This window comes from Accipiter gentilis, chromosome 10 (assembly GCF_929443795.1).
Source record: "Accipiter gentilis chromosome 10, bAccGen1.1, whole genome shotgun sequence".
Classification (NCBI taxonomy): domain Eukaryota; kingdom Metazoa; phylum Chordata; class Aves; order Accipitriformes; family Accipitridae; genus Astur; species Astur gentilis.
In genome coordinates this window covers 5,733,604-5,874,568 of record NC_064889.1, presented here as the reverse complement: position 1 = coordinate 5,874,568, position 140,965 = coordinate 5,733,604, and the positions used below count along the sequence as shown (strand labels likewise).

The 140,965-nt window shown below is 40.9% G+C and overlaps 2 protein-coding genes across 8 annotated transcripts; both read right to left on the bottom strand.

Annotated features, from left to right (window-relative positions):
* Positions 1-31,546: 31,546 nt before the first annotated feature.
* Positions 31,547-93,576, bottom strand: DAPK2 (death associated protein kinase 2). Of its 4 annotated transcripts, XM_049812426.1 has the most exons (12): positions 93,474-93,576; positions 83,396-83,493; positions 63,927-64,148; positions 56,300-56,438; positions 53,015-53,144; positions 51,931-51,979; positions 51,213-51,239; positions 43,690-43,842; positions 42,252-42,297; positions 35,280-35,369; positions 35,023-35,103; positions 31,547-34,465 (listed from the first exon to the last, which is right to left on the bottom strand). In XM_049812426.1, exons 2-12 carry the CDS (start codon positions 83,470-83,472, stop codon positions 34,391-34,393), a joined length of 1,089 nt encoding a protein of 362 aa, XP_049668383.1. In that variant the 5' UTR covers positions 83,473-83,493; positions 93,474-93,576; the 3' UTR covers positions 31,547-34,390. The 4 variants fall into 4 exon arrangements, with proteins under 4 accessions (XP_049668383.1, XP_049668380.1, XP_049668381.1 ...); XM_049812423.1 differs by lacking the exons at positions 31,547-34,465; positions 35,023-35,103; positions 35,280-35,369 and adding an exon at positions 39,685-41,337; XM_049812424.1 differs by lacking the exons at positions 31,547-34,465; positions 35,023-35,103; positions 35,280-35,369; positions 93,474-93,576 and adding exons at positions 39,685-41,337; positions 92,888-92,950.
* Positions 93,574-135,552, bottom strand: TBC1D2B (TBC1 domain family member 2B). 4 transcript variants are annotated; one of them, XM_049812415.1, is made up of 14 exons: positions 135,089-135,547; positions 127,850-128,003; positions 122,513-122,678; positions 117,326-117,483; positions 116,086-116,312; positions 112,769-113,161; positions 111,226-111,336; positions 109,881-110,074; positions 108,853-109,347; positions 106,839-106,956; positions 105,913-106,098; positions 104,468-104,589; positions 101,289-101,524; positions 93,574-93,589 (listed from the first exon to the last, which is right to left on the bottom strand). In XM_049812415.1, exons 1-13 carry the CDS (start codon positions 135,443-135,445, stop codon positions 101,329-101,331), a joined length of 2,877 nt encoding a protein of 958 aa, XP_049668372.1. In that variant the 5' UTR covers positions 135,446-135,547; the 3' UTR covers positions 93,574-93,589; positions 101,289-101,328. The 4 variants fall into 4 exon arrangements, with proteins under 4 accessions (XP_049668372.1, XP_049668371.1, XP_049668373.1 ...); XM_049812414.1 differs by lacking the exon at positions 93,574-93,589 and having other exon boundaries at positions 99,664-101,524; positions 135,089-135,546; XM_049812416.1 differs by lacking the exons at positions 93,574-93,589; positions 111,226-111,336 and having other exon boundaries at positions 99,664-101,524; positions 135,089-135,549.
* Positions 135,553-140,965: the final 5,413 nt, after the last annotated feature.

Genomic DNA, 140,965 nt, shown 5'->3' with positions numbered 1-140,965 from the left:
CCAACAATTTGAGGAAAGAAAGGTGCCTGATCTGGCATTGGGAAAGGGCTGAAAACCCTGGTGAGGTTTTACCACCATCACTTTCCCCCAAAGGTAGTATCACTTGTACTACTACTACCCATGTAGTCGTAGTATTTCCAACCACCGTTAAGACACAGGAACAGACATTTTCTTGTAAAAACTAGAAAAATTATTAAGATCTATTACTAATAATCACGACTTTAAATTGAGAAAGTCAGCAACGGATAGGAGATTGCAAAATCTGCATATGTATAGGTATTCAAAATTCAACCAGATCAGGGATCTCATTTAACTTTCAGGTTAGCTCCAATGTAAGCAGAGAGGTGGACTGCAGCCTTTCTGTATGTATATATGAAGGGGGCACATAAGAAAGACGGGGAGAGACCCGTAGTAACAGGACAAGGGGCAATGGCTTTAAAATGAAAAAGGCTAGGTTTAGGTTGGATATTAAGAAGAACTTTTTATAATGAGGGCGGTGAGGCACCGAAGCAGCTGTGGATGCCCTATCCCTGGAAGTGTTCGAGGCCAGGTTGGATGGGGCTTTGAGCAACCTGGACTAGTGGAGGGTGTCCCTACCCACAGCAGGGGGGTTGGAACTGGGTGATTTTTAAGGTCCCTTCCAACCCAAACCATTCTGTGATTCTCTGACTGTATGACTTCCAGAGGTGACTTAGAACCTAATTATCTGATAGTCCTCTTAGCAAGTTTCTGAATCCCTTCCCTCTCTGGAATACAGTGAATAAGGTGTAAGTAATTCTACTTTAAAACACAATTGAGCCCATTTTTGCTTTAATGTGCAATTTCTCATTTCAAAGAGTAAAAAAAAAGTACTACTCGAGCAAGACTGCAACTTAAATGCAAAATAAGCGAAGTATACGCTTTGTGTTAACATTTCCACTTCTTGACTCAGAGTACTCCCAGTATAGCTAACTGAAAAAGAAACTTTTGTTGTATAAAATTTGTGCATTTGTAAGGAGATGTTTGAGGACAAAATTTCTGTATTACGCAGCGCTGACAGCAAAAAAAATTTATTACTAGCAAGGTGGACTCAAACTGTAGGCTCTTCTTTAAACAGTAAATTAATTCCAGCTTCCAGCAGAGAACATGATTGCTTGAGCCACCTGAACATACTCCCAACTAGCTTGATGACATCAGGTCAATCGCAAAAGGCAGTCAAGGCCAGAGAATATACCTGGCCAGTTCCCAGGCCACAATTACACTTAGTGTTGACTGGGAAATTCCATAGCCACTGGGTTCCAGGCTAATTTTTTTTTTTTTCCCCCTCATCTTCAGAAATTGAAAGGATTACTATGAAGTTACTATGATGCACAGTAAGCAGCTGCAGCACACTGCCAGTCACCTCAGCAGGCCTAGGAAAGTACAGCTTCATTTTCTGAGGGCTACTTTAGATGTTTTTAAAGAGAAAACACCTACTAGATTTGAATGTTCCACATGACTGTCAACCACTACAGGGAAACAGAAAAAAAGAAAACCTGCCAGCAATTTCAGAGTTTGAGTACTTTAGAGAATCGATTATGAGAAAGAAACATAACCAACACAGTACACACCATTTGCTAAGATGACTTTGACACCAGGAAGTCAAATCAGCCATAGACAAATGCACCCTACATTTAACTAAAACATACAAGTGCAAGATAAAAATCTTGCAAGTTACATAAACAGAGAAGGATTATCTGTACAGTACCTAAATGAAGACCGTTGTATTGAAAGCATAATGACTTCCTAACAACATATGACAAGAACTCAAATGCCCGCTCCACCACGTCTTCCTGAAATACATATATCTTTGTCTCCGTTACTTATTTCTAAAATAGGGATAAAAGTGCTTCTCTACCCCACGATAATTACAAGAATAATTACATTAAAAACGGAAAAAAAGATCGGAATACTAGAAGTGAGTCTTAACAAAAGTATTTAAATGCGTATACTCCTAATTTTACTACCAAAATACAAAGCCTAATTTCACATGTAGCTTTTCCCATCCATAAAATGGTCCCACTCCAGTCATCACTGATGTTTTAAAACATGCAGAGCACCCTGTACCATTTTCTTAAAAAAAGGAAGATTATGGCTATCTGAAATTGGTAAATTAAAGACAAAAACACAACTGAGATTTTATTCAGGCCACTTAAATCCTTTCCTAATCAAGTAATATCCATTTAATTCAGTTCTGAAATAACAGGAAAAAAAGCTGTCACTGGTAAATTATCTTTTCGTTCAAGAATTAAATTATTAAAAAAAAAAAATAAATGCTGTTATATTCTTACTATACCAAGCAGTCCTTCAGCAAAAATAAGTCAAAGACTTTATATTCCTATTATTCTTAATTAACAATTAGATATCAATACCACCTTTACACAGCTTGCAGGAAAAAACCAAAAACTTCAATACCCTTACTCCCCCTTGGAACTTACACACTTCCAGCCACAAAAACATGGTTATCCATAACATTAAGACAATGAATAAAACATACATGATACATTTAAATAAGAACACAAAAGCAGAGAGGAAAGCCTCAAACATTATACTCGGAGACAAGGAGCTGTAACGTGTTTCATTCCGAGAGACAACTACTGCGTATGAAGCCGCCTAACAAATTCCTTATAAGTGTAAGGATACAGGAGACGGGCAATGCCCCCCTTCTGTCCTGTTGCACATCATCATGGCACAGCTTTTAATCTTTCATGCAAAATTAATAGATTCCTCTTAGAATATTGGGAAGCAGTAGCAGGCTGACCAGGTATAATGATCTACCTTTCCAGATTAAACGTCTATTATATTTTTCCCCATAATTATGTGAGACTCAATCCTGAGGTCCAAGTCCTCTGCAGTCCCATATCCCTATGCATTGGAGATGATGTAGTTTATATGGGGCCTCTAACAAGGAGCATTAAATTCAGTACATGTAAATTTATAGCTTTGAGGTTTTGTTATGAAGTAACAGCATAGAACACTTTCCTGAACTACAGATCTCACCAAGCTTATGATACAATATGTGCATGTGTATATATACACATATATATACATATGTAATAAGTATGCATATATATATAGCGCACATGGTCCCAGCTACAGCAAATTAAACAGTCCACGAAGCAACCATCAGCTTAGACATGAAGAACATGTCTAAAGCAATGGAAAATAAACATGTTTCACCAACTGCACATAAACCTCTCCTATGTACACTGTGAAAGGGAGAAAGCATAACAATAGGGTTCTGTCCCTAAAAAACCTGAACAGCAGCTTGTATACAGTAACTTCTAAAAGAAATTAACTGTATGCAGTTAAAAAAAACCAAACTACAACAAACAACACAACACCCCAGCCCACCCCCAAAAAACACCTGCTAGGACATCACTTCAGAATACACAATAAAAAAACATCCAAGAAAAAGTATTCATATAATTTTTCAGTACTGGAAGTAAGAGCCAGCAAACAAGCCACGGGGAGACAATGCAATTCAGATGACAGGTCTAGAGATACACGGAACACCTCCAGTCACACACACAGTTGATAAAGGCCAACATGACAAATTTCAGACCCAATTTTGTGACACCAGCGAGATCCACCTAGGACGCACGCAGCCAGAGACGCATTTAACGCTTAGGGGAAGAATGCACGGCCACGCTGCAACCGCATTCGTGACGCTCAAGGGGAAAAGCACAGGCTCCGAGGATCTCAGCCGAAGCACAACGCAGATTTCGCACGGTTTACACTGCTCTGAAGGGGCACAAAAAGCCCCCCTCCTCCCCTCCCCTCCCTACAAAGGAAGAAGAGCTGCCGGACGCCCGTCGTTCTCTCCCCCTCAGCAACAGGGCATCGCCATCTGACCGGCCCCACCTGCCTCCCCCTTTCCTCCATCCCCGCCTGCACCTTCTCCCCTTCCCAGACGCCCGTGGCCAGACCCGCGGCCTCGCCTCCCCACAAGCCCGGCGGCGGCACAGGGGGTGCAGCCGCCCCCGCATGACAAGGCGGGGGGCCGTGCCGGGGTGCGGCTGCCCCCCCACCCCCACCCCCGCCACGGCCGCGCCCCGCGAGGCGGCGGTTTGTTTCGGTGGGGAGCGGCGCTGAGGAGAAACACCCCCCCCCCCCCCTCCCCCGCCGGGCTCGCTCAGGCCTCCCACCCCTGTCCCCGCCGGGGGCCGGGCTCGTCAGCACCCCCCCCTCCCCGCAGCCGAGCGCTCACCGGGCAGCGGGGAAGGGGAGGGGGGAGGGGGGGGAGGCGGGGGGAGTTGGCGGACCTTAGTCCGGGTCTTTCGCGAGGCTGGGGCAAGCGGCAAGTCCCCGCCGGGAGCCGCGTCCTTTCCTGCGGCAGCAACGGCGACGGCGGCTTGTCAAAGAGAAAACATGACGCGGGCGGGGAGGGGGAGGGAGGCGGCGAGATCTCGCGGGGCTACCGCGCCGCTCTCGCGAGGCGCCGGCCGCTCCCCGCCTCCGCGCGCAGGGCCCGGCCGCGCCGCGGGAAAGTTGGGCGCGCGGCCGCCCGCCCCGCGCCGCCCCGCGCCGGGCTTCCTCTGCGCGCGCTGGCCTGCGCGCGGTTCGCCGCGGACGGCGCGGCCGTGACCAGCGGAGGCTGCGGGGGGCGCGCTCGGGGCTCGGCCCCGCCGGCAGCCCGGCTCCGCGGGCGAAGGCGGGGGCGGCACGCCCAGAGCCCCCGGCCGAGCAGGCAGGCGTCCCCGCCGAGGGGCGGGCGCAGGGCCCTCCTCTCCCCGGGTCGACAAGTGGCAAAGCAACCCCCGAACGGAGGGGACTGCCGGCAGGCAGAGGGAACGCAGACCCTCAGCCCAGCGAGGCCTGCAGCAGCCCGGCTGGCTGCCCAGAGCGGCCGCGCGTCCAGCACCAAGGCAGCCGGGCTGCGCCTCGGGTGCCCGCTGCTGAACCGACAGGAGCTCGGCGAGGCAAAGAGGCTCCCACCAGGGCCCGTGAGGGAATCCGACGAGAGCCACGGAGAAACCGGGAAGCGAACCGTCGGCGTGCAGCAGAAAGAGGAGCCCAAGCCCATCACGCAGGGCCGGGCTGGAGCAGGGGCTGCGCGTCCAGCGGGGATGGCTTTTCCGCAGTCAAAATGGAAGGAGGATGCCGGCATCGGGAACGAAAACACGACCAGAGCAGTTGTTTGTTTTCTTAAAGTGCAAGGAATAGCAGACAACTGGTTTTGCACAAAAACAATCTAAAAAACAGGTTAGAGGAGTGAAACGCCCGATTTGGATGAGGAGCGAAACATCTAATTTAGATGAGGATACCAACCAAATAGAGGTACTGGAAAGTCAGTGAAAGGAAGGGAAATGGATGCTGCGTGAAGGGATAGAAATTGTGCAGAAAAGGCAAAACAGGTCACAGTAGTGGATGAGCAGGAGTATATTGAGAAAGCAAGCTTTGGCTTAAACAAAATGAACGGGATAACAACAAGAAGTAGAAGTGTCACTGGGGATTGAAATTCTGGGTCTAAAATAGGAAAAGTGTACTGTCAAGACTGAATTACAGGCTAAGATGGTGGCAGCAACAATGACATGCCACGTAAGATCAGTGAGGCCACACTAGCAAGAAACAAGACTGAGAAATTTCACTTATGCCCACGTCAATTGGTTATGGTCCGTACAATGGTAGGGATGTCATGACTGAATTCATATACATTGTTCATGACTTTCATTAAATAAGTGGGAAAACTGAAAAGAGAGGCAAGAGAAAAACTTCTCCGCAAGGAGCCATTGCATATGTTTGGATACGTAAGCCTAAGGTAGGAATATAAAAGAAGCTTACAAAGATTGGTGGCATGAAATAGGTGAACAGACAACAACTGTTTACTGTCTCTTCCAATAGAAGAGCTAGAGGCTAACGAGTGGAACCAGCAGATGTCAAATTCAGAACAAGCAAAAGAGCGATTATTTCTTCACACATAAGTAAGCTGTAGAACACCTTGCTGCAGGACACTATGTAGCAAAAGCTTACCTGGACTCAAAAAGGGACCAGAATAAAACATGAAAGGAAAAAAAAAAAATCCACCACAGATTACCAAAGAAACCTCCTCCAGTTGAAAAACACCCTGACCCGCAAAGTATTTGGGGACGCGTTACTGTGTGCTTGCTCTTGCCTTTTCTTCCCTAGGCATCTGCTCATAAGCTGTCCTCAGACACACGGTATCAAGGGGCCAGTGTTCCCATCCTCACACCCTTGTCCTACAGCCCATCTTTACTGCATCTCTCCTCAGTATAAGCCCCCCTCTCAGCCGAAAGCACGTATCCGTAACGGTTTATTCTGAGGTATAAAGTGGTTAGTGGATTTACTACAGGGTCAGCTCCGTGGAGGGGCTGTTGCACTTCATGGCACAGGTTCCAACCAAGATTAGATCAAATGACATTGGCAACTTTGGAGGCAGATCCCAGCTATTCACGGCCCTTTATTCTGTCCCCCTAAAACGCTACTCATGGGTTCATAATTCTTTGCAGGAGAATAAAACCCAAATGCCTTGTTTTGAAAATAGTCTTTGACCCAACCAAGCTAAAAAACACACACCAAAAAAAAGTCTCTGTTAGGAACCATGTAGTACCAACCCCCAGAACAATGGTCAAGACAACCCATTTTTGTTCAAGAAGTCTTTTAAGTTTTTTTAGATTTGTACCCCTAACTGCACCAGCTAATCTTTTGTCTAAAGCCATAGTCAAACTTTGCTGTGAATCAGCAGCTGCTTTGCTGGTGAGATCACCTTTGCAAACAAACATCACCAAAAATGGGGTAAACCATAAAAACATTTTAAAGCATTCTTTAAGTATTTAAAATATGCCAGCTAGAGGATGCTGTGTAAGACATAAACTTAAAAAATTCAACAGATACCTCAAAATACATGCAATTCAGAAATGTCCAGCAGATCTGCCATTCCACAGAACAGAAAGCAGAATAAACAGACACACTAAGCAGTACTCTTCAATGTGTTAACATGCCCCACACCCACATACTTATGTTAACCGCAGCATGAAGACAAACCTTATCATTAACTGCAGGTTTTTATGGCTTGCAGGCTCCACCAGCAACCAAGTGTTGTACAATTCTCAAGGAATTTCTTAGCTTTCCAAACGTTTAATGTTTTTAAGTTACATACACTTAGATATTAAGTTCACAAAGCTGCAAGGTTTTCTTGTTTTGTTTGTCAAGTCTTGACACAGCCCATCAATCACCTTGCAATACTGAGAGTTTAGGACTTTCATCGTGCAATTTGTCTATCTGTGGATATATCTCTTTCCACAGAGGCTCGTTGATCTCAGCATCTAAGTTACACTGGTGACACCACTCTCCAGACTGCGACCTGAGGTGCCAAGAACATGAGAAGAATCAAGGAAGCAAATTAATAGGAGTGTTTAAATTTAAAATCTTTCTATCATTTTAGAATATATATCTTTTTAAACATACATGATGACTATAATATAGACTGTTGTAATCAAAGTACCTAATTCTCGTAAGACGGCTTGAAAATCATTGCCGCATAATTTCTGATCATTACTTTTGTGAAATAGCATGCTGCCAACTAAAGGTGAGGGTAAGAGGGACAACAACAGAAAAAAAAAGGAAAATCCACTTTGGCGTACCCAAAAGACCATTGCAATTTATCTTTTTGAATCCTCACATGAGGTTTGTTTATTAGGTAGCAACTGTTAATATTTTATATTAACTGCAATCTTTGGTAAGTCTCAAACAGCATCTAGAAGTCAAGTGACTTCCCAGTTTCTCTGGGAGCCCAGAAGGGCTGTTTCAGAGCTGGAGTCCCCACTCACTAGGGGCTACACTGCCTGAGCTACTGTCTGCGATTACAGCCAGCTGGCACTCAGGACCCCCACTCCGACTCAAAGAAAACCCAGGATGGCAAGTGATACAGGACAAGGAGGCCTATTCCATCTCCCTGTACTAAGCAGGCAGGTATCGTCAAAATTCCTGAGAACCCAAACAAAGCCCACAGCATCCTAGTCTACAGCAGTACAAGTAGGTCTAAGAATAAGGACATAAATAAGGGGAACAAGACCTACGTTTGCTCTGACGTCGCCCTATGGCTGTCACTAGAAATCAGCCACCTCATTTGAGAGTCAAACTATCATTAAATGAAAATGTAGCACTGCCATCCCTTGGAAATTGCAGAGGCTCCTGAAACTCTTTTGGGCACCCTACAGACACATCAGAGGAAAGATTAGCCCTCCAGCCATCTGCAGCTACATATTAACAGGGAGAAAATAACAAAAACAGTTGAGAAGAGTTTTACAGGAGAACCCCAGACATAGGCCAGGAAAACCTGAATCACAGCTTCACAGCTGGCAACATCATTCATCTTCTCCCGCTCCTTCACAGCAAGCATAAGCAGAAGTCTTCAAAACCTACAAATTTCTAAAGTTCGGCAGGTAACGCCCCCGACTGCAGGATATTCATGCTCAATTTCTATTTCCAAGACAGTCTTCATCTTAGCTTCAAAGCATAGAGGGAGGCCAGGAGAAAGCCCATACAATGTGCAAGTTTCAAGGAAAAGGAGGCTGTAGATACTACCTCCATTAGCTCTGTGCTCCCACCTCTTTTTTTAAAACAGAAGTAATCCCTGCTGATGACTACAGATCTCTCAAGTCCCACCCCCTGGCTTTCCTCCTTACAAGCTTCACTTGGACTAAGGCAGATTTCTTCTAGCATTCAGCTCTACAAGACCTGTTTCACACCAATGATTTCCTATTATTTTATATGAGTTGCTGCAATATTTGTTAATTTTAAACATACTGTTATGTAATCTCATCAAATGTACTTTTAATCTTAGACAATGATGAGAAAGGTGTGATAATGAAAGAACAATGCACACATTAACATCAAGACTTTCTAAAACTGTTAGTAATTATTCTTTATTTTTAGTAACCGCATTTAACTCTGTCCTCTTCTGATCCAGACATTATACCAGGGCTAAGACCAATTCCACTCTCACTTTTGTAAGATCTTTTTTCATAACGCAGTGCCTAGGACAGGACCCAATATTCAGCATTAGACTATGCTGTTTATCTAGGGGTTGTTCTTACTACTTCTCCACAATGCAGGTTAATTTTGGATCGTTACAGAAAAACAGATTTATATATTAAATGTCTCAATAAACTCTGTTTTGCTTTTACTGACTTTTTTCCAGCAGACACTGCTACCATTGGCATGCCTTGCTGTTGTCATGGCAATGAAAGGAGTCTATATGTTTTTGGATGTGACTCAGAAATCATTTTATACAGAAATGGGACAACAATTAGAATAATGGACACCGGATGTTTCTGTGCCACCAGTTAATAAATGGTCAACGGGAAAAAAAGAAAGAGCCGAAACAGCAACAAAAGACATTGAACATAAGCTCCTTGATTGGATACGAGACACCAAATTGCTACTTGTGACCCCATCTTGCAATTAGGGCTCTGTGGGTAATGCTTTGTCACTCTCAAGTGTTATTAAAATCACAGTGATCTGCCTGTGCAGTTACTTAACTAGACCAGACCCAGATTTGCCCAAATAAATGCTGCTCTTAATGTTCAGAAATACATGAGAAGAGTCTTGTATTGTATACTCATCCCAATAAAGAAAGGTCTTGAAAAAATCATTTCTCTCTGAGGGCTCAAACGCAAGGCACTTCTCTTGGCCAATGAGTTCACAATTTACATGAGGCAAAAGAAAAAGAAAAATATTTTAGAGAGACAAATTTACCAATTAAAAGATGAGGAAAGGAGCTTGTGTCAGTCACTGATCAGCTGTGGAAGAAGCAGTTGCAAGCAATAAGAAACATGACTGAAGCCAGCCTACACCAATCTATGAGGTATCTGGAAAAATTGATTGCCAGGCTAAAAATACCATTCACCTATGTCTTCTATATGTTACTCATCACAACACTAGCTCTTTTCCTTTGGATCCAAGGTATATGAGGGGAGCTCTTATTAGAACATTTTGCCTGTACAGGGATGCCAAACGTAGAGGCATTGAAATGTATGCATCTGTGTCAGTCGCTAATTTCATCTTCTGACTCATGTTCTGGAGTGACAGTTCTTCTGCATGGCACTTCCCGTTCATACCAAGCTGAGCCATACTAACTGTTATTTATTAGAACGCAATCTAAACCCACTTCCACGCAGCCAGCTGGCTCTTACCCCAGTACAAATCATCACTGCCACATAATCAGCACTTTCAGAGCTCAGGATTGCAGGTGGCTGTGTCAATTCCCTTCTTCAACTACTGTTGGATCCCAAAATGCTGTAAAATGATGAGTAGGAACCAGTCTGAAGTAACCTCAAATCTAAGATCCCGTTCAATCTGTCACCATTTCTACCTCTCTGGAGCTAGCCAGTAACTTTTTCATACTGTTACAAGCCAGCCTGGGTGAAACAGTGTTCTGCACCTCAGAAATGCCCTTGGGCAGGCCAAAACGGGAAACATGCCAGAGAACAAATGAGACAAACACATGGGAACAGGACGGGTTTGCACTAGAAGACGATGAATGAGAACATAAAGGGGAAAATAAAAGGATTACATATGAACAACTAAGTAACAACTAAATTCATACACAAGACTAATTCCAAACTAATCTATGCATGGATACAAAACATTCTGAGCATATGTAGCAAGAAGGTTATTAGAACTTCAAAATGATGAGTAATTCACGTCTGTGCATCCAGTGCACAAAGTGCAGCTTAAATATTGTGTCATAATTATATGCATAAAGACACTAGAAAGAATTAATAAATGACCAATGGTCAAAGTACCATTCATAGGATTGCCCCCCCCCCCCCCCCCCCAGCTGTACTCTTACTAGTTGCTCACAATACCTTTAGGACCTTAGGAGTGAGTTTTAGTTCTCTGCTTTCTTTTAAGAACCACTGTTGTGCAATCCTGCAGTTGTGTCCCCACTTCCTATCCCTTTAGCAATACAATTAGGAAAAGAAAAGTACTTGTCACAATTGCTCCCCTCCAGCCCCCCGTAGCCTTTCCTACTCAGTAAGCAAGGCAAACCAAGACCTCTGGATGGAACCACAGAAAAGAGACAACACCGAGCTCTAACATCACCTTTGTGCTTGCTACTGGAGCACGCAGATGCAAACAAACTGAGACTAGTTGTCCCTTTGCATTTAAAGTGGAGAGGTTATCCAGCTATCATGGCCCTGGAGCAACAGAAGCAAACAGACTGGTTAGTCTTGGCAGGACACAGGGGGATGTGCTGGAGGACTGCCAAATACAGTACGCAAGAGATGTGTGCCTGTACACATTAACTTAATGCACAGTAAACTCACTGCTGCTCCAAAAAGGAGTAGCCACAGTATTTCACGAGTTAATATTTACGAAGAGTTGCATCATATGAAACTGGACTCTGTAGCAAAATCACACTTGAGCTGTTTCTAGCAAGCACCAATATTCTGGTTTGCTTCAAGGAAATTCTAGAGAGGTGAAAAATGTAAGGAATAAAGGTTAAAATTAAAGTTTATGCAGTCATAAGCACAGCACTGATCCAGTCTCCATTTTCATTAGGAGAAAAAAAGTAATACTTAAATAGTTTATCTAGATGGCTTTGGTTAAGCAAAAAGCTTCCATTTTTTTCATTGAGGCCATCTGACCTTGAGTAAGTCCCCTTCCTATTTTATTCCTCTCTGAAATGGGCATAATGCCACTAGTTAGATGTATAACTTGCTTTCAGATTGCTCTAACTTTTTGCACAAATGCAAAATGTTACTATACCATAATTGTTCCATGCAAGATCCCCTATGCATGATTTCTTTCAGCAAGAGGCATTTAGCTTTTTAAGTCAGAATACAGCATTAATTTTACAGAAGTCACTAATAAATATTAAGCCTAGGAAAAGAAGCACTTTATAGTTGTGATACTTTTTTTTTTTTCTTCGCAGAATACAGATGCATAAAAATGGTAAAGCTGTCCTCAAAACTAACAACATCCAAAGGCCATGGTTACACACAATACTCGGGTAACTGCACCTCATGAAGCCTGAAAGATATTGGAAAACGTCTTGTCTGTACAGCATATTCTAATTCATTGCTCAGCCTTCTTACAAATAATGACTTCTTCCATTTCCTCTAGGAGATCATCCCTCAGATAAAAAAAGATTTTCCCAAAAGATCTTTTTTGGGGAAAAAAACCCCACCTTAATTTTCATTGCAGAATTCCTCTTTCTGAACTTGATCTACAGTAGCAATTCATTTTTCTCTATCATCTTTTCCATCTCTGACAGCTATGTCACTTCCTTGCTCGTGCTCCATTCCACCAGTTCACTAGACTATTTTTTTTCCTCTTTTCCTATTAGTTATTCCCCCAGTCCTCTAACTTTTTTTTTTTTCCTTTGGTTTCCATCAGTTCATTGATGTTTTTCTAGTCTTTAACTAGAAGTGAATATTCTAACTGTTGTCTGAAAGCTATACAATGAGGAATTATCCTTCTGCTTTCATGAATCAATGACTACTCTGTAAGGCTAAAAGCAGTTTTTCTCTTCCCATTGTTTTCACGTTTCCTCTCATTCCATTTGTTCTTGCATTCATTTTTTCCAGCAAGCACCACAACACAAATAATACCCTCCCGCACCTTTCAGTTTGCGATCTCAAAATGTTTGTCAAAAGGAATCATCTTTCCCTCAGATGGGGAAAACACAAGGTATAAATAGGATAATTATCTCTTCCCAACATGTCTAGCACAGGTTGTGTTCCAGCTCAGCATGTTACCTAATATTCTACTTTTACAAGAAAACCCCTGCTCATACTGGTCTTTTTAGAAAGAGACTGGTAAAGTTCAAGCATTGCTTTTTTCTGCCCCACATAGCTTCTTGGGCTGCTACCACTACAATACCTCGCTGCTGCTAGGGAAAGAAAGTGTCCACTCACAAAAGAGGCATGGAAATAAAAAGGTCACTTTCAAAATGAAGCACTATCAACATCTTCATTTCAGAGAGGTAAAAAATGAAGCCTAGACAGATGAAGCAACTTTTCCAAAGCTGTTATGGCATTTCAGGGTATAATTCAGAGCAGAGCCAGGAATACAGCTCCAGTCTCCACAACCCAATACTACTGTTTAACCCAAAAGCCCAGACATCCTGCCCACAGGCATCTGGATCTATATGTGCCATGAAGTTCTGGACTCAACAGACAAAAATCACAGAGCAAGCAACAGACACTTCCTCTTTGCCATAGCTAATTCAGCCCTAAATCATCTAGAAAAAGGATTAACTAAAACATTTATACTGTGAAACACTAATAAACACTTCAGCCAATTAACAAGTTAGTAAAAGACCAATACAGCTGTGCTGTCTGTCCCAACCTACTTATGCTGATAAACAACAAGGATGGGTGCCACTGGCAACAATACAGATGCACATTATTTCCATCTTCTGTTCTTGCACGATTGGTTAAAGGCACATGGTTCTCTCTGTAACTGCGCTTATTAACAAAACTCCGCCCCCAACCACCAAAGTCCCACTCAGCCGTAGAATCAGCAGGCAAAAATTTGAAGTCAAGATAAGCCTCAGCATGCACAATCTGAAGATATTAGTTCACTTTTTAAATATTAAAGGAAAACAACTGGTTTTCTGGAACTAGTCACATAGCTACCTGCAGCTATTTCCAATTTGTCCTGAATCATCTGAATTAAAGAATTAACTCAAGCCTGAATAATCATCCAGCTGAGAAAAACATCAGAAATTGAGCTGGGAACCTGTTTATTGCTTCTCAAAAATGACGTGTGTTTTTGAGGGTTTGGGGTTAAGTGTTTCTGGTCTTCTGTGTGTTAGGGATGTACAGCAAATGCACATTTGGGTGGTTCATAATAATGGGTTTGGGACAGGAAAAGCCAAAGGGACAATTTTCTGTGGATGTGCCTTGGAAAAGAAGAACACATACTCTGAAAGACATATTCTGTCCACTTAGCTGAGGATGCTAAATTGCAATACCTGCTCATGATGGATAGTACTTTTTGAGGTATGACCAGAGAGAAGTGTTCTGCCAGGCTATGAGAAAGGAATAAGTAGCAAGCAGGAAGAGGTGAGAAAGAAGCCCGTCAATACACTGTGGCAAACTCCTGCACACAGGCTACTTCATGGCTGAGACTTTTTTTTTTTTGCCCAATTTTACTAGAAGTGAAGAAGCCAATAAAATCCCACCATAAATTTTTTTAAGTAGGTTATAGCAAGTAAACGGTGAAACTTTATTCTTTCTTTAATTGTATCTTCTCTTGTAAGAAGTGTTTGCTCAGTCACACATTCAGGATTTGGTATAATTAACCTCCATGCCCAAATGCTGTGCTAAGGGGCAAACACATACAGCTGGCTACACTCCATCTGATTTTCCTCCTCACGCCTCCCTCAGCATTCAGCTGATTACTGAACAGGTTTTTCTTGCTGTTATTTTTAATTCCCTCAAGCTGCCTATTTTTCCTCCTTGCCAAACTGCAGGAGTATTCAGCTCCTTAAAGATTCTGGATAGCAGCTGGGTGCTGCTGGCTGGGATGCAGGCCCTGCAGGTGAGGGCGAGGCAAGGTGTACAGCACAGCACCCAGCCACGGGCACCAGAGCAGTCCGGCCAGGACATGCAGCAGTCAGTGAGCAGGCAGGCCAGAGGGCCCAGCTGTCCCACACAGCCTACGCAATCCATAGTCACACGTCCATACATGCCGCTTTATGGCCAATCTGCGTACTGGCCCACCTGCCCCCATCCTTACCCACCCCTTCCACTTCCAGGCAGATTTCAGACACGTATTTCTGAACAATATGTAGGGTCCAGTCAGAACTATTTCTCATGCCAGTTTTTCCTCCAATTCATGGGGACAAGCTGCTCATATCAAGGGATTCTCCAATTTCTCAAAATTCCCCTCTCACATTTCCCCTCCTCATTTCAGAGGGGAAACTCAGAGAAAGTACTGGCCAGACTCAGTGTGCTAAAACCAGAGCCACAGTCTACCTTCAGAGCCAGCCTCCTCGTATCAGATCTCACCGGCAGCTGCAGCAATGCACACTTGATCAACGCAGGTCAGCAGCTTCCATCGGAAAAGTACAGCTATGGTAAAAGGTCTGATCTAATACAAGCTGAACATAACTACAATAGGTTCTTGATTTTGTGTGATGTTTGGTTTTAAATGTTGCCATAAACAATAATAAAAATTTAAAAAGAATATAAAGATTTCACAAGGGAAATTATGAAAACAGATAGGAGCCAGCAAAACTATTAAAAAAAGGCAAAGTAAAAAAAGAGCAAGACAAATACAAAACAACAAATTCAGTTAAAACTCCATCCTACGTTTACTTTTGAATTTTCTCCAGATGTACTATCTTAAGCTCTAGGTAGATAGTGCTAAATCAATTTAATTACATGATCACACAGAAAATAGCATTAATAACCTTTCGCTCCTCTCCCCAGGAACGAAACGGAACCATTGCACAACACCTTACTTTGAGTAGCTGTCTTTTTTGTTTGTTTGTTTAACAAAAGCCTGTAATTCTTCTAACAGAAAAAAATGCCCAAAATAGAAGTTTTGCTTTGAAATGAAAAGCAGTTCCATTATATAGAAATCTTTGGCTAGATAAATAGAAAGCTCAGCCCATTGCACGGAAAAGGCTGCAAAGGGCATCCTATTTAACCAAGGTGGTGTCCTGAGGAACAGTCCATCAATACATCCTCTGGGTAATTTGCACATTTAGGATGGGATGCAAGTTATCCCCATCTGAACTTTCTGGACACTATTTCTGTACTTGGAATGTTAACAAATTGCTAACAAATAAAAATTCTGTGCGTAAAGCAACTCAAAGGTGTGGAATGTGATTTTTTGTTTGTTTGTTTTTTACAAATTCCAAGAATTCAGCAAAAACCCAAAACTCTCCCTTCAACCTGTTTTCTTAGAATATTCAGCATAACTTGTTACAAGGTGACATTTCCCTAGAAAACGTCACTCTTAAAGCCGTGGTTCCTCCCGTGTTCCAACAGTTCAGTACACGATTTTGAAGTTTCCCTTAAGCTGTATCACCTGAAGAAATATTTAGGTATTTTCAAGCCCTCATGCTTGAGGAAACTGGTATAACATCAGTTTTCAGTTAAATCACCAGATGTACTGTCATTCACATTCAGACTAGAAGAGCCTAGTTCTGCAGGCTAAAACTGCAGCTTTGATCAGTCAGTGAAAAAAAAGAAGTCTTTATAATAAATATAACATAAATATTCACAAAATCCCATGTGTGAAATTCTACTAGAAGACAACAGTTTGCAGTAAACCCAACAAAACCTCAGATCTATGCTATTTCAGAGCCTTGAATACCATTGAGATACACACAGAACAAGACACTCCCTAATACACCATGACATTCTTCAATAAATTTTCCTCCTTTTAAATTCTCTGTATACCTTCCAGATTTCTCTCTCTATGTTCCTATTTCTGAAATACTTTCATTTAAATTAATATTAGAGAAAGCTCATCAATTCTTGATTTCTGGGTGCCAAGCAAAGAGCAGCCTCTAACTCTGTGAATAGTTTAGTTCAGTATGTTATGAACTAAGTACAGAATACATTTTACATGAAGCAGCACGCTCCAAACTTCAGTAAGGAAGTTTTATTAAAGACAGAAATTAACCCTTGGAGTTTGCATGAAGGTCCAGCATTGCCCAGCTGCCCAAGATATAATTAAATAAGGTCTTAGGGAAGTTATACAATACTGGGTCTCATTCCAAGTTTTTCAGTCCTTAAAAAAAAATAAAGGTATGCAATTAGCTGCAACAGTTGAATACAACCTCAAAACATCCTTTAACATCAATTGACAGATAACTATAACATCATGTCATTTGTCCATGGAAAACGCTAACAAGGTAGTGCAAATACAGAACAGCTGCATTTGTATTTTTTCTTCTTTCAACTAATCAGCACTGTATTCACTAAAAATGTCACTGAACTCTTTTCCAGTTTAGTAGCAAGAGGCTGGTTTTGCCCTGGCTTAAATGTGTCTATCCCTTGTATAGTGTTTTGTCAACTATAAACAATGGAAATGACAAAGAAAAATGATCCATTCAGGTGATTAGGTGCATGGGAGAATCCATGACCTTCAGTTAAACTAAACTGGTTCAAAATAATGTAGCCAATACTCAAAATTATAATTTTCCCTTTTCCTCTAAAGGAATTAGCTAATAGGGCAATTGAATTCATTCAGATTATGTTGTGACGTAGCAGTTTTGATTGGGCTTTTTACAAAAGCTTTCTATGTTAGGTTGCTTCATTTTATTACTCTTAAGATTTATCTTAATTTTTAAAATATAGCCCTGTTTATGCTGCACATAAGCAATCACAGAAATTATTACTGAGTAGTTTCTAGCATGCAGAAGATAAATCAAAGACAACACAATAATATAGTAGTGATTAAAGATTCCCCCCCGCCCCCATATTTAAATAACCAGCCAGAGTGACAGAAAAGGACACATTAATAGGGTGAAGGAAGCACCAAAAAGGACAGAAAAATTCTGAAAGGAGCATTTTTTGAGTGAGCTTAGAAATTCACTAGGTCAGTTATCTTTTCCCGCTGAAGCACTCAGCAAGTTCATGCTCTCTGCTATCACATGTAGAGTTTATCATACTGATGTACAATTACATACCTGACGTGCAAGCCTTTGAAATGGGGCAGACGCTTTAAGATCCTTTTTGGTCGTGCTCTCACATCTGTATTTCAGAATGAGGTTACGCAGTGTTGAATACTGGTGCTAGGATCAAAGTCCGAGCTACAGAATTAAACATACCAACATGACAACTACCACGATGGTTAGTTTCAGCATGGTGTTGTGGGAATGACAGTAGGCATCTATTTTCTGTTGCTATGGGGTGTCATAGAAGTAAAAATTCCTATTGTATTAGAAGGTATCAACCAGGAACACGCCTCAGGACAGCAGATGAGCCCACACCCACTGCTACCACCTACACCTCTCTAAACTTTGCTCCCCCCACTATGCAATACAGCGACCCTTTCCTACCTCTCCCAGCTTCTCCTCAGTGTCACTACCCCGCTTCCCTCATCCACAACCCTTTCTACCCTTTTTCAGTACATTGTCCAATTTCCCCTCATGGCCTTCAGCATTTGAGCTGGCCCACCTGCACTGCGCTGCAAGGCCAGCCAGCCTGCAAATGCACTTTATTCCAGGTGGCCCCTCCTCAGTCCAGCAGCCGCTGCCTTTCACTCGCTGATGGCGGGGGGTGCCTGTTGTTTAGGCGCAGCCCGGAGAAAGTCTAGTGAAACAGTGTGTGATCCAGCTGCTTGAAAATGCAGTGTGTCCTAATTTAATGCTAGCTAATGTTAGCCTCAAGCAGAGGAGAGGCTGCAGCATCAACTGGGTACAACAGAGAAGATGGGGGAAGCATAGGAATGAGTTAGCTTGGTAGCTTGGTCTGCAATATTTTCCATGCTTGAAGTATAAGGTGCCCACCCTCATTCACAAGCCTTCTGTAGGATGTGTAACTGTACAGAACAGAGAGCAAACTATTCTAACACTTGGAGATGCCACTCCAATAAATGTCCTTAGCTCTGTCTTCCATGTAACTGGTGTCTTAAGAAACATACACCAAGGACCAAAGGAAATAAAACTGAAACTGATGTCACCCTTTCATGCAGCAGTTGAATAAAACAATACAAATTCATATGATTGCTCAGGTGCTGTGGGAAGAATGATTTTTTTTAAGTTCATGATTTAAAATAATTAAAAAATAGTCATTTACCTCCGTCGCAGTTTAAAAGGGATGCAACAAGCATGATCCAACTAAACCAAAAGCACCAAGGCAGTTAAAGCAATATGGACATTTTCAATCATGCACACTTCACGTAAGGGTGTCCTCCTTGAAACAAAAGCTGAAATGCTACTGTGAAAACTAGGAATCAACACTACAGGAAGGTAATTCAGAAGTAGTATTTGCAGCAGCAGTTTTGCAGGAAGGCTATTTGGGACATATGGATTGAGAATGCTGTTACCAACAGAGGAAAATCCTGCTCAGACTATTCTTACATCGCTATTGCTGCTAGATGTCAGGAGCACCATCACTGCAGACACAGCTGCACAGTAACAAATCACAAGCCTACAGCTGCTGCCTCACAAAAATTCTATCTATGACTTTAAAGCATTAATAAAAAGGAAGAATATAACTTGAAATAGATGGTAGCCTGAAGAAACATTCCCGATCTTGCCTCCAGATTTCAAAGGACAAGGTATATAAACAGGAATCATGTAACACATGATACTGTAACAGTGACCAATTTTTATAAATACACCAGCATCAATAGTGAAAAATAGCGTTCGCCTATGCCATGCCTGTCTGAAAGCAGAAATATAGTCACAGTGGCCTGGACAAAGAGAAAGCTCCCTGACATAATACATACTTCAACGCAGAGTATTATCTGATTATTGTTTTTCCATTATTGGTAAGTCTTGGGGCAGAAGCACTGTGACACAGTGGGAACTGCTAATGATGCTCTCTAGCACACCTCTGCCAGGACACGCCCTTGCACTCACCCAGCCCTTTGGGTTTATTTTATGGTCCCACTCCCTATTAGGGAATTACTGGAATGAAGCTGTGCCCGAGTTGAGCACTGGAGAACAGATAAGGCCATAATGCACATAGAACAGGGAGACAATAAGGCAACAAAAATAGTGAAATAACAGGGAGGGCAGGAGGGATGGTACCTGCCTGTCCACCTTTCCAGGCACTGATGTGGGACATTTGAAGCTTCAAACCAGTGCTCATTCCATTCCCGGCTGCTCGAACATGCCCCAGGATCAACAGCCATGCCTCAATTGAGGCAAGACAGGCAGAAAGTCTACAGCAATGGAAAGAGCACAGAGCCGGGCTCTTCCCTTGAAGCAGGCCACTGAGAAGGATTTTCAGGCTTTGCAAAGAAGGCCAGGGATGCTTAGATCTAAATGGGGAGACAAGAGCAGCATAGGTCAAAGATCCTTTAGAAGAGCAACTGGAATAGATGCATCATCCCATCCTTCAGAGAGCTCAAGGTTAGGCTTTTAATTCAGTTCTAAATGTTCTTCTCTATCTGAAAATAATGGTTTTTACAGCATGAGGAATCAGGCTGTGCTGCACAATAGTTTCACATACAAATGTGACATGGGAGCGTGACTACAGGACAATATAGGGCAGGAAACAAAAGACAGACATTGCATCTCATTGAAGCAGCAGGGCACATCTCAGGGATGCCAAAAGCAATTACTGAAATGGGAAACTGGCCAGCCTACCACAGCCAACAGCTATCCTTACAAAATAGCTATAGGGCATCTGGACTGCAGCTTTATATTGTTTCAACCATGGGACACCTCCAAACACACAATGTCACTTAATATTTTAGGATACTGAATCAGAGAACAAAAATAACACCTAGCAAATAACCAGCAGCTTTCCATAGCAGTGAATTCTCTATCTTGGCTACAAAGTGATCAGATGCTTAACTTCTCCTGAAGTTACAGTTCAGTAAGTAAAGAAGATTTTAAGCCCACATTTAAAGATAAGCATGAATGTAAGTCTTTTTGAGTCAACATGAGTGGTTTTTCTGAGCAAGAACCTAGGTGGCAAAAAAAGTCAAGTTGATCAGTTTCTTGCTAATCCTTAGAGAATATTTCACACCATTATGAAAGCCGTCCGTGACTAGAAGGTGCTCAGATACCATGGTTACAGTCATGGTATGAGATTTTAAAAAGAATACTATACCAAATTTGCTAGGTTCTTTTGTGGTTTAATTAGCTAAGACATTGGAAGACCAGACAAATTTTTATCATGTTATGTCTCTGTTCCACTGATCTTTAGCATTTGGATCAAAAGAGATCTTGACTAACATTTTGTAGCTGTACACATACTCTGAAGTAACTGCCTTTAAAAAAAAAAAAAATAAAAAAAAAATCACAGTCCTATTTACATTTTTACTGAACAAAAATCAAAAGTAAATGGTGTGTCACTTCCAAGGTACTTAAGAATTAGCATTCAGGTGCAAACCACACATCTGGTATGATCTGTAATGCCTAAAAAGAGTTTAAGTAACAGAGCATATGAAAGGTCCAGTAGTCATTAGAAAGAAAAATTGTTAAGGAGAGAAAAATCTTCATGCAGTTAGAACGATACTGACATTAACGTGACCTTTCTTTTGGCTAGCAATAGTTGTACATAGCAATTAAGAACAGGATAAGTCTATTGTACATAAACACTATGGAAGCTTGATTAAAAAGCTGCTGCATAGCAAGAATTTATTTGAAAAGTACATAATATTTTGTAACTTCTAATAATTTTCTGATTTTTGCAAATTTGGGGGTTTCATAAACTTTTTTGAGACAACTTTTACCTAATCTTTTGTTCCCTGGTTCTCTAGGGAGTTGATAAGCAAAGCAGCTACAAACACAAAAATGCATTAAAAGCCAGGGGGAAAAAAAATATGGTTGAAAGAGCATTTAAACATTCTTAGTTTTCCTTTGTTACCAAATAAAACATCTTAATTTGATATTAAATGAACATTAATGTTGATTCAATATAGAAAACTGGCTTTTCAACTGATTCTAAGCTTCCCATAAGAATGCTGGAAGTTCATTTTGCTCAGAGTTTCCGTTTTTTCTGAGACCTTTTACTCTACGTTCTGAAGAGCCAGAGAAAGTTGAATACATAATCTGTCCAGAGACCATGCAGAAGCATGAATCCAATGTCACACCTGAGAAACAGGTAATTTAACATTCACTGTAACAAAATGAGCACGTATGCATACATAGTATGAGACTCCCAATTGCTCCTAATCTTATTTTCACTACTTTTTCCTTCAAACTGAACAATTTACACATTTTGGTTCCCAAGCAGTTAAGAGGCTTGACATTTTAGAAAAGTTTCTTCTAATGTTAGCAACAACTACAGTACAAATTATTTTAAGAATTCAGAAACAAGTGTCCCAAACAAAACCCTTCCCAACTAGACACCTTGAGGAAATTAGAACTCACTTATGATATGTGTGACCAATTCACAATGATGACCTCTTCTAATATTGTGCATAATATAAGGTTAAAATGCACTTTTTTGCCATGCATTACAAATACACAAGTCTAAGCAAGCAGACCACTAAAAAGGTATACATCTTACAGGTGAAGACTTCTACTGTATCCAAATACCTTGAGCTGTACTAGTATGAAGCCTCTGATAACAACTCTTTAATAAGTCTGAGTCAGACCATTATCCTTCTTCTATATGCTGATCTGTAACAGACTTAATTTCCCACTGACTTAATTTTTATGCAATCCTTAAAAAATGTGTAAAGTGCATGCTGCACAGCTGTAAAACACTATCAGCACAAAGAGAGAATTCTAGTCTAGAAGCACTTACTCCCATTCTGCACAAAGAAAGCAACTGTGTCAAGGTGTATACAGTAGTCAGAAGTTAATTCTCTATTTATTTGCTGACGTTTGTTGTACGAACCCAAGTTATAGAAAATACTTAGCACCCCCTCAGCTCTAAGTGATACAAGGTATACTGTGGGCTAGGTAGTTTTACCAGACTTGGAGGTGGGGAAAAAAAATGACCAAACCTAAAAGGAAACAGCCATACAGACATAAAGCTATGACATTGATTTCAGCTGTACACAGTTAACCACCTCAGGGTTTTCTGCCTTGTACCCTTATCAAAGAAAAACGAACAAACAAAAAACCCAAACCCCAAACATGTTCCAACAAGCTGAAAGCCCATTCAAATTCAGAAATATCAAAGATGCATTCCCATCATGCTGGCTGGCCAGCATTCACTTAATTACCTCAAGAGCCTTGGCTTTGTTGCTTTACAGTCCTGTTCAGTGTTTCTAAGTACAGAGAACACAATTGTAGAGAATGAAGAATCTACCAAATTTATAAATTTTATTACATCAGAAGCCAAGCCTTTTCACTACCAAAGAAACTGCTAGAACAGGCTTTCTAAAACTGAAATTCATAGCATATTTCTAAAAAGGGTTTCACAATCATGTCTAAATGAACTAGGCCTTACTGCATCCCAATATCCCAATATAGGTTTGTTGTTTTTCATGATCAACGGCTTTGAGATCCAGTCTTATTTTCTAATGAAAGACAGACTTTTTTATCACACCATATTTTTTTCATTACCACTAATCACTTACTCAGACCATTTCTATATGACCACACTCATCAACTTTTATAAGAAATTGCTCTGAAATCAGAACAAATGACTCCCGATTCACACGTACTTGTCAGGTGAGAAACAACTCCCTATCCACAACCAGAATACTGGGTAGAGTCACATCAGAATGCCTGCTTTCCCTGGACCCAAGTTTTACTGTAGAAAGCAGTTATTTTTGTCAATCTTAACTTATTTTCACCAGGTGCTGTTTCCTCAGCACAGTCCCAGAATGACTATATACTAATGTCTTCTGTCATTTGGCATGCTATGGCCCCAAGCCATATGTGCCTATGTGGCCTATATTTTTCTTAATTACTGCACATCATCTTGGGTAGGCTTAATTAGTTTCAAAGTAGTCTGAGAAAAGACACTGATACTACACGAGGCCAAGAAAAAGAACATTTTAGCTACCTCTTAATAATACTTACTATACAATTTCTTAATTAAACTCCCCAACAAAAATAACAAAATTAAAAATTTGTTAACTGCCTTAACAGTCTTAAATTCCGGTGCCGCGATTCAATAGGGAAAGCGCATCTTACAACCCACTATCAGGTTTTAGTACAGGTATAGTACTAAATAGTATAACTATAGTATATAATACTATAGTATTATAGTACTAATAGTATAACAAGCGTTGCCGTGAGAGATGTATTTACCTGAGCTGGTACCATCTGTATTACTCATGAGCAATGGAGTGAAATGGAATCAGATTGATTTACAGTCATTTAGGGCCATGTGTTCTACCAGCTTTCCAAGAAAGCCTCACAAAGCTCATTTTATGCTCAAGTAGGAGACATGAACAAAGATATTAGACTACCCATTTTGGGAGGTGCTTTTTGGTCCCATATAACACAGCCTTTTTTTAAGGAAAGTTTGCTTGCCACGGCCTCAGAGGAAGGTTTTTCACCAACTGTTCCACTAGGAAGAGAATCTACTTCTTTTCACAGATGTTCCCTGATATCTGCGTGCAGCTTTCTCTGCACTTGCAGAAGCAGGAACATAGCCCAAACCCTGCTGGGGACTGTTCAGCAAGCATCTGCCTTCAGCCACCCTCCTGGAGCCTGAAGGATTCCCTCAAAGACAGTCAGTCCTGTTATCTGGTTGAACTGAAAGCCCCATAGCTGGAGGCCTCCTGTCAGAGGACAATGCCATTTGGAGTGACAGGAGTTTTATCACTTAGTGTTACCTCCAGGCTACATTTTACAGAAGTGGCAACGGGAGAAGGAATCATTACATCCACCACAGCCTCAGAAGAACATCTATCTGCCACTTGCAGATATGTAATACGTTGTCAGCTGCTTCCCCTTAAATGCACTGTCCATTATATATCCTTTTAGGGGGCAAGAAAGCTGCCTCCTAATAAGCATCACTCAAACCAAAAGCCTAAAGTGGCTTCAGCTCTGTCCAGTGAACCACTTACCTGAGATATATACAGCAACTCCTGAAGAGCTGTCAGCAACCCCTAGAACTCAGCCCTCTGATTTTATGCATGTTTTCTAAGAAGCTCCAATGTCAGCAAAAACAGTATCAAGGACAGGTCAGTCAGCTTCCTTTCTAAAACGCACCTGCTGGGTCTGGAGTGCTGATCTGTGCCTCCCAGATGAACACTGTTCTTCCCAGGGTCTTTGAAGGTTCCTGCAGATCATGTGCTGCAAAGTTTACTAAAGATCAAGCATCCCCTTATACGTGAGCAGTAACAACAGCTGACAAAGGGAGAGACAGACACTTCAGATCACAGCAGGTCATAAGTATTTTAATTAACATTAATTACAGAAATTGCTTGAAGCTCAAGCATGACAGATTTCCAGTGCAGACTTTGTCATGAAGAGCATGCACTACCTGTCCAAAAGGCGCTGAAAGTCACGTCCCAAACTCGCAGGCAGCATTGCCATTTTTGTTACATGCAGGTATCGTTTTGTTTTTATTTCAGGTTGAAGTTGTCAGAAAAGAGTTTTATTGCCCTCTTTTTTATTAGGATAGTTTTCTCACAGCAAATAGATTCAGTGATATGAGTACACCCTGCTTGGTCTACCTTTAACACAGGACACAAATTATTTGTACAGACAGTTCTAAACCGAGACAGACAGGCTAGGCATGACATCCAGTGGTGAAACAGCCTGTATTACCCCACGTTTCTTTGGCCCATGTAACTTTGTTACCTGAACTTCTCAGAAGTGGAACCCATCTGAACAGTCCATTAGGATTTGCTTCACTCAGCAGAGCCAAAACCATTAAACAGAATAAATGTTACATTCATCATCATTAATGGAAAAAAATTCTCAGTCACATTTGTAACAGTCTGTAGCCTCTTGAAACAATTTTCAAAACAAAGAGAATGAACATCTGGAATTCTCCCAGTGTGACTTTTTAAAGAAATAAACAGCCAGTGCTCCTTGAAATGAAGAATCTGAGTGGAAGTACAGTTTCAGGTGGGGAGAAGGAGGCAAGAAAGCTTCAGTGGGAGGAAGAGAGCAAGAACTTCAAAAGCAAGACAGTAAGAAAGGAACCCACATGGTCTTGAAAACAAACTTCCAGTTTGATAAGTTAGAGAAGTATACTAGCATGTTTATCTTCATTCTGTTCCCTAGAGATTTTGTTCAGAGGTCTTTTCCTTCCAGATATTCTTACAGAAGGTCACTGCTGTTTCTCAAGCGATTCAGGCCCTGCCTCCCCTGTCCCATCTGCTCCAAACCATCCTGTAGTAATATATTCCGAAGTAGAACATATCCACTGAACTTCAGTTTTCTGTCTCCTTGGCACTTACGCTGCAAAACCAAACTTTTCACTTCCATGAAAACTGCATCACTTTTTTCCACACTATTTTATGAAAAGCATAAGCTGGCACATTTTCCTTCTGAACATGTTAACCTTGTTGATAAAGCTATCTCCAGCACTTAGTCTGTGCTATGGTATTGCAGTCTGTGTCACCTCAGGTGCATTCCACCCATGTTTGGGTGGCTGTGAGAACTCTTCCACTAAAACAAAACAGCAGCTTTGAGATGTGCTAATGTTCAAAACCCTTGGTGCAATTCTACAGTTACTTAATCAGCATACTCAACAAACTGCCCACCCTCTGAAGTGCATTAAAAACCCATGAAACAGACATTTAAGAATAATCTTGCAATCCCTGTAGTGTGGTTCAAGGTGAAGGTGTAGTTTTTGAACTAAAATATCTTAGGTACTAAGTGCAGTGACCTAATACACCAGGTTGAGCTAAACAGCTGGAGGTGTCATTCCTGAACGACACTGAATGCTTTTCAGCACCATAAAAAAAAAAAAAAAAAAAAAAAAAAGAAGGAAAGGGGGGGAACAGAGGGAAAGGGGTGTTCCAACTGCTTTTCAGCACCTTGTCATAGGCTTCAAATCATTCTAAACATGATAAAAAAAAATTTCCTAATTCTTAATGGGTCCTAAATGACTCACAGGATAATGATAAATTACTACTGCACCCCCCGCACTGTTCAAATGCTAGGACTTGTGAAGAAGGTCACACTTATTAGCCAAAGAGAAAAAAAGCAAAGATTAAAAGAGGATTCTACCTGACACCACTTTCCTAAGAGGGCTCCAGTCTGAAATGAGGCTACCATGGCAGTAGCTGTCAACTGAGGCTCTGGGATCACTTTTACATTAACAGTTTGTATCAAGAATCAGCAAGCATGAAGGAAAGCAAACTCCTTCCTCTCCCAATCATTCTCTCCTCTGCTAAAGGGCAAAGACAAACCCTCCTAGCAATACAGTTCTGTATTTAAAAGAACAGGCTGTAGCATGGCCTTTAGACCAGCCACAAGTCTCTGCTTTGCCACAAAAAACAGAATGATCAGGGCGGAGTAAGCCCTTTAGTCATTACCTAGTAGGCACTTAAGACTCCCACCCTCCACGTGGAGCTGGCAGAAAGCACCTATACTCTATCTGTATTACCTGAAGAAAGTTAGGCATTCCCAGAAGCAGTGAGATGAATGTGGAACTACCCCAGAAAGACAAGGAGAGGTTAAGAAAAAAACCCCAAAAAACCTATCTGAAACCTCACTCTTCTTTGAGGCTCCTCTCCTTCGGTGCTGTACTGGACTGTGGGAAAGCGTCTACCCCTGTTTGGAGGCAGCCCTGAACGGTCCCTTATAATCAGGCACCAAACTTTTCCTGTGGGGAAGGTCAAGCCTTTCGTTCAACACAGTTACAAGAGGTGCTGCTGCTTCTATATCACATACAGGACTAAGAGGTTGCTCAGAACAAAGAGAGTGAGCACTGTTCCCTACCCCAGCGATTAGGGCTCTCAGCTGTGAAAAGGCGAGAACTCTGGTAGCCACAAGCCACAAGAACTATTTATGTATTTTAGCTTAAAATGCACTGAAAGCACATACCATTGCAGGCTAAATGGCCTCAGCTTTCAAAGCAAAAGAACGTTACATCAGCTGATTCTGAGCATTGAGACCCAGGAAATCAGTTCTGCAATGCAGATGTTAGCTAACTAAGAAGAGAAACCACATGAAGGAAACAAGCAGCTACTGCTCCAGAGAACAGAAGCTGAAGAATACATTTGGTTCAATCTCACTGCATGCAACCATGAGACATCTCTACATACAGAAAACACAGATCCCCCTCCTGTAAGCAGCATTACCCAGATACCTCTGACTGTGGTCTGAAAAAAAGCTGTATCTCTCAGCTATGGCAAAAGCCAAGGTACTTGTAGCTCCACGTGCATGTCTATTCTTATCAGTGTAACACCAGGATACACTCAACAAGAAAATCATAAATTGCCTTACATGCTCTAGAAAGCCCAAAACTAGAAATCTAAATCATTTTATACAGCTTGCCCTGCTAATTGATCATTTCATTTACCATGGTCCCATTTACAATGTAATTATAGTGATTTTGCTTGAATAACTTCAGAAAATTGTATGTTCTCCTGTATAATATCTCTCTTCCAACATCATGCATGTCAAATGGAATAGCTCTATGAATTCAGCCTTTAAGATAAAAAATGAATCACAAATAAATTTAGGCCAGTATTTGCATAACAGCACATCCCTGGGCCCCGGTCACAGCCTGTTAAATAGCAGGGTCTACTTCTGGACATTGGCATAATAGACCATTGCTGGTAAGTGAGCTGTCGCCAGCAACTGGCTTTGGATCTACTCCAGTTACACATCTGCCTGCTTTCTCTCTCTCCAGATGTTCTACAGACTCCTGTAAGATTTCTTCCCAGCAGAATAACCAAACACCAAGAAAGGATCTGGACTCTCTTAATTCATTGATTTGCCTCCTAACAGTACAAACACAGGCACAGATACATGCTGTGCAGGGGACACTGCACATTTAAACATTGACTTCTGCTACCACTAGCTTACAGAATACTCCTGTGCCAGACTGAGAAAAGCCTTTCTTCTTGCTTTGACCCCGGTGCAGATGTGCAGAAATGGAATACTCTAGATGACAGAGTAGCATTACACATTCCCGACTTTTCATGATCATAGACTTTGAGTCATTCACATTTCAAAATCAGAGTTTGCTTGTAGCAGACTTTTGAGGACTTAACTTTATGTGCTGCAGCTTTCAAAGGCCCAGCAGGAGCCGAGACAAGACTAAGGCTCAACACTGAGACCAAAACTCCATCCTTACATGGTTTTCTGTTACTTGAATTGCATGACTAGGACTAAACTTTATTTAGCATTTCCTGTCCTTTGTCAACTGGATGAGAGGCTCTAAGCTAAATATTAGAAAGGCTTTTCCATGTTTCAAAACAATAAGTCTAATGAAATTGAAATTTCATACCAATACATTGCAACATATTTTAGGTAGACAGAATTAAAAAATTTAAAAGGCAGCTGAATTACTTAGAAGCTTTTTTCCAAGTAATTGTTATATTAAGACAATTTACATACACTACTACAGGATACCTCCAACAATCATTTTTAACAAAGCATCTTATGCAGCTCATGAGGCTCATCCTCAGGGGAAAAAAAAAAAAAGTATTTTAGGAACTATAGATGTGCTACAATTTTTCTTACCTGATTTTGTTGAGCAGATACCTCCTACCCTAAAAAGACCTGTGACTGAGCACAGTTCCAAGTAGGACAGGAAGATGTTATACCTCTGAGACTGATGGTCACGCATTGTAGCAAACTGCTATAAAAAGCTAATGGTCAGTGACAGTCTCTTCACCTAACCCCTCAAAAATAACAGCAAACTACACCCACAATGACATTGTGAGGAGAAACCTGAGAAGCCAAGTATCTGGCATGCAGAGCTGCAGGTAGAGCCAAAGGTCCATGCTATTAGGCCTCCGGATAACCCAATAGCCTCATGTTCCAGACATGGGGTACGCTGTGCATAGGGCACAGTCACAGGCTTCCCGTGCAAACACCGCACCCAGGCCTACAACCAGGTCAGCCATTCCTTCCCATCTTGTCACACAACCAAAGCCCATACTCCACCTCCTCGGGGCTCCCCGTGACTTTTCCTCAAACCACCCTTCTCTCAGCAAAGTCACTCAGTCTGATGAGGGCCATGATTTCTTGCCCATCTGAAACTTTTATGTTCTCAACTCATCACAAGGTCTGCCTTCAGACCAAACTTCTGCCCCTGAGCCTTGGCAACACATCTGGTCACCCCAGGTGGGGCACAGCTCTAGTCACTCCCCCACAAGCACTCTGGTTCTTCCTGCCCCAGCTGGATAAGGCCTGCTGTAATATCACTTTATCAGGCTCATGATTGTCTCCAGGTGATGGTGCCCTGTTCTTGCCCAACAGTAAGGTGCATCTGGCCCAGCACTGCTTTCAACTCCTCTCACTGAAACACGCATGCTGAAAATAACATAATACCCACCACTCAAGCACTGAAGTTGATAGCAAGTTTGAGGTTTATGTGAAGACAAAGTAAGCGTTTAAGTGAAAAGTACAAAGAGTATCACCCAATTCAGAGCGACCATATGGAAAAGAGAGAGGTAAAAGAAATGCCTCTGAGTCCTCTTCAGTTCTCACCTGAACACTGTTAAATGCATACCTTTTGTTTTTATCCCTGCCCCATACAGCTTCCCTGATCTACATACAGATGTAGACAGGAACAAAACTTATTAAAAAAAGCCACCGGGGGCACAGTAAACAGAGTCAGATGGCACAGACTAGACCTAACACCCGAAACAGCGCACAGAGCTTCTGGGGTCAGGAGCACGGGCTTACCTCACTCCCTGAGGCTGTGGGACACAGGGGTGCGGTGTAGGGACCTCGATCCTGAAGAGGAAGCGCCGTCCATGGCGGTCCAGCAAGCCCTCCCTCTTCCTTCAGCATGTGGCTAACAGCAAACCTACTCCAGCTAAAAGGCTACCTGGTGCTAAGGTGACGGCTCCTCTGCAGTCCCCCGCAGCAACGCAACGGTCCTCCTGAAACAGCCATTTTGACCAGCGTTCTCCGGGAGCCCACCCTTACCCCTAACCCAAGCCGCCAGCTCCGGCTCCCCGCGGGGTGTCACCACAGGTGAGGGCAATAACGGTAACGGCTGCTCCGGGGGGGGCCCTCGGCGCCGCTGGCCCGACCCCCACCCCCACCCCCCCCTCTCCCGCGGGGCCCGCGCCCGGCACGAGGGCGGCCCCCCACGGCAGCGCCTCCATTTTCTCCTCAGCGGCTGAAACTCTGCGGCTCCAAGCCCCACTCCCCGACCCCCACGCTGCGTCCCCGGCAGGGAGCCCTCCTCCTCCTCCTCCTCCTCCTCCTTCTCCTCCTCAGCCGCCCAGCCCAGCCGGTGGGGGTTAACCCGCGTACCTGCTTCCCCGGGGCCGCTCCCCGCTTCTGCCCGGGGCCGGGGCAGCCGTGAGGGGAGCGGGAGCCGGCGGGGGAGGCGCCCACACGTGCCCGGTTTCCGAGTGGCCACGGAGGGACCGACCTTTGCGGAGACGCAAACCAAAGCACCACAGCAGACACACCCCCCCCACACCCCCCCCTTTACCTGCCTCAGACCCGTGCACCAGCTTGTGTGGAAAGAAAGAAAAAAGCACTCGTCCCGCTTTGCAAAATTTTATTAGCAGATCAGCGTAACAAATAGATTTGTTATTTTTGACAGTCGGTGCTATTTCCAGGCATGTAAAAATCGGTATTTCTCTTAATAAAAATATAGGCACACAGATTTTAAATCACCACCACTAAAAAAGCAATAAAAATAATCTTATTTTAATAAAATATACTTGGGGTTTTTCAGGCTTACCACTTATCTCCAGGTTCCTTACTGCTCCAAAATAATACACAGAAAAATCAATTTTTCTCCCCCTCCAAAGTAAATTCTGTAACATAAATTATTTTATTGAAGTGTACTACATCTCCTCTCCCACCACCCCCCTTTCCTTCCATGCTTTTTTTTTTTTCCTTAAAAAAAAAAAGGAACCTCTAGGTTGTTGCTCAAAAACCACCAATGGTAAGGAATGAAACTAAGCCCTGCACTGAGGAAGGTGTCCTCCAGTGCTGTAAACGGAGTTTAACTGGACTATGCCTCCCTGAAATGGGGCTGAATTTCTACCTTGGTAGAGTAGATAGGGTGATAAATAGAGACCACCACATTTGGAAAAACACAGTAAAACTTCCTAATAAATCACAAACATTAGTCCTGAGAACAAGAGATTATACACTCACAGCGCACTCCTCTCTGGAACAGTCGAGAGAATAGTTTGGCTTGACAGAGTGCTGCTTGTTGTGGTTTCCGTGCAATTAATGCCACAGCACTTGGGAGCCACGTGAGGCTACGAACGACTGAGCGCCGTAGAAAAAGGCCAACCCTGCTGCTCTCCTGTGACTAAGCCAGCGCTCCTGTCCTTAGCTGACCTGGGCAAAAAGATGACTGAAGACCAAACGCCATGAGCTGTCTGTAATGTCTTTGTTAAAACACCACCTTACATCTTTTATTAATGTAGAATTAATGAGCTGGAGCTTACGGCTTCACGCTGCCTTGCACTCCTCTGTCTGCCTTTTTACTGCATCCCATCTTGCTCAATAGTTGCTAGGATTTAACATAAAAAGAATTACCTCATCTCCACGAGAGCACAATTCTGATGCAACAACCTAACAGCTATTTTAACCAGGGCTTAATTTTCACAAGTGCGATTTATGTACATATCCCACAGTCTCCAATTTGGACAACTGAAGGTGTTTTGAAACTCCAGGAATTTAGAAAAATTACAACTGGCTCAGAGTTTATTTGGTTTTCCTTAGCCCAGGGAATGAACTAATGGTAATGCATGGGACAGGGAAAGCAGGAAGCAAAATTTGGTAGGTAAGCTGCGCAGCTTTTTATCCAAATATATCTTTTTAGTGCTCGGTTTATGAAAGGCTCCCTCCAGACACTGAAACAATAGTTTTTCCCATTACTGGTCCCTCTTAATATATACCTTACTACAGCACTTTTTGAGGATTCTGCCTCCAAAATTACACGGAAAGCTCAGAAATGCACCTTTTAATTGAATGCAAAGAGAAGCCCATGTGCTGCTCCTCATCCCTTGACCAGGCATATGTCACAGGCTATGGCAGCACAAGACATGAAATAAAAGGAAATTAAATAAATAGTATCAAAATGCAGTCCCATATTTGCCAAAAACTTCATTCTTCTGCTTCCACAATTCCTACACCTACATTCTCTTTCCCTTCCTTCAACCTTCCCAGTCCAGGTTCACCTCCACTCCCTACATGTCCCCCCGATACTCGTTCCTCTCCACTGCTTCCCCCCCCTCCTCCCACTTCTTTCATTTCGTTTCTTCCCTCAAATCCTGCTTTCTGCCTTTCTTCTCCAATGCTTCTTGCACATTTCCTTCCTTTCATAGAAATAGTTTCTCATCAACTGCATTTTTAGGCTCTGCCTAAGCAAGGATACAAAGCTACAAATAAAAGTAGTGTATTTTTATTTCTTTCATAGAAACTGGAATCCAGGCAAAATTAACCCGATACAAGTTTTCAACACCAGTTCACACCTTCAGGTCTAAAACCTCAGCCTAGAAGTGACAACCATAAAGCCAAACAAAACCTGTTTCCTTGTCCATCTACAGTTGTTTCTATAGGCTTGCTTTCTGATTTTTAATTTATTAAATGTGAAAATAAATACGAACTTCTAACAACTAATATAGTCAATAAAAAAATAACCTGGTCTATGCACATTTTTTGGTACCAACTGAACAATACTGGCTTAGAAACTAATACAGTTAAGATGATGCAACTTCCTAGCACAAAGATCTTACATCAATACCAAAGTGCTTACTTCCTCAATTTTGGATACAAGCCCCAGAATAGAACATAGATGTTTGTTTGCAGTTTGGGTTACATGTAAACAACACCTATACAAATAGGTGTTAATGAATCTCCAATTTGCCGACAATAAATTAAAACAATAACAAAATCTAATAAAGACTATTTCTTCATATACTGTGGCTTCTTAAGTGCCCTGTTTTGGTGAGGCATCCTGCCATCATTCTGTAAAAACGTTGTATTTCAGTGCATGTAAGTCACTACAGAATTTTTTCTCTTTTTCATCCAAAAATTGCTCTGGCCTATCTCATCCTCTCAGTGGCCAGAATCAGTTGTACTGAGATTGACAGTGGCAGTTGTGTTAGTCTTCAGTCAGAAACAATGGCCAGAGTGCAATTCTTACTGCAGTACAGAACCATTTACTGCTAGGTTCACGAAATCAAGGTTATGATATGTAAAATGGCACTATGATTTTCTCTTCAATGACAGCAATAACAGAGTAGTGCACACAGCTAACAAAACCTGTCAGATATCTGCCATCAAATATTTATGCTATTAACAAATATAAAAATTGTATTAAGAATTTTCCTTAAGACTCAGTAACAATTTCCCTGACTGAAATAATAATGCACAGTCTTAATCATTGTGTGGAATGTGAATTATTCTGCAGTAAAAGAGTATCAGTAGAAACCCTATGTCCTGAGTGCAGTTGATACCACAAATAGATTGAAGTATCGCTGAAACGGTCACCGTATAAAAGCACTCCAGTCAGTGCTTGTGCTGCAGCATTCCCTGGGAATCTGGATCCCCAACTTTCTAAAATGCTTAGTAGGCATTAATAACATCATCCAGCTGTTGGTGTAGTTTGAGAAGCGAGAAGCATCATACCCAGGATTCAGACAAGAAGTCAAGGTCTGCTGTCAGGGCTGGTTTTTTCAGCAAGGATGAAAGTTTCCTCTGTCTCCTGCCCATGGAATTCTCATTACATTATGATATGCTGCTTCTCCTCTGATGAGTGGCTTTTCTTTGTGAAAGATCCTCACTGTCACTTTCACAGTTTCTCTGAAATAGAAAGGCCAAAATGTTTCAGTCACGTAAATGAGATAACCACGCAAATGAGATATCACGCTCCTAAACATGATGTTCTCACATTATTACTGTATCATCTATGGAGAAAATTAGAGCTAATAAAAATCTCACAGAGTTTCATTCCAGAAGGTCATACGCACTGCAGGGGTCCCCCACCCTCCGTCACACAGCTGGGCACAAGAGCAGCACTGCAGACTCTCCACAACTGCTCACTTCTCAGTCATACAGCACGGTCACTGCTATGCTATCCAAACATAACCTGCAGCCTCCATGCTGCTCCTTTACAAAATAAACACAGCTAGCACCTAAAGGGTTTATGGAGTCCCTATCTCTCCTTGCCCGACATTTCTGTCACAGTAACACAACTTACAACAGCATTAAAGACACAGAAGGGATGCCACTGTCCAATCTGGTTTCCCACTCAAAAACATTGCCATCCTGTTGGGCTGTGCATCCATATAAGGACAGCAAAAAATCACTGCACAGTAAAACTGGTCCTTCTCTTCCGCCCATTTGAGAAATGTACCTACCAAACTTTCATCTTGTATTAGGACCTTTTTCACCAGCGAACGAGATAAGTGGTTGCACAATGAGACAATACGGTAAGAAAGCTATGGAGAGAAGGAAGAATGAGAATTTGACCACACATGTGCAGTGCAGACATATCCAAACACATTTCATTTATCTACTGTGTATTAAAATTTTACATTCAAGCTCTGTCTTGCCCTCTGACCCCATCAGGCTTGGGAAGCCTTATATGAGACAGATTAAAGGCTCTCTGTCATACCTTCCATCGCCTTCTAGCATATTGCCTTTTGAAGTTTTCCATGTTAACAACAGATGCTTGCCGAACCAAAGCCTGTCGCTTGTCCACTGGCTGGAAGATAAGAGAGCAATTTTATTGCTTGGCTCCCTTTGATGCATGAAATACATAAGATTCTTCAAGTGCTCTGGAGCTGGCTGGAAGGAATGCTGGCTGGGGAAGCTGTGGATTCATACAGGTAAAAGCAGAAGAAAAATAATGAAATCTATTCCACCCTGTGCCTAGACAGGACCCCTTTGATCTCAAACAAAATCCTAAAACTATCGTACAGTCAGCGGTCACACTTGATCCCGTGCACAACATCGTTCTCAGAAGTTCCACTGCTGCTGCTTTCTAGCCACTCGACCTGGCACAAAAGGTGTATTGCATGGCATGGACTTTGCTCCAGCCTCCACTTCTGCCTTCTGCTTCATAATGATCCACACACAAGAAAACCAAACAAAAAGTCTGGGAACAGCTTTTCTAGCCAAAGGGCAGGATGAAGGACAGCCAAACAAAAGAGGGAGGTAACTAAGGGGATGCTAGAGGGTGCTAAGGCAATGCTTTCATTTTGTAAAGTTGCTAAGGTGCTTCTCGGTGCACACCTGCACCATCTCCATTTTCTCTGGACTGAGCTCATATCAGCCAGCTTTTATTAAAGTCCCTTTTTCTGAAAGGCATTGGGAGAGCAACAAAAAGGTTCCATGGAAGCCTGACAGAAAGGAGATGGAGCTGTTGTCAGCGCATCAATGGCACTGCAGCACACTGCTGCTCAGGGGTTTTGTGCATGCTTGCTAAAAATCATGACAGAATAGGACTAAACCCAGCATCATCACACTGTCAGTTCCCGTGATGCCTTCTAAATTTTCAGATAGACGTTTCCACATCTTGCTCTTTACAAGGATATTTTAAAACAAAAGGTAACATTAGGGCCCCTTCCTAACTTCCAGCATGTGGCTCTTCATTTTACATTGGCACATCTTCTCTGAATTGTGCTTTTACATGTTTTTCTTTTACCAGGCTGATTTAAACATCATAGGTAAGTTTGAGGCAGTGAATTCATGTGAATGTGAAATACTGAATAACTTCGGAGAGCACTAGCTGTACTCTACAACCCAAATATTAAACTGGTACCAGAGAGTAGCCCTTTTCCTGTGTCTCACAAAGCTGGTGAATAAAACCCTGGCTGCATATCAAAATCTCAGGAAGGCTCAGGTAATCTGCCACTGTAAGTAATCTTCTGCAATTAGTCTGAGATCAACAGATCCCAAGCAAAATTAGAAGGCGGCTCAAGGAAAGTAAATCCATGACCAGCTTTGGTCAACACTGGACAAGCCAAGAATGACAGAATAGTTGAGTTTGGAAGGAGCCTCTGGAGATCATCTAGTCCAACCCCCTGCTCAGGACAGGGTCAGCTACTGCAGCTACCCAGGACCGCATCCCACTTGGGTTTCAAAGGATGGAGACTCCACAGCCCCTCTGGGCAACATGTTCCAGTGTTTGACTGCTTCTTTAGTAAACAAGCTTATTTGCCTTTTTTAATGTTTAAATGGAATTTCTTTATTTCAATTTGTGCCCATTGCCTCTTGTTCTGTCACTGGATATCACTGAGGAGAGCCTGGCTCTGGTTTTTTCACTCCATTCTACCACATTTATACAGATTGAGAAGATCCCCCCTCAAGCCTTCTCTTTTTGACACTAAACAATCCCAGCTCTCTTGGCCTTTCCCCATTTCACAGACACTCCAATTCCTTAGCCATTTTCACAGCATTCCATCAAACTTACTCCAGTATGTTTTGCTGACATCACAGAAATTAAATGGGAAAAGGTTAGCTGCCATTTAGTATTGGTGATGAGGATACATGCTACAGCACATCTGAAAAAACCTCAGGATTTGTCCTTTAACCACACCGAGTATAAGAACTCAAGACATTGATACCATGGCAATAAATATATGAGGAAAGGATTACAATACCTATGGAAAAATAGGAAGAAAAAAAAACTTATGAGGATTCAGACACGTGCCTAAAATTTTTGGATGCCAATCTGGTGTCCAATCTGGCATTAAGGAACAGATGTTCCACAAACCCTGACACAGTCCTCCTGCAAATGAAGTGCTTTTGAACTCCAAAACCACTTCAAAATTTGCATAGACCAGAAAACTGTATCCGACAGATTGAGAGGGAAAAAAGGTTCAAAACAAGATCTGGGAAAAGTGAAAAGAGAAAAGCCAGGAACTCTTAAAAAGAGTATGGAGTTTATGGAGTGACAACCATTCCAGCAGTTCTGATCTGCACATGTAGGAGGTGGATAACCCAGAAATATTTATACTGACTGGAATCCCACCACCAAGCAAGAGTACCAAAGGCGAATGGAAGATCCATCAGTGAGAATTTAAACTTTTTTTTCAGCAAAATAATTGATAACATTTATGAGAACAAATTCACTTTTCTCATCACGTGTCCTGGGTTCAGCTTGGATAGAGTTAATTTTCACATGAACCTGGGAGGGGGCACAGTCGGGACAGCTGACCTGAACTAGCCAAGGAGCTATTCCATACCATTCGACATCATCCTCAGTATATAACGGGGGAGCGGGCTGGCTGCGGGGGTGCTCTCTCGCTCGGCTTTCGGCGGGGGAAGTGGCGGAGTGTTGGGTTCTGGGTGGTGAGCAGCTGCATTGTGCATCACTCGTTTTGTATATTCTTCTATGCATGCCCGTTGTTGTTGTTGTAACTTCTCTTTCTGTGTTGTCCAAGTGAACTGTCCTTATCTCAACCCTTGAGGTTCCTTTTTTTTTTTTTCCTTTTCTCCTTTCTGATTCTCCTCCCCATCCCACCGGAGGGAGGCGGGAGGAGCGAGCAAGCAGCTGCGTGGTCCTGTGTTACCAGCTGGGCTGAAACCACAACAACATGCTATAGGTATAGCATTTGTGCAGGTATCTCAGCAGCAATTCAAGGAACCGAGCTATCAGCTAGGCCTCTTTCTCATTTAGATGCATACATCATTTGCATACAACAGAAGTGGGACATTTAAGCATCAAATATTACTTTCTCATGCTGCAAATGACTAGCATGGTGGTACAAAACACCGACTAGAAATCAATTTTAAGTGGAAAAAATGTCACTGGCTAAATGTCAGCTGTACAATCATCATGAAAAATTTCTGAGTGCCCTTTCAGCAGTAGAACCATCACTGAATCAAAATAGCTCACTTGACAGTATTCCAGACTGTTAATAACTGCCTCAATTTCTAAATAGCCTGCAAACCAGTGACCTTGTCATTTTCTCAATCATCAGAATATCTTCTCAAAAGCAGTATGTCAGTGACCTCCTTCAGCTCAGAGAGCACTAGCCTCAAGGACTGAGTCACAATAATATTAACCTCACCCAAACACACACAGGAACAGAGTGGCCTCATTTAACATTCCTTCTTGTCGTGCCAGTGCATTTGTTCATAAAGAAAAACTACGTGAACAGAGAATATGAGATCATGGCTGAGGGAAGGCAGACTCTCTTTCTTGAGAGTCTTTTCTGCAATATTAACTCTCGATAGGCTTTAAGTTACTTTTTAAGGATTAAAACTCTCCCCCTCATAAAAAAATCCTGTGTTCCGGTTCCCCTAGACAGTATCTTGTGGGTCTTCCAGCTCAAAGGAACCTGCAGAAGTGATGACTGAAATGTTCTGAGAGAATAAAAAATGGACATATGTAAAATTCTCAATACTATTTGTTACAATGGAGCCAATTCTCCCCAACCATCAACACCAGCTTGCTAGGGACTTCTCCTGGCTATCCTCACTCCTTCAGAGCTTTTGAAAATTTTACATCTTGTGCAAAGAAAGATGCCACAGCAAGCACATCCAGTTTCCATCCTCCACCAAGTACAATGACAGGAATAACAATATCCCTATTAAATAACTGTTTTCAGAACTCTGAATTTTCACCACCCTCTGCACATCTTTATGAGGACATGGTAGTGATGGGTCCACTGTACTCTACACGAACCGGATGAGAGTATGCTTTATCTCTCTATCTCAAAGTAGGAAACATTATTCTTAATAATTTTACGAACAACAACAGTTCAATTCAGTTAGGTCATTCACTTCTCTGGAAAAGGAGGGAGGGAGGCTGGGCAGTGAAAGACATACTCTAATATATACATATATAAAGATCCATTCTAGATGGACTTGAGCAGTGATGCAGAGATGCTTGGATACTATCTCACTGATTCTTGTAGCTACCTAACAGTCACCTTGCAGAAAATTCATGCAGCTAAGCAAAGGGGCTCTAAACTAGCTGCAGAACCTAGGCTGGCAACTCTTTTCAGTACACAGAAGCTTGACATATCTTCTTCAGTCACTAACTATGCCATCAGGGAACAACTGCAACCTGCATAAATAACAATTTATTGTGTCCAGAACCAAGATGGGTACATAATGTGCATAATCATACAGTATAATCAAGTGACTTCTTTGAAATACAAGACAACAGGGCACAATTCAAATTTGAGCCAACTTTTCTTTTACTTCTAAACTTAAGAAAAAAAAATCTTCACAGCAAGAACACTAGTCTCAAATGCCACATCATAGATTAAATTAGTTATCACTTATTACTCACAAATTAATATTAGCACTGTAAAATTACATACACAGTTACCTGATCAGTTCATTACAAGTTCCCAGTTGTGTCTTTTGAATAGGATTTCTTTGGTATAGCCCAGGAAACTTAGCTGAATTTTAAACCAATGGATTAATCAACAGCTAACACCTTTGATGGTAAAAGATTTCATCCTGCATAACTGGCCTAAAAAAATAATCTTAACTCTTCTTCATCAGCAGCCATTTCACACAGAATTTCCACAGGACTTGCTAAATGTTAAATTACTACAGCAATTACTTTGTTTTACAGGACAGATTTCACCTTTGCAAATATTTCTCTCATATGGTCTATAGAACTGCCTCCAGCAGGTCTACATGACTGTTTCCTTCATCCAACCACAGATGCTAGCATGAGATTTTTATTAGTTTCCAGGCACCCAGCTTCTAGTAAGTACAGACTGACCTACTCTTTATTCCAAGTTAATTACTTAGTAATCTTCAGGAACTGTAATACACAAAGTAGTATGATATAGGCAGTGCAAAAGACTGTAGGGTTAGATGTGTCCATACAACTGTGATAATCTAGTTCCTGTAAGTTCAGACATCAAATATGGGGGGGGAAAAAAAACACCTTCAACACTACAAACCACTGGGAGTTTATGGTTTTGGTCAGCATCTCCTGCAGTACATCAGAATTTCTATTTTAGTTCTAGGTGATGTTTTCACGTAGAATCTATGCACTGAAAACTTTTTAAACTGCTGTACACTGAAAGAGGCAGCAAACCCTGCACCTAATCTGATCTATGCCATTACTGATTTGATTCTGCTACATCAAGATTCAACCCTGCAAGGAATTCTTCACAGCGAGATCTGTTTAACAGCTCCATTAGTGATTCATTAATATCTTTCTTGAAAACAGAGTCAAAGTTTCCATTCACACAGGCTTCATTTTCCAGTTGAAAACTACTCATTAAATCCTGTATCCACTTGAGTTCCTCAGAAAGATCTTGACTGAGAGATTCATACTGACTCTGCAGATCAGCATATTTCCCAGTTATGCCTGTAAGACTAGAGCCTACAGTCTTGATATCATCTTGTAGATGTCTTTTCAGGGACTCAATTTTACGGTATTCATACTTCAGCTGAGACAACTTGTGCCTCACGCTTTCATTCTCTTCTTTATACCAAGCTTCTTTCTCATTATAAATGGAAACCAGAGCATCAATGTCCTCCTGCACAGAATCGTGGGATGCAGCCAAAGTGCTGAAACCCCGTTCCATAAGTGAAATGTCCTCTACTACTCGGGCAAAGCGCTCAAAGTTGATGTAGGTATTATTGGGAGGCATGCTCGAATGGCACTTTATGGTGTACTCTCTCAGGCGTTTTGTCTTCAGCTGTGTGTTCTCAACCTTCTTGTTTTCTTGGACTTTTGTTTCTTCTTTCAGCTGGTGAGTCGTCAGACAGAGGAATCAATATTACTGAATGTTTACGAGACATGCAGTGATTAAAAAACTCTACACAAAGGATGCAGCCTGAACTTCCATAATGCTGGGAGATTCTTTGCTCCCACGGATTTTCCTTCATGCATTTGATTAAAAGAAAAAAAAAACAACAAAACACACAAACCCAAAACCAAACGTGACAAGTGATGTGCATTCATTCCAATGTGATAAGTATAAATAACAGGGCCGCAATTTATTTTCATGTTAATTTTTAGCAGTTAACAGTCCCAAAGCTATCAATATTTGTAAGAGGAAAAATAACAATCTTGAAACCACTCCAGTTAATGTTTTTGTGCAGTGCAAAGCAAAAACTGAATTTCAAACACCCTCATTAGTCATGCTGAGATTAGCTAAATGTATTTTCAGTAAGAGACTTATCCACAAAAGCAAGTGATGTTTATGATGAAAAAATACATACAGACACACAAACGTAAGCAAATCAGCACACTTGGTACAGCAGTTATATCTTGAGAAAAATTCTATTTTCCACATGGACTGTAGTCAGCTCTCAACTCAAGAAAGCACTAAACCCAACCCATAGTATATGTCCATACAAACAGAGAAGGATGGAAAAAAAATACAAAGCCCAGTCTAATGTAGGATACTGTAACATGCAACAAACATCAAAGCTTTGTCACCCTCTTTTCGAAAGTTAAGATAATAAAAGAACTCATTTGCAGAAATCCAAGGCTTTAGTCAGACCCAACCAATTTCTTCCTGGTTGATGTCTTTGAGACACCTAGGGTCACTAAGTACTTGGAGGGCAGTTTTCCATTTAACACACCAATAAGAATGAGAATATCATCTCTGCTTTGCTCATGGTAAAAAACAAGATCTGTCTCTTTTTTCATTCTTACCGTTATCCACGGATGAGACAGAGCTTCCTGAATTGTAAGCCGTTTCCTAAAAAACAACACAAAAAAACCCCAGTCTTGAACGAGAAATACCTGGTACACAAGTCCATTGACCTGCGCTTCTCCCAGGCTTCGTATGAAGCATTTATCAAGAAAATGCCAGGATTAATTCTCAAATTTCAGGGTTACTTTTCTCTATGAGACATACTGCTTGCGTTGAGTTTAGTAACTGTTCTAAGTTTCAGTAAGGTGCTGTCCTCATTCCACACAATTTTAATTCTTATTTGATCAAAACCTAATGGTATTTTTGTGTACCCTTCCATAAAAAGTGATAAAAATATTACTTTGTTTTGTTCATCCTATACGCTTAGAAAATAAATTCTTTCCATACACCTTTACTACGACTGTGTCTGAACTAAGGTATACAACGTTAATTATATCAAAACTGTCCTTTGGAACGTGGTATTACATCACTGCAGGAGCTGCCATTTCCCAAAAGCAACATTTCTGAGAGGAATACTTCAAACCTAATCAAACTTGATCAATTTGAACTTTCTTCTGCATTATAGCAGTTTGGTGAACAGCACATTAAGAGCACTGAGAATCAAAGGCAGAAACACAGCATTGCACAGGGACTGCTTCTGTACATGGGACAAATATCAATATCGCTGACTTGTCCTTTCTTAAAACAAGGTTGCTAGACCTGTGCATACCTCTCATCAAACCCCACCTACTCCAGCCTATTCTAAGGCCTGAGGATTTGCACAAATCTTGACCAAACAGCTTGCCTCTCTCTCTAACACCTATTTTCTCCCCTAATGAAGCCATCAGAAAGAACTGCCATGGCCTGACGTCCCTCCAGGATAAATAGGATTATGGGGAAGGAGATGCTACTTCTGCGTGCACTTTATTAAAAGGAAGAAAAACTAAAAAAAGGTCTGTGGTTCCTATAAACTGGGAATAAAGATCTGCATAGGTGTCATGCAAATTCTAGGTGATTGCAACAGATGCAGAGAGACTTAAGAAACAATTCCACTACGAGCACATGTGAAGATTTTTCTGCCCTTGCACCACTGGGAGCATATTGTGGGATCATGTCACCTCCTTGCAAGTAGTTCATAAAAGACTGAAATATTGGAGTGGTAGCTATCCTGAACTAGAGATTTTATACCCTATTTTCAGCCCTTCACCTACCCACCCTATTGTACCAGCTTGACTCATGTTAGAATTCAGTCCCAAAAGTGAAATTTAACTGAGGAGATTTAGTTCCTTTTCTTAGGGTTTCTGGGTGCAGTGATTAACTAGGGGCACAGCAGCATGCTCCTGTCTTGCTCTTGAAGATCAATACGCACTGGAGGGAAGGCTTTGCAGATTACTCGTCAGGCTACTTTTCACTAGGTTTATCTTAGAAACAAATGGATCTTTCTCAATTTTTACTTACCGTGTATCTTTCACCAGGAGTTTCTGAATAAAATCTTTTGCCAGGTCACTGGTATTGCTGAAAAATTCTTCATCAAATTCATAATTCACAGCTGTGATGTTGGCAAGCGTTTCTTGTTTAGTTTCTCCAAGGAAAGGCGATGCACCACTAAGTCTAGATAAGCCAGAAAGAAGAATCAATTGGAAAAAATAAACAGCAGAGGTCCCCTAGTGAAATTACAGTGACTGTGTACTCTTGGGACATTTGTGGATCTCATGTTGTAGCAGCCATGCCACGTGGGAAATAACAGGTCCAGCTCTGGCTCACTACATCTGTGGTTATGAGTCAGGCTCATCTCGAAAGTCTCTAGTGCAGCACTAATGTGTGCACACAGATAGAAATGCACAAATTCTCCTAAGTGTCTCATTGAAGTCATTACTAATCTAACTAGAAAAGGCTTCAGCTGAGGAGAGTCTCGATCCCTGTGAACCCATAAACACTACCAGGCAGAAGCTTCTATCGGCTTCAAGGGGATAAAGCAGTGTTTCTATAGATTTTCTTCAGGTAGGAAAAGCCCTGCCCCTACTGCTTTTCTGTCTGCAAAGCTACTGACAAGTTCCCTGCACAGTGAGTTCAGCCAGGAGACCTTTCTCAGGTGGAACCAAAATACAACAAACACGTGATTGGAAGTCAGGTGCGTGGCCTTGCCTAGGGGCCAACTCTGCCAGAGACGTAGGGCCATGCTGGTCATTAAAAGGAATCCACAAACAAAAGGACTTTAGCTGCAATAAAATCCAACTGTTTCTGAACAATGCAAAATTTCATAGAATCACAGAATCATTTAGGTTGGAAAAGACCTTCAAGATCATCGAGTCCAACCATCAAACCATGCCCACTAAACCATGTCCTGAAGTACCCCATCTACTCGCTTTTTTAATACCTCCAGGAATGGTGACTCAACCACTTCCCTGGGCAGCCTGTTCCAACACCTGACAACCCTCTCAGTAAAGAAATTTTTTCCTAATATCTAACCTAAATCTCCCTTGCCGCAACTTGAGGCCATTTCACTCTGTTGGCACTCTGCTCCAACTGCAAGTTAATAATGGAGACAGCATCATAATAAAATGCCATTCAGCAATCTTTACTTTGACAGAAAAAGCTTTTATCCTGCTTTGCCTATCTCTCAACTGTGACTGACAACCTTCATCTTTGATGACTATTTACCCCTGCTCCATAAAACTCAAGGGTCAGAACAGATTCATTTCAGACTCCTCCTGCCCTGCCTTCCCTCCCCTCCCCTTCTTCCCTCCCCCAGTCCACAGGGATGCTGACTTGCAAAAGTCTGGTTTACAGGAAATGTTATTTATACCAAGGAAATTTATCTCGTGCCTTTTTAGAAATCTTCTGGACTATTATTATGCTTATCTATTATGTCTAGGTTTGATAGCATAGTTTCAGGATGCGGCGGGCTCAAAACAGGACTGCAGCAAACTCCTGGGATCTAAATTGAAGTTTTGAATACTAAACTGCTTGCTTGCATGATCCTGCTCAACAGACCTTTCAGCCTGTCTGTATTGCCACTACCATGTTGACAGGGAATTTGGGGGTAAGCAGAAAGTTAGATGGGACCACCTGGGCCATTCAGCCCAGTCCCCAGCTACCACGTGTTGTTTTATTCACAGAATAAACATTTCAGTGCATAAAGTGTCTCCTCTCCCTCTACAATCACACAATGACACCAAAGCAGCTGACACAGCAAGGCAGCATGAGTGACGTCCTCCAGTTGTCTTTGATGCAGTAAATTTCACCCCATAAGCCACAGTCAATCTCACTTCTTAACAGGTTAACAAACTCCCTCTTAAGCTTTTGTTCCACTTCTGTCATCCGCAAAGAAAGGCTACAAGCATGCAGGTTAACAAACTCCCTCTTAAGCTTTTGTTCCACTTCTGTCATCCACAAAGAAGGCTACAAGCATGCATCTCGCTACAGACCATGGACGTTGTTCCAAAACTAAAGCTTGGAAACCTGCCCTAGAGCCTTGGTTTCTTTTCCCTTTCCCAAAACTGTGTCATGAAGCAGCTGTAATTCCACCTTCTGGCCCTTCACTGGAAGCCAAAGCCAACAGTGCTCTATTCTCCTCTGAGGTTTTTTTTTCTCTTTGGGACTCAATTTTGAAGTCTGTGAAATGGGAGGATTCTCAATCCTTACAGCTAATGCAAATTACTTTTGTTATATCCTGACTCAGTGCCTTTAAACATCTAACAGCAGACCCCAATAATTAAGGCTTCGCCCTTGCAACCCAGTGAATCATTCCACTGGTTATTGAATTAAAGACTTGTAGGCATTTTGCTCTCTGCACCTCATGATAGCATCCACTTGATGGCTGCCATGTTTGTTAAAGTTGGTGGTATCATTAAATACACCCCATTTATTCAGAATTCTTCAGAACAAAAGGCTTTAAAATTAACAGGCAATACTAGTTAAAGGCATACAAAATTTCTAGTACATAGCATATCATGCAAGCTGACCCCTCCCATCATATAAAGCATGCTCTTTTTTTCTGATCATTTGTAGGGAGACAAATTTTCAATCTTAATTACTACAGCAACCATTACTAGCCAACTAGGTAAAATAGACCTCCTACACTGGATACTGGATACTTCATTATTCTGCCGCCAGGACTGAATTCTCAATGCAACAGAAAAACCTCAAGAGCACCTGGCCATCTGTGCACCACTGCAACCACATGGTAAGTATTCCCACCTGCTTATCTTCAACTCCTAAGTTTTCCTCTCATCACTTATGAACATACAAACAAAGCAATTAACAAAGTTTAATGACCTGTTGTGATGGGTTGACCCTGGCTGAACACCAGGTGCCCACCAAAGCCATTCTATCACTCCCCCATCCTCAGCTGGATAGGGGAGAGAAAATATAACAAAAGGCTCGCGGGTCGAGATAAGGACAGGAGAGATCATTCACTATTACCGTCACGGGCAAAACAGACTCAATTTGCAAAACATACTCAATTTATTACAAATCAACCAGAGCAAGGTAATGAGAAGTAAAATGAAATCTCAGAACACCTTCCCACCACCCCTCCGTTCTTCCCGGGCACAACTACCCTCCCGGATTTCACCACCAAGCCCCCCCAGCGGCACAGGGGGACAGGGATGGGGTTTATGGTCATCACACGTTATTTTCTGCCGCTTCACCTCCTCAGGACGAGGGCTGATCACACTCTTCCCCTGCTCCAGCGTGGGGTCCCACCCACGGGAGACAGTCCTCCACGAACTCCTCCAACGTGGGCCATTCCCACGGGCTGCAGTTCTTCACGAACTGCTCCAGCATGGGTCCATTCCACGGTGTGCAGTCCTTCAGGAGCACACTGCTCCAGCGCGGGTCCCCCACGGGGTCACAAGTCCTGCCAGAAAGCCTGCTCCGTGGGCTCCTCTCTCCACAGATCCGCAGGTCCTGCCAGGAACCTGCTCCAGCGCGGGGTTCCCACGGGGTCACAGCCTCCTTCGGGAGCCCACCTGCTCCGGCGTGGGGTCCTCCACGGGCTACAGGTGGATATCTGCTCCACCGTGGACCTCCCTGGACTGCAGGGGGACAGCCTGCCTCACCAGGGTCTTCACCACGGGCTGCAGGGGAATCTTCGCTCCGGCGCCTGGAGCATCTCCTCCCCCTCCTTCTTCACTGACCTTGGTGTCCGCAGGGTTGTTTCTCTTACATGTTCTCACTCCTCACTCCGGCGGCAGTTTTTCTCCGTCCCAACTTTTTTTTCCTTCTTAAAAATGTTATCACAGAGGCGTTACCACTATCACTGATTGGCTCGGCCTTGGCCGGCGGCGGGTCCGTCTTAGAGCCAGCTAGTATGGGCTCGCTCTCTCTCGAACACAGGGGAAGCTTCCAGCAGCTTCTTACAGAAGCCACCCCTGTAACCCCCCCCACCGCTACCAAAACCTTGCCAAACAAAACCAATACACCTGTTAAGTACACATGTCACTGAAGACCAGAGTGCTGATAAAAACCAAGGGTCTGGACAATATTTTAAAACCCTTGACCTGAGCTTGGGCTCAGCCAGTATCCCTATCTTTTTCTGCACCACAGGACAGAAGGGAATTTGTTGTGCTGAATCTCACCATAGCTCTTTTACAGGTTTGGGGGTCTAAGCCTTGAGTATAGCCCAAAAGTGGATTTTATTCACAGAATGATAGAGTGGTTTGAGTTGGAAGGGATCTTAAAGATCAACTAGTTCCAACCCCCTTGCTGTGGGCAGGGACACCTTCCACTAGACCAGGCTGCTCAAGTCTTATCCAACCTGGCCTTAAAAAATTTCAGGGATGGGGCAACCACAACCTCTCTGGGCAACCTGTTCCCATGCCTCACCACCATCACAGCGAAGAACTTCTTCCTTACATCTAATCTACATCTACCCCCTTTCACTTTAAAGCCATTACCCCTTGTCCTATCACTACATGCCCTTGTCAAAAATCCCTCTCCAGATTTCTTGTAGGCCCTCTTTAGGTACTGGAAGGCTGCTGTAAGGTCTCCCTGGAGCCTTCTCTTCTCCAGGCTGAACAACCCCAGCTCTCTCAGCCTGTCTTCACAGGACAGGTGCTCCAGCCCTCCTCTGGACTTGCTCCAACAGGTCCATGTCCTTCTTATGTTGGTGGCCCCACAGCTGAATGCAGTACTGCAGGTGGGGTTTCAGGAGAGCAGAGGGGCAGAATCAACTCCCTCAACCTGCTAGCCACACTTTTGATGCAGCCCAGAATGCGACTGGCTTTCTGGGCTGCAAGCGCACAGTGCCGGCTCATATTCAGGTTTTCATCCACTAACACCCCCAAGTCTTTCTCTTCCAGGTTGCTCTCAATCCACTCATCAACCAGCTTGTATTTGTGCTTGGGGTTGCCCCAACCCATGTGCAGGACCTTGCAGTTGGCCTTGTTGAACTTCAGGAGGCTCACACGGGCCCACCTCTCAAGCCTGTCAAGGTCCCTCTGGATGGCATCCCTTCCTTCCAGCGTGTCGACCGCACCACACAGCTTGGTGTCATTGGCAAACTTGCTGAGGGTGCGCTCAATCCCACTGTCTATGTCACCAACAAAGATGTTAAACAGCGCCGGTCCCAATATGGACCCCTGAGGAACGCCACTTATCACTGGTCTCCAGTTGGACATCTAGCTGTTGACCACAACTCTCTGAGTGTGACCATCCAGACAATTCCTTATCCACCAACTGGTCCATCTGTCCAATACACGTCTCTCCAATTTAGAGACAAGGATGTTGTGCAGGACAGTGCCAAATACTTTGCACAAGTCCAGGTAGATGACATCAGTTGCTCTTCCCTAATCCACCAACACTGTAACCCCGTCGTAGAAGGCCACCAGATTTGTCAGGCAGGGTTCGCCCTTAGTGAAGCCATGCAGGCTGTTGCCAATCATCTCCTTGTTTTCCATGTGTCTCAGCAGAGTTTCCAGAAGGATGCGCTCCTTGATCTTGCCAGGCACAGAGGTGAGACTGACTGGCCTGTAGTTCCCTGGGTCTTCCTTTTGCCCCCTTTTTAAAAATGGGTGTTATGTTTCCCCTTTTCCAGTCAGTGGGAACTTCCCCGGACTGCCATGACTTCTCAAATACGATGGATAGTGGCTTAGCCACTTCATCCGCCAGTTCCCTCAGGACCCGCAGATGCACCTCATCAGGTCCCGTGGACTTGTGTACCTTCAGGTTCGCTAGATGGTCTCGAACCTGATCTTCCACTATGACGGGCAGTTCTTCATTCTCCCAGTCCCTGTCGTTGCCTTCTGCATCCTGGGCAGTGTGGCTGGAGCACTTGCCGGGGAAGACTGAGGCAAAACAGTCATTGAGTACCTCACCCTTCTGCATGTCCCAGGTAATCAGGCCCCTGTTTCCTTCTGGAGAGGACCCCCATTTTCCCTAGTCTTCCTTTTATCACTGACATACCTACAGAAGCTTTTCTTGTTGCCCTTGACGTCCCTGGCCAGATTTAGTTCTATCAGGACTTTGGCTTTCCTAACCTGATCCCTGGCTGCTCAGACAATTTCTCTGTATTCCTCCCAGGCTACCTGTCCTTGCTTCCACCCTCTGCAGGCTTCCTTTTTGTGTTTGAATTTGTCCAGGAGCTCCTTGTTCCTCCATGCAGGCCTCCTGGCGTTTTTGCCTGACTTCCTCTTTGTTGGGATGCATCCCTCCTGAGCTTGGAGGAGGTGATCCTTGAATATTAACCAGCTTTCTCAGGCCCCTCTTCCCTCCAGGGCTTTATCCCATGGTACTCTACCAAATAGATCCCTGAAGAGCCAAAAGTCTGCTCTCCTGAAGTCCAAGGTAGAGAGCTTGCTGTGTGCCCTCCTTGCTGCCCTAAGGATCTTGAATTCCACCATATTTGTTTTCCACTCTGAAAAGACAATCCCTCCCCTTCAAGCCTCCACACTCATACTCACCCCTGAGCTGTGTAGTGCAAATCCCTCTAATACTAGAGTGCACCTTCTTTAAATCTGGCAGCAAGTTAGTCCTCTGAGTGTCATAAGGAACAGCAGAAGCCCCAGGGTATGAACATTAGGGAAAGGCATTTCCAAGCACGCAGTATCCACCATGCACTGCTCCCCAGCAGTCACAGGAGCTTGATTTCAATGGAAGCAGTTAGGTCCAAGGATCCCTGACCACTTCTGTAGTTCTCATATCAAACCAGAGGAAAGAATTATTGAAGCAATGAGTGCTATTCCTCCATTGTATGCAACCATTGTCACATAAGCAGTTTCACAAATTGTCAAGCTCCATCTTAAAACTCTCTCAACTGCTTGTCCTTGGATGCCCACAGAACTTCATTTCTGTGAGAGTTTGAGCTTGTCATGATTTCCTGCTTTTATTTATTAATCACTTATTGACATGCTTTTATTCCAACAGCTTCTTTTCCCCTTGTGCTTACTGACGGCAATGATACTCCCAACTAGCTTTTGCTTTACTAGCTTTAACAAGCCATTTTTTCTCCTGTAAGATGAATTCTCAGTTCCCAGGGTCAAATCCTCTGCTCCTGTCTCAGCTTAAATTCACCTTTTTGAGTATGAGTGACCATATTTATACATAGTAGTCTAGACTGCTGCCTTTACAAGCAAATTAAACTTCCCCGTTTTCACCTGAAATAACTCACCTTGTAAATGGTACTATTACATTTGCTATTTCTATTCCTCCACACACTGGTAGCTCATAGCGCTTCTATGAGCAACCAACACGCTTGGGTTTTTCCATCCTCTACCATTTGGAGCTGATCAGGTCCCATAAGAAGCAGTGATAGCCCAGTGATGCTAGAGACATTTGTTCTTCATCTGCTCAGAATGCCCCTCTTCTACCCCTTATTTTAAACTTGAAAAGGCTGCAGGATAACATTTGTGCATTAGACAAACCGCTGCCCACCCCATGTATGCAGCTCCTTTCTTAAATGGCTAAAGGGAAGAGCTGTATTGTACTAGTGCAATAGAGCTTTAGGAACACTTCTACAGGAGTGAATCTAAGGTACTCACAGTATGTAGGTGATGACTCCTATGCTCCTAAAAAAACAAAGGAGATTAATTGCAGGGGTTCTGCGTGACCTGTATTGTTCTTGATGTACACAATATGAAAAAGTCAATAGTAGCTGCTATACAGGCAGGACAGCCATCATGGTTTTAGATAACTGCTAGTATCTCTCAAAGAACGGTGTTTCGGGGAAAATGTGAATTTTACATATAACTTCAAGTAATGTAGATAGTTGAAGTCTCTTTATGTATTTCTACTTTAGCATGTATTTACTACAGTACACATCAAAAAAACAAAGAAACAGAAGCAAGGATGTTTAATTTGGGGTGACTTCTTTTGCCTGCCTTCGCAGCAGATCAGATTAGTACTCAGGTCTCCTCTGCATGCAGTGGTCTTATAAATAAAGCTGTCACAAACGCTACAGGAACATGCTTTGTTTTAAGAGTGCTCCTCCACAGTGGACAGTGGCAAACTGTTAACTCTATAGCTGCCATCATTAAAGTTTTTCATTGCAGAAATTAAATGCTTATCTTCTAATTTAAAAAAAAGGGATAAAAATGGAAAGACAGAACAAAGAGTTATTAACTGCACTTAAGTTTTTTGTCCTGTTTTGTTTTTAATTTGTTGCAGTAGAATGGATTCTATTCAGAGCAAATTGGGAAAAAGTAACAGTAGAGCAACCTGGGGGGAAAAAAACCCAAACAAACAACATTAAAAACTTACCACATATCTGCAGCTAGTCCAAGCGGTTCATAGTTTACTATTTCTGGAGCTGTAAGAAAAAAATTAATCAAATATCAGCAACTGAAGTAACAAATTTTTACCAGGCTGAATTGAGTAGCAGGTCAAGAATTGCCAAAAGGGAGAAAGGGGGGGTGAGAAAAGGAAAGGTAGTTATAGGATGCACTGTTTATAGTTTTGTAGCCATGATGGGAATTCAAGTTCACAAGCGTCCAGAAGAGATTACGTAGAGTAACTTGGAGCATAATGCAACTCAAGACTAAGGGTGAAGCAGATATTATATACTAATTACAGTGCAAATTATAACAAATAACAAATTATTACACCTCTCAAGGATACTATTACCCCTAAGAATCTGAGCCTGTGTTTTGTTTTTAACTGATGCCATTAATGCTAGTTTCTAACGACCAGTCAGAAACAGCTCTTGGGCAAGAGGCTGAAATTACATGCCAGACTACATTGCTATCCATGTCAAACCTTATTATCTTTATAAGAAACATTTCCTCATTGGAAAACATCCCCATATAAGACTGCATGCAAGAGAAAAGACCAAGGTCAGGTAATGAGATGAAAAAAGGTATCTGTAACAGTCATGTTTAACTGGAACATGAATTACAATTCTCTCCCCACATGCCAACCCCCAAAATCTCTAATTGAAACTAGTAGAAAGGAGTAGGATTAACCTAAAATCCAAGTGAGACATTAGAATTATGATCAGTGAGTAACAAAAAGAGAATCAGGTGGAAAAATGCAAGGGGAGGTGAGGGTTTTGTACAGCATGTACACAACAGGTGTACAGTGTGAGGGAGGTCTATATCTAGAAAGCCATGATAGAGATACCCATGTAATTGTGTACCCGTGTACTACAATGCAGAAAGCTTAATTGCCCCAGGCAACAAGTAAAAAAATTATTTCTATTTGCAGGGTTTCATAATCTCAATCCTGAGTTTACATCTCTAAATATTTATTTGGCAGCAACCTACTCTCACAGGAGTAGCACATCTGATTTATAGGAAGCACCTTTTGGCTTTGCAATATGAGACAAAGGAATGGGTCGGTCACTCACCTACAAATTCTGGAGTTCCAAAAATGTTTTTAAATTCGACTCCATCTTCTATTTTGTGAGCCAGGCCGAAGTCAATGAGTTTGATGTGTGGAATAGGGATATTCTTGTCTAGAAGCATAATGTTTTCAGGCTAAAAATAATAATAAATAGATCACTGTTATTATAATATTAATATCTTGGGAAAGTAACAGAGTTCTCAAGCGCTTCTTGTTCTTCACATACACAACACTGTAGAACAAGAAATACATACCTGTGCCTAACCATTTACAATTCATTCTATTGAGAAAGGGATGACAACTGTAAAATTTTACATCATTGAATGGACCACTTCATAAAAGCAAAGCAAATCTACTAAGAGTAATACTTTCATTCCTTTAATTTTATCTCATGCAAAAACTACCTTTCTCTATCTTCCTGTTAGCACTCCTAAGCTTATTTTAATGATGGCTATTGCCAGGATGAAAACAAGATACCCTTTTTTTCCAAAATGAGACAGAAGTTTTTAACACAACTGCATGTAGTTCCCTAATCTGGCAAGATAATGCCACTAGATTATCGGCCCAGCAGCACTGTGATGTAACACAAAGCGGAAGCTCAGTTTATCTTTTCCCCTTTTAAAACAGAAAATATATCCCTGGCCTGCAAGACCTCCTGGGAAGATGTCACACCCTGACCCCATGGATTTGCCTCAGTTACAATAACTGGTGCACACAGAACAGCAGCTAGCAAGTAGCTGAAGCAGTGCAGATACCTGGTGCAGAGACAGAGTGCCACTGCTTGATCCTGAGGGAGAGCTGCATCACTAAATATCTTGATTGACAGCAATTTTACTAATCTGTTCTTGGAATTTACACTGGGAAACATCACTATTTCTGCCCAGTTGTTCCTATACCGTATTGTAACCCACTGGAAGATGACTTATCAAATGCTTCTTGAGGGATTCTAGTCACACCTTAATCTACTTAGGGAAGGAAAATGCTCTTCTCTGAGACTAAATTCACAGCTGCAACTACAAGGCCAGAAAAGATCTAGGATTTGCTATCTGAACAGTCCAGAAAATGGAAAAATTTGGGATCAGAGGTCCTAGCTCATATACAATAGTAAGCTATTAAAAGAACACGTAGCATTTCTCACAGCATCGTAGGGAAAAGCCAAAGCTAGAACTGTGGAATTAAAACTAATTTTTCAGCCACAGACTTTGACTTTCTTTACCAGATATAGCAGGTATTTCATAAATATATTTCTTCAACTAAATTTCTCAGCCTTAGTTACTCCCTACCATGGCCCTATTTCACAGGTTTCAGACTAAACTACCGGTTCAATTTATTTCCCATGAAGAGCTTTAATGCATTTATTTGTCATAACTTAATCATAAGCTCAAGAGCAACAGTGAGACAGTTTGATTCCCTGCTGGCAGCTGCCTGGCCTTTTCACAGCAGATCCTAACATGGAAGCGGCTCCTGCTAACACATACTCGCAGTCAGAGCTGCACTGGAAAGAGACGGTATGAATAATTTATTGTCATAGTCATTGGACCAAGAATATTTTAGCCTCAGGCTAACAAGTCTGGTTTTCTTCCATGGATCTAGGGCATATATGTTCACCCCAGATACATGATGTAAGCTTGTTTATAGCAGACAGAACAGACTGAAATGGCAAAAAGTCACAGTCACTACCTTTTGGACTGTTTTATTCTTTAGGTGGTGTAAGTCACTGTAGCTCCACTGAAGTCCATGGAGCCCTGGCAAGTGATGAGATAATTATGAATAATCCTCTATCTAGTCAGATCACTGCTTAAAAATACATGTCTAATTTACTGTTAGCAAAACTCCATACCCAGTCCTACAAAACCCAGGACAGTTATTCTGCGAATATGTTTTAAGTCATTTGAAATTCACCATTAGTGAAATGATTCTTTACTTATCCTTTCTGATGTCTATCTCACATTTCCTGCAACATCTTCCTTGACCACCTGACATTACTATTATTAAGTATCAAGATTCATAGTTAGAGAACAGTATAGAAAAAGTTGCACCTATATTCTTACAATAGTTTCATGCCACTGGATATTAGACTGTTTTCTAATACACAGTGAAAACTTTCAGTCTTTGGCTTCTGGATTAATGAAGTAATTTCAAAATCAAGTGTGCATCCTTTATATGTTCCCACATCTACTATGCTTTTTCACATGTACCCTGTGAAGATTTGGACAGTAGTTTGCTAACCAGTTTCTTAGGTTAGATGTGATTTGCAACACTTGCAACGACTACATATATGCCATTATCACTGTTGCAAGACCAAGCAATTTAAGACTGAGACAGCATTACACACACATTTAGCATAAGGAATCAGCATATATATCCTGGGAATCTGGGAGGAGTCTATCTATAGCACACACATAATTAGTAATCGGTAATAAACTAACCTAGATTTAAAGTTAGGACAAGGAACATGTAATCTAGCAGTAGAGTTTCTTCCTTTTTTCCTTCATTTTAAAACAGTTCCCTCCTCTGTTTTATTCTACTTTCTCCTAGAGGATAAGTGCATTTTGAATGTATTTCTGGAAGCAGCAATGTTTGAGGCAACCAGTTCTGTAGCTGTGAGTCTGCTACTGAGAAAGCGCTTCCTTCTAGTCTCAAGAGTTTCACTGCCAAGGACAACAGACTCCTAGCTTCAGAGAAGCATGTTCACTTATGGAGGCCACAATCAAAAGAAGAGAGAGACAGTCTCTTCTGTATTGTCTAGGCCAGTTGTACTGATATCAAGGTCAAGGACCAAAGCTACAGATGTCAGCTGATATGGTAGGAAGAGAGCTCTGTGTGATGTGCTTTCAAGACCCTAAAGCAGCTAAGAAAGCAAGAAGTCTTTCTGTTAACCAAACTGCACTGGATGACACATACACCTCATGTAATTCTAAACACAGTGGGGACTGGAAGCAGCAACAGTTGTTGTAGCTGGATCTGGCCCTCCTCTTCCCAAAAATACATTTCTTATGTCTAATTTTTTTTTTTTTTTCACAGCATGCTTTGGATGATACCACAAATACAAACAGCTGAAGGATGAAGACTTACCATTTCTTTTTCTCAGTCAGTAAATATATAGGCCCATCCAAAAGTTACCACATGCCTGACAAAGGAGACTGTCTTCCTTGGAGCACTCAGCTGTGAAGTGCATTTAAAATGGTCTTACCTATTATTTTAGGCATGTTATCAAATACAGATATCTAACAAATCATAGAAGGTGTAGTCTGTCATTAAAACAGTAAGTCTAAATCAGCATCTTTACCTTTAAATCAAAGTGAGCAATTTTCTTAGAGTGAAGGTAATTGACTCCATCCAAAATCTGCTTGATGAATCTGGTTGCTTCCTCTTCACTCAAAGACTCTTTCTGTGCCAGGAAGTCAAAAAGTTCTCCTCCAGAAACCCTGCAAAACACACCAGAAAACATCCTGCTATCTACTGCATTGTAAGACATAAAATAAACTTAAGCACAGAAACTGAAGTAGCAAAAACCCTCCATACAGTTAGAAAGAGGCCACTCTTGCAGACACTCTAGAGTTTTGTGTTCTGGTTCCAGATGTACCAAAACTTCCTTTTGGCTTCAGCTCTCTCCCCTGTAAAGTTAAAGACTAGCTTTCCCTAATTCATTGATGCTGCAAGGTTTGATTTGTCAAGGATTATAAAGGACCAAAAAAAGGTACATTGTTTGATGAATCTATAGACATGTACATATTTCAACAGGTAGACTTTGATGTTAACCACTTCAACTGCTATTTTTCAACATTGTCATTTTGTATGAGACAGAGGAAATAGAACAAGTTGTAATAGTCAACGACTGTTAAAGAATTACTTCTCTTATTGTTTGCCATCAGAAACATGAGGCAATAAGATCTGCCAACAGAATTTCTTTCCTTTCCAGAACAGCCGTTACACTGTTCCAGTACAGATTCTTGCCCGACATAACTGACAGGAAAGCATTTGTTTTGTGCTGAATTTTTTAAAAGAAAGCAGATTGTAGCAGCTTGGAAGGTACCTAAAATTGTTTTCCCAACTCAAGGAAGTGCCATTACTTGCTATGAGTTTTCACATCAAAATTAAAATACATTCCATGCATATTTAGTACATAAGAGTTCTATTTTCATTTTTGTGCCTTGTATTGAGAGCTCCAGTGCTATTTTTGTATATATTATGAAACAGGCTGATCTAGATATTTAATTATGCTTACACTTATTGTTTCCAGTTCACACTGTCATTGATATTATTGATTTATTCTCAATCAAATTTACTGTTGGGGGCACTGACAAAGTGGTTGTTGCTCTTGGGCTCAGGTGTGTCACCCATCTGTGTTCACCATTCAGAGTGCAAGCACAAGACTTGAGAGATCTAACAGTCATTTTGGAAAACAAGTATTTGGCCCTGTTGTCTGATGAAATACCTGTAAAAGAACTGGCAGGTTCAAATGCTTTAAGTTAACTTAAGTGCTGTGATTCACAGACAAGTTAGATCACACTGTACACTGCAGAGGTCTTACATGCAATCATTCCTTTGACCCCAGGCTCCTACACAACAACGGTGGTGACAAGATGGTGATTCCCTAACTCTGCCTCTTTCAGAGTAAACTGTTGTGAACAGCTACAAAAACTCCAGAGAAGTCAACTGCAAACAAGAACAACGTGTCAAAAGCCACAAAGACATTGGGCTTAGTTCTTAGCTTCTACTGTTACTGTGGGTGACAGTATACCTTACTGTTCCAAAGGCAGAGATTTACACAGGGCCTATTGACTTCAGCATTGATTACTGGATATTTTTTTCACAGCTCCCGCATAGTCAGAAACTTTTTAAGCAACCTGAGACAGGACGCTTCACCTGGGCAGAAGTCACCTCACTTCACCAGGGCAGAAGTCACTTGATGTTTTGATTGTTACAACCAAATGGCTGGCGAACAAAAATAAGCTTGTATGACCCAGAAATATGTTGCAACTGCTGTCTTTGGCTGCTGCCTTCCTCCGTCCTATTAATCTCAGTTACTTAGCCTGTGAGACTCTTATTTGGTCTCTGATTTTCTTTTTAGGTGACACATAGCAAGGGTGTCAGCACTGCCATCAGCCTTGCTGGACAGGTTTTGTTTTACACTGTGGATTTCAGGAGCCAGGAAACACAGTCTCCTTTCTGTATTGCAGTAGGTTTAGGAGCCTTGGTTCATTAGTTTAAAAATTATTACAGCTGACTGTGACAAGCCAGTAAAGAAATCTGTAAGTAAAACCTGATAGTCTCTTGGTGAAATCTGCATACAGAGAGCAGTCAAGTTCTGTTTCCTTAATGATTTCTATTCATTCTGCACTTAAGCAATCACCTCTGGCAGGCACTATGGCCCTGTCATTAGGAAGCCAGCAGTACCTGGATACTTTCTTGTACTTTTCTGGAATTTAACCACACAGGCACACTACTCTCTCTTTTACCCTTAAGGTAGAGTCTTTAATCAGGACTAAGAATAAAAAAAGTTCTCTCTTGGGCCAGGCCAACAGCCCACATCGCCCAGCCTCCAGTTCACCAACCCCAGCAAAAGAAGATACCACTTAAGGCAAGCACACAAGCTGAGCCATTTTGTGAAAGCCATTCCCCTTGCCTTCCCCTGGCACAGAGGACTCTGCTGAGGATGTCAGAGGATACCCTCCTGCCTGGAGGAGAATGGCAACCTTCTTTTCACGAATCTCCTTTGCTACACAAAGGAATGTCAGAAAGTTGTTCAGCTGCCCAGACTGGAAGTACGTAATTCCCTTTCTCTCTTGATGACCCCAAGTGTGGTCACTTGAAACAGTTGGGGTAGCTGCTCAGGGCACACCAGGGATTTTGCCCCAGTGGCAACCTCAGCAACATTCTGAGCAACCAGCTACGCCCAAGGCATCGCTGAAGAAACTGTACAGCCTGCAAGAACGAGGATCACAGGAGATTTACTTGCTAGCTCCTTGCTGTATTCTCCCTCTTCTCTCTAGTTCACACTAACCTTGAATCATGCTAGGCAGGAGGCACTTCCAAGGTACAGAATACAACATAAAAATAGAAAAGGAAACCAAGAAAAGATTCAGGGAGTCTGAAGTCCCTCTGTTACTTTATCAGCAAAAGACTCCCTCTTACAACAACTACATGAGCATTTGATTTTCTGAAGGTCAGAGATCAGCATACATACAAACAGTCCATTAATCTCTAGTCTCTTGTGGTATGGCGTAAGACATTAGCTTAAGCTGCAGAGATCTTAAAAGAGTAATCTAAAGGAAAATTCAATAGAAGAGATGTGATGATTTCTCATTAACAAAGACTCAGGCTTTAAAAACAGGTTTGAGTAAATTGTACAAAGAGAGCGGTAAGCAATTTAGTGCAGGATTGTTCTTATCCAAGTTATGCACCTGAACTCAGAGAAATCCTCAGGCAGAAGACACTAGCAATCCCAAAAGCCAGCCATTATGGAGTCCCAGAAAAAAAGCAGATCAGCACTAACTCCTTTGCAGTAAAACACTCCTAACTGCACTACAAGTTACATTTGAACATCCAGGGAGGTGTGTGTTTTAAATCAGCACCACCTGTAAAAGAGCAAATGCTCCTTTCTCAAAGGACCTTAGGTTACAGAAAAAAATCCTTACTCTGTTTCCACCTCATTCCCTATTACCATGTCACCTTATTCCCATGGCAAACAAAGAAGCAAGCAAATGATACCTTTGTTCTTCCTTCAAAGTCCAATAGAAGACAAACAACAATGCTGTCTTCTTGGCAACAGCTGTTTATTTTGTGTACACAACCTTGACACTTACCAGTAGAGGAGACTGGCGTATCAATCAAACCTGCTTTCAGGCTGCTTTTGTCTGGGCAAAGCAGCCTCAAGGCAGGGCCCAAGAGACAGAGAACAGTGGGGTAACAAAAAGCTGTGGAGAGCATATCCCTGAATAATGTGCACAAGGAAGGGCAAACTGTGTACCTGCCAAACTGCACTTAACAGCAGTGGACTTGGCAATGTTCTTCTGCTCTTGAACAGAAGAAACAACACCTGTAGAATCAACCCCTGTGTAAAGAGGAGCTAGTCTTGCCTGTGCCAGCACAGTGAGTTTGGGAGAGGGTCAACATTTTAGCCAAAGCCTCTTTTAAACATCAGGGTAGCTTCTTCAATTGATCAAGAATACTGGGGACATACTTTTTGAAGCTGAAGTCCACCAGAGCTTAACATAAGATTAACTGGCCAGGTGCTGTAACACTTATTTTGATAAACTGCAGGGAGTATGTGACTGATATCAGAGTGTCTCTGATTACAGAGAGAATGTAATTAACTTTATTAGCAATTATCATCATCCTCAATTTGTACACAGCAGCTGAATGCAATGGCCTTAATCCGGTCAAAACTGCTGCATCCAGCCTTTGAAAAGTGAAATAAGCTACAGCCTGACAACAGGACACACAGAATGTATCAGGCTACGTGAGGACAGGAAAAAGCAGAAAGTAATGAAATGGGAGGTTGCTTTAGCACAAAGTAGCTGCCAGTCAGAAAAAGCAAGCTCCTTTCCTGTCTTCCAGCACATGGCTACAGAGACCAACATTTGGCCATAGACATATACCTAAAAATTAACAGATGCTTATAATTACTCATATGCCATCTGCCAGCAGTCACATTAATCTTCAGTAATGCTCCCTGGCCTAAATGCTGGCTCCCCTGGAAAGCTAGTGGTTATTTCATCTCGCTCAGGGATCAAAGCCTCAGCGCCTGGATTATATACACAAGGTCAAGGCAAGCGTGCTAGGGAACATATGATCTACGTAACTTCAGCCACAGTGTCTCTGTATTTCCTGATTCATACATACAGAAAAATTGCATCATTTACTCATTACCTAAAAATTGTAATAAGCGGAAGAACTCAGGGTGTCTCCTTGCTTACAGCCCTACTTTAGTATCATGAATTGACAGATAAAGGGTATGTCATCTTCTGCACAGCTCCTCTAAGACTCAGAGCTTTGTAAACTAAGTGGTATTGATTCTACAAGAGAGCAGGACACAGCCCAAAAAAGCTTAAATTGATGTCTGTCCTCCTTCACTACATGACAAATTTCATCCCCTTAGGCCAAGACCATACATCCTGACCAGCAAAGCTCCATTTATTAGAAGAGCTACTTCCATTCCTGGCTCCGATGAGCACAAGCATACAATTCTACTCACCACTTTGTGCGACAGTGTTCAGGTTTCCCCTGGTTCTCAATGGAGATTAAGAAGGCTGAGCCACACAAACACACATAGATATAAATCTGCACACGCACTAAGATAATTTATATCCCTTTCAACTCCTTAAGATAGACCAACTGCACACACAATGAACTCTACAGAAGGAGATGCTTTGGTTGTAGGTCTATATGATCATCCGTGCACACAGTGTCACTCACTTCTATTACACTCTTGATCCTCAGCCATGAAACACCCAGGATGGCAACAAGTCAAGTGCCAAGTTTCATCCAAATTCATTATCCCAGTATAAGTTTGGGTATAAAGAGACCCAGCCACTCGGTGCCTCCACTTTTTCATTTCTTGAAAAAGTGAAATAATTTTTATCATGGCAGATTATTTTTTCGCTCAATAATTGACATTAGGCAACTACAAAGTTTTCTTGAAATGACTTTCAAACTAACACATCAACAGTAACACTGTCAACTTTGGGGACATCCAAATGTTCTACAGCATTCAGCTGCAGATGCAATGCAGAGGTGCAAGTGATCTTCCTGTGACCTCCCAGCCACTATGGGTCAAATCTCATATGCATCAGAATGGTTGGCAAACAGCACTGAGAACAGAAAGCCAAACAGCAGCAGGCAACTTTGTTCCTATCCTGGCTTCACAGTGGAGAATTTGCAACCCTGGGGTGAGCAGGAGAAGCTGAAATTAATTACATGACCTATCTAAAGTGATGACAATCTCCTGTAGCATCTAACACTTCAGTATATACAGTCTGACAGATCAATTACTTTAATAATCTTCCCTTGGTATTGCACACCAGTAATCGTGAAAACTGTTGCAGTTGGTCTATGTGCCCTGCTCTAGCTCTGCAACAGCAACACTTTGTTCTTTTGGGATATCACTAGTGCCTTCTCACAAAACCTCTACTTTAGCCTCTCCAATATAAGCTGAACTTACATCAAAAGGAGTAACTCTTCCAACGTCATTCTGATTTGTATTAGGTTGCAAGGCCAGGAGGCAAAAATGCTATTTACACAGAGCAAAGTTCTCCTGGCCAGGCTGGAAAGTGGTATTTCTTCTTTGAAAAAAAGATCAGCCTCCTATTCCTCTTTACTTGTTAAGGTCCTTCTACATCATATCACATTACATTTCACAAAACCGAAGAAATTCCATCACACATACATTAGTGTCAGCATTGAAATGACTGTAAATTTTACCTTCCACACACGTTTCAGATTAACGTTACATAACCAACCCCTGCACGCAATCCCCAAAACATATGACTTTGAAACACTGTTAAAATGATATGACCGCTTTCCAAAACATGGTCAGGCACACCTGTCCAAATGGCAGACTTTAAGAATCTCAAGCCAGGCAGTAGAAAGAAGCAGAACACACTGAAAACAAGTTGTGTTATAAGAGATTATATTATTGGTCTGTGGTCTGCATCCGTCTCAAATGTTTCACCTCAGTTCCAACAAACATACAGGAAAGGGAACAGGGTGTAAGAAATAGCTGATGTCTTTGGGATGGAGTATTTCTAGGCTGGTGAAACAAGCAGCCAAACAGAATTCACACAGGTAATTTAATAGCTATTGTAGACATGGGCAATTTTGATACCACTTCCTATTCTAATAAACCAGCATCTCTCTACATTGTAAACACCTATTAGTCAGGTTTTCTCACTTCCTTTCAGTAAGATTAAATACAGACAAAAGCGTCGAAGATGACTCCCTGAAACGCAAACTTGTGTTCCAACTAAGCAAAGGCTCTTTAGCAAAGGCTTTGTGAAGATGATTCCTGACCACACTTCCAGCTTCCCTGGGCTGTGCATTTATTCTTCCAGGCAGGGACACACAGAGGTTCTGCAGAACCAGCCGCCATCCCCTCAGCCCAGACAGAGAAGCTGCTGCTAGCTAGTTTTAAATCTCTTCTTAAACTGTACAAACCAGTTTGCATCACATAGCCAACATATGGTTTAGGATAGTCATCCTGAACCAGCAGCCTGGCTGTCCAACGGGTCACAGTGCAGGGGTGAAGCTACAGCAGTCCACAGATCCCCTGGTTGGGAGGTTCACTTGTCAGCAGAACCTAAATGGCAAGGGTTTTCCTCCATCACATGGTGGAACAAGAGAAGAGTGAGCAGCTCTTTTTCACTCCCAGCCTGTTGCTATTCATCCTTGATAGTGAAAGCCTAGGGATTAAAAAAACCCTCTTCCCTCACCCTCCTCCCCTCTTTTCCCTAGTCTCCTCTAAATGAGGAGAATATGGGAGTAGTGAGAATGGCTGCAAATTTTGCAAAGGAATTGGTGGCTTCACATGCATTGGGAGAGATGAAAGCAGAAAAAAATGAAATGAGCATTCAGTGGCCATTTGTGCTTCCTCCAAGGTTCACATCAGGGCGCCACCAGGCAGACATGAGGTAATCCCCCTGTTAGTAAACTGTTCTCAAGTTGACAACACTCCCTGGCTCAGTAACAATGGCCTCAGCTGATGTTAAGGTGCACCTGTATCCTCAGGGCACACGGATGAACTGGGGGGCCTGTTTACCAGCAACCTCCCTCAAATCTCTTGCCAAGATCTGTGAGGCATGAGAACACAACAGCCCCATTTTAACAGTGCTTCTACGTTCTGGCAGCGTCTGCAGCCCTTTCCGGTTCCTATTTACCTCATCCTGCCCTGGAGGATAGGAAGTCCCCTTACTCACAGCTCAAGGATGAGGACCACATCTGTCTTGTTCTCATAGATGTCATGCAACTTGATGATGTTGGCATGCAGAATCTGCTGCAGAATTGTAACCTCCCGTTCAATTTCCTCACGTCTCACTCCACGACGGCTGGCCCGACTCTGACGTTTTTTAATGAACTTAGCAGCATACTCCATACCAGTGCTTCTGTCTCGACATTTCTTCACTATAGCAAACTGGCCACTGCAAGGACAAGAAAATAACAAAAATTCTCTTAAAGCTTTCATATAACCACAGCCTCCCAAATAAGCCATTCATATACAAAGCTTGATCCTGCAACTCCTGAGCAACACTGCTAACCATACAAGCTTGCTCTTGGCACAATAGTGAGGACCATCAGAGTTCTGCATTAAAGTCACTAGAGCATAACAAGGTAGCCTCCTGCTGTGTCTGAAATTTAGCAAAACCAAGCAGTGTGCCACAAGACAGGAGGACAAACGTTGCAATCTCTAAAAAACAGTTCATGTTTAAATGAATAAGATCTGTCTCACAGGGTTCAAATTACCACTCCTTCACTGGATAATGCTTAAGGCATTCAAGTCTCCAACACACCACTGGATGTTCTCAAAGGACATGCATGCATTATAGTATTTCCGTTAAGAATAATCTCTTGGAAAGAACTCAAAGGATTGATAATCCTTTGGAAATGTAGAACTGGCCTCCAGTAACCAATTTTCAAATAGAAGAATGGTTTGTTCGTATTTCTGCACTTCACTTGATAATTTAGTTGTAAATTTAGCTAGAGTAAGTAAGAGCTTTCTCACTGCAATTCAGGAATAAAGAATTTCCCGCTGTATCAAACAGTAAAGTGGCTGCATTAAAGTTTAAAAGGCATGTAGCTGCCATTTGCCAATAAAATTTTCCTCACTGTGGCTCCTAAACTAGGATATTCCAGTCCAACTGTAATATTTCCCCCTTATCTCGTAAGAGGAGAACACTTGGGGGTCAGGTGATTAACTCAAATAATAGTAACCCCGCAGGCTGCAGCCTCATGTCAGTGGTGGGAACCTTTCAAGATGAGAGAGTTGTTACTGACTCTTCAATAGGAAAGTAGGGGACCCTGCTTTGTTTTTTGTTTGAGCTTTTCTTTCTTCATCATGCTCTTGAGAAGCACTTTGGACTTAGAGAAGGCAACATTTCCACAGCGTTGATGTTCCCTCTCAATTGTCTTCTGAAAAAATAACTGTAATCAAGCTGAGAGATGTCTTATCAAAATTAAGAAAGAAAGGTGGTCTGCAGCTAAAGCAGGATTTGAGTAATACAAATTCTACATAACGGAAGAATGTGGAATGAAGCAGTCATTATTCAGAGGATCCCTTTGCTCATCCCATTTAGAAGGGACAATGCTAACCATGTTGTATCTTAGAAATGCTTAATCACACTAAAATCATCACAGACATACAAACAAGTAAATTGAATCATAAGCTATTACTGTATGTTTGCACTTAGTCTACACACAACATGGTAAGAGAACTACTTCTACCTGAAAAAAAATTAAGTGAAAAGGACAGTCTGTAGCTAAAGTACTGGAGGGATTTGAGCGATCTGAATTCTGCCATAAATGTATTGTATACCCTTTAGCAATTCACTTTTGCCCCATCAGCAAAACAGCAGAGAGACTTACTTTCTTCCACACAGTATGTCTAAGGATATTTGTACAATACTTAGCACAAACGTGTCTCAGTTTCCTGCTACTGTAACTGGAATACTAAGAATAAACAGTGCTGTGCCATGCAATTGTAATAGGTTCTTGTCCAAAGTGACTCCAAAAGGCAGACAAAAAAAAAAAAAAAAAAAAAAAAAAAAAAATCACACTTAAACAGAAACACATTTCTTTTCATGAAGGATCATCCAGCAGATTTAAACACCAGTAGCTTTTTAGGTTTGATTTAAATATGTAATAGTCAAATTAAGCAAGAGTAGTGGCCATATAATATAGATTTAAATATATATTAACTCTTTAGGGTGATCAATGAAGATATCTAAATACTTGTTAGTCTGAAGTTAGTGAAACTTGTATGGCTTGAGGTTTCATCACAAATTCTAAACTTCAACTAGTCTGCACTAAAATCAAGTTAGGATAAAGATTTTTCACAGAATTCATGCAAAGTTGCCTTGTTTGGACACAAACACCAATTCTCAAGTTTTCCTTAAATCTTAAAGAACTGAAACTCAAAAGCTGACAGGTTTTTTTTTAAAAAAAAAAAAAAAAAAGAAAACCTAGGTTAAAGCACGAAAAGCACTGATGTTAATTCTTTCAAACAAAATTGATGCGGACTCACTGCTCTCCTAGCTCAAGCACCTCCAGCTCAAGTAAGAATGAGGAGTAAGAACATTTGGTCCCGACAGAAACTTAAGTCAGTCCAAACAAACGAGGTCAGTCCATGCCTTTCAGGATGACGAGTTTCATTCACTCACTGCTCACTCTCATTGCCCAATAAGAAGCCCAGTATTTTTACTGATTCAGTGATTTCAATAACTTTCATATAATATATTAAAATAAACTACACTAATTTTTAAACAAATTTTTATGTTCTGATGAACCTTCTTGTACCTAATGGTACTTCAGAAATTATTACTTTAATCTTTCCACAACTATTAGTGCAGACCTGGACATAATGATGTGTAAAGTACAGAACAAAATGGGTCACTGAATTTGAGCTGATGGAAAACATGGAGCTAGCGGGGAAGTGCTGTAGTAGCAAGAACAACTGTCAAGAAAGTCACTTTAGTAGCAGCATTTGGAGACTGTGTTCAGTAAGTCTGATGGCAGGCTGCTGCTGCCAAGTCTTGGAACAGTATCTCTGCAATAAAATCTACAAGAGTATGAATGGAAGAAAAAGTTGACTACTGTTGTTTGGACACTAGTTAAGAGGACCTCATAGCCTACCTGAGTAAATCTGCAATTTTAAGTAGCAAGAACAGTCTATTACCACCCTAAACCTCCTCTGCCAGAAACCATAAACTGAGGGTTACTTCTTGTTATTTATTTTTCCATTGCTAGATTACAGGAGGAATTTATCAACACTTTGTTTTGGCAGAGGGAAAGAAAAAAAAAAAGACCACGGAATCCACCTTGCAAATAGGTCATGTATGTACTGTTACAAACACTACCATGGTGGTGAAGTGCACCAGATAGCTGGAGAATTGAGCCTATGGATAAGGTCATGCATTTCAGTCTGCTTTGTTTAAGTGTACAATGCATCTTGTGATAACAGCAATATGAAAAACTGGCAAGCTTGGTATCAAAAGCAGGGGTAAGCAAGAAGAGGCATTTGGCCAATATCTGCAGAATCTCAGTGATTTAGAGGCAAGGAACACCAGCTCAAATCCATGCTCTGCCCTTTTCATAGTAATTGGAAAGAAAACCAGGGAAACTTTAAGTCTACCATGTGTACTCCGTATACTACCAAGCATTCCTTAGTCAGAAAAGGCTCAGGTTTTATCAATGAATATTTGATAGAATCATACTTTTGCAAAAACCATCACAAATATTTCACAGCACTTCCACCAAGGAGCAGAAACAATTTTAAAGTTCTAGGAAGCTATATGGCCAGGAAACCACAGTCAACTAATAAATAAGGCAAGGAAGCCTCTGAGAACAGTGCAGTCAAACAGTTACCCTTGCCTGTCATGTGTACAGCCTAACAGGTATGAAAGATCCTACCACCAAAAGAACTATCTTACCCAAGTCCATTTGTCTCATCACATTCACAAGTCCCTGCTCATGTCCAACTACTTTACAAACAGACAAAACAAGACAGTGAACTCCTTTTTATACCCAGGAGCAGCCCTGTTCTCCCCTGCCACAATGCACTGTATGTCTGAAATCTCACTCTGCAAAAATTGGCAGGTCTCCCAGTTCCAGAATACATGTTTAGTATCAGATATTTCCTTAGTCAGGGCATTATATCCAGACTTCCAAGGAAAAGACTCATCTTACAGATAACCTTAACCTTTAGCTACCGTGATTTTACCAGCCAGGATCTCTTTAAGAATCACAGACTCATTAAGTGCAACCCCCCGATGACTACACTGTAGAAGCACTAAGCTGTTATTGTTTTCAATATTATTACACCCTTCACTGGCTTGGTAAATGAGAGATGCAAGTACAGTTGGAACTTAAATTATGCAGCATACACAGCAATTATATTCGGAACCTTATAATTATATAATGCACTCAGTGCTTCATTAACACAGACAGCTGGTTGGAGTCTGTCTTAAACCTACAAAGGCAAAGAAATAAAACATTAAAGCTGTCACTTGGTGCTTGCTTGCTGTCAAACGCTAACACTCCATGTCAGAGGCAGCCTCTCATTTCAAAGGGTTCAAACAACACCAGACAGCCTGAAGAACAACTTTTTGTTTTTTATTTTCATATATATCCTAAACACTTCTCAAGAGGGAGGTAGGAATGGATGGAACAAGTGTAGTTTTCCCTTCAGGAATAATCAATCATAAATGGAACTGAGACTGTAGGCATTTGGCAAATCCATTCATTCATTCGTATTTCTTTCTGCCTCCTGATTTTATCATTACATGCAAACCCTAAAGAAGCTAAGAGAATGAAATTGCTGCTACCAAATCCCCAAACTTGCCTTAAACATTCTGCTAAAAGAGTTCATTTTGTAGTGCTGAGAGCTGTTACTGTAAAACATTGTGGGTTTCATGGGGTTTTTGTTTGTTCATTTTTAACAAGACATGCACCTTGTTTGGTTCAGACTTTCTAAAGAGACATGGTACTAACGTTGATGTGTTTCCTTCCTTAAATTCTCTCTGGGGACATAAATTTTGCCAGCAAAGTTCAGAGAGAATATATTATTTTATGAATGCGGATTATGGGAATGAACAGAGTCACTTTAGCATTTAAAAAGTCCAGTGATACTGTGAATTTTGTGCATTTCTGTTTACTTGAAAGCTTACAAAAATAATAATGACACCAGCATAGGAATTGCTGTCTTCTCCTTTTACATACTTATAGTCTGGGACAATTGTTCATGACAATACCCATTCCCTTGTAATCTACTATTTCCCCACTGCATGTGTACCCACGAACGCACACTCTACCTGCTCTTGTCCCAGTCTGTATGCTATATCCTTAATCCCTTAAAAACAGGCTTTTGCAGACAGTCTTGACTGAGGGTTTGTGCGTAGAAGAGGTTGCAAGCCACAGGGAAAAATACAAATGGACAATTTCTTAGCCTGGGACATTTAAGATGGTTACAATGGAATTACCCACGATAATTTCCATAACCCACGCTTACCCGTTTCCCTACTTGGTGGGGAGCACATCTGCTTTGCCCATGCTTGTTCCTGAATTCCCAGGGTCTTTATTAAAGCATCACAGGGTAATGCTAAAGTATTTTCCAACCACCTTAAAGACTGCCATAAAGCAGCAGCTGGTGTATCTCTCCACACAAGTAGCCCAATGCTTTGCCAAGTACCGATACACTAAGAGAAGAGCTAAAGGCTGGAGAAGGGACAGGCAGGGAGAAAAGCCTTCGAACAAATGTTTAGGAGGTAGCTTATTGCTCTACTTTTCTACCAGACACAATTAATAGTTCATGTGGAGGTCCATACAGCTACAAAAAAAAGAGAATGTCTCACTGATATTTTACAATCACGGTCACATTTTGGATTTCTTGTTAACTACAGAGCTTCTAAAGTCAAGGACCAAGACAACAGCATTTCTGCAACCTCCTAATGCATTTGCATTCAGCACATCAGAATCAAACAGCATCAGCTTCCCAAAACTTTCAATCTAGGCTAGGAAAAAAGTAGAAGAAAGGAAAGTGTGTGTCTCTGACACCTGAGTTGACGGCACTGAGAAATTAAGCCATTTACTTAATTTCACATGCGGAGTCTGTGGCTGATTTTAGACTTGAAACTAAATTTCACAGCTCAGATATCCAAATTTCAGCCAAATGACTTAGCCAAAATTCATGGGGTTTAGTATATCACTGAAGTGCAGGTGACTTGGATCATAAACAGCAGTATTTACAACACACACAAGATAAGTTCAGAGGCTGACACTTCCTAATTTTTTTAGTTTTTTTAAAGAAATGAAGTTTGTTCCCTTTCAGAAATATTTTGGACAGCTATACAAAAGCCTTGTCAGATTCACATAGTCTGTCCTCAATTGTGATAGCAGCTCAAGAGTATAAACAATAGCAGCTGCAACCTGTCAGTTATAATATAATTAGGTACAACATCAAATCCATCCATCATTAATAAGGGAATTTATCCTAGCAACAAAGACAACCTATTATTCACATTGCTACTATCATCTAAGAGATTTGTCGCTGAATAAGAACACAGAAAATATTATTGGCTGGTTTTGGAGTCTATTTACAGAAGCATGCTTTAGGGGAGCACAAGTTCAGCAGTTCAGGAGAGGATATGGAAAAGATGTGAGGAAGAGAGAAACTGGACAATCCAGAATAACAGGATAACTTCTTGCTCTTTTTTCAAAGTTTATTTTTAATACTGGTTCTGGAGGGTAATGCTCTGGGGCAGAATTTGACTTGAGAAAATTATAGAAGTGCAGCCTGCCAGTTTGGAATGCCTCAGTGCATAACAGTGGTATTGCTACGGAGCATTAGAATAAAGAGAGCCTTTAAGCAACTGTTTGTATAGGTATGGGTTTATACGAATCTTCCTCTGATACTCCAGAAACACCACATCACTGAGCAGCTGTCATGAAATGCTGAAAATATGTAAACAAAACACTGAGATGACAGTACAGGTTACCTGACTCCAGTCGGGCTCTCTGAGGCCAGAAGACGGAGGAGTCAGGAAGCTGATTCTGTCTGTCATTCGAGAAGAGCAAACCATTTCCTTCCCAAATACCAAACATATGTTCCCTTTCTGCATATTCAATCTATTTCTTTATGTTCTGTCCATGTTCATCTTAATTTCATTCATTAAAGAATTCTAAAAAGGAGGATTTTTATTCTTATTATTTTTTGGTAGTTGTTAAAACTTGAAATTCCCATAAAATAGATGATAACATTAGAATATGTTGACAGACACGCTTTACACTGAAATATGTTTTCAAGGAGTTGTTTGAAAAGTAAGTGAACCTGGAAAAGGACAGCGTTCTGGCATTCTGCCAGTCAAAAGGCAACACTCAATTCCCTAGATGAGGCGGGACAATTTACTTTGGAATGGATTTACAAGGTATTTTAGACAGACTGCAACCTCCCACCGACTTTAATGGTAATAAGGTTCCTACATACTTGATGGAAAATAACACCTTAGTCTTTCTGTACTTAATTTCCCAAAGTTTGTAAAATGCAGGTAATGCTACTGGAAAAATGAAATAAAATTATGAGGGGTAAGCATACAGCTGGACCTACAAATTAATTCCATGTCTGTAGAAATCATTAGTCTCGCAATTATAATCATTCATATTTTTATTCATTAGGTGTTCCTGCACAAGAATACATGACCAGAGAGGAAACTAAAATAAAACCTAACAGCATCTCAACCAGCCTTTTAACTGCCTAGATGCACACGCAGACTACTGCGAATGCAAGATAGTTTAACCCTTCTTTTCATAGAGCACCTGCAACCTCACTTGGGGATTTGAGCATCTAGCTGGGATTCCTTTTGTTTCCAATTTGGGAGGTGTCTGCTCGAGGCTGGAGTTTGCAATGAGAAGCCGCTTGGCTCAGCAACGTCAGCAGTATATGGCCAGGCTGCTGGAAGAGTACAATCGTGGCCTATTGCACAGGGCAAAACACGGCAATACTTTTTCCACACAGTTTTTTTACTTGAATGGTGCCATGAATATCTATTATTCTTTTTTGATGTTGGTTTTGACCTACAGCAGGTGTAGGGAGGTGAAATTCCAAAAAAGGTAAAAGTCTCCTCCTTCCATTTGAGAAGAACAGAAAATAGCAATCTAAAGCACACCAAGCTACAGCACTATGAACTTGGTAATACCGACATCGACACATTTGGTATTGCTGCACCAGATGGAAAAGTTCATTAAACTAGAGTGAACACAAGCAAATGCTTTTAAGGGAAACGGAGATAACCTTCCATTCCCCTTGATCTTCTCCTCCCTTACATGTTTTGTTGTTGTTTATTATGTTTTAACACTGAACTCTTCCTAGCCTACTTCAGTTCTTGCTCAGATGTGCACTTCTCTCAAGATTGAAGCCGAGTTAAAGAAACTATGGTTGGTATGCCAGCCAGCTGGTTTTAACAGTATAATTACATTCCGGACAATGCAAGGGCCTCGAAGGAAACTTCTCACACCAGAAGTCTCAAAGTTATACAATGTAGGAAGACAACAAAACTCAAGCCTGGTTGCAACTCAGAGTTATATTAGACACTGGGAAGGTAAAAGACACACTTAAACATTTTTGAGCGATCCTGTTTAAACTGCTTCCACTCCATGGACTGAGAAAAACAGAAACACCTAGGTGCTGAGCTCAGCTCGGTCAGAAAGTGGGGCTGCCTCAGGCATGTCACTGTCACTTCATCCATCTACCTTACAGCAGTACCTTGAAAACAGCAGTCGTATCCACGGATAGAACTAGATGGTTCTAACTCATGTTTACATCAAATTATGAACACACAATTCTGATTTAAGAACATTTTCTATAGAAGAGTAGGGTAAATGTTTCCGTCTCACAGCACCCTTCCCCACTACCCTAAACATGCTCTATGAATCAAAAAGCAAGATTTGGAACATAACATCATTACACAAGGCACTGTTACCATAAAAACCCAACAGCTTACTACAGGAAGGACTTGATAGGAAAAATGAAAAAATGAGCGTTCACAATATAAGAAGGTGCATACAGTTTGAATAAAAACATGAATTTTATATTTGTCCTTTTTTCCTTCACATTTAAGACATTCAGTTGTGGGAATGCAAGCCTAAAAGGGTTTATTTGCTATTAAAAACCCCACCCCAAAGAAAGACAAACAACGTAATTCACCTATGTGGTTGCCTGTGCTTAGGAAGCAAAAACACAGCTTAAAGATCTAATTTTAAGTTTACTCGACTTTGCAAAGTTTGCCAGTTGTTGGCTCTCTTTCTCTAATTGGATGATAAATTACGTTTGGTCACTTGACAGCAAGAAGAAAAAATTACACCCTATCAAGTGTCATATAGTCTCTGACCTCTGAATCAATATGATATCTTTAACCCTTAAAGCAATTTTATTTACATAATAAATGTAACCGACAGCAATCGGTTACTTTACACTCTGTCATAAGCCAAGTCAGCTTCACTGTCTGTTAGCATCACATTGTCCTTTCTGCAGTGAGTAAGCTTACAGCAGCCTTTGCTTTGATTTTGCAAAATCTACAGTTAGAGCGAGTAAAAATCCTAAAAATATATTATGAAATCATCATGTGTACATTCTTAAGTTAATATACATAGACATACTCACAGATAATAGTCTCTAGCTAACCTGAATGCAGGACTTCTCTAGATTCAAGAAGCTGGTTTATTTAGTTTCAGCAAAGAAGGGTCTTTTATTCTCTGTTACAACAATTGTTTTTGTCAACAGTTTTGTTCATTGTGCCTTTTTGCCACTCTTAAATTCAGATCGGTTTTAACTTGTGATCTCAAGCTTAAAAAGTCTGCATCTTATTACTTTTCCATCTTTTTCACTCCTATTTCTTTTCCTTGGAAAAACTACACTAATAATTTTATCCTTTCATGTTTGCATTCTTGTTAACTTTCAAAGCAAAGCCCTTGGGAACTCTTGCTGAATGCCTTTCTTAAAAAAATCTCAAGCCTGAAAAAGCTGTTTTCCTCTCAAATTTAAGTGATTAGAGCAATTGCTCTACTGCACGTAATTTTATCAAGCTAAATACTCTCCTCCCTCTTTCCTTACACTTAAGAGATGATTTCTGCTAGTTGTAATTGCATTGGCATGCTCTTCCCACCAAGAAAGGATTCTGTTGGTAACTTCTTCTACAATCTATTTGTATGCTCTCAGCTCATTTATGAAACACAGCTCAAACCAAAGGCCATGCAAGGTTCACAGAATATATGCATAAAAGCACTTTCCTGGAAGTTTTTTGTAGGAAGTCTGTGATTACAGCCATGGAGAACTGGAACCCTTCTGTAAACGGACTATAGCAATAATTTGTAGTATACTTTATTTTTTATAGACTTTTTTTTTTTTTTTTTGAGACTAAACCAGGATATGGTACAGCAGAAATTTAATCTAAGCAGTGAATAAATAGTATGTCCAACAGCAAAGTATTTACAAAGAAACCAGAGTATGATAGCTGAAACAACAAAACAGAAATCCTAGCATGTCAAGGTCACTGAAGGGAAAGTACCTTGCTGCTTCCATAAGACGTTATGGAATGAAACTAAAAAACCCCAAAACCTTAATCTGTTAAATACTCTTTTGACACCTCTTATAACTTCATAAAGAGCTTTAAAAATAAAATTATCACAGATGTCACTGTACTTCCTGTTTAAGCTGGGGAAAAAAAAAAAGTGAGTTTTGGTCTGTTTGGTGGGTGCTTTTTTTTACAAACAAAATGCAAATGAAATGGCTACCTCTCCTAAAGCTACTAACTACACAGAACCTAAACTGCGGCAGATGCCAGATTATGACAATGATCTAAAACTTTTCTTAATAGAGCATTTAACAGGAATTTTACTTGGCTACTAAAAAGTAGATAAATTTTTCATGTGTGTGAAAGGTACAGCAGTAAATCCAATTCACAATATACTACGGCTCTCTTTTGAACCTTTCACACAAGATTATCATAGAAATATCACTAACTTACCACAGCCCTGCAATACAGACTGGAAGAAAATTTTTATCATGTGAGAAACAACTAACATGGCTTCATTTCAGGCTAAGTGCCCGTGCAGTGTCAGGGTGACTTCTAACCAAACCAATTAATGGTATAGAGAAAAGTAACACAATACCACTACTCTAATAAGATGCTGATTTTTAAACCTAATGAGATGCACTATTTTATATAGATAGAGAAAAAGAAATCAGCTACCACTTTTGAACACACTGGCATTTTCACTCACAACCACAACTCATGTTTTTACTAACTGATTGTACAGCACTCTAGGATACAGTGACTTTACAGGGCAAGTTTCAATATTCACAACATGGAGGTGCTGAGCACCTTTGGACATATGCTGTCTCTGATAATGTCACCGTCTGGCACCTTTCAACCACATCTCTTTACAGCTCATGCAAAGATAACCAACATATCCTGGCCCAAAGATGACGATCTCTGTGTCCACTGCCACAGGAGAGTCAGAACAACAGAGGAATATGGATTCAAACAGAAGGATCTAGTTTACTGGAGTAAGTAGAGAGCAAATAAACCATTTGAAATTCAAAGCAAGATTATTAAATCTAATGTTTCTGAAAAATGCTATGAATTATTACAGGCTATCAATAAAGTAACATGGTATCTGCATTACAGCCAATTAATGCTTTAAACACCATTTTGGGTCATTAGTCCTGAGTCACAAGAAACTGTGCCACCTACTGAATCATCACCAGCATCTCCTGAAGCTGTTAAATGTTTTTGGAAAATTGCCAATCACACAGTGACAAGCAATATGGCCCTTATCAGTTCCGGAGGTTGGAGTAGCAGAGTCTGCAGTGATACAGCACTGACAAATTCCTGATAGCCTGGCAAGCATTTTACGTAATCTGAAGCTCAGGAATAAAATGCACATGATAAAAAATTTTCCCCACTTATCACACTTAGCTTTTAGATTGAATATCAGCTCTTGGAGTGGTAATGAACAGAGTCCAGAGACCTAGGGAAGGTCAAAGCTGACTCATGCTCAGCAGGAATAGCTGATTTGATAAGCTGTTCCTTCTGCTATGTGGAGCAACACCAGCACATATATAATATGCATGCAGAAAATTAGCACACTGTACCTTTGTGTTAAAAGGTCCAAATCCAGCTAGATATGGACTGTATATAATGTACCTGGGAGCAGATACATTTTAAGAGGATGGCAGTATTATGGTTAAATGATTTTTCTCCCTCCTCATGTATGAAAGATGGAAATCATGCTGGCATTTTAATCAAGATTTTAGCAAATTATCTGTAAGGCCAAAACCACAAAGGGTTGCTGATACTCCCCTTCCACTGTTCTTTGGGGAGTCTTCTGGTCTGCCAAATAAGAGGTGGAAGTTATCCCCTCATCTTATTTAATCTTTACTATATTGAAGTAAACAATCTCCTCCAGAAGCAGGACAGCACAGAAGCTACATTATTTGTTCCCGCCACTCTTCCTACATATGCAACAGGCAGAACAATGGAAATTCTCTCTCTGTGAGGATTATAGGGCCACAAAACTCAGATATTGAGGTTAACTACTCTCTCACAGAAGCTGTATATTCTGCAGTAAGTAAAGATTAGAAGTCCTGGCTTTAGGATACAGTCACCCACTTGTGGTGTAAATGAATCTGCAATATAGGCTGCCCAAAACAGGTCAGTTACTCCAACCCAAACATGTTGGCACTAGATAGAACAAGTCTAGCTCTTTGAGGGATTTTATATGTCTCTCCTCACCAAAGCAACACTGCGCATCACACTCAGATATTACAGCAGGTTTTCACTCCAGTTCAAAACCACCAATGTAGAGTTTAAACAATTATTAATAGATGTCACCTGAGCTAAATTAAGCTTGACCATCAGACAAGTATCTGCAAGCCCTATTCTGCACAAGATGCTATAGTAATTTGTCCAATGCTTTATTGTTGTTAGTCCAGTGGTGAGCTGCACTGTTTATTTTATGTGTATTTTTACTCATAAGTAACATTTTTCATTTCAAAAGCATGGAATGAATACCATACAGAGTCTATTTTCTCAGCTGTTCAAATTCCCATCTGCTTTCTACTGCAATGCAAAGTGGAAAAAATAGTTTTAGTTTTACAGAAATGGCAAAGCAAAGACTGGGATTAGGCTTAATATTCAGGGGTTAAAGACATTACTGAATTTGAGCTTTCTGAGCACTGCCTACTGGGGTCACTCAGCTCTAATTATACTTTCAAAGCCAGATATGGACTCAGGAGATACACTGAGATCACTTCCATCATTGAGAGGAATGCTGGTAATAAGGAATTCACTCCAAAAAAATGCACAACTTTGTTACTAAGTAAGACTAAGGCCAGTTCTAAATAACCAAGACCAGCTCTCAGTTACTGTAGGTAGAGCAGCTTTGTTATTGGGGGGGGGGGGGGGGGGGGGGCACACAAAAAAACCAAAACCAAACAACAAAAGCTCTCCCGTATTTTCTCTGCACTTCCTGTAACAAATCAAAGATTTTGGACACAATTGAAAGAACACTGAAAACTAGCAGGGAAATTTGTTTAAAAAGCAAAAAGCTAATATCACTCATTTTGCTAGAAGGAATAAAAAAATCCAAAAGTAATGGCTGCATCAGACAGCCGATTACAATCATAGTGATGGTGACCAAGTACAGGATGCCAAAACAAAAAATTCAATATACATCAAAAACATGACATAAAAGATTTTTGTAACAAGAAACAGTAGTAAAGGTGCTGGTTAGTGCGCAGTAACTAAATTTACATTTTGCATCAAAAGCAAAGACTTGCTTTGTGTGTGTTATTCTTCCAAATGTAAAGAACTAATTCAAATTATAAATTAATCGAAGAACAGAGTTAAGGTTCATGTCTGAGAAAGCCCAATACTGAACAATTTCTATAGATAGAGAAAACATTCCTGGTACGAAGATACTGTGCGATGTGTGTTAAGGGTAAATTTCCTAGCTGCAGTCACACCCCTCTGTTTACCAAGGAGTCCACTTAGCTGGATGACATGACTTTTTATCATAGATTTCCAAGTTTCTCCTCTACAAAGAATCCCTCAGTTATCTCTGCCTTTTGTTGTCATTACGTAAATAAATATTTACTAGTTACACTGTCAGAACAGGGATTATGTGCCAGGCTCCAAGGTCCCATTGCCACTGGTAAAATGTTGCATTTGCTGTCCTTTTAAGCTTCACTGAGAGAAAAAGGTTTCACCTGTCTCAGTGAGCGGAGCTGATCCCCCCCCACAAGGCAGGGAGGAGGCAGGAACTTGTAGCTGGAGAGAGGGGACAACAGGAGGCACGATAGGCCATAGATGAAAGATCTAGCTTGCCTTTAATCGACACTGCTGCTAAAAAAAACCCCAAGAAACATGAGGAAACAACTAGGTAGTGATATTTAAGCACATACAGCAGAAAATTCCTCCAAGTGAAATACAAACCAACCTAACATGCAGAAAAATGTCACAGCCTTGCTATAAAATTGATTTCCAGTGTCTAAGCCCGATCCACTCAAATTTAGCTCACCTTTTGCATTAACAAGGCATTAACTTGGGTTTCTACGATTAGGCACAGGACCCCACAGAAAATAGCCATCTCAGTACTCTACTTTCCACAATTTCAGCAAGCCTTGCCTGTTTTTCTTGTCAGAAGAAAAGCTCTTACAATTTTAATGCCCAGCTGCCTTCCTCAGGGGCCACCACACTGTATCGGCAATAAACTGTCTGTCTTTCCCAACAGAGAGGATTTCAAACTAGCAAGTGAACAAAATGCTTTTCCTGTTTCTCATGCATACTGGAAGACTTAGTTTTGATTTCCTATGAAGACCAGGTCACCAGACTATCCATCTTGTAACTATACAAGACTGCCTACCTCTGCAGAAAACATAGCAAAACCAGACAAAAGCTGGAGAAAGTCGAGGCTAGAGATGAACATATCTCCCAGACACTGAAACAGGCAAGAAACTGGAATGGCAGGTGGTAAGGCTGGCACACACTGTAGAGGAAGGCAGAACCCCTTCCCTACAGCGAAAGGACAATAATGAAGGAAAGGGGGAGACTTCCTTACCCAGAAACATCACTCCAAGGTTTGTCTCTGTTGAGCATGATCTAAGTCCTTGTACACTGCAGAGAGCTGACCTGCGGCACGCGGTTCACTGTCTCGGGACACTGCAGCGCGATTCCCGCACCACCGTGCAGGAACACGCTTTCTCAATGAGCGCTGTCATGAAACACTTCCGGACAAGTTCGTGACACTTCCTACCCTCTGCCCAGGCTTGACATGTAACAGTGACACTGCCCAGAAGGCACAAATGTCAACAGCTCTCTACAGCCTGGCTGGCAACACATTTAGGTAATAGATTAATGACTCTACGGTACAACCTTTTATAAATTACACTGCACGTCACTGAAATTCTAGCACTCTCTGTGCACCTACCACCACCGTCAGTGTTTGCTAGTACAACTGGAAGAGGCTCCTGCAGGTTTGTACAAGACCTCCTTTTGCCCAGCTAGACAGAACTACCCATCCAAATCACAAAGCTCTCCAGTGAGCTTTATGGCTGCTACTTTCCTGGGAACTATACCACTAGCTCAGTAGGCCAGTTCTTCCTTCTCCCGGACTGCACTGGCCTTGATTGAAGTTTCCATTCTTGGTTGTCTCTTGCTGTGACCTCTCTTGCCACAAGAACCAGCAGTTATTTGACCTGCTGCATACTCCCAAGAAGTCAAGTTAGCCTCCACTTCCTCACATTTTCCAGGAAGCATTTCCATTGCTTTGGCATGCTGTTAGAGTGATCTGCTACAAACATTCCTGCAAATGGCTTACACCAGGATCTTCCTCAAAACAGGCAAAACTGTTAATAGATTTCTTAAAAAGTTTATTAAAATCAACGGTAAAGAATTCGTTTTGCCATTACTTGAATAAAAGTTACGTTCAGCAACATAAACTCATATTTGAGGAGGGATAAATTTTGCAAGCATTCTATGGAAAATAATTTTTCAAGTATCCATTTTTGATCAACAGCTAAGACACAGAAAGAAACCGACCCTGTCAGAAAGTCTGATGCCTTCAAAAAGTGACATGCCTGGGAGGACTGTATAAAGCACTCCCAAATCACAAAATCTGCTGCTCTTGGGAGAAGGAGAAAGAGAAGAGAATCTTGTAATACCTTTGCAGGCACTGATTACTTTATACCACATTGCTTTCTAGCTCTTCTAGTCCTCCAGACTAACTAGTGTAACTGAGGACTTTTAAAATAAATATCCCTAGAACATATTCATCTTCAGTTAAGTATTCTAAACTCTCTCCTCCTCTTGTCATTAATTTTGAAAAAGAAAAAAATTAATATTTCAATATTCTAGCAATAAGCTGTGCTATAAATTTCAAAAGGGGTTTTTATTTTAAAATGTTGAAATTTGCTAAATTCACTTTAGAGGCTCATCCTCTTTTTAGGCTCCCTTTCAGCTATTGCTAGAGAACCTCAGTCCCCACAGACTTCACACTTACAAACCAACTGATATTATCTTGCAGAAAGTAACTTTAAATATACATATATGATAATAAAGTATTGCACTCATTCAGCATAGGCCACGATAAGCTTCCCAAGTACAGCTGCTAGAACGAACAAGCCCATCAGCAACTTTTTTAATGCCACATGCTTGACTTGTTGTTCCCTGTATGCACCCTTTGGAGAAGTTGAGCAACAGAGGTGTAAACTTAAGATTAATATTTAAAAGATTGAGGCAATATTGGAGCGAGGCAGCTAGTTACAGCACACAAGCTGCAGCTATGGAAAACCTGCTCCCCCTTTCTGCAAAGAGTTTTCTCTCACACCATTGCCTCAGCACAGGAGACAACTGCATTTCCAGCATTGTTTGAGTTTCTTCTAGCTCAGCAGTGATTCCGAGAATGCTTTGGTTGAAGAGTCCACAAATGCACCATTGGCAGGGTTTTATACAGCTGGATCTGAAGAGCCTTTGCTGCAGCTACCTTTAGTGCTGCACAGTGACAGGAAGGGTCTAATTTTATCACCAGACCAGATATATCTGAGCCTTGCTAAGGGGCATTTGCAGTATTTAATAGGAGCCTCCTTTCCTAAGTACTGTGCAAAGACTTTCAGAAAAACAGGTGCTGGCTGTCGGTGAGATCCTGTATTTTAACTTCTGACTGAATCCAAGCTAGGCCAAGCACTAGGCCTGCATTAATGACTACTTTTGTTCTCAAGAAATCACGGACTCAGTTAGGAGGACATGAACAGGACAGACTCTTCACAAACGTCGTTTGAAAACCTTTGTTTTGTAAGTGACTTCTGTTGCCAGAATGATAATAAAATAATCCTTTCACCTGCCTGTAACAGTCAGCAATTAAAAGCTTGTTGCGAACGTATAGAACTAACAAAAGGCATCTACAGGTTCTAAGGGCATCAGTCAGCATTGGAAAAGACTCTTGCATTTCAGTCACCACAACCTGTCTACCGTGTTATTTTTCTTCTAACAAAGCAAGATATCATTTGTTGCTGGCCCTAATCAGTAGTTACTACTCAGAGATAATAAAGGCATGATAAACCCTTGACATTCCACATAAAACACACAGCTGAAACAAGAGGTCTTCAGAGCTCCTCACAAAATCCGAAAGTGAAAATACACTGACAAAGACAATGTGATGTTATATTCATGGGCATGTGTAACGTTTACAACTTGAACACATTCAGAGTAAGGGAGCGAATTCCAATCTTGCTGCCCTCTTGTCACAATTTACAATTACAGTGTTTTCCTTGAAAAATCGTAACAAGCAGCAGAGGTCTGCTTGTTACAATTTGCCTATTTCCTTCAGGTCTTTCAGGGAACATTTTTGCCTACAGACCTCAGTACTAAGTAGACTTGGATATCTCATCTACAAGAAGTATTACACATAAAATGCTGGGAACTAGAACGTGGTTTTGTAGTGGAGTTTAACACCCCCTTTGTCATGTAAGGACTGCTCTTGCTCATGTACACACCTACTCCTTCTTCTGGCTTATCTAGAAAAGGTCTTTCTTGCAGAGAGTACGCCCATTAAAAAAGGCAACAATTTCAGATTCCATGTCTGAGTGTAGTCTCCTCTAAACCAGCCCATCACCCAACATGTAGCGAGTACCAGCTGCATGAGGTAACCCTGGGACCAGCAGGGTTCCTGGGACATGCAGCCAGGATAGGAGGAGGTTCTGCTGTGACCATGCAAGCCTTTACCAACCTGAGGCCTTTCAGGCAGATTCAAACAGCAAGGGCCAGACTTTACCAGGTTGTTTCAACTACACTTCTCCATTCAAAAGGCCTAATAACCATCAGCTTGAAGAGGAGAGCGAGGTTCATCATCTCAAAAGACACTGGATTTCCAAAAACAATTCAGGAACCAACGTAAAAATATGCTACTTGGTTTCCAGTTTCTCACTTTAGCAGTTTGACTGTTACAGTACATACTATGGCCTCCTAGGTTAAAAAAAAGCACCCCTTTCACAGCCTGCATACACACACTGAATTTCTTTGCTGCTCACTGTTGTCAGATTTTCACTTTCAGGCTGATGTTCTTAGAACCAGTCAATACTCAAAAGTAAGTAGTTACAGAAAATATCCTAGTCGAGGCCTTTGTGAGAGGGAAGGAAATGAAAAAACAACAAATGAAAAATCCAAACCCAGAAAAAATCTCCCCTTAAATCTTCTCAACAACTCTAAAGATAAAATAGCTGGCACTGCAAAAAATATGATTTGGCAGGAAAACAGCTTCAAGTGAAGTGTTTTAATGTAACTAAATTATTGGCCCTTGAAAAAGGGTAATTGCACATACACAGTCATTTGTCAAAACCAACTGCCAGACATTGGGAAAGAAGCCAACATGTGTATAGTCCCAATTTAGCTATTTGCATACTAAAAAGAAAATAATTGGAGGGTTGGACACTGAATGGAAACCAGCTATCCTCACCCAGAGCACTGTATGTTGCTAAGTGACTGGGGGAGCCCTGTGTCATCCAGCTCACAAACCTAGCAGTGTTTAAACAGGTGCTTATGGTTAAGCATGGTAATAGCCCATTAACTCCACCTATAATTAATACCTGCAGATAAACCTCTATAGATTTAAAAGCTATACACAGGGATTAACCAGTCCAGCTGAAATTTTGACAGTTAAATCTTTTCAGGAATACATACACAGTGTTTTGCAGGCAGATATGAACACGTCTGTCAGTGCTCGGAGCCAGTTGAAAACAACAGTGCTGTGCAGCACTGTTCAAAACAACAAGCCAAATTAAAGTGCTGCGTCTATGACGACAGCACAATGGGTTCCTGTTTCCTAGCTGGTTTAGAGAATGGACAGGTGAACTGAGTCTAACGCACAGACACAGATGACACCTACCTACAAAAGACAGTGTAAACATACCTTTTGTTGTCCTAGTTGCAAGAAAAGAAACAAGAAAAACAGTTAGCACACTTAACCTAAAAAGAAAATAATATCCAAAGTACACTTTTTGTAAAAGGATGTGTTTCTCTTGTATATTGCAATTGATTTAGGCTATCATGTAGTCATTGTTTTAAGATGTGGCAAATATCCCCACGTCAGCTTTTAGAATAGTGTGGTGTCATCAGCATGAACTTACCTTCCTAGCTCTTCCCCAATTTCATAAACATCCTCCACCTTCTGTTGCTTGAACAAAGCCATAACTGGACTTCTCATTGATGCACAAAGATGATGCAACTAGAATATTAAGAAAGAATAACATTCATTACGATCTTCCAACAGGCAAAGAATCAGTAAAACACATTTCTGGTATAGTCACTTTAGATCCATTGCAGCTCACTCATGGCCAAAGTTAGCATTGATCAATCAAAAGAATTAATTTAGCAGTCTCAGCCAAATAGTGAGGGTCCGAATCTGCAAAGAGGTGAGTGCCTGTAAGTGAAGAGGGTTCTTGCCCCTCACTGAAGTAACTGAGCACATATTTAACCAGAAGCACAGAACACACCTTGAAACATAAATGTGACCGAAGTAAAGCAACTAATGAATAATTTGACAAACTTATTGGCAATAAAGCATCCATGCTACAATAGAGAGCTAGCATGACACTCAGCATTACAGGCTTCTTCATTAAATGTCAGCAGGCAGACCATGAACCAAGGAGACCACAAGGCAGAGCTTCCTTTTTCTCATGTCAGGCAGTGTTTCTGAAGCACACAGGCAGGACAGCTAACATAAACGTGAACTATTGTTGCAAAAAGGCACTGTGATTCCATTTACAGAGTTTTCGGCACAACATCTTCCATCACACACTAGACGTTTCAAATGAGAAAAACACAGGCAGCATCTGTTGCATGCATTAATCTGTGTAACTGTGAAATTTGTTTCCTGAACACAATCTTTTAAGTTGATAAGCTCTGTGAGGTCTGGAAAACCAAGCCTCACGTTGGTGCATACAAGCACCGGGGAATGCACTATGCTGTGCTGCTTCTGGAAGAGAAGAAGATCAGAGATCACATTATTCCTCGTATCCTGGCTTCAGCTGGGATATAGTGGATTGTCTTCCTAGTAGCTGGTACAGTGCTGTGTTTTGAGTTCGGTATTCAAAGAATGTTGATAATGCACTGATGTTTTCAGTTGTTGCTAAGTAATGTGTAGTCTCAGGTCAAGGATTTTTCAGCTTCTGATGCCCAGCCAGCAAGAAAGCTGGAGGGGCACAAGAAGTTGGCACAGGACACAGCCAGGGCACCTGACCCAAACTGGCCAACGGTGTATTCCATACCATGGGACATCATGGCCCGTATATAAACTGGGGGGAGTGGGGGTGGGGGAATCACTGCTCAGGGACTAGCTGGGTGTCGATCGGCAGGTGGTGAGCAATTGCACTGCACATCATTTGTACATTCCAATCCTTTTATTATTGCTGTTGTCATTTTATTAGTGTTATCATTACCATTACTAGTTTCTTCTTTTCTGTTCTATTAAACCATTCTTATCTCAACCCATGAGTTTTACTTCTTTTCCCGATTTTCACCACCCATCCCACTGGGTGGTGGTGGGGAGTGAGTGAGCAGCTGCGTGGTGCTTAGTTGCTGGCTGAGGTTAAAGCACGACACCTTGGGATATACCCACACAACAACGTAAGTTATGTTAACAGAATGGATTTTAATACAATAACCAGCCAACCAGTTTACAACATGTTTGGTGTTTCCTGTGTAGATGAACACTACCACTATCCCCAGTGGCCCAAACAACACCCAGTATTTAGATCAGAACGTGTAAAAGAGCTGTAAGGCCTCTAGCACCACAATAAAATCATAGAATCATAGAACGGTTTGGGTTGGAAGGGACCCTAAAGATCATCTAGTTCCAACCCCCCTGCCATGGGCAGGGGCACCTTCCACCAGACCAGGCTGCTCAAAGCCCCATCCAACCTGGCCTTGAACACTGCCAGGGATGGGGCAGCCACAACCTCTCTGGGCAACCTGTTCCAGTGCCTCACCACCATCACAGCGAAGAACTTCTTCCTTACATCTAACCTAAATCTATCCTCTTTCATTTTAAAGCCATTACCCCTCGTCCTATCACTACATGCCCTTGTCAAAAATCCCTCTCCAGCTTTCCTATAGGCCCCTTTAGGTACTGGAAGGCTGCTGTAAAGTCTCTCTGGAGCCTTCTCTTCTCCAGGCTGAACAACCCCAACTCTCTCAGCCTCTCTTCATAGGATTGCTGCTCCAGCCCTCTGATCATCTTTGCAGACCTTCTCCAACAGGTCCATGTCTTTCCCGTGTTGAGGACTCCAGAGCTGAACACAGTACTCCAGGTGGAGTCTCACGAGAGCGCAGTAGAGGGGCAGAATCACCTCCCTTGACCTGCTGGTCAGGCTTCTTTTGATGCAGCCCAGCATACGGTTGGCTTTCTGGGCTGCAAGCACACATTACTGGGTCATGTTGAGCTTCTCCTCAGCAAACACCCCCAAGTCCTCCTCTGGGCTGCTCTCAATCCACTCATCGCCCAGCCTGTATTTGCGCTTGGGGTTGCCCCGACCCATGTGCAGGACCTTGCAGTTGGCCTTGTTGAACTTCAGAAGGTTCACACGGGCCCACCTCTCAAGTCTGATGAGGTCCCTCTGGATGGCATCCCTTCCCTCCTGCATGTCGACCACACCACACAGCTTGGTGTCGTCAGCAAACGTGCTGAGGGTGCAAGTTTAATGTAACTACATTGAGCCATATAGTTATTCTCACACATCTCTAGGCTTCAAGAGCATATCTGTACTTCTCAATGTAATGTACATTTCCTTATGAACCCCAGATGCTGCTTGCTTCAGACACACTGGGGACTTCCAGGTTCTATACTTCTATACAGCTCCTGCATGTTTTTAAATAGCAGTCTTTGGCATCTGACTGTGGTACACTGTGAAGCATACTTCACAAGCAAAGCTCTATTTTGATCCTTTAGAAATAAGCTGAATTCAACGTTGCAAGAAGATCCAGCTATTTTGATAAATCAGCAGACTTATTATAAAACAGGACAAAGTACCAAAGAGTAATTGCAGGGTTCCTGCCAAGTTGAAATGCACATATTTAAGATTTTTCTCTAACAAAAGCATATACCATAAGCAGCAAATACATTGTAGAAATCCAACAACTTGTCAAAACACACCCAGTTTTCGCTGTGCACTCATCTCAGAAAAAAGACTGGCTGCTTTGGTTTTTCCCTCCCTTTTTATAAACCATTCGCTTCTAACACATGGGAGGCATGTTGAGTATCAATTAAATTCCTTTCCAAATATGCTCCTTCTATTGCTTCAAATGAACAGAAATAGTCTCTTAAGTACTTCTACATATATTTTTGGCCAATGTTAGCAAAACCTACGCATTAGGAGAAAAATTATTTGACTGCTTTATTTCAAGCAGAAGGGCTACTGCATCAACACTTGCACTGATACTAGCTGGGAATATCATTCGCTCTTTCAAAAAACAGTAACAGTAAGTGAAGGGATATCAACAAAATCAGATGTCCCTATATTAGGCACCCAGGACCAGTTACACAACACACAAGCTGAGAAGGGGTACCTGCTTCCATCTTCTAGTGACACAATTTTGTGTAATTCTGTGGCAGCTCTCATCATATACTTAACATCTCTGTGCAGTGCATCCTTTTGGATTGCCATTTCCAAAGTACAAGGAGATCCAGGGGCACTTTGCGACTATTCATTTCCCTTCACTCCTTTCCCCTTCACAATGTACTTACTAGGTGGGGAGCTTCTAACGGCCCACACCCACCCTACAGCCTGCTCTCCTCTACGCTCTTTCCTCCAAGATGGAGGAGAAGATACAAGGCACACGCATTATTCTGGCAAGCCCCACTCCCTGTCTCCAAGGGACCCACAGCTTCACTCATATCAGATGATGGGAAATGTTTCAGCTATACATCAAAACCGCATCCTCTCCTTTTCAAAGGGTGTGTACCTGCACACCTCATGGGATAGTATGCATGTTGTGACATGACATGACTGACATGCATCTGTCACATGACCAAAACACATCCATTTCTGTCACGTTTCAGAAGTTACCATTTCCACTGCACGACAAACACTGGCAGACACCTCATGGAGGAGAGGGAGGTGCAAGGTGCCCCTACCAATAGCTTTCACGCCCTCAACAGCAGCCTCACTGGAGGTCTCCATTGGAGAAGTCATGGCTCTCTTAAAGACTCTGTGAGGCCTACTCCATTTTCATTAACAAATGGGTTCAAACCCCAGTTTCAAAACTCTGCGATCGAGACAAATTTGCCTCCCACGTCTTCCTGTTATATCTGTGCTCTAGCGGTGATCTCTCTCATCCAGCTACCTAAGGCAAATAATAGAAACCACACGGGTTGTGACACTGAAGACGAGAATAACCATAGCACTATTAAAGCATACTGTAGAAATCAACACTTGCATTGGTGAACCTTGACTAGATGCATGACAACGTGGGTTGGGTTTTTTTTCCACTTCCGCTTTCCATACCCATCCTTTCTCAGACATTTTCTGGCTGATCCTTACTTGGCCTGTATTTTCAGAGTTTTTCAAGATGAAGCCAGGTGAACTGTTCTGCTACTTTGCTCCTTAATTCCCTTTCCAAAGCCACGTTCATGCCTGGGACAAAAATATATCTTTTTTGTCTCAATGAAAACAAACAGCTCAAATTCTGCTTTGTAAGCAAATTACTGTATTCCTCAAGCAACCTTTCATAATCTCAGAGAAAGCTCATTGGCCAACATTGCTCAGGGCTTGAAACTACAGTCAATAAATGCTTTAGTAGCATTTACAAGAATGAGGACATCTCCGAGCTATTGGCTCTATACTAAGTGATGTAATGTTGCTTGCAATTGTTCAGAGCAGGATTTTCTGAAGTGTTGGTACAAAACCTAGTTCAACACCCACAGACTTCAGAAAAAGCAAACAAAGGACAAAGCCAAGCCTTGCTGAAAACCCCAAACCTTTTGCTCATCCTGAATTGCAAGATTAAGTTCTGAGCGCATGCAAAAGTCAAGTATGGGAAAATGCCCACTTATTAAGAGATACTGCTGAGACTTGCCCAAAGACTGTAAATCCCTCAAGGTGACTACTCCCTTCATCAGAATCCAAGGTACGTGGCTATAAATAACGTTAATGCAAACACACCTGAAAGAAAACCATTGTTCTAAGAGAGACTTTGTCATTCAGAAGAGCAAGTTAAAAACAGTGCTTTGAGAATGGGAAACCCACCCAAGATGCCTCTGGGAACACAGCCACTTTGTGTTTGATTGACAAGTTTACTCATTTCCTAGCATCCTCCAAAGAACATATCTACTTCTGCAGATGCATAGAATCCATGTAATATTATGTCAAAAATAACCAGAAAATTCCCATCCCTTTTGCTGATTTTTTAACTTAGACCCTTGTTCTGCAAAGGTCAAACCAGCAAGCTTACTCTCAACACCAAGGAACCGTTCCAGCATCCAGGTCAGCCTAGAGCCTTGGTTTTGAAGACTGAACTCAAAACTGTTCCAAAGTGTTCAGACCCTCCAGTCATACCTCTGATGTGCCGGTGTTTCCCATGTCTATCACTTCACATTATCTTATACTGCCTTCCACTCTCATTACTTCTGCAGATATCTCTCACTGTTAGTCACAGTTAGCAGATGCCCAAAATAGATCATACACTTGATGATGCAAGGCAATTGTCATTAGCAAATACACAGCATAAAGGGGATAAGATAAAAAAGATAACCTTCACGCACTTAAAATTCATCTGAAATAAAAATGCCGTTCAGAAGCATAAACACAACCTTCCCCAGATAATATATGCTGATCTTAGGAAACTAAGGTGATTTCACATTCAAAAGATTTAAACTACACTGTTTTTGTTGGACTCCATTTGCAAGTACAGACCACAAGTATACCAAAGGAGGAATGAGAGACAATTTTTTTCTCTGGTTAGATGGTGATTTCCTTATGCTGGTCAGTGAAAGCAGACTGAATTAGAGATCATCATTCATCTCTGACTCATTCAGACAAAGAAGTTGTACATTCAAGATCTGAGGAAACAGCAACAATCAACTTTGTTTTCTGATACACTCTATATGCTAACGCTTCTGGGGCATGCGCCCAAACAATATTGCAATACAATGAGTCAGAATGATTTCCCATCACTCAGGGTCTGCACCAGAATTCATTAAAACCGGGAGGATGCAAGAATCTGCTGCAGTCATATGTAGATCAATTACTGTTGGTTGTTCTTATTGTATCTATTGCTCTGTCTCCTATTGTTCTTGCTTTATTGTCATTTGTTGCCTTGCTTGTTTGACTATTGATTCTTCAATAAAACTACCCCTGGTACTCCTGCTCTGTTACCCTGGCCCTGGAAAGGTTGGGAGAGTAAGATGGAACTCGTATTCATGACGTGTCACGTCAAGCCAAATTTTGACAAAATATGAATTGGAATTGACAAATTTTACCAATTTGGACTACTTACTGGACTGGACACAGGTGGACGGGCCACCTCAGACCAGAGCTTTAGGAGCTCCAAGGCAAGCTCTGCAGCAGAGATAGCCTTCCAGGTTCTTTCACAGAACATGGCATGTCTACTCCTCAACCATCCCACGTTGGGGTCATCTCTTCTCTATCAGTCTCTTTGCTCTAGGATTCCTAGCAGTGAGAATTTTAATACGAAGACCAGCTTCTACTCAGCATTCATATTACTTACTATGTTTTCATACTGATAGTCCATAGTATAGTATAAGTACAGCATACTATACTTCACCTTTTACTCCTGTATCCAACTCCCCTTTATGCATCCCAAATATCACAAGGTAGCAAAGTATTGTTTACCTATGCAAATGATTTTCCTACAGACATGTAACAACACTGTAGCAAAACCATAAATAGAATACAGAACTCTGAGATTTCAGTTTCAGGCACTAGAAATATGTCCTGTTTGATCTCGTCAAGTTCCTAAATTCAGTCATACCTAAAATTGGATCTTATTTACCCTAAGAAATCACACTGTTTCTCATTATGATCTAAGGCACAAATTTAAACACATATATTTTATATCAATACAAACCCTGAATGTAGATATTCTTATTCCAGCACAGAAGTGCCTTTTTAGTGCAGCTTGTGCTGTGTGTAAAGGAAATGAACCTAAAGAAATCCTCTCTTCTGAAGAGGGTGACAGAACCCACCTTAAGAGGAGCAGAGGAAAGTAAGTTTTATTTCTCTCTTTTAAAAAAAGGTTTCTCTGCATAGGTAAGTTATTAGTCTGTCATTACCAAATTATTTGACAGTCCATAACTGGTCCACACATGTCAAACCCATGACAAATGTCCACCCACCACTGAACAAAAGCAGGATTATAGAAGATAGAGTTGAGAACAAAACTGTTGTATCATTTAGCTTGTCACCAGCCTCGCATTTTTTTTTCCTTAGGGTATCTTCTACCCTAAGGAAACCAGTTTCAAGTGACTAAGGTAAAAACTGAATAATCATACTTTCTCAAGTACACCTGAAATGAGCTGAATCACTAAATCCTTTGCCAAAGTCAGAAGCATCCCGTGGCATGTTTTTATATTACAAAGCAATAGTTATACTAAAGCAAAATCCAAAACACATTAGAACAAACCAAAGTAACATCTTCCCTTATAAGTTGTGTTTTAATACTGAAAAATGACCAAAACAATTTAGAATCAAAATTGGACTGTTTAAAAATAGTCACTTGGGTGGGGGGAGAAAAAAACAAAACCAAAACAAGACCCACCAAACAAATTCAAGCAATATTGTCTTCTAGTTTTGGTGCCTTATGCTAAAACTAAACAGATTTTTATAAACATTAAAGTGCTTTCTCCTCTCACCCTTTCTATCCCGTCTTTCTCTTTTTTTCTGTCCTAGAAAAGAATAAGCAATTCCAGCAGCAAAAAACAAGTAATTTTTTACCCTCTGCTTTCAAATAAACTTAATCAAAGCACAGTTAAAAGTTATATTAATTTCAGCAAACTCTTTTCACCTAAATATTTTCCTGTCAGAAAACAACAGTAGCCTAAAACTCTTTCCATCAGAAAACTCAGGCAGCTATTACTACCTCTGCGCCTATAAAGGACGCAAAAAACACCCAACATCTGAGCACTTCAGCCCCATTATGGAATCACCGCTCCTGCCACTAACTCTCAAGGGATCCCTTTCTGACCTCCTGAGTTTACTCTCAAGTAATTACATGTGTAGTGGATGACCAAAGACTGCATTTCCAAGCCTCCGCTTCAAGTGTACGTACCAAATGCGTTAGCTCTGCAGCTAATTACGACTCCCCAGCAGACAGCTAGCTGCCAGTGCTGCCGCTGTAACTGATCTCAAAGCCCTCACATGCTTGTGCGATGAGCTCGGTGTGAACGCCTGGACAGACAGGGCGCAGGGGGAAGCCCGCAATGCCAGGCACGCTGGCATGGCATCGCAGAGACCCGCTCCCCGTCCCTGAGGCGCCTTCAAGGATTATTACCGCAGATAAGACACATCACTGCCCCAAAGTCAAGCGAGATCTAGCCTGTGCAATCTACGTTTCTTTCACAAGCAAATAAAGGACATAGGAGAGTCTGACCCCTACAAATGTTTCAGAACAGATACCTCTAGAGAGGGTCAGAGTTGAGCTTCTTTCCCCCCAGCATTAAGCAGGTGAGCATGCCTATTTTGGTCCTTTTGCAGCTGGCGACCGATCAGCCAAAGCAGCAGCGATTGCAACACATTTCCACCCTCTCATTCACACCTTCCTTCTTGACTGTCTCCTAAAAGGATGCAGGCCAGGCCAAACCAGCCCCTGCTGTGCTGTATGGCGCCGGGACCCCCAGCTCACTGCCCAGAGGAGCAGGTGTTAAGAAACCTACCAGATCCAAGTGAAGCTCTTTGAGGGAAAAGACAGGAAAGAACTTACAGATAAACACGATGAAATCACACAACATTTTCTGAATGACATCAGTAAGCTGAGGTGTGAACCCAGAACCAACTGTCCCTGAAGGCTTTAGGCAGAAACAACGCCAGACGGAGCGGTGTGTAACACCAAATGGTGTTACTTCTGAAACTAGGGCATTCCCCAGCCCTTGCGGGACCTGCTCAAGGATCAGTGACAGCTGCTCACAGAGGAGATGATCCGGGGGGAGCTGCCTTTTCCCCTGGCCGACAGCTGCGGGACAGCGGGCACGGACAACCTGAGGCGTCGTCAACACCACTAACCACGCCGTGCAGGCGGGATGACCGAGTGTAAGCCACCACCCCAGCACCTCCGACAGACCTGCGCCACGGCCACCAGGACTGACCCGCGGGGAGGGACCCCACCGCCCACCTGCAGACCCCAGGACTCGTCCACGACGCCGAGGAAGAGCGGGCAGCCAAGGGCGGCCCGGCCGGCTCCCCCAGAGCCCGCCCCAGCCAGGCGGACTTCACAGCTGCGCCACTTCAGCCTCTGAGCTCCGACGCAGGCGGGACCACCGTGAAAGCGGCTCAAAAGGACAGACGGACGACGAGAGAAGCAGGGAGAGGGAGCCGAAGCCGGGGAGGGGAGCCCCCGGCCCCGCGGAGGGCTTCGGCCGCCGCCGGCTGAGGGGGACAGTGCCCACTTACCGCCCGCCTCCGCCGGGCTGCCTAAGGCGCTGCCTCGCCGCACAGGATCCCCGCCGCGCCGGCCCCCACCGCGTATGCCGGGAGGGAGGCTGAGGGGGTCGGCGCCGGCCGCCGGCGCTCCCGTGAACCGGAGAACCCGCCGGCTCAGAGCCGCTCGCCCGCCCCTGGGCGTGAGGGAGGGAGGGAGGGAGGGAGGGAAGGAGGGGCCGCCGGGCTCCGCGCCCCGCCGCGGGGAGCCGTCGCGCCCCCGTGAGGAGCGCGGGGGGGTCCTGTGAGGCGCGGGGGGTCCCGGCGCCGGACGGTGGTTTTCGGCGGTGTTTTCACGGCGCGGGTAGGGTCCCCACGGCCCGAAGTGGGGTTTCAGACCCTGTGAAGGTGGCTGAGCCGGCCGCCCTGTCAGCGGCAGCAGCTCCCCCGGGCCGGGGTCACGTCCTCCCGGCGGGGGCGGCGCGGGGGGGCGGCGGGGGGGTGCGCTAATCCTCACCCGCTGCACGGAAGGGAAAGGGGGGCACTGCACGGAAAACCCCGCGCCACCTTGCCCGCTCATCAGGGTTTCTTCTCCAGCCAGAGCAGAGGAGGAACGCACCTGGGCATCGCCGCTGAACGGGCATCGATCGGCCCTGCTTCTCCTCCTGGGTAGAAGTCCAAACTGGTCCAAAGTTTGGTAAAGAGCTCGTACTGTCCCAGTTTTCAGCAGCAATCCTGTGCAAAAAAATAAAAACTCCTTGTTTATTCCAGAAATCAAAAGGCCCCGCCTCTCAAAAACAAACGCTGTCCTCGCTTGTTTATTCAGTCGGGCTCCGTTTCATCAGCAGTCAAACTGAGTTACTCTGCAATGAGAACAGAAAGTTTCATCAAGGACACATGGACGAACGTAATACCTGCCTGACGTGACTGCAGCGATACTATTTTGATACGAATGTGTTGCCTGTGGGCAGCCTACAGGGCAAATAACGCTAGCACTTGGCATCACCACAGAAGTGACAGGCCTGCATTCCCACGTTTGAGATGCACATAGATGCTCGGTCATTACAAAGCCTTCCAGACCGTCACAGCCCTCCCAACCTGCTTAGGGAATATCTCAGAGGTAGGACCTGATTTCTTCTGCTGTAGTAGATTCAGGATATATGAAAACAATACCAAGGAAATCAGGCTGAGGAGATGAATTCATTAGAGAATCACTTAATTTGCATAAGCCTTGTTCTATATTCTCTACAAGCTAAAAACAAGCCTGTATTGTTTATTGAGTGGTCTGAGACTCAACGTTACCCAGTGCAATTCCCCGTTGCTTCAAGAAACCACTGTGATAGAATGGCACAGATTTCCAGTCCTCACTGTGGATCTCAAAATGCATTAATATGCACTGCTGTAACAAACTTTTGCAATACCGTTTTCCAAGTTGCCCTAGACCAAATGTTGGCTACCAACAATGACATCCTTCATCTGTTTACTCTCCCGTCTTAAAGACATTCCCCAAACCTGTAAAACTAGATTTTCTCCCTCTTTATTTGACAGACAGTAATTGCAATAAGTACTGTTTGGTCTCCTTAAATTTCTTCTGGGCAAGTTAATATCCAACATTTGTTAATGAAGAATGATGTGGTATTGTTCACACCTTCAAAATCAAATATAAATGCCAGGCTGCCTTCACTTCCAATTTTCTATGTGGTTAAGATAAAGTAAAATTATGGCAAGTTATTACACATAAATAGGCAGGCTGTTTCCATTGCAGTAAGTTGCAAAGACAGATGAATTTAAAAATAGTTTACACTAAGCAAGTGCCTAAAGGCAATACTTTTTATTATCACAGTTAAAAAGAAACTTGGCTTCAGACTTGTTCCAAGTCAAGAGGACTGAACTATGCCCCTGCTCGCCTGCCCTGGGAGTGGTGTTCACAGCCCACGAGTTCCTCCCAATTCCAAAAGGAAAGGCTGCATCTGATATCACAGAGGGTGGAGGACAGGAAATAGGAGCAATAGTAAAGGTTTCAAAGGGCAGTGGAAGAATTCAGAACCCTTTGAAAGGGAAATAAAGGTATTTTATTCCTCACCTTTAGTTCTGCAATGTTACACGATCACATGCAAGTCGCAGCAGTCCTCCTACAAAATTCTCAGAGGGAAGGGCACACAGCTGAAGGCGACCTCTTTTGTTGGATCCTAGCTGCAAGGAGGGGGACAAAACAGCATGGTTTGCCCTGAAAGGCCTTAACTGCTTTTCAAATCAGGACAAGCTCTCCCTAGACCCTGAATAACCCCAATTTGAATTTAGCATCTGCTGGCCAGCCCTGCAAGGCATCCAAGAAGAGCAAGCGTAGATTGACTCTCATCCCTGATGCCATGTCCATACAGTTTACAAACCAAAATACAGGTTCTTCATTAGTAAGATACTGCTCTTACATCTTTCTTTAGTTGCTCACCCTTAAAACACTCAGACTTCTGTGTAACATCTTTGGCAATCAGGGCAAAAGCCTTTATGTGCATACAGGACAAGAACAGGAAGGAAAACTCAAAGCTGAGTAGCATTTGAAGCAGGCAGAACAAGCAAACGCTGCGGTGTCTGCTAGCCGTGCATTTACCAGTCTCCTTCGGGAAGCAATAAAGGAAGCCTGTACCTTATGTTTCAAAGGGGGAGTCCCAGGCTTAAATACCAGAAAAATACCACCTGCCATTATAAAAACAGGTAAATAGCTTATTTCACAGTTTAATCACCAATCACAGTGCCTGAATACATCACCAAGACAGTTCATCAGCTCAAACCTCAAGTCTTCGAGGCAACTCACTGCAAAAATGTACCTTTTGTACACACAAAAGGTACACCTCATCTGAAACACATGGGCAGAAAGCAGTTACTCAAGGCCAGGAGTATCTTAATTAAGGCCGAAGTCATCTTAATTTACTGGTATATTCTACTGTTGAATGTTTTAATTGCTTTACTTCTCTTTACAACACCCCAGACTAATTTAGCATAGAGAATAGTTTTCTTATTAAATAACTATTTTGTTTTTTAATAGCATGTTCAGTATGTAGTCCCAAGTTTTGCTTTCTAGTCTAATCATCTGAAAAGCTAGCATTGTAGATGGGTATAACTCTAGAGAAGTATGGCTTGTACAGCATAGTATCATGATGGAAATACCGCTCTACTAACTTCATTGTGATTGAACCTTTTACCTTCTTTTCCAGGGGGCAAACTTCCAAGGCAGAGTACACCCTTCCTTTGCATTATCTGAGCGAGTGTATTTCATGTGTGGGAATTCTTAAAGCTTCAGCACTACATGGATTCTGCTTCCAGTGAGGTCAAGGAGCTGCAGATAAGGAAACTATGTTTAGCACTTCTGAAAATCCCACAGAATGAACACCTGATATTATTGTAATACCAGCAGGCTTCAGTGTGTTCTCTGCATCTCTGAGGCACCCCAAACAGAGAGAGAGAGAGAGACTCTGCAGGTATTTGGTCTCAGTTCAGAGTAGGTGAGCTGCAATCTGTCCCTTCTAAGTTAATGCATTTCTTAGGAATAAGGTATTTAACAACGCATCAGCCATACTCACATCCTTGTTGCAATTCCACTGAGAACAGATGTCTCAAGCTCAGTCCTCCCAAGGAGGAAACAGGAGCCTCAGCTGTTCTTCAACAGGCCCCAGCAGCTGCTAGGGCAACACAACCTAGTCAAGCTAAATATGCCAAGTGTCCAAGTGAGGACATTGCTCCGTATGCACTCTCTTCGCAGAATTTTCTGTTTATTCCTTTGACTTAAATTTTCAGTATAGAGAAGAGGTCCTTAGGCCATAGTCATGTTCTGCCTCAATTGCCGCTCTCTATCCTGTTTTGCAACCCCTTTGAACAGACCTCCAACTGTGCCAGTATCTACTCTTAACAGCTTGCCATCCTGTAGCAGAGCCAGAGGACAAAAACTGTGCCCTATTCATGTCTACTGTGAAAGATCTGCGTGGACATGCAATTAAAGTGGTTTCCCAACTCTTATTTTTCATCCCTCACAAACATTTAGTGGTTAAGTTTTATATGTGAAGCAGCTGAGTGAGATACTCAATAGCCTCTTTAAGGGAATCAAGGTAACTCCAAAATGCAAAAATCATATCTGACAGACAGACATTGAGGCTAGATTTCCAAATTAATTCAGTACTTCGTTAAATTTTCAAAGCAGCTGAAATTATGCACTTGGCTACCAAAGGCTTTAGCAGAACATCAGTGCCCAAGCCTATTAAAAAGAGGCTTTCGGTGTCAGGATATATCAAACAAATACGTATCTTTCTTAGGAAGTGTGTTCCCTGTGAACACTCACACAAATTTAATCTCCCTTCTCTTTCTCTCCTCTCCCAAGAAACTAAGGACACCAATCATGAGTTTACCCAGTCAGCATCACCTGCATGCAACATGTCTATAGTTCACATTTTCATGCTTCAAAGCCAAATTTGCATATATGTTCCTCTACAGAGACTCTCTCAAATCACATTATCAGAAAAAACCCACCAGCTTTACTACTGTTCTGTTCTGATGGCACCTGGAGTTATTTCCACCTGTTACGGAAAGAAAAAGAAAAAAAAAAAAGGAAAAAAGAACCATAGCAAGCTGCAAAGTAGTAAACAATTTATTTTTTCTTTACATCAATCTTTATGAAAATAACATCACTTATGTTTTGTGATTCAAATTTCTTGTACCGCATATTGCTGATTTCTAACATGGCACTTGAGGGAACATTCACTTAAACAGCTACATAATTTCATGAAATTGATTAATTTTCCATTTCTCAGTTAAGCACGACTGAACATACAACTCTAAAATTTAAGACCATTCATTCATTCCTGATGTCTTAAGGAAGAAAAAAAAAAATCTTTCCTTTTCTGCTGAAATATCTTACCATGTTTACAAAGACTGAGGGGAAGGGGAGATTCTCTCACAGAAGACACCCAAAGCGCAACAAAAAAAATCTGTTTTACTGATTACACAGCTGGTAAAAAACAAAACACACCAAACAATCTGATAACACTGGATAACGCTACCTGTACACATGTACAGGTAAAGCTGAAATACTGTGCAGTTTTAATAGCTAGAGGTGTAGTGCACCAATTGTTTGCCTATTTAACAGAAGATAATAGAACATTTTAAACAAGTAACCAGAAGTTTCATCACTGGAAAGCCAGGCATAGGTGTATGAAGAGAGAGGAATATTCTGCGAGACGCAACTTAGTGGTTTGGTTTACATCACATATACTGGGAACCATGCATAAGGAACTCCTTGCACATACGTGCATCATCTTGAAGATAATGCAAATAAAGACTGCTAAGGCTATTTTTTAACAGGTCAATTTCCTACTAAGTAGCTGGCATGAACCTTAAATCCTCATGCGCCATTTCAGAAGTTTACCCCTAGATACAAACACTTCGTATCTATGCAGTTCAGCTTTTGCAGGCCACTGATTCACACTGTATTTTTGCTTGGTTTCATCAGGTTTAAATACTGCCTGTGTATCTTGCATGTCCCTAACTAGTTAATACTCTTCAAAGTTACCAGATTAACCATCACTATAAAACTTAATAGTCACCCAAAGACATTTGCAACAGCAAGGCAAGCTTCCCCTGACATTGCTTCCTGCTATATGCATCTCGTTTTTGTTCTATGTAGACTTCCTAGTGGTCAGAGGTTAGATGACTCTGCAATTTTTTGACGTTTTAATTAAGGCATCAGTAACAATGCTTAACAAAATGAAGCCAACAGCTCGCTGGGAACTTGAGTGTAACAGCATTAACTCATTTCATATTTGCAAGCTAACAAAATACCCAGAGACAACATGATTTCCATAAGCTTCCTAACATTCATGTATTAGATTCACATAGTGTCATAATAAACAGAGCTACTTAGTTTTACTGTACAATTGGGTAACAACTTACATAATGAAACAGAGCAACACACACACACACATAAATTTAACCATCAGCACAACTGTAAAAAAGAAATGGCCCTGTAACATTGCAGGTCATGTTTTATCAGCTAGAGAACTTCCTGAACAGTTGCCCTAAAGTTGGTTTTATCTTCACAACATAAAGACTTCAGTGAAATCACTCTGAAAACATCTCCTAAAGTCATAGGACTAGTTCCTAGAGAAGACTCAAACCCCAGGAATAATAGACTTGTAGGAGTAGGGTAGGTACATACTTCTAAATTCCTTCACCAGGAATAATAGACTTGTAGGAGTAGGGTGGGTACATACTTCTAAATTCTTCACCTTAACACGTCAACTGTTGCTACTGGAAGGAAGATCTTCAGCTTAGAAAGATTGCATTTAACACTTGAAAACAAGATTACAAAAAAAAAAGCAGACATTACAGATTGATTTAGAGACCAGCTCTTTCAAAACCAAGACAGCATAACTAGAAAATTAGAAAACCTGGTCCCATTTTTACACTCAAACACTGATTGTAAGTAAAAAAAGAATACAGTACATGCAATAATATGAAAAACCTGCCTAATGAGCTCAAGTACACAACCAAGAGTAACTAGGGAATAAAAAAAACCCCAAACTACTGCTGACAACAGACAAGGTAGGGGACATTTTAGAACACAAATAACACACAAATCAAGATGATCATACCACGTGTCCCTCATTGGCAAGGATTTGTTGGCTAATTAAAAATTACATCATATAAGAAGAAGCATACATTTTATACCAAAAGTAGTCCTGTAAGTTACAATGTTCACCACTGATTAAATATTTCCCTTCCAGATAAACTGAGTGATAATATGCTTATTTAAAGAAGGCTACAAATACATTCTCAAAAAAAAAAAAAAAAAAAAAAGTGCTGTGAAACAGAAGCAGGATTTCTCCCTGCACACACTTAAGTTTCCTAAAACAATTACATGAGTATACCTGATAAAGAAATCCTATTTGTTCTCAGAAAACCAAGAGAAAACAAAGTAGATGCTTGATGCACTTGACTGTTCCCAATGACCAGTTTTGGTTTTTGCCAATTAATCACTTTCCCAGAGCTGAGCAATTTGCTGCCTAGTATTTGAATGCTAGTTTTATCATGATGCATCCAGACACAACATTTAAGCTAATCCAACATTCTGAAGATCCAACAGCTCAAGAAAGGACATTGCAAAAGTCCAGAGAAGAGCCAGCAAGAAAGAAACCTTCCTCGCCCTCAGACCCATTTAAGAGTATTGCTAGTCATCAAATGAGAAAGAATGGCCTCCAATCACACTTCCAGTCAGAAACACTACAGCTGAACACCCCAAATGTTTCCTTACAGCTGTCTTGTAGGATGTGCATTCAACACTCACAGCAAAGTTGAGCACATTAAGAGAATATTGCATTATTCTGCTGGAAAAGGATCTTGAATTTCTGTGTGCGTGCTGTGACCTTTAGGCTCCTTTGATTGATTGATAAGTATTTGTTTTAGGAATCCTATCGCTACCACTATTGTACAATAGTTATACATTCATGCAAAAAGAATGCTATGTTTCTTCTTAAAGATCAAGACATCATCTTATTTTAAGCCCTAAATAGGAAGAAGCATTAAAATAAAAAATATAAAAAAAAAACCCCAAACCACCAGATACACAACTAATTAGCTACTAAAACATGGTACTCCTGTGACAAGCTCCATTCTTTTTCCATAATAGCTGGGTTTTGGTTGTGGTCTTTTTGAGACATTGCAATCAAAAAAGTGAATAGAAATAAAATTGACTAAACAATTTAATCTATAAAGCACTTTGCATTAACAAGAATCTTTATCAACACAGCTGCCCAGAAAAGCATAAATGATGTCTGATATCACTGTTTCAGTATACACTGAACACTCAGTGACAAATAGGTACTTATTTTACCTTTACTTTAAGTACATATATTCAAGTGTTCTGTTTGATGATCCATTTCATGTCACTTCAGGAAAAGACAAAAGAATGTAAAAGTTCTTCCTGTGCTTCATTCCATACTTTTCTAGTTTGTGACCTGAAGAATGCCTAGTTTATTCAAGGACAACATGATGAAAGCCATTTATTGAACCAATCTGAAACCAAAAATACAATGTCCTCCCACATAGAACATGTGCTACAAAAAACATGATTGCATCCAAAAAAGGTAGAATGGCAATAAATGTAGTAAACAAAGCGTGGACTTTTCTTACTACTGTTTCACATACAGGCACTAACAGTGTGCTGCAGGAAAACAACTGGCAATTCAGCTGATTGACTAAACTGAGACAGATACTAAGTGCTCTACATACAATTCCATGAACATAAATGTAAACAGAAGTGTTTGGCCTCCATACAAAGCAGTATTTCCGAAAGTGCTGGGGTTTGGAAATCTGTCCTGCATATTTCCAAAAGCAACTAGTTTACATTCTGTTTGACAGGATTAATAAAGTGTTTTGGAGGTTAACTCACTTTGGTCACAATCCCAAAGAAAAGTTTATGTTGAGTAGTTTCAACTATCCTCCTCATCATCACTAATAAGGTCTCTTTTTTCTACACACGTCTCTCGTTCACGCAGGAAATCCTCACGAATGGCTTCTAGTTCAGTTAGTTCAAGACGCACTTTCTCCAGGTGATAGGTCCTCCGGTTCCTGATCTGACGTAATGGAAAAGGATTCAGGTCTCCAAAAGCAATACCAGTCAGTTTCCTGTAAGATTATACAGCGTTAGAAAACAATCATTCATATTTCGTGTTTTTTAAAATCAGGTTTGAACTTCATCCATATCAAATATTTAGTATATAGCTGATATCTCTGGTCTCCTTCACATAGCTGAGAGGTCTCAGATGTTACCAGTATTGCAAGAAAGTTCTATAAAGCACTCAGTTGTATAGTTAGTTCAAGTGATAAAGTGTTATCAAATGCTCAATGGTTCGCAAAGCCAAATGCAAACTCTGCATAATGCTATAGTGATTACAGCCTTGACAACACTGAACAGAAGATGTAAGCTTGGCTAATCAATGCTAATTGGCTAGACTGAACACTTGGTACGTCCAGTTACCCGATCACAGATCGGATAACTTCCTCCATATAACTCACTGAAGGTCACTCAATCCCAGGACAGTCAGCTCTTAAGTTACCCAAGATAATGAACTGGTGTAAGAGACCAGATAAAACCTGAGATAATACAAACACAGACAAGGATAATACAAAACATTTATAAGCCAAACTTCATGATACAGTGAGAAAGCTCTGGGATTCTGCTGGCTGGAGTAGAGAGATCTCTGAGCTAGTGTCAACTCAAGCTCATCAGATCACATAGCAAAGCACCACAAGAGTGTCCATCACCCCTCCAGAGTCATGCTCCATCATACTGTCAGTCAGTCACAGAAAAACTAGTAACTGATCTGCCTAATCAGTCCAAAGACAGAGTTAACTACATTATTACTGTTGATCTAACCTAAAAAATCTCAGTATTTACTAAGGGAAAAAGGGGAACTGGAATTTAACTTATTCTAGTTTAATTATCAGATGAATCCAAATATTAAGAAAATTTATTTAGACAGCTTATTTAAGGCTAAGCTCTCCCTAGGTTTGTGTTCTTGAGTGAACAAGAAGAATTTCCTGCTATTTATAAACAGAACATATTCCAAGAGCTTCTCTACCTGCGCACAACATGGTATGGAACACAACTTTCACCTGCAGAAAAACCTAACTATGACATCCTATAACCTAGAATATAATTATGCACACATCTGTAGAGACTTTTCCCCACCAGAAAGCTTAAACTTAGAAATTCTGCGCAAAATATTTTTCTAACCCATTCAGGATGTCCATGAATTCTATAAAAATTCTCTTTCTGAATTTTTCCTCTACAACAAGATTACTTTTTGCCCATATCAGGAAAGACATCATTCTACACGCTTTTGTATTGTTTAAATTTTGATGCTGTAGAACTTTTACAAAATGGTAGAATAAGAAACCAAGTAATTTGAATCATGCCTTATCACTTCTAGCAGGCAAATTCATATCCCCTAGGTGGCACTGCACCACTACTTTCAACTCCGACTTTGAAAATCCTAAGAAAACGGGTATCTACAGACCAGCACAGTTTCTCTCTATTGTAAATATCTTTGATACACTGAATTCTGTCCTCACCTGAACTTACCATCTGCTAAAGATACCCGATTAGCTCATCTCGTTAACATCAAAATGACATCTCTTCCAGCAATATTAGAAATCTTTAAAATAGGTTATTTCAGGACCAGAAAGTTTAGACAGGAGAGCCAAGACATCATTCCCGTTACATAATTGGAAAAGGAAATAAAAGGCAAATCTGCAGCTCTGATTAGATATCAAAATTTTGTTCAAAAATTTTTTTTTAAACCCCCCCCCCCTTCTTTTGCAATCTTTAGTTCCTGGCAATACTGTGCAGTACTACATATTACACATTTGATTATAAGCTATAAAATAGCCTATTTATTGACTATAAAATATCCAAAAGTTTGTTTTATTTATTGTTTTCTGTTAAAAATATGTGCACCCTCTTCCCAAAATCAAGAACACACTTCTCTGTCACTTCCAGATTTGGAATCAGAGTTAGCATTTATTTTGGTCACAAACAGCTGAGTACAACTGCCCAGCATTTTTCAAATCAAAGGGGGGAATGCTAAAATAGAAAGCACCACGCAACTCCCCCTTGAAAGTTTTTGGAGAGGTTTCAGCAGAGGAAGCAACATCTGTTATCAAGACTTTTAGCATATAAATCAGTTGCAGAACATTCTGCCTGCATCAGTCCCAGCAATCCTTTTTAAATAGAGTAAGATTATTCAGTTTTAACTTCTCTCCAGTCAAAACAAACACAGGAAGTAAAAATACTAAATAGCTCTTGCAGTAGGAGCCAAAGTATAAGCCTAAATTCATATGGAATTTATTATGGTAAAAACAAAACCTCAGATTCCAGTATATGATTTTGTACTAAACTCAAATTCAGTGAGTTTCAGTATCTGTGCAAAACATTTTCAGACATTAAACCAATCCCAGTATAACTTTTCTTTTTAGATTCATCTGCTGCTCTACAGTCTTGAAACTAGGAACCTAAAAACATTAGACCCTAATTTACAAACTGTAATTCTTATGCAAGGACTGAAGAACAGAGGAGAATCTAATTTGTATTTATTCTCTGCTTCAAAATATATCTTAAAATCAGCTGGAGTTATGTGGCATTAGCCTATGCATTAATGATGCATGCATAAGAGATCTAAACCTGGTCAGTCATAGCTCACATTTTTAATACTGTGGTGGTTTTATTTATCATAAAACATTTTACAACATAAGTTGTATTTGCAATGCAGGGGCAGACTTCACCTATGGTTGAAATTCTAAAGTGCTGCTACTGTGATACAACTGCTAAACAAGACCAACCTGGCAAAGTAATCTATCATACCTAAAAATTTACAATCATGCATTCATCACTTGTACTTTTGTCTCTGCTAGATAAAACTACTCATGAGAAATATTACTTAGTTTCATTTCTACTTGCTTTATATCTAAATTAAGATCTAAATAAAAATAAAACAAAAATCCCCACAACAGACAACTTCAATGCTGCACTCCAAGTCTTTCAATTACACACAAGTTTGAGTTACCCACCTAGCATCAAGTATCGTGCGTGTGAAATATCGAAGGTACTTGAAAATGGACATTGAATCTTGCAGTTTTAAGATCTCCTCTTCTTTGTATTTAAAAAGTGCCAGGGCAAATCGGAATATTACCTGATAAAAATACATACAATGTTTGGGTCTTTATAAGAACAGAATGCACTGATTCTCATTATTATCTATTGTAAACTGAAAGGAAAAGTGTTAACTCTTCCTACACGCTGCATTTGAGCTATCTAATCACACCTCCCTCTATCTCCCTTCCCTGCCACTCCTTGCCCCGTCCCCGATCTCCAAAAGCTGCCAAAAACTTCTGTTGTGGCCTGTAACCAACACAAGGTGTTCTGCAGTTCTATCCAGAATACAATATTGGATTTATAGCACACAAATTCTTTGAAGCTTTGAATTACTAATTCAATTGTAGAACAAAGACTGCTGGGCCTGTTGAATGTATTTATTAAGTTACTTCAGAGCTAAAATTAAGTTTTGCTTTTTAAACAGGCTGTTTTCCAATGCCCTGCATTTTCTCAACACATTGGGGGACTGATGTTGAAGGAATTTCTGATACCAGTTTGTCAATCAACTTTGGCATAAGCTGGAAGCAGTGTTATTTCCCTTCCTTCTGAAAAGGCTTCAGTAAGTTCTGAACTTCGTCAGTCTGGACCTGGCTGCCTTTACAAAATACCATGATGCTTAAAACTGATTTGAATGAACACACAACCAAAACACCACTGCTCAGATGAGGCCAACAAGAAATCTAGCTAACACAGAGGTTTTGTCTACTTATAACTCTCCTCTCCAATTGCCTAAAACATCTGCTTTAGTGTTATTATTGTATTTGAATCCAATGATTTTTTTCCTGCACCTATCTTATTTCACTGCAATTCGACAAGTAGAAAACGTGAAAATTCCTTCACGCCCACCCCTTTAATCTATGAGATAGAAGCCCAGATAGTCATTTGTCAGTTATACTTTAAACATCCCCAGAAATAAAACAGTTGCTGCAGAGACAAGCTAAACATTAGCACTTGGTTACAACTAATTTTTACATCTTTTCAGTACTTCTAACTTCTGCCTCCTTCACTTAAGCTTTCTTCTTTCTAAGAGTAGCTCTCATTTTGATATAATTACTTAAAACTGATTGACAGCTGCACGTAGGAGTCAACAGCACTGCCTATAGCTTTATTTTTCAAAGGTAAAAAAAATCGGAGGGTGGTGAAAGGAAAAATTTAGAATTCTTGCATGTAACTCAAGCTTGTAACTTGCAGAACACAGATAAAATGTAAAGTGTTTTGACTTGTTATTTATGCACATTTCCTGCCTTTTTTTCACAAGATAGGATTCTTGTGAAACAACCTTCCTCCACCCAACACTCAGTGCCACCACAGTATTTTGTTATCAGGTAGTAATCAAAAAATCTTAGCTCGTTCAGTTCACCTTTGGTCCCTCATATAGGAAGGAGTCCCAGATTTTAAAAAGGATGTCGCTAACCACACTGTCCACAAATACCACAAGAAACCAGTTGAAAGTTATAAGAGTATAATCAACTTTGTATTGTTCAAAATGAGCATGCAGTCGTGGAAGCTTCTCACTCATTAAATCCTTGAATACTCGCTGATCAACCTAAAGAGATAACAGATAGGACATTATTGCTCCTAATTTTCCAACGCAGATGTCATCCAAAGTACAACTGTTACCAATCTGTAAGTGCAAGTTTTTCAAGAGCTAACAAGGAAACCTGGGACTGTCTAGTTAACGATTCTAAGCTAGAGCAACTCAAAACGTATGTGGCAACTCCAGTGCTCACCACCTTTGCTGACACGACGTTTTGCTTCTCAATCCACCTCCAGTCTCACAGGGCTCGTTGCACACAGATGTTTTGTGCCTACTACAGGTCACTAGTGCTGCACTGGTGCAGGAGCACCGGAGCAGAGAACAAGCTGGGGAAAGAAAGGCTTGGAGGGAGGAGGCAGCACATACCAGAGCATCATCTGGAAGCACAGGAGTGCTACAGCATATACTGCTCACAGTACTGCAAAATGCATTCTCATGCCCACTCTCCCACAGAGCCCATAACCACCCCCTACCCCCAATTTTCAGGAAAGAAATGATAAATCAGCTTAGCCAATGTTGTGAAGCTAATAATCAGAAGAGGGATTAAGGACTGGAGCTCCAAGCAGGTCATTGAACAGTTATTCCAGTGCTGCACTCGGAGTCCTTGTCCCAACAAGGGCCCTGGTGCAGGGAACTCACCTCTGTCAACTCAACACATCCCCCAGAAATGCCTATCAGACAGTTCAAGAGAAAAGTTTTTGACTGGCTGCACTTTACAGGACCAGGCTTTATTTTGGCAGAGCACATACCTGAGATCCTAGCAGTGTCTTAGTATAATAATCACGAGGCATGAAAACTTCCACTATTGTTACTAGACACCAAAAAGCATCTTCCTGTTCCAAGTACAGAAGTGCAATCGCTACCAATCTGAAAATAGGGTTTATTTGGATAAAAAGATTATTATAGTATCACAAAATGTATTAAGAACAATTACAATAAAGCCTTTTTTTCTGTTCAGCAGAGATAAGTGTATTAACAGGAAAGCACTAAACAGCAAAACTGTTAATGAAGTTTAGAGATGGGGCAATGAGATGCCTTCTCAGCCACGCCAAGTATTTTTATTCAGTTAAATAAGAAAACAGATAAAGGCAAAAGCAAAGTGATTTTCTAGAAGCCATTTTTGCAGAAACTAAGGCAAAATAATTAGAAGCTTCCAAGACCTAAATATACTACTCCTATTCCCAGACTTTTGTCTTTCATTACTGAAGAGGAGAAAGAACAGATGGTTCTTGCATTTCACACAAAATTGTTGTGAGTTTAGAAAAACCCTTTCTAGCACGTTTACTTTATATCCATTGAGATAAACATAAGTAACACTTTTGTCTTTATCTATCATTGGTTTTTCAGGGAAAACAAAACGCCCTAAAATTTTTTAAAAGACTAAACTTGTTCCAAGAATTTCTTAAAAGTAGGAAAAGAAAAAAAAACAACCAAACAACAAAACAGCAGCAGCATTCCTGGTTTTCCTGTTTCCAATGAATATTATGAAAGAAAGAAAAAAAAAACAAAACAGAGGCTAACTTCACGTTACTGATAGTTGTCTGAATATGAAAGATTACCTCCAATATATTTCTCCAAGTAAACTTTAGTTCCATATGCAAGAGGAGCTGTAACAACATGAACTGCTTCTGACGTTACACAGCTTAATAAGGCGATCACTCTTTAAAAGCTTAAGAGGACTAAAGCATGGAATAAATACCTAATTTGCTTTTAACTTCTGCAAGTATAACCAAATGCAAATTTATAGTAAAACCAAAAACGTCCCAGGAGAAAATAATGCTGCACAGAAAGTTCAAATTCAGCAAAAGCATTTCTAACACCTTCTATTCACCAGAGACATGTTGCTTCAGGATTGCAACAGCTATGTTCTTCAGACATGTCTTGTGACATGCCAGTGACAATATTAATACTAAAAATATATGATTTACCTACAGAATGTTACCACTAGTGAAGAATACTTAGATAAAGAATACTTATTACTTCATTATTCACTACCTCTACTACTGCTACCACCAGCACCTCACTACCTCTACTACGTTATCCACTGCCTCTACTCTACTACTTCTTCAGTGCAGTTTCAAATTACAAAGCTGCTCTAGTTCAAGTCTTTTACCCTATTCTAGTACATAAATTAGTGCACAAATTGATATCTACAGTATTATATCATGTGGATGGGGGGGGGGGGGAGTTATACCAACACACCTGTTTCAAATAATACCTTCCTTTACTACAGATGTCAAAGTAGCAAAACTATTTCAGCAAACGCCAATTGCAATGACTTCAAATTTTTCTTAGCATTGTAACATGAGAATCATCCTCAAATTGATTACTGCAATTCTGATTCAAGACATTCTGAGGGAAATGCTGAAATTCATGGCCTTAAGAGTACAAACAGCTTTGAAGCATTTATTTCTGCTTGTTTAAAAGAAGCAAAAAAAATATTCTTGCACACAAAAGCAAAAAGATCCCCTACAACTGACAATGTAAAACTACATTTAAGTAGCCTATTTCTTATGTGAGTTAATTCCCGTTCCAATGCTTTTTCTAAGCTGTTTTACAAGTTTCATGAACCAGGTCTTCTGGTTTGTTATTGTTTAAAAAAAAAAAAAAGTGATAGGTACTTGTTTATTGAAACATTATAAATTATGAACATACAACCCATAAGGCAAATTGCTGTACAAAGCACGTTGCTATACATGTCATTTGAAAGGCTCATTAAGTGTTTCACTGCATAGTTATAACTCAAGATTTGAAAAATCTTACCTGTTGAGCCCTTGGCAATATCCTATATCAGGATTTCTCCATGAAAACGCCAGCAGCACATTTCGCAGCTTCTGGATCCCTTCAGATGTTGGGGAGGAATAATGTTTGTTGTTTGGCAAAGTTCTCAAGAGATCCAACTCAATTTGTTTAGAGGCAGGATTTTGTTTTTCCAGAGCATTTTGAAGCAAAGTTTGGAAGTACCCAGGAACAGTGCTGTCCTTGAATTTTTTAACATGCAGATTGACACACCATTTCCACATCTTGGAACGATGTTCATGTGGAATTCCTGATCGAATAAGATTCTTCAGTTCTACACAGCGCATCATCTCTCTATTCATTGTGCTTGCAAGATAGTTTTCCCATTTTACTCCTGTGGAGATCTCTCGATTTTCACTGAGAGAAAGCGATCTCAGGTCCAAAGCTCGTGATTTTGCTACTAGTTTTTCCTCATCATCATCCTCTGGGACCGTCTGAAAACCATATATATCATATTCACTGAAATGGAGAAAGGAAAAAAGAAGAAAGGCTTTTAAAAATGTGTTCAGCAGCCCTAAAACTCTCGAGTTCCCATCCTAAAGTCACTTCAACTACCCCTCAAGCCACTCCCCATAGTTTTCAAGTTTTAACAATTATTAAACATTTTTCTAAAGTATATTCTTTATTTAATAATTATTTTTATAATCCCATATACAAAAGACTTTGTTCCCATATTCCAATATATATCACTACACAGACTAAGCAATTTATTTAAGAACCTGGTCAAGTTCAAATGAACTCATCTCTTCAGTAGCTCACCTTCAGCAGCTCTATGGCAACATTTGAGTCTAAGTTTAATACTGTATCTCAAATAAAACAATAAATGTATTTATACAGACAAAAGGATTTCACGATGATACTGTTATTCATGAAGGCAAATACATTTAAAACCCCAAATCCTGCAAATATATCCACACTGTCCATTATCCAATGTTAGAACCAGACCTGCTGACCAAGATACACATACATTTATTTTAATAGGACCAAATTACCTGACCAAGTGTGGTTTGAAAAACGCTTGTTCTGGTTGTTCACTTGTTTCTGCTTTCAAGGCATCTTCCAGTAACTGTGTGATGACCTCACGAGCAGGACTCTGCTCCTCTGAACAAACAGGAGTTTTCATTTCTTGAAGCAAAATCAAGTATTTACTTTCTATCTGACAGAGTTTGGCTTCCAAGCTAGTATACTGCAGAAAACAATAAATAATATTAGAAGTCTTCAGAAACTTACTTTCTACTACACTTCTTCTAAAATCTGCTTCAATATTATTCTATTAGTTTATGTTGTTTAGAAACCTGTAAGTCAAGAACAGTCAGCTTTACTTTGACATTTTTGTACCACCAGAAAACATAAAGCAACCCTTACGTGTGGAAAGCAAAAACATATATGCATTTTATTACACTACTGTAAAATTCTGTATATAAAGTACTTGGGAAAGAAACCTCAGATACTTGTGGCTTTTTACAGAAAGTCTTTTAATCACAATAGTAGACCAGAGATTTTTCTACTGCATGTATTTTTACATGCGGAAAATCTGAGCAAGCTTTATCGTTACATTGTATGAAGTACGACTTAACCATTTTTCTGCTTCTAAAGCAACAGCTTTAGTCTATGCATGTTTGAACAAAAAGAAATTAAATGGCATTTTAAAGACACAAGTTAGGTAATAGCATGTAGGAATTGTAAATACACACTTCCGTGCCAAAACCACAGCATTTAGACCTGGCTGCTCTGTGCATCGTTTCCAAAAAAACCCAAAAGCAAACCCTACCCAAGCCATTATTACAGGTATCTTGCCTTCACTACAGATGTGTGCATTTTTCCTAGCCCTAGGCAATGGAAATTGTCATTATTTACCTGCAACTTCTCTATACTCAAATTCATCCATATAGAAACACAGTTCCAAAGTTACATTCACCATACTGTAGTCATCTTTCGTGCTCAGGAGAAAGTTCTACTCGGTGACATATCAAATCCTTACACATCCTGTCTTTTGCATACTTCAAGAAAATTATTATAGCCTTAATTCTGAGGAAACAATGTTTTCAGAAATATACGTGCTTGTGTTCATAATGTATGAAAAAGTTCCACTGGTCAACACTATTTTAAAGTCAATTACTTCTTTCAAGAATCTGTTCAGAAAGATTAGTCTGTAAGAACTCGGTTTGGGGGAGGGGGAATTTCTTTCTTTTCTTTTTTTTTTAAGCTATCACATTTAATACATTTAAGTCATTCCAATTATGTTCCACAGTTATGTTCCTTGTGTAGATTTACAAATGAATTTTTGAAAACTGTTTTAGACATTGCCAAAACAAAAACATGCTGTGTCAGTCTGACCTTTGCCTGCCATTCTCTCTCTCTTGCTTCTGCATTTCTTCGTAGAGCAGAAAGTTCCAAAATCTCCTTATTTAAAAATTTATTCTGGGTCTTATAACCCTGAAGATTGTCCTGTTGATAAAAAAAACAAACTGGATTTTTAATAAAAAAAAATAATCTTACAAACAGCAAATGCCTACCAGTGAAAGTATACCTTAGAATATGAAAGTATACCTTGGAATACAGAACAAGCAGCTACTAATAGGACTTATCATTAAAAATATCAGGATCAAGTAGTATTTTTAGTCTTCACGTAGGTCAAACACACAGGCCAAATATGAGTGCAGAGGTGTACAGGATGGTGCTGTGCCTCACTTGCATCCCTTCCAGTGCTAGACTCCCAGCAGAAGGCAGCTGGTCACTGCTTGCTGTCACGGGGCAGAGCCCAGCCCTGCAAGACTGCACCAGCAGGGAGGAGAACACAAAGTTGCATGCTGAACACACCAGAGAGATCATGGTGCTGCGCATCAGCCAAAAGCACATAACATACAATAAAAGAAGTGGGGGCAAACGCCCCTTGGGTTTTGGTTATCCTCACTAGTCTTCATTTAAAGTACAAGTTTGATGTCTGCCTCCATACAAAAACATAAATCCTTAGCAATAAGCTTCCTTGCCTCATGGACTCAGCTCCAGGCTACAAGCACTACCTCTGAAACCTGAGGTTGTGGGATGAGGGCATGTTGGAACCCTCCCAACAATTACAATACTCCCACACTCCACAGCATCTACAAACTTCAGTCTGCTTTCTGCCAAGGCCATCGATTTCTAGTTTCAATTTTATTTTCTAAAACTTCCCAGTCTCACATATAGGAAAGAAAATTATGAACATTTACACGTTTTAACTGACTGACTTGTATTCCAAATCCCTTGGAATGTTAATTTGGAATACAACATTTATCCAAAGGCAAGAAAGCATGTTTAGAGCAAAGTGGGTAACTTCAGAAACTCCATTAAGAACTTCTGACACCTTCACTGAGGTAGGTTAGATGAAAATAAATAAATAAATGCATTGATAACACCTGGAGCAGCATTAGTAAAACAAGTTCTTATACACCGCCTCCTTTTTCCTCCTCGGAGCTTCCCTTAGCTATTCCACATGCTCTTTTGTTTCCTCACTTTTGATACTTAAAAATATTAAAAAGAAAAAAAAAAAAAGGCAAGCTTTCTGGCTGTTTTCCTCCATGCTTATATTTTCCTCTTACCCTTACTTTTCCCCATTCCTTTGATTATTTCTCACATCACTCCTCCACACCACCAATGATTAAATTACTGAAAGTATGGGATGCTGTACTATAGCTGTACAGACCAGCTCAAAGTATAGAAGCCCTGTTTAGATTGCCACATAACAGTCCAAAGTGTAGATTCCAAGGATAGAAAGCCTCAGTTGATGAATATCTTGGAGAACTGCTGTAGTGATCTCCTCAAACAGTATAGCAGACTAGAAAGTAGTTTTTATAGGGAGTAGAGATTACCCTATCCATCAAGACAGAGAAATTACTCTTACTTTTAGTCTGTCCAGTTCCTGTAGTTCCTTATTAGTACAGGTGGCCATGGAAGAATTTACTGCTCCACTTTGAGAGGATGTATTGTCCTCACATTCGCTGAGTTGACGAGAAAGTTTCATGATCACTTCATCTTTAGCTTGAATAGTTTCCATCAACATACCCAGCTGCTCGTTGAGTTCTCCAACTTTACATTTCAGATTCTTTACTTCCTGTTGGAGACTATCTTTTTCCAGATTTAACTTTTCAAGCTGATTGTTGAGACCCAAAATCTGGTCATCTTTTTGGTGCAACAGCTCTAACTTTTCTTTGGGAACCCCCTCACAAAGACGGCTTGCAAAATATTTATCATATTGGGAAGATCGGACTGTTTGCTGCAGAAGTCGCACAAGTTCCTGAGAATTTAAAAAAAGAAAAAAGATAGTAATGAAGTTTTAAGTTTCTAAGTTTTATAACTTAGAAATCTAACATCAAGCAAAAGAAAGCTTTGGAATGGGTTTTCCATCTGAATCATCAGCTTACAAAAGACTTCATGGTGGTGTTTTAAGGAAAAAAGGAAACACTTACATGACATGATTTCTAGCGGGCTAACACCTTACAATGACTGGCCTATACAGATGGCTTAAATATCTTTCACTGAGCTAAGGATCCTACCTAGAAAGGCTACAACAGGTTTGGGAAGAGCAGTTGACAACTGTGGCCCAGCACTTACCTGGAAGCTAAAAAAGGCATACTTGTAAGAAGCTCTCTTGTATGAAGATAAATAGGAAGAGGGCTTAAGCCCAAAAAATTAACAGGTGAACATTATAGAATGGAAAAGAGAAAAATAACTAATTGCTCTCTTCCCTAACAGATGCAGAGAAAATAAAAGGAAAAAAAAAACAACCATGCTGCTTTGATGAAAAGGAAGTCTTTGGAGGGCTGTTTAGAAAATCCTGCCACAGAATCAGCCAAATAATTAACTGACCTATCACAAGGGAGAAAAGGAATTTTTGTGGTCTTTGCAAAAAGACAGTGTCAAAGGCTCTGAACTAGCACTTTTTTTTTTTAAATCACACCTATAATAATTCTACCATTTTCATCTTCTATTCCCTCACACTAAAAAAGGACAAGTATCTTTGCTCACAGGATTGCATAGATCCTGAACAACTACAACATTTATTCACTTCCACGAAAGACCTATGTGTTTTGCTTGGGGAATCATGGGTACACACACATAAGAGAAGCTGATTTTTAAGGCAGTTACACTGAAAATAAACCCCTACTTCCTTGCTGGAATGAGATCCTACTATGGCTTTCAAGAAGTGAAGACTGTTACATGCAAATAAGTCAAAGTGAAACTTAAAGGAAAAGAAATACTGTAAAAGGAAGAGTTTGCTACTACCTGAAGCTCTCCAAAAGCTAAACTGTAAAAAACCAACCAAACAAACAAAAAAAAAACCCCCAAAAAACCCCCCAAAAAAACCCACAAAAACACAAAACCAAAACAAACACAAAAGGATGATATTCCAGATCAACAATAAACACCAAGGAAGAAAGAACAGCAGACTGCTCATTTACAAGTCTCACTAATCTGAATTATTACCTTTGCTGTTTCTCATGTTTGGTTACTGGTTTAACACTGTGGAACCGTGGGAAGGCAAGTTTAACCCTAGAAGCATTTGCAATACTTATCAATGAAACTGCAAATTTTTTTACTTTTTTTTTTTTTTTAATAGCTGTCTGACACCAATTAAGAATACAAGGACAGAAATAGGAATTGGTTTTACGGAATTCCTGAGAACTTGAGAGTTCAATAATGTATCTGGAAGTTTACAAAGACTTGGAAAGTCATAAAGATATGCCTAGAATGAACCACTGAATGTTACAAAGTTCCAACAGATTTGGTTTTGTTTCCCCACAACAAAAAAAGTGAACAGGAGAGAGCTGGGTCTACAGTATCAAATATCAAGCTACAGTCTTTAGAGAGGTGTGGGAAGAAACCCTTGGACCTTGAAGAAAAGGTTTTGAGAATCTAGATTTTCTTCTTCCTTTGTTCACTGTACTTTAACAAGTATTATCTTAATGCTACTGGACTGAACTTTTAACAGTTACTAAACAGCTGGATGATTTCATGGCCATAGTTCAGTGACAACTGACGATTCTACTTATCAAAAATAACAAAACCCAGACTGATAACATGCATGCCAATAGTCATTACGTTATGAGAGAATCCGAGACAACAGGGACAGATCTGGCCTGTAGGCAGCAGCTGCAGAGCAGGTTATCAATTCCTATCAACTCTCTAAAAAGAGTTAACTACAGTATAAAAAACTGTCTAGTCACCCAGTTGTCAGAAAAATGTCTTACTTGTATGCCGCTGCCATTGATCACAGTTCTAAATCTAGCCCAGTATGAAGAGCGAGAACATCTCTAGCTACCCAAGACATCATTTTTCTTTTTCTTATTTAAACAGAAGCAGCTGTGAACACAATGTTGCACTAGATCAGTAAGATTTCTCACAGAAGCTGGCTCAAGGGCACAAATGTACTCCTAGAAGAGATAACACCTAAAATGGGTCTAAATATGGGGCTGATACATTCCTTCTTTCGTTTCCATTTGATCATTTCACACAATGGAAAACACAACTAGCAAAAGTAGCAGCTCCATATAAGACCTAAAAAACATTTCTTCTTAAAATGAGTAGAAATTCTTTTACATAAAACCAAGGTATTTAATACATCTGAGTTATGAGGGCAGTACTACACACATAGATTTATGGTTAGGCCTATTGTTTGCAAAACCATTTGTGATGATACAGTTTAAAAAAAAAAAGGAAAAAGAAGGAAAAAGGAAAAAAAAAAAAAAGAAAAAAAAGGAGAGAGGGAGAACTCAGCCCCATTCCACGACCTTCTCCTCCAGAATTAAAAGAATCAAAAAAACCAACCAAACAAAAACCCACCACAAAAAAAAAAAAAAAAAAAAAAAAAGAGACTTGAAAGGAGAAGTTCCTCACAAATTACATGTACTAATGGTGAAAGAAGCTATGATTATCTGCCAGGATCCTGGCAGACACTGAGAAAGCTGGCTTCAGAGAATAAGAAAGATATATAAACCAAGTTACCAAACACTGTAAAGTTTTGTTCAGGGATCTAATTTTCAACAGATGTAAAACTCGGTCCTTCTTGTTGCAAGACTTTTTGTAAACAAAGGTTCATTTAGCACCATTATTTTATAACAACCTATCAGCTCTGAATGCAGTTAGATGGCCATAAAGGGTAAACTCACAATCACCTGCCAGATGTTTGCTTTTGTGCATTTTGTCTGAAGGCTTAATTACCTTTTGGCTCAAAAGATCTTTCTTCAGCTTTTCCAACTCTTCTTGCTGGCTTTGATACTTCAGCTGCAGTTCAGAGACTAGTTTGTTGCCATTACCAGAATACCACTCAGTTGGAGAAGAGTCACTGCTATTCCGGTTTTTGCTTGATCCAATCATGTCTTTTAATGGACGCCTTGTTTTGTGTGGAATGCGGCCAAAATCGAATGGAAAAGCTGAACTACTCAGTCCTGCATAAAACAATTTCTTCTAGTTCAGTTCACTTAGTAAAAAGGCATTTCAAAGCATTCAGATTTCCTTTTAAAAATATGCTCATTAAAATTAGACTTTAAGCAGCATTTAAACAGCCCAATACAATAGTGTTAAACATGCCTCATTTTCCAAGTCACTTCCTTTGGTGGGAAAAATATATAGCTCAAAGTCTTCTCCCCTCCCAGATAAAAGATTTAGCTCGTAAATTAATACTTGTGAAATAAGACATGAAGACAACTTTACCATTCATTACAGAAAATAAAAGATACCCCAGCTATGCCAAGGTAAACTTTGCTTCAAATAATTAACAGCTCAGAAGCGATCAGGGCAAAAACATCACTGATATCACAGCATACTGTTCTTTTAAGAGGCATTCAGTGTATGGTTTCACCACCATTTGCATAACCACAGGAGTATTCTTAGAGAGAAGGATGTTTTCTAACAGATTACATCACTTGGATGTCAGCTACAGTGCTCTTAAGGAGCTGTAAAAACGTCTTCACAAGGTTATTCCAGACACTGGTCAAATGTGAGAACCAGTTACCACGCATAGATGAGCTATCACTGCATATGCATCCCTACTTTTTCCCCCCATTCCAGAAGCAAGCCAATATAACATGCATATACATACTTCAGAGTCTAAAGGCAATTCTGCTTCAATGGGTGACACTCAGCTGAGTAATCAAAAGCCTCAACATTTCCCTTCATCCTGTAACTTTGCAACTCAAGTGACAAAACTAGAGATGATAACATGCTCAGGGAACCTGAAACAGTGGATAACAAGGCTTCGTACTTATTCTATCATATCTGAATGGCAGAGGACTCCATACACATCATAAGGAATTAATTTTTTTAAAAGAATTTACAGAGCCCTGATGTGGTTTGTAAAGAAAAGATAAACATACCCCTATTTCCTAGAGACAGACATAACACAGTACACTATTCTAGAGGAGGTAAGGTACACGCTCCCCTTCCTTCCTCCCACTTCTACCTTTACTTCCTTCTGCCAAGTGTTTCCTCTTTTCTTCCAGTGCCATTGAGTCCTCCAAGTCTTTTGGGGTTGGATCCAGCAATTCCCACTCTTCAGTGGTATAAAATATGCTTTTACGGTTTTCGTTATTTCCTTTTCTTAAAGAGGACATTGAATTTCTGTGAAAAAGCAGGAAAAAGCAGAAAAGTGACAATGACTTCTCCATTTTGCATTCTTTTTATAAAGGGGTTTTCAAGACAACCACTGCAATTGAAACAGTAGCTAAAACACAGACAAAACCAATACCAAATAAAAACTCAAAGAAAATAAAGCATATCCTACTAAATAGCACCTGCTATCAACAGTGCTATGTTTCAAGAACAGAGGAATTATTCTACTTTAATAGGATATTAATATCTAGGAGACCACTACGGTCTTTTGTGTCACCCTGTTTTATCCTTGTTTTGGCAGTTGGGAAAAATTAAAATTAAAATTTAGAAGCAGCATCTCTTTATTGATCAGTTATTGTAGCTTAGAATTTTAAGATAACTGCCAAGCTTAAACAGAACAGCATGCAGTCAAAACATATATATGTTACAGTTCCACATTCTGGATTAATGTCAAACTCGGGATCATCCAAGAGACGTGCAGTAGCTGAATCACTGATGACAGACTCCTTTGCAGTTTTTCTTTCCTAAGGTGGAATGTTGCCAATTATCTGCAAGAATATTTCAGAGGCAACCTCTAAATTCCAGTCAGATAATTCTATAGAAGAACAATACATTTCATGATCGGGATGAAATGACCCTACCAGCTTCCCCCACAACCATCATGCAATCAGAAATGTTTAAGTCAACACTTATGACCATGAGTATTAATGTAGCTCAGTATTATAAAGTCTTTGTTCAACTAGAGAAGGAGATTCTACATCAATCCATATGAATCAGTTTAATGTTTTAGGTATAATGTTGTAAATATATTTAGTATCTCAGCATTTTCTACACAGTCTGTGTAAGATGAAGGCCCACAAAGATGCTTTCACTCAATCAGCCACATTCTCTCTTCAAACCTTAAGCCAAAAGTAACCCATATTACACCTTCAAGATCATTTGATGATCCAACCCAGTCTTTCAGCTTCACAAGAGATTTAACATCTGATCAATGTGAACTCTAGGCTAATCATGATACAGTGCAAAATTCCTGTAGTCTGGTGAACTGAAAAATAATCAAGTACAATTTAAAAATAATCCTGAAAGTTTTCCTAATTACTATTTCAACAATCAGTTTGCAAACTTGACAAACACTGGATTATACTACACATTTCTTCCAGAAAGAATCACAATTTCTGTTGGGGGCCGGAAGCCTCATTTCATTGTTCAGACCTTCCATTCAAATTAAATAGATCAAATTGGGTGATGATTGATGTTATTTCCTAGGACACTCAAAATTAATAAGTGTCAGCTGGCATCTCTACAGCTAATCTCTGAATAGCGGCTGATCTCTTACTGTGCAACTCCACAACCGCCTGCTCTGCTCTTGGTCAATTTCAGTATTTAAAGCCTGTCTGAACACCACCTTTTAAAGCTTGAAAAAAATCACAAGGAACAAGAAGTCAAATGAGTTCTACAAAAGCTTCTTCAAAAACTGCTGTTAGGCCCATGAATAATCCTAGCTGATGCTGAATTTTGTAAAGCTTTTGCATAGGATTGCTAAGGGCACTGAAGTAGCACTGCTTCACTGCTTTCTATTAGATTAAAAGTAGGTAGCTGAATTTAAAAAAACAATATTTATTTTCCTAAGCACAGTATGACAAGTACAATCAAACCACGGAAGACCTGATCATATCATCTAATGATTCTGTATTTTTAAATGTTTTGGATTTAACTCTTATTTTATGATTATATAACTTGAGATTACTGTAATTCAGTATGTTTCCAAGTCTATATTCTGCATAAATAAGAGACACAAGTAGCTGACAGCATAAAGATTAAAAAAAAACAATAAATCAGGCCTAAATGTCTATATATGCCAATTAGTACTTGAAAATAGATTTTAAATAGTAGAAAAGCATGTTTCAACTTTAGTTACTGTAAACATACACACAGCTTAACTCCAAGACATATTCCTCAGTTTTCTCCAATGATTATTTCACCACTGCTACCTAGGATGCAAATGCAGTTATAGCAATAGCTTCTCTGTCAAACACATAAGTGTGTTCAGGAGGAAGGATAAGTCTTTCAGACATCTAATAGATAAATACATGCTCCTAGCAATATAGAGAAAACTCTTTGAAGTTTTAGAAACACCCTGATCCATTGTCTAAGACTGAGGTTAAAACTAGTCATAATCCAATAAGATACTAGATAGTGCACACGTATTCCAAAGGTGATTGGATTCCAGCCCAGCCCCAAATTGCATAGAATTGCTGGAGAATGGAGGAAAACAATCAACCACAACAGTACTGCTGTTTGCATGTTTACTGCAATAGAGTTTTTAACATTTTAGTGGGGCTTTTTTTGCCACCAATTTTTATAGTCACACTATTATGTCATTTTATTTTTCCAAGATTAATAATTAGCTTTCACTTTAATGAAAATATTAACCATCTTGTCCTAGTTCCACACAACTCACTAGACCTTCTTGTGATACACACTGAACGAATGCTGTTCAGCCTAGTAAAAGAAGACTGCTTGTCAATCAAGAAGTGACAAATGAGATTGCACATGTTAAAATACAAGACTTACGGGACCACTTAATGCTTTTTCAGAGGAGTTCCATTCAAAACGCTTTGAGCATAAACCAAAGCTGCGTAATGAGAAAGGCTGTCATCTGAAGGACCCTTGCACCATTACCGAATAGTTTTGCTTCTTAATTGGGCATCATTCATTGCAGGATTGAATGAACAAAAGATACGGGGAGTGGAAGCATGTAGTTGTGATCATCTTTCATACTTATGCAAAATAAATCCAAATTAAGATTTTACATGCCCTACCCCTCTCTGGAGCAACTGAGGATAGCCATCAGAAGGAAAATCCACTCGCCCCTAACCAAACCTATGCTGAAGAAAATTGACCTTTCTTGCGAAAACTGCTACAGACTCAAGTCTTGGAGCAAATTTATATTACTAGATACAGGAACTTAAGGGCTTATGACCTGCTAGCTCAAAACAGGCAGGCGTAATGCTAGTCCATAGCTTTTAAGACATGTCACTGCAAGGTGTAAGCTAATGTGAATAAGTGGCAGAGATTCTAGCCTATTACCATGCAGCTAAAGAGCTTCTGACAAGGTTATCAGGCACTTATGCCAGTGGTAGGATACATGGCCAGAGATAGTGCACGACTGTACACATCACACACACTTCAGTTTTTAGCTGCTGGCTCAGTAAATGCTCTGCAAAATGCCTTTTCAAAAGCTCAGAAGAGGATGTTTGAGCAAAACAAGCAATCCTGACAAAGACACCATTTTGCACGGGTATCAGCTTGTAGGGGGGAATGCCTGCTTTAAAATTTAGAGCACATGGGGGGCACGAGAGCACTCCATATAATCCCCCTCTCCGAATTAAAAAAAAAAAATAAAAAAAAAATCTGTTAGTAGATACAATGAATGTTATCTTCCCAGGAATGTTTTCAGACAGATGAACCACTGCAGCTGAGTATCTCCAGGAAGAGTGGAATGGGGGAGGGTGCCATTCAGTCTGAAAGACCTTCACTGTGAAATCTTCTTACATGTTTATTCCCAGAGATCTGCAAGGACTCCAAGGCATTGGGACCACAGCTATACAGAGAAAGGCAAACTTTTGAATACCGTCCTGCAGTATCTGCTGGGCCACTGCCATCAGAAACATTTCCCTCCAACCAAAAGTGCTTCCCAATCCACAATTCCACTGTTGCCTCTCTGCTCAGTTACAAAGAAACATTAACACACACCAGCCAGGCAATACTGAGCAGTTTACCCTGACACTGGTCTCTAGCTAGACTTCCCCAAAGTGTATCCATCTCCAATTCAGAAAAAGGAAAGGAAAAAAAAAAGTTTTTAAAAGCTGGAAACACTTGTTTCAAGTATACAGGAGTTCACCTAAAAGAAATTGTTTCATGTTATCTTCCTTCTATTATGACCAAATTTAAGTTCTACCAAACCAAAGTGGCTACGCAAACCCAAGAAACCGTACAAGACTACCAGTTTAAACAGGACATGTAGTAACAGGATTTATGTATTTCTTAATCCAGCCATAAGCCATCTTTTCCAGAACTTAAATGATGGTCTACACAGCAGTCTAAAAAAAAAAAACAACCAAAACCAACAACCAAAAAACCAAAAAACCCAACAACACTTCGTAACCTCTCAGACCTCCGTGCTTAACAGGAAGCTTTAAAAGGAATATGTTTAACTCAACACTGCTGATGAAAACAACAACATTTTACTCACAGCTCAAGAAGGATGTGGTCTAGTTAGGCAAAGCTACAGCTCTGCTCTGTGAACTGCTCTGTAATAGCACCGTAATATCCTTTGAGTAAAGCGGAAGATCTATCTATGTGGGCAAAGTGTAAAAACATTTAGAAAGAAACTGTAACAGGAGAGCTGAAAACCAGTAGGACTGCTTTCCTTAAAGCAATTAATACTAAAGAGCAAACTCATTAAGAGTGAGGGGATAAGATGTGGTTTTGCTGTTGTTCAGTAGGGGTCTGTCACATTTTTGCTCAGGAATTCGAACTACATCGATTTCAAGTCTGTGCCAGGCGCTTTTGCTTTTTTAAGAAGAAAATTAAGAAGAATGATTCATGTTGTTTTGATTTTCATCACTAAAAATACTTCATAAGCACTAAATACTATGGCTACTGCAATGCTAGCAATTAGCTCCATTACACAATGAAGGATAAAAAGCAGTACTAGTTGAGAATACAACTCCCAGCTCCCTGTTTGGGTTCAGAAAGCAAAGCCATTACTAGAAGTGGTTGACAGGACTTGAGTCTCCCTTTCAGGTATCAGTAATGCTACACAATGATGATCAGCTATGCCCTTCAAACAAATAAGGAGAATAAAGAAACAGTTTACTTGAAAAGATACAGTCCAATGTACTGATCCACCCCATCACCCTCAGTTCTTCTAAAATGCTTTGCCTACCACATACACACATCTTTCAGTAGGAAATAGTCTCTGCCGGCAACTATCAATCTCATGATAACTCTTTCTCCCATCTTCCCAACTTACTTGATTTCGGTACTCCATTGTTTAAGCGAGAAATTGATGGCACTTGGTTGGACTGGTGCAGGTTGGGAAGCTGCTTGTTCCCCCACCAGGTCTGTAGGAGAAGTCTCCACAGCTAGAATATTTCTAGCTCTCTCTGCTGAAGCATTTTGACTTAGGATACTCAAATCTACGTTTTAAAAAAGAGAGAGAGAGAGAAAGAAAGAAAGAGAGAAAAAGAAAAATAGGCAAAACTTTCAGTAAGTAAAAGAATAGTGGCCATATAAAGTCATATACTACTAAGCCTGCTAGTAATGTAGTTAGGGGTTTATTTTAAATTGCAACATAACTTTATAAAACGCTCTGTTCAAATGAACTTTAAAAATAGCAAAGTGTTTTCCTCAGTGAGCTCTCAGTGCAGCCACATACATCTGATAACAGGACTCGTCTGATGCTCATGAAGCATTATTTCATGAGTGATAAACAATCTCAGTTAGCCAATATTGATTCATTTAGCTTAAGCTGCTACGAAGCCATAAAAATTAAGGCGATTAATTCTAATAATCCACAAAACCCCCTTGTAAAACAAGCTCAGGTCTATTAGAACTCCGAAGTTAGGAACAGTGTCACAAAAATACTGTAACACAGCTTCCAGGGTGCGCTTCATCATAGAAGTTATTCATCCCAAAAGTGACACTGCTGCTGCAAGTCAACGAGCTTTACGGACTTGAGCCAGCTCTGTGCAAATTCAGCCTGGGCATTCCCAGAGCCAAGAACATTAGCACGGGCACTGCAGACACGTCAGAGACCTATTGGATCAGTGAAGATTTACTAGCTCTGGTTAAGCTGAATGCAGCCGTACCTAAATTCATTCAGCCAAACTCTCTTGTGCGCTTCAGCAAATCTACAGCTCAGGCACAGAGCCATGCAGACGTGCAGCTCAGGCCCAGCACTGCACACATGCCAGCAAACTCACACAGGCTCTGAATGCCTCCACAGGAACCAGCCAAGAACTGGCACTAGCCCTGAGCCAGAGCTAATAAAGTCCAGAGGATCCAAGCTCATCCAAAACAGCTCGCCAGGTCTCCAACATACCACACCATCCAACACGTGCTGTATAATCTGTAGTATACATGTTACCTCAGTGTTTCCATTATCCCAGATAGCTTGCTTTCTCCCTCACCCCTCCTCCAGCAGGCAGAGGGAATAGGAAATGCAGAGTATGGAATACACTACGAATAGCAAAGGCATTATAGAGAAGCATAAAGTAGTTTATGGCCTTCTACAAACTCTCTGAACAGCCGAGTTAAAAATAAGCTCAAATGTCATTTTCAGACCCTTCCCCGTATCATTCATGAAGAATTGATGTGGATTAAAACGTCTTGAGAACACTCTCAGACTTGATTGAGCAGTTATATCAGAAAGTAACATATCAGACAGGCTTCTGACTGAAATGATTCTCTGTAGGACGGGAAAAACCCTGGGAAATCACAATACCCTGTTTTATCACTGGTTAGCCTTTCAGTCTTTGTTCTGATGATAACTTGGCACTAGCAGCAAGGCCATCTTTAAGTAAGCTGTACCCTCCAATTACTCAGCAGATGGTTACTTTTATTTAGCCCATATCGAAGATTAGAAATACGAAGACAGACCATTTTGTGAGAAAAAATAGGATATATCAAACATCACTGACACTACAAATCTCTCAAACCCTTGAAAAATGGTATCTGAAACAGAAGTATATCATGTCATCTTTCAAACATAGGTACAAATTACACTGCTTTGACGTATTTTATGAACAGGGCTGACAGAAACTTCTTCAGTGCCTTATCGGCCAAACTAAATTTCAAATTCTTTTGGACCCTGGATGTTTGAGCTGCAAAATTCAGCTAGGATAAGCTAGATAAAACTAACTTCTGATCATATTCACTGTCTAATAAAGGGGAAGATAACAGAATAGGTTTCAACTACCCCCCCCCCCCCCCAAACCCCCCCCAAAAGCCACGCAACCCCATGCACCCGCCCCCTCAAAAAACCCAACAACCACACACCAAAAACTTAATGGCACCCAAAACCAGGCTGGAATACTATCATGCTGTTTTCATACTTAGAGCTTGTTTATCTTCTACCTGTATGATCTGACAAGACTACAAAATCTCTTTAGAGTATGGCCCAGGTAAATGAACTGCTCAAGAGTTGAATTTCTAATAAACAGCATTTCCTCTAACAGACAGGCTGATCAGTCTGGCTGAATCTTCTCTTGAGTTCCTGAGGTTGCTCACTGTACATGATCCCCGGCTTACACCAGCCAGCTGATTGGTTAGAGGTATGGACTACAGAGCAGGTACAGCACAACAATGTAATGTGGTTGTTAATGCAATCACCATGAAAAAAATAATATTGTTTTTAAACTTATTTCAAAACACAACAATCTTATAAATACATGACATACCATTTTTGATTAATTCAAATTAAGACTTGAGGAACAGCATAATTAAGAAGTGAAATTATAAAAACTACATCAACATTCAATCAATTCCAAGGGGAAAAAAAAAAAAAACCAAACCAAATCCTGTAAAGAATAGATCATTTAGTTGACTTCCATAGTAGTAAAGCAGCTCCACAACTAATCCTACAGAATAATTTTCTTAACATTAGCTTTCCCACAGCCCACTTAGAAAAATACTTTCACTGTATACTTTTGAAGAATACTTTCACTACCTTGAAAATTCTTAAGAACTTACCAAGCCTGATCCATAAAGCAGTACCTTAGCTCTACCTATGTTCCAGTTAGTGCAGATTCCTAAACTGAGGGGGGCAGTGGGGGGAGGGCAGGGAAGGACAACAGGACAAAACAGGCAGGACTACAGTGAGCAATTTTGTTTCTGAAATGAAGATGGGCTACTTCCCCATTTAAAACAGTAGTGATAGCATCTATATTCAAGCACTAGCAAAACAAACCGATTTCTATGCTCCAGTATAAAACACATCAAATGCACATTCACTTTTTTTTTTTTTTTTTAAATGCAAGACACATATCTTAGTCATCAATATGGAATCACAGCCTTAAAGAGTCCCCCAACTCTACAGGAAACTTTTAGAGTACTTGTTTAAAAAAATAAACAATCGTCAATCATTCAGGCTCTCTGCACTTTCCCCAGAAGAAATCCCTACTTAAACACTTCAGTTGACAACAAAGTCATCATTGTGACTTGTCCTCAAAAATGAGATACTCTAGATGTAGTTCCAAATTCTACATAATGTAGTTTAACTGCAGGCTGGCCCTGAAATGGATGGGTCTACTCAGCCCATGCATTTTATCTTGGCATTCCCTGCAATGGATTTAATACTAACAATTAAAAAAAAACATACACACAAACAAACCACAACAACAACAACAAAAACCCAAACCACAAATGGGTCAGCTTGCTTATCCAGAAAACCCCCAACAATTTACAAGAAAGGAAAATATCAGATCAGTGATCTAAAGTGACTGGATTATGATTGCTAGATCCGATGCAAAACAGGAGTGAGGGAACAGTACCTACACAGACTACAGTGCCAGCAGGTTAATTTCACACTGTACTTAAGCTATGAGGGAAGTAGCACAAACAAGAAAGAACAGAGTTTTGGGGCCAAATTACTTATTATAGCTGATCTGATCCAACAGTCTGCTGCCAAAAGAGGGCAGTCCTGCCTGCTCCTTCACTCCGCCTTCCTCTATTTAGCCACTATGCCTTGCTCCCTCCCTTGCATTAGCTCTGGAAGTCCCCTGATTACCCAGTAAATATATTCCACTCATTAACCTAGCAGTAAAAAAAACCAACAACCTTCCTTTCTGGCTAACTTCTGAACTCAACCAACTCAGCACAGGATCAGAAAAACACCACAAAATACAAAAAGGGAGACTACACAGCAGAAAATGAGGGGCTGAAGGTAGGAAGGCAAAGAGCAAAAGCCTGTTACCCCTTCCAACACGTACAAGCTGTTAGATCTTTGCACATCAGTACCTGTGTTCTTGCAGCATATGGTCTGAGAAGCTGCATATGGTTTGAGAAGCTGCTAACCAGACTGTCTGCTGCCAGAAAGGTGGTATAAAACCATCCCACTTTGCATTCCCAACAACTCTCGTGAGCTAATCCTGGCATTCATCTGTCCCTCCAGGAAGCTACATTGGCCAAAAACTAACCTGGAGAAAAAGATGTTTCCTGCTAGTTGCAGTCCCTGTACTAGCATAAGGAAGGGTGAGACTAGCACCGGTGCTCGATCAAGGGAGAGAGCTGGGCTTTTCTTTAAGTAGTGACTAGCCGTTAGATTCGTGTAGCTGAAACATCAAGCTGAGCCCCCACAAAAACACAAACTCTCAAGGCAGCTGTGGTTGAGCAAGCAGACTGCCCTCAAATGAAAGCAGTAAACTGGGTTAGAGGACAATACTGCAGCATGGGATCTGAACCAGGGGAGGGGAGAGAAGGGTGGGGAAGACCACAGCTTAACATTTCTGGTTTTGCAGTATGAACAAACTGAAATCAACAAAATATAAAATCTGTTGATGAAATATGTCTGACATCAAGACTCTGTTTAAACCCAAGAGAGCTTTACTAATGCATCTAACTTGGCACAGAACAGGATTTTACTCAGTCTTATTTATGGGTAACAGAAATCAGCAAGGAATCCATTTCTGTAATGATTCACGAATAAAACAATTCAGAACTGCCTGACCAATGTCGTAAAAAATGCAGAATAACTTTGTATAATACACCGATATGTTTTTGTAACTCCGACACTAGTCTAAAATTACATTTTGCTTGGCTAAAGGTATTGCGGAGACTGAATTTCACTTACGTAGTATCAGTGCGAACTGCCTTCCAGTTTTAAAAGGCAGGAAATTTTTATCACAGTCAGACAGATCCACCACACCATACTTTTTCAGAAACAAAGTACGGTCATTCAGAATTCAAAATATACCCATTCCCATTAAAAAATGGAGTTTACATCTCAGGATACTTAACACACTAAGCTTTTAAGATATTGCAACCACTAAAAGACAACTTATCTAACCTAAACTGTACTTTGCCACTTAATGACACCTAGCCATAGGACTACTCCATTTTACTTAATTTCTAAAAATCTGTTTTTAAAATCAACAGTTTTCATAAGAGATATGAAATCACACATAAAATTACATTTATGTTAAATAATTTTAGCATCATCAACATATGCAAAGTTTACATAGAGTTACTTGATAACAAGTTGTGACAAAAAACTTCCTAAGACTTCTCTATCCCAGTGCTATGCCTTCCACTGATTAACTGACAACAAACAGAAACATGCATTCTGTTTTTACTCAAATTTTCAACCTACCAGGGTTGTCTTTGGCAACAAGACCTTTGGAAAAGTCACTTGGTGTTGGGGAAGTTCGGCTGTCCCTTTTTGCTGCGTCAAGGTTGTTACAATATTCCCACCTCTTCTGTTGAAGTTCCTGAAGCCAGTATGTCATATCCTGACGAGTTGCAGCCTACAACACAAAGAACCAGAGCACCGATGAGATCAGTGTGTCTCTTTGGTATATGAATACAGAAATTCCAAGTGCAATAAGAAAAACCAACCCAGATAATTCGCAGATCAGCAAGGTATCATCACCCAAACCCAGTATTATTTAACAGAAATGACCACTAACATACTAGACGTACCTTGTGCACACATACACATCCCTGACTTCCATGCCAAATCCATTTTCCATTAGAAATAGTCACATGCATTTTTTTCTCCAGTTTTACACTCAAACATTAGAGAACGCAGCAGCAGCATTTTATATTTTACATACAAAGCGTTTAAATATGTAACTGCAAAACTGTATTATGAAAAAAAAAAAAATATCTCATACACACTCCGGAAGATTCTCATTTTCTTTTTTTAACTTGCTTTATTACTAGCAGAAACCAAAAGATTAATAATGCATTGTAAAGCCTCCTACTTTAATGACTAAATCTACATACTGTGTTACCTCATCATCCCATGAGCTAACTAACTATGGAAAGATCACATTTAAAACAAAAAAAACCCAACGTGAATATTTACTCTACAAGCATACAGTCATTAACGTGAATAAGTGAGCAAGAATTCAAACACATCTTTAAGCTTCAGTAAGAATCACAGCTAAAAGAGTAATTTCAAGGTGTGTCAAATGACAATCTACAAATATCAACAAGAGACTAAGTGATGGTAACTGACATTACAGGTGCTCACTTGGAAAAGTCATTTTTTATTCCAACGTACATCCTCAGCTGCCTGTCTAGAACAAATACCCGACACTAATAACATGGTAGGTTCAAGAACAAAAAGTTAATGCTTGTGAAGAGACACACACCTAAGTCCTTCGGCTTGTAAGCACACAGAGTGCTTACCTTTTAGCCAGTCTTTCTCCTACCTTCTCCAAAAGTGGTTGGTGGCATTACCAATGAAAAACCCTCATTACTTGGGCAAATAACTGTGTTTACTCTTTAAAGACAACTTAATTCCAAATAGCTTCCTGTTCTGTTTATCACAACTGAAGAGGGTACCTCTGCAGGGCACAGCTGCAAAAGAACGAAGAGCAACAAACAACACCAATTTCCTTACAAAGGAAGTATAGTAAGTGCTACGTGAAGCACATAAATGGCACAGATTTGGCTTAATTTTTTTTCTATGAGAACACTTTTGGTCTAGTCAAACTGAAGATCCATTTACCATCATATTTTGACCCTGAGAGCAGCTAATTACAAGACAGAACATAAGCAATATGGCAAACAACAACTGATGTTTCCCCAGGGTGCTCTCTCTGGCTCAGTAATCTGCCATCTTAGTGTTTAGCAATCACGGAAACAGCTTTTTATTTTACAATTTGGCTTTTTGTACCCATATGAGCTTTAACATCCACAACATCCTACAGCAAATGGCTCCGAAGCTCTGTGCAAGGAAGCAGACACAGTTACTCCTGGAGCTCCTGCTCCAGTTCCTCTCGATACACCATACACAGAAGAAGACATAAGATACATAAATCAAATAAACATTCATAAATCCAATCAAGTAGCAAAAAAAAACCCAAATAGTGATACAAGACGACAGAGCAGGTTCACTTTTCTCAGTTGGTAAAGTATGTAAGCAAGATACTTCTAATCTGAAATGGAAATTACGTTTTTTATTTATTCTTGATTGCTCACAGGAAACTGAAAGAAAACATTTCCCTCATAAAAAAGACATGGGAAAAGAATAGTTTAGAAGTGTCTATGAGGTTTCTTAAAAAGTGTCAAAAAACTGGACAGCGGGAAACATCAATCCACACAACCATCACTGGCAGTTTTGGAATGACCACAGCAGCAGGCTTTAAGTCTACAGACTCCAGGCACTTTTTGCAAAGAGTAAACATCTCCCCTTCTATTTCTAGCACAGAAGTATTTCTTTTGAAGTTTTATCCAGTGTCAAGTCCTCCTTTACAGTGAATTTGAGAGCTTATACACCCTTTAGATAGACTCATACACAGGCCTTGTAAAAGCAACGTTTTACTATGCTCCAGCAGAAAACCACCAAGAATTCAAAGAGCTTCCACTAACACAGGATGTAGTACTTAAGTGGTTCTCTTTGCTACCACAACATAGCTAATGAGACAATTCACCTGGAGTCAATCTAAGTTATACCTACAATTAACTTCTGCCCATGACTACTTCATCTTAACAAGCCTTTTTCACAATTTGTCCCATTACTCTCTGCCCAACAGTCTTTAGAAAACCATGAATTGATTTTATTGGAGTTGCTCCTAGTTGTTGCTTTTAAATTCCCAATTGCATTTGTTCCCTGCTGAGCAGCACATACGCATCCTCAGTTTACAAGTGATGTTATTGTTACACAGTGGGTCAGTTAGCAGTTATGGTCCTTCAATATAAAACAGGATAGCAAACCAGTACAAGTTTCTCACTCCCCTGTTTTAAGTAATTTTCCCAAGAATTACTCGGTACCCTGCAGCTGCACCCTGCCTGTTACTCTGTCTTCCTTCCTTCCCATACATGGTCTTCCTTCTCTTACAGAGTTTTCCACTCCCTTTGAACAGTTTTTGCTGAGTTTATACATGCATCTTAATTATTTACTTTACAAGTAAAGGAGTATCCTGAGAATCTCTGTTAAGATTAATTCTGTTTAAACAAATTTAATCTTTGAAGCTTGCTGTTTGAAATGGATTTTTTTTCTTTTAAAACCACACAGAATATTTTGTCTCCCTCTTCCCCTACTCTTAAGCAAAAGACAAATTTGCAAACTTTTTTTTAACTCACTTTACCTGTCAGAGAAAGGAACACTTCCATGCTTGCCCCATTTCTCATGGCTTCTCTGAGTACGTGGCTATTGCCCACCATGAGAGACAGAACATATAACTAGGTGCAGCGTCGATCAGATCTCAGAAAAAATCCTTATTTGTACAAACTACTGCGTGGCACTGCAGTAAGGACAAACCTTAGGTAGCCACATTTTAATGGAGGCATTTCTGTGAGAAGAAAAAACACTAAAATGTCATCCGAACTGGTGCATGGTAAGGAATTACTATTGCAAACTTACAGGCAACAGTAGCAACCCAAGACTCTAAGGGAAGAGACATTAAGAGTCCCACGTATTTTTCAATATAAATGATGGCAGATTATTGTTATTGACTTAAAACCATTCCCTGATATTCTCCCACTAAGGATGCTGCAGGAACTGCCACCTTCTGATGCACACATGACACAAACAGGAGAATTATTTGGGGAAACTAACTACCCAGTGGCATCATCTACCTGGACTCGCTGGTGGAACACTTATGCCAATATCAAACACTTTCTGAAAGAGTCCAAAGAAATGCAACAAGCAAACATGCCATTTTGAGGAAACTCACGAAAATTCTTGCCCCAATCCTCTTCTGAACACAGACAAACTCTCCCTCAAGCTTTTTTAAGTTTTTTTGTAAAAGGGAACATCACCGGGAAGTTTGCATTTCTTAAGATTTACTAATCTTGCTATGCTCAAACAGCAAATTTGGAGTCAGATGGCTTTTTTTGGAGGGCAGCCCAATTTTTAATTAAAGCATTGCAACCACTAACCAGCAAAGTTGCCGGCGGGGGGGGGGGGGGGGGGGGGGGGGGGGATCAGCTCAGGAAACAAATCACCTTCACTGCTGAGGTACCTTCTAAGCTCAGTTAGGCCCTAATGGTGTTAGGTCCTACGACAATACTACTTAAGCTTGAGCACCCCATTATTAATCTCTGCCACATCCTTAAAGTTTATTGACAAATCAGACTAAAAGCTCCTAAATAATTCTGATTTTAGCAAGTTTGGTGTCCCAATACTTTCAAGGATCTGGGCTCCAAAATCTGCAGTGTCTGGAATGCTTACTACTCGGCCAATAACCCAGAAAAGTTTTTTCTTAAAGAAGTCTGTGCAATTTCTGTTCCCCTTCCAATTCACCACTGTTCACAAAGAAGTTATCCACACGGAAGTGACTAGAAACACAGTCTATCATCACTGACCAGTGTTTGTTTCAAAAGAAAGTGAACTGTGTCACTATAAGACACAGCTTTAAAAATACATGAGAAATGACCCCTTTGTTCATTTATATATATTCATAATGCTAATTCTTTTCTCCCTTAATGACCGGCCTCACTGTGCAAACACAGGCATATATTCACTTGACTGTATTACCAGCATTCTGTTACAGCAAGTATTTGCATCATCAGGTCCTTTCCATGAAAATATTCTCAAACATAATCTATCCATACTTCATGAAGTACACAATTTTCTCTGCTTCTTTACCTAAAGTGATGGTACCTGTTGTATATTTTAAATGGAAAAGCTTTTTACACACACTTAACTTCTAATATACTTTAACTGTTGAAAATATATAGAAAAGCTACAATCATGCAAGTACCAGGCTGGTTACCTATGCTTCCAAATGATGAACAATTTGCCTTATTTGCTGTAAAGGCTACAGCATATTTTTCCTGAAATTGTTATCAAACTGAAAAACAAGCCCCAAGTGTATCATACAGTCCTCAGCTCCCATTAAATGACAAAGACTGAGCAATCCATACGATTAAATCACTACATTAACAACAAACTGAGGCACTACAACGAAATAATGCATTCCTCAACAGTGCCATCATTTCAGTCTGGAATTCCAGTTGCTTATTTCTTATTGCTCTTCTCAGCTTATAATAGTGAATGGGAAAGACCAGATCACAAGATTTGGAAATTTTGAACGAGCAACAAATTGAGGAAAACAAGGCATGTGAGTTAGAGGGTGAAGAATACATTTGACTTGACTTTATTCCTCCTGTTCTGTGTGTAATGTTTGCTTGATAGATTAAATCACATTTGTTTTCAACAGGGGCTGGATCAGTCACAGGGGGGTGGGGGGTTGTTTTGGTTTTTTTAATTTAACATCTTGAATTCATTCTTAATTCTGTGTCTACCTAATTTAGCTGAAAAATGTTTTTAAAGGCCTTAAAGAACCATCGTGTTGGGTAGAAGAAAATTAACTCCAGCTGCAAAAGCCTTACCCCTTGGTGAATCACAGAGCCACAAAAGACCAGTTGGTCCTGCAACATCCCTCAAGTTTTTCATTTATTCCTTTTTTATTATATAAACACCTATAACGTAATAGCATTTTTATGGACAATCACTTGGCCACTTTAGGGCAAGCATCATAACAATACGAGAGGGAGATGACACAAATTTTTTTTTTTTTTTTTTTGCTAATCGCAGAAATGACCTTGACTTCCTTAACTGGCACCTTTTCTCAATCCCCTTAAGGGACACATGAAGAGAGCTCCAGTCCATGCAGGTTCCTTCCTAGAGACTACAGGAAAAAAAAGAATACAAAAAGCACAGGCAGAGCAGTAACATCACAAACTAAAAGAGACCAAGAAAAATATGAAAAAGGAAACTCCCTGTTCCTTATGCTTGTGCATGGGTGTTGAGTATGATTTGTACCTTCATGACTGCAGAAAACACCCGAGGCTGCTGCTAGAGTACTGTTTGACAGACTAGTTATTTATTACAGAGGTGGCATATAATATTTCCCACTATAATCCTAATCATAAATTACATGTTTCTCAACAAAGGCCCTCCTATTCAAAAAGAATCCTCAAAACAAAACATGCATTATGTCTTTTCCTGGAGATTTCCACATAAAAATCACTAGATACTGATTAAAAACAAACAAACAAAACCCCCTCAAACTATCAAAAATCAAAGCTTACATCAAGTCTGCAGTTTTAACTTCTGTAATGTGAACACTTGGGCTATAAAGGCAGATGCACGGAAAGCAATAAAAACTTTGGTTACGGCGATACAAAGAAAGAGTAGTTTTTACATGTGATTGCATGCAAAACTGCCAATTACACTGCTTTTCCTCAACCAAAGACAGTTAAAATTATTGTCATGTTAGTTTTCCAGTTAAATAACTTGCTTATTCTTCAGAAAAGTGTGTTAATGATTCCTTATTTTGACAAACATTTATATTTATCAAAAGGGAATACTGAAGACCTTTACACAATCATGTTCTACAATCTCAGCATTTATTATCACTGCTCAAGTCTCCACTATTAAATAAGTGTACGAGAAAGACCTTTTCCAATGTTCAATAGGAAGTTCTGCTGTTTAATAACTTTAAGGCTTATACTCTAATAATAAGGATCTTGCTAAAAAAGAACACGGCTCACGTGAAAACTCACGCTCAATGCACAAGAACATTCCTTGAGGGAAATATATGCCTTAATAGCAATCAAAAATAATGGATACTCAGAAGAATTTATTTCTTCTTTACTGAGTAGAAATGGTTTCCTTGGGTTTTTTCCTAAACATGACAATAAAGGAAAGCTATGTAAAACAATCCTGATGTTCACCCCTCGTCCTGTGAGAGTCTAAGTCCTGGCAAAGGCAACGTGATAAGCAGCCTCTGCTACTATCAGGAAACAATTCTCCCTCCTCCTCTTCCTTCCTCCCAAAGCAGTCTACATGAAGACTTCAGCCACACATCACTTTTCTTCAAAATAAACACCCCAAAAGTGAAAACCAACCACACCCTGTCAACTTCCAAAACCACAACCCACCAGATTTTCATGGAAATCTTTTTTCTACCCAGACGTTTCCACAGAACCCACTCAACCAAGCCGGCTAGCCCGTCCTGCTCCAACCGGATCGTGCTCACCAGTCGCATTTTCTTTCCCTTCAGAAGAGCACTTTAAAAACAAAATCATGAAGAGGGGGGGGAAAAAAAAAAAAAAAAAAAAAAAAAAAAAAAAAAAAAAAGAAAACCCGTACCTAACGCTAGGGATGGTCCGGTATTGCTGATCTACTCTGCCTTTGCAACATATTACTTCTCTTCTTTAAAAAAACAAACCCACAGCCCCGCTTTGGAGGCGCAGCCAGCGCTCTGTGGGCGCCGGAGCCGGCGGGGGAACGGCCGGGCACCTCAGGGCCAGGCAGCGAGCGAACTGCCCCCGCCGCCCGCCCCAGCCCGGCCGGCCCCGGCGCTGAGGGGACGGGGGACGGGTCCCCGCCCCGCGGGGAAGGCGGACGGGCGCCCGCCCCCGGGCCTACCTTGAGCACGGCGACGGCGCCGTTGGGGCTGTGCACCTCGAAGGCGGCGCCCTCGTCCCCCGCGGCGGCGGCGGCGCCGGCCTCGGGCTGATGGTAGCTGAAGCAGGCGGAGGCGATGTCGATGCGCCCGAGGGGCAGCGCCTCCTGCGGCCCCTTGAAGTAGTAGAGGTAGCAGCGGCGGGGGTCGAAGACGAACCAGCGGCTGCGGAAACCGCGCAGGGGCCCCTTGCCCGACAGCTTCTGCAGGTACCCGCACAGCTTGGGGGTGCCGGTGCCGGCCTGCTCCCCCGCCGGGCCGCCGCCGCCGCCGCCGGGCCCCGCCGGGCCCTCCTCCCCCTCCGAGCCCGCCGCCGGCATCTCTTCGTTTCGCCTCGCCTCGCCGCGGACGCAGCCTCGCCCGCCGCGCAGGGAGCCGGCCCGGCCCGCGCCGCGCCGCCTCACGGGACTTGTAGTGCGGCCGCCGCGGCCCGGCCCGCGCCGCTCGCCGCGCCGCCGGCCCTCCCTCCCCCGCGGGCGACGCCGAAGGCCCGGGGCCGGCCCGCCCCGGCTGCCGTGCGCGGCCCCGCTGCTGCCCGCCGGGACAGCGGAGACGGAGGCCCGAGGGGAGCGTCGGCCGTCGTACGGCCCAGCTTCCAGGAAATCGGGGCGACATCGGCCGCTGCTGACGTGGAAAGGCAGCCAGCCACCCGGCTCGATACGCGTCGGGCGGCTGCCCGCTCTCCTCACACGCCGTCCCTGGCGTTACTGCCAAAGCTTCTGCGACCGCGTTAAAAACTATTTTCCGAGCCGTGGTCTAGCCCACGATCAGATTAAAACCCTTCTCTTGTTGGGAACGGTATGGCTCATTTGTAGTCTCCCACTCCGCACCTTATCTCTGCCCCAGCGCCTTTGCCTGACGCTGCGGCTGTAAACGAAGGAGCGCGTGGGCCGCACGATGCCTCCACCATCTCTCTGCAGCGTTTGATCTTGCTTCCCCAGAACCTCGCTGCTGTGCCTGTTGATGGGCATTTAAAAATCACTCCCCAATCGTATTACTTACGGGAAAAACTATGGAACGTGGAGGAAGCAGCGGGTAAAAAGCTGTAGCTCACAGGGTTTAGATTTGTGAATGGCTACGGGCCAAACTGCGTTTTCACGTTTCAGCGAAACGTCTCGCACATTTTGGACTCAAGGGGACTTCTAGTGTTAGTAATAGAGAACTTCAGTAACAGGAAACTTGACTGAGAAGAGATCAAGCTGTCACAGGGAGGTACACAATTTCACATAATTTCTCCTTGCGTTGGGGGCGCAGTGTATGCCTATTTCCATCAAACATGCCTAATGCTCTGGGTACAGAGAAAACAGTTTGATGTGGCGTAATAATCCAAAAATGGGAGGAGAAAATTCCATGTTTCATAGCATTCTGCTTTTCATTCCCAACCTTAAATGCAGCACAAAAGGTTTGCTGTCAAAATCCTTGTTGCGATGGCTGGAGCTAATGTTTGCAATGGTGGTTTTGTTAGGATTATGCTATTTATGAACTAGGTTCATCTGACTGAATTCTGACACTTTGGAAGTTCAAGTTACCCAGAAATCCTAAATTCCCCAGAGCTTCTTACTCTGTCCTCATTTTTAAATGCATTGATTAATTTCTCAATAAAAAGTAACTGTCTTGTCTGCCAGGCAGTATTTTCATTCTATGCTAAAGGATGTAAAGGATATAAAGCACCTGAATATTCATTGTGGTTGTCCGTGGGTTCCACTTTGATGTTGACATCCAGGATTGCAGAATTCGTCAAGTCCGCCCCGCTGGATGTCACCTCCTGATAAGAAATGTGTGGAGTGAGGAAATAGCCAGTGTCACGTTAGCAGAGAAACTTGAGTAATTTGTTACAGAAACTAAGGAGTGGAAGTTATCTCCCCAGTCAACTCACACAACATGAAGCGTGATCCACTGAAAGATTAAATGTCGCAAACTAAGGCTAGACTTTTTTTTCTTACCCCCCCCCCCCCCCGCCCCCCCCCCCAACCCGACTGGAAAGACTGATCCTGCTCTCCCAAAATTTGAGGCTTTGTTAGTAAATGTGGAGAAGAGCTGATCCTGCTTAAACAACAGGTCAATAACATTTCTTCTATATAGGCTGCTCTGTATCTTCTTCCCCAAGAACAAAGTATTCTTGGTTCTCTGGTAGCATCATACTCTTTCTTGGCAAGTGTCATTTGCCAGAACATGACTTACACAGGGAAAACACTCATTCCCTTTAGAAGCTGCAGGTTCCTTATCTCAGTCGTTTAGACAAGTTTAAGTGCCCCAGCACTTATCCCTGATCTGTTACATTATCTCATCGATTTAGTGAAGCACGGCCTTGTTCTTTGCATGCTGAGCACCCACGACTCTTCCTGGCTGTCAATAATTACATCTTGCAGCAAATTGCAGAATCAATTCCTAAATCCTCTGAACTTTTGCTGTCAGTACTTCTCTTTTTTAAATTTTCTGTTCAGCTTCCTTACAACACTCAAAGAGGGAGAATCCCCTAATTTCACAGTTGATTCATGTAAACAGAAAGTTCCCCTTCTTGGGAAATAAGTTCCTTATTTAATCTATGCCTTGTTTTTCAAAAAAATCCAAATGTGGACTGATAAATAACAGAAACTTAGTTCTAAGTTGCTGTTGTGAATATAAATGAAAACAATGCTCTTCCCTTTACCTGCTTCTTCCTTTCATGTTTTCATGTCCAGAATGCGCAGAGGATACAGGTGACACTCTGTTGCTAACAAATATCTAGAAAACAAATATAAATAGCATCTCACAAAATGAGATTTCCCTCCTGCCCAGAGGCAAGGGCCAATGCAGCTTTTGGTGTGCATGTAACTCCTAACCATAGTGCAACAGTCAAATAAATTTTACATATAGCAAAACCGTGGTTATACTCCCAAAAGGGCCACAAAGCTTGTCAAACATGAAAATATTTGAAATTCCCTTTTTTTCTGGTATGTTTTTCTCTCCTAAAAATTAACAAATATTTTAGCAATAGCACTTTTTGTCTGAATAAGGCCATCTACTACACATTAAAAAAAACACCTGTATTTACTCTCAGAAATTAGAGACTGGTCTAACTCATTACAGTTGTAACCATTTTCTCTTGTCATGAATATAAGCATTCACAGTTCTTGAATAAGTTCACATTTTATTCTAAAAAAAAAAAAAAAAAAAAGTAAATATGCAAGACAGAGAGAGTCTATCATTAGATATGGAGGCAGAGAGAGTACAGTTGGTGTATATGCCAGGCTCATGCTGTCATGTTTACAGAAGTGTGGGAAACACCAATAAATTATAAGCAGCACATCTGTACCATGCTTTTGGTTAAAGTGAGATCACAGCTCCAAAATTAGAATGGCTGAGAGTGTACACTGCTTCCTTTCACAAAACAGAAAGCAAAAATTACTTTATCCCTTGTCTGATATCTTCTGAGATACAGGGATTCAGTTAGAGATGAAACCCAGAATTTTTCAGAGCTCACACTAAACATCTACTGGTTTTTGTTTTCCAGAACAACGGAACTACAGACAACGGTCCCCCTCAAACTCTCTCCCACACAGTGCCAGTCCAAACCTGCACACTGAGATATAGGCTAAACGATTACTTTTATTCCATTTTAACAAATATTTTGCAGGTTCTTGCAGAATGTTATCCATGACTGTTACTGCCAAGATAAATATTGTCACTCTGCTATAGCCTGATTATGTATAGTACTTGCGTACAGTATTGCACTACATTGTTTCGAAAAGTGAATGGTTTTGGACTACTATTATTTAAATTCTTTGGAGGTCAGGATCCAAAAACTTTCCTAGGCTTTTTTTTTTTTTTTTTTTTTTTACCAACAGAGACAAACAGGCAAAAAAATTCTCCAAATTACTGTTCCTGGTGCAGTCTGATATGTCATTCCACATTCCCCTGCCTCTCAGTCGCCACAATATCCATGAAGAACATCATATTGTTATATTTCCAAAATAAATTCCTTCCTTATATGCAAACAAGTCAGCCAATGAGTTACATGGTCTATGTTTTAACTGATGGGCAATGTTTCATACACTTTTCATTCTCCAGTATTATTTTTTAAACACTAGATGGTGCTCCTTTCCTGTTTCACATTTGACCATTTGGGTTTCCCTGTCAAAATGGAAAAAAAGATACAAACTGTGAATAAGCAGGGAAGCTTATCTGTAGTTTCTGATTCAGTAGGAAAGACCTAATTTAACTCCAGTTGACTATCTCATATAAAACCAGTTGAATATACGACAACATTCAACACATTGGTTTTATTTTTGTTGCACTGCATCTTATCAAGAACTCTTCACTACGAAAAAGCAACAATTATACAATTCAGTGAATGGCAGCATTGATTTCTAGTTACACATCTGTGATCTGACTTGTAAAGATATCCAGGCAAGTTGGTAGCCATGTAGAGGAGAGAGAGTCAAATTAGACCCCTTATGAATAGAAAAGCAGGAACTACTTAACTGTAGCAACAAACTGGGCAATCCGTATGCACATAATCGTTGGCTTGTCAGCATTCATGCAGATCCAGACTGGCTAAAAAACTGCTATAGAGCTTGACAGGAATGCTGAAGAGGATAAGCAGAAGAATTTAGAGTGCTGTTGTAGACATGAAAAGATTAATGGGCAAGAGATATAAACACAGATGAAGACACAATTAATAAAACACAATTATTTCAGCTGCTTACAGTGGAACTTATTTCCATGTGTATACTCGACTCCCAGTGGAGAACCTAAGAATAGGTACATATAATGGGGACTTACAGAAGTGTCCAGTTAAAAGAAGATCAGAGGAGATCATAGAATAGACTTGAACAAAAACTTTCACATAATCCTTTCTTTGTGTAATTGTTTTATATTACATGGAAGCATTACATATAACAAGAATCAGGAAAGATCCAGTGGGATAGAACAGATCACAGAAGTTATATCCACTATTTCAGAGAGTGAGAAATAACTTAGTGAAGGGCCGCTTAAGATTATCTTTATTCCCTGTATAGCAGCTTAAGCGATGCTGGGCTAAAGAGTTTAAAGATGAACACAGAACATTCATTGGAAGAACGCTCAAAATCACTTTTGATAATCAGTCAGATTTTCTTAGAACAGGAAAAAAAGATGTTGAAGAGTCATCCTGCAAAGTAAGAGCCAAGAGACAAAGCAAAAGAAAGAGGTTAGTACAATTAATTTTGGAGTCCATAATTCATAAATGTTTCTGTGGTCAGAAGTCTACCATTGCACTGTCAGAATGGAGGAAGGGGATTTATTTGGGATTAGATGGCCCTGTCAGAGACCTGGCCCAGTAAACAGGAAGACAAGCTATCCTTGAGCTGCAGGGATTCCTTGACTTGCTTTATGCAAACTGTAATATTCTGCCCAGGGTACTACTTCATAACAGACTTGCTAAATCCTCAGAATACATACTTGGGTCATCAGATTAGCAAGTTTGTATGTAGTACACAAGATGAGCTACCTCACATAAAACTAAAAAAAGAGGAAAAGAGGTGACAGGAAAAAGTATATCACTGCTGTACAACCAAATGCCAGCACAAACATCCATGTATCTACAGCATTTAGTGGAGGTGGTTTCAGTGTTTTACCATTACTTGCTTTTATTAGTTCAGAAGGCCAGTTTTAACGTGTAGAAACATTATTACAGGTCTACTGGGTTACATATTTGTCTGTCAATCTCACCTTGCTGAATAAGGCTCTCCCGAAAAATCTAAAAATATATGGTATCATTTACATAACGGTTCTACAGTCCATCAGGGTTTCATGACATCACATGTCACTAAATTATAGATTTTGATTTTTTCCTGTTAAGAGTTTACAAGCTCATTTTC

Bases quoted from the DNA above. Each gene is read 5' to 3' on its own strand.
- DAPK2 (XM_049812423.1), bottom strand. From the start codon at position 83,472: ATGAGAAGTCCAGTTATGGCTTTGTTCAAGCAACAGAAGGTGGAGGAT. The intron at 64,149-83,395 runs GTAAGTTCATGC...TTGTCCTTGCAG, and splicing joins ATTGGGGAAGAGCTAGGAAG to TGGCCAGTTTGCTATAGTGA. The intron at 41,338-42,251 runs GTAAGAATGAAA...ACGACTCACCAG, and splicing joins TGTCTCATCCGTGGATAACG to CTGAAAGAAGAAACAAAAGT.
- TBC1D2B (XM_049812415.1), bottom strand. From the start codon at position 135,445: ATGCCGGCGGCGGGCTCGGAGGGGGAGGAGGGCCCGGCGGGGCCCGGC. The intron at 113,162-116,085 runs GTAATTAAGCCT...TTAAATTCTCAG, and splicing joins AAGATCTTTTGAGCCAAAAG to GAACTTGTGCGACTTCTGCA. The intron at 106,099-106,838 runs GTATGTGCTCTG...TTATCTCTTTAG, and splicing joins AGACACTGCTAGGATCTCAG to GTTGATCAGCGAGTATTCAA.